Source organism: Dendrobates tinctorius, unplaced genomic scaffold (genome assembly GCF_039654945.1).
Source record: "Dendrobates tinctorius isolate UK_male_01 unplaced genomic scaffold, ASM3965494v1 ptg000136l, whole genome shotgun sequence".
NCBI classification, from domain to species: domain Eukaryota; kingdom Metazoa; phylum Chordata; class Amphibia; order Anura; family Dendrobatidae; genus Dendrobates; species Dendrobates tinctorius.
The window spans coordinates 5,036,275-5,180,453 of NW_027361804.1; the positions used below are offsets into that span (position 1 = coordinate 5,036,275).

Genomic DNA, 144,179 nt, shown 5'->3' on the forward strand with positions numbered 1-144,179 from the left:
CTTCAGGTGAAGTTTCGCTCTTCCACCTGCACAGAGGAGCCTTTATTTCTGTGTAAAGAAGTGGATATCGAAGCTCCTATACTCATAATTTGTTGTCACAGTAGGGTGCACAGGGGCTTTACTTTCCAATATACTGAAAGATTTGTATTTTAAAATAAACATTTTTTTTTATTTAGAAAATCTTGAAAGTGATTTAAATGGTTTCTCTATAAAGCAACCTTAAACGGGATATTACTGGATGCAGTACCAGTTTTCCCCAGAAGATGGCTCCACTTTTATCACTAAGGCGCTTCCTGATCTATCCAGCAGGTGGCAGCAGCGTAATGAATCTGATGCAATCATATCATGGGATGTGGGAACAACTCCCATCATACAAAGCACAGGCTGCCGGATCCAGGAGCGCCATCTAGTGATGGGGTCTCCATGCTATAAATTAGAGGGGATGATGATGTCAATAATAGGCGCTGTAGTTCGGGTCACATCCTGCAGTGTGTCAACATGGCGGCCGCATAACCGTAACAGGAGGGGACGAGGTCACGTGACCTGCGCCCCGCCATATACCCCCGACCTGGGCTTGTGAATGGGCAGATGGAGGACAAGGAGGCAGCCGTGACTTTAAATTTCTCTTTTTATTGAACAGAAAGTGAATAATACAGTGAGAATTCAGAATGAACCCCGAAGTCTCTGCCCCCCTGAATGTGCTTTGCTGCTTCTCACAGTAAACGAATATTAACAAGGCCACTAATTACTGAGAATAGAAGCGGAGAGTGACCCGACCGCGGGGGCTGATGACAGGCGGGCGACGTCTGCTGCGCCCTCACATGAGAAAGAGGATAAAATTAGGCCCCGCCCACGAGGAGTCACCAGGCTGGGCCTAGTGCAACTAGAGCACGTACCTCTCCTGGCCTGCGGGGGCAGCAGCACATTACAGGTCCACTGGTGGCTCCCAAGGAAAGTATAAGGCGAAGCCCCTTGGGCCCCTCTGTAATGTGACGCACGCTCCACCATTTCCATATTAACCCCCCCCCCTTCTCATGGGCCCCTGAAGAGCACAATGGACGTTCCTGCAAACCAGAGAAAAAGTTCTAGGACAAGAATCCAAACTGGACCGCTGATGTTTGGGGGCTCGGATCTGGGTCTGCGTGGTCCGGCTGTCACATGTGCACCTGGCTCTGTGTCCTCCGGCCCCCCGATACAGAGTTACCATGGATGGACGACTCCCACCCGAGTCCTGAGATCATTTTACTGATATTTCTAAATCCGGACCCCCCGACTGCTGGAGAAAAAAAAAAAGTGAAGTTTACGCTTTTCCCTCATCACTAAAAGCAAAAAATAAACCCGGTGGCTGATCCTTCGAGGGCCGGGGAGGGCCGGGGTCACGGCGGAGGGCGGCCTGTATCCACCCAGCGGGAAGCTTTTCTGTAGTGGTCCCATTCATGCAGCGGACCCCCCGTGGCCGGCCGGTCGGATGACAGCTTTGTAACCAGCAGTAGGGGGCGCCTCTCCGTCATGGTGCCCACGTTCCCTCCCAGCTCCACCTTTGTGCAAACCCGTCCAGAACAGTGAATGGTACAGACGCTTCTCACATTGAGTTTAGAACTTTGTTTTTTCCCCCAATTTTTTAATATTTCTAGAATTTTTTTTTTTTTATATATATATATATATATTTTTTTTTTTTTTTTTTTAACAGAAAAGTAATTTTTTTTGCCGTATTTACATCAGATCTTCGCCGACCGCTCCTCAAACAAATGTCGCCATAGGGGAGGGTGGGGGAAATCTTCGTTACACAAATATTTTGTGTAAGACCCCCATAAATATATATTAAAAAAAAAAGCGCCCCCCCCCCCAGAAGCGATAGGCGTCATACCGCAGGATTAGCCCCGCCCACAGGGGGTGGAGTCTCCCGGGAAGCTCAAGCAGCGTCAGAGCAGGAGAGCGCGTCAATCCCCCCTCCCCCAAAATGGAAAGGGTTAAAGATATGCGAGCCCCCCCCCCCCCAAAGGAATAAATTAGACAGTCATACACTTGGTATCTGAGGTAAGATTGTTAGGTTCCAGTCTGTCTGGGACTTGTGGTCCGCCGCCTTTCCTCCGCCCGTCACACGGTGGTGTTGGAAGGCCCTGGTCCTCCCGGCCATCTTGTGCGGTGGCTGATCTTGTGCCGCGCTCCCGCCGTGGCGGCGACATCCTCACAGCACCTCCTGCGCCGCGCAGCCGCCACCCACGGTGAAGCGGAATTCCTGCAGGTTAGAGACGCCGTGGAAATGGACGAAAGCTCCGGCCACAACGAAGATATGGAAAAGCTGGTGAGAGTGGAACTGCGGAGAGACGGGGGAAGACGCGTCAGCGAGCGGCCGCAGCCAATCAGCGTCGGCGATGAGGTCATAGTCCGGCCAGCTGGCTGGGCTGTGATTGGGGGAGGAGGATGATGATGTCATAGTCTGCGACACCATCCTCCAATCAGAGCAGCCCCAGCACAGAGTCACAGATCTAGGGGGGGGGGGGGGTGTCACCGGCTCCCCGCCACTTACCCAGATGTCGCACTTTCCAGGGAAGAACCGCTCGGGGATGCGGGCGGCATACAGGGCAGCGCCGGTGATGTACAGGGAGGCCATGAGGAGAAGCCAGCCGATCTGCCCCATGGTGGCCGCCTTCAGGAACCCCTCAGAGATGACAAAGTGCAGGGTGGGGATGATCCCGCTGAGGCCCAATCCTACAAATACACCTATGAGAAGGTAGGGGGCGCAAGAGAGAAAAAAAAAAAATTGTCACATGGTCTGAAAACCACAGGATTTATCAGCTGGATACAACTGTAACGACCCCTCAGCTGCGACTAGAAGCAGGTGACGACGTGTTCTAAGCCTCTCCAAGTGTGATCAATAAGTGACGGCAAGCGATGGAGATGCGGAGGCACTTACCCGCTCTGACGCCGCGGTACTGCGGGGTGGCAAACAGGTCCCACTGGGAGACGATGATGGCGGCGATGCCCAGGACGCAGATGATGATCAGGTAGATGAAGCACGGCTGCGGGTTACAGTAGAAGGAGTAGTAGAGCCAGGGAACGAAGCTGCCCATGATGAGGAGGGCGATGCCCGAATAGTCCAACCTTCAGAAGAGAGAAGCGGAGGTGAGGGGCACGGATCGGCCTCGCCGCCTGACACCAGAGAGCAGTCACTTACTTGGAGAAGACGCGGGACACTCCCTCCGAGTGGCAGTACACCGTGTGAAAGAGCCAGGAGAAGGACAGGCAGAGGATGGCGCCGAGGAAGAAGAGGCCGAACACCACCTTCTCCTGCACAGGGGCGATGAATGCCATGTTGGGCCGGAACATGTAGAAGATGCCCAGGCAGAGGAAGAAGACGCAGCCTGCAAGGAGAGAGCGGGCGACGTCAGCCGGGCGAGCGGTGACGTGGTGAACTGTTCCTGTAAGTGAAGTGACAGCCGCACCGCTGCCATGCTCGCCCCGCCCTCGCCAGTCGGGGGGTCCGCATTACCTAGTAGGTGGGTCCAGATGTTGCCCGTCTCCGTGTGTATTCGGAAGATGCTTTTGAAGCAGGCCCGGAAGGAGGGCATCGGCGGCCGATGCCCGTGCAGCAGGTAGTCGTTGTCCTTCAGCCAATCGGGAAGCACGTCGTGAGGAATGACGCGCCACCGACCCTCCCACACCTGGAACAAGGAGGGAAGAGATCAGGACCCCCAACATCAGGGGAGTGACCCCCATTGAGAAGCACCTATGACAGTTCTGCCCGGTGTCTCACCTTGCAGACGAACTCTTCCACCCTCTCCATGGCGTGGTGGGCCTGAAGGAGCGGAGCCATGCCCATGAAGCCTTCATCCTCTTGGGGGGGCTCCTCTACTACGTCACCGTCCTCCGGGGTCTGCAAAAGGAAGAAAAGCAAAAATAAATCACAACTCACTTCTATTTAAAGGGGCAGCATGATCAGACGATCGACAACTGGGACCAATTTAAAGGGGAAGTACAGAGGAAGATGATGTAACTATAGAAACAACCACCGCTGACTGTTTAACCCTTCAGTTCCTGCCGCCTGCTCCATTACTGGAAACGTGGGTATTCCCAGGACGCGCACAAGTAATGCACCTAAAAATAACACGGGGGGCTTCCAGGAAAGAGCAGAGATCAATGATCGGCCATGTGACGGGACGCGGGGGCTAAAGGGTCTAATTATACCTGGTCATCCTCCTCCGAAGCTGCAGGCCGACCATCTCACCATATAACAGAGCAGCAAGCAAGTGGCTGATAACAGGGAGCAAAAGCTCACATATAGAAAAGTCACAAACGGCAGCAAAGGGGTGAGCGACGGCAGCAGCGAGGGGGTCCGGGGGGGGGGGTGAGAGAGACGGCAGCAGCGAGGGGGTCCGGGGGGGGTGAGAGAGACGGCAGCAGCGAGGGGGTCCGGGGGGGGGGGGGGGTGTGTGAGACGGCAGCAGCGAGGGGGCTACAGAACTTATCACTCCTCTGTCCCGATCCCCCGCACTGGGAACGTACGGGGGGGGTGCTGCAGGACTGGAGCAGACAAGGAGATCAGTTACTGGCTGGTGCTGAAGGGCCTGCAACACCCGGTACCCAATCTACAGGTATCTCATCACATCCAGGAACTGCACCCGAATACGGTGGGCCGATCATGACGAGGGGCCGACGTCACCGCAACCTGCAAGATCTGAGGCCGAATGTCTACAAACCGCCAGATATCGACCTGGACAGAATAAAGCGCCGTAATCAATTCTGCTCCATCTGGAAGAGACAGAAAATCACCGAGGAGTCAACATCCAGACGAGAAAGTGAGCGACGCCCGACTGTAGATTATAAGGTTATAACGGACCGGCGAGAAAACGGGGCAAAAGTAGTCATATACCGAGTACGGGGGGGAGACACAGGGGAGGGGAACTGCTATAATACTGCCCCCTATGTACAGGAATATAACCAGGGCTGAGGGGTCGGTAAGCCAAACCTGCGACTCCGACTCCTCAATTTCCCTTCCACCGACTCCGACTCCCACATATATTGCTTATATTTAAGTGAAAAATATATTGTACAATGTGAACATCCGACATTTCATCATTTCTATGATCCAATAATCAAGATATTTAGATAGAACATAATATCTATTGGAATACGACTTTAGAACAAAAAACTAATAAATTGTAAATATGTAATACACTGTGTACATGTATACGGTACAGACCAAAGTTTGGACACACCTTCTCATTCATAGAGTTTTCTTTATTTTCATGACTATGAAAACTGTAGATTCACTCTGAAGGCATCAAAACTATGAATTACCACATGTGGAATTATATAATTAACAAAAAAGTGTGAAACAACTGAAAATATGTCTTATATTTTAGGTTCTTCAAAGTAGTCACCTTTTGCTTTGATTACTGCTTTGCACACTCTTGGCATTCTCTTGATGAGCTTCAAGAGGTAGTCACCGGAAATGGTCTTCCAACAGTCTTGAAGGAGTTCCCAGAGATGCTTAGCACTTGTTGGCCCTTTTGCCTTCGCTCTGCGGTCCAGCTCACCCCAAACCATCTCGATTGGGTTCAGGTCTGGTGACTGTGGAGGCCAGGTCATCTGGCGTAGCACCCCATCACTCTCCTTCTTGGTCAGATAGCCCTTACACAGCCTGGAGGTGTGTTTGAGGCCATTGTCCTGTTGAAAAATAAATGATGGTCCAACTAAACACAAACCGGATGGAATAGCATGCCGCTGCAAGATGCTGTGGTAGCCATGATGGTTCAGTATGCCTTCAATTTTGAATAAATCCCCAACAGTGTCACCAGCAAAGCCCCCCCACACCATCACACCTCCTCCTCCATGCTTCACGGTGGGACCAGGCATGTAGAGTCCATCCGTTCACCTTTTCTGTGTCGCACAAAGACACGGTGGTTGGAACCAAAGATCTCACATGTGGACTCATCAGACCAAAGCACAGATTTCCACTGGTCTAATGTCCATTCCTTGTGTTCTTTAGCCCAAACAAGTCTCTTCTTCTTGCTGCCTGTCCTTAGCAGTGGTTTCCTAGCAGCTATTTTACCATGAAGGCCTTCTGCACAAAGTCTCCTCTTAACAGTTGTTGTAGAGATGTGTCTGCTGCTAGAACTCTGTGTGGCATTGGCCTGGTCTCTAATCTGAGCTGCTGCTAACCTGCGATTTCTGAGGCTGGTGACTCGGATGAACTTATCCTCCGCAGCAGAGGTGACTCTTGGTCTTCCTTTCCTCAGGCGGTCCTCATGTGAGCCAGTTTCTTTGTAGCCCTTGATGGTTTTTGCCACTGCACTTGGGGACACTTTCAAAGTTTTCCCAATTTTTCAGACTAACTTACCTTCATTTCTTAAAGTAATGATGGCCACTCGTTTTTCTTTACTTAGAATTTGTATTATGGCAAGAAAAAAGCAGCTAACAATCTATTCAGTAGGACTATCAGCTGTGTATCCACCAGACTTCTGCACAACACAACTGATGGTCCCAACCCCATTTATAAGTCGAGAAATCCCACCTATTACACTTGACAGGGCACACCTGTGAAGTGAAAACCATTTCCGGTGACTACCTCTTGAAGCTCATCAAGAGAATGCCAAGAGTGTGCAAAGCAGTAATCAAAGCAAAAGGTGGCTACTTTGAAGAACCTAGAATATAAGACATATTTTCAGTTGTTCCACACTTTTTTGTTAATTATATAATTCCACATGTGGTAATTCATAGTTTTGATGCCTTCAGAGAGAATCTACAATTACATGGTCCTGAAAATAAAGAAAACTCTTTTGATTGAGAAGGTGTGTCAAAACTTTTGCTCTGTAGTGTGTGTATATATATATATATATATATATATATATATATATATATATATATATATATATATATATACACACACACACACACACAGTCATGGCCAAAAGTATTGACACCCCTGCAATTCTGTCAGATAATACTCAGTTTCTTCCTGAAAATGATTGCAAACACAAATTCTTTGTTATTATTATCTTCATTTAATTTGTCTTAAATGAAAAAACACAAAAAGAATTGTCCTAAAGCCAAATTGGATATAATTCCACACCAAACATAAAAAAAGAGGGTGGACAAAAGTATTGGCACTGTTCGAAAAATCATGTGATGCTTCTCTAATTTGTAAAAATATTCAGGATTGAGAGTCCTCAGTAGTTGATACCTTTTAATGGCTAACTGAAAAGATGGTAATACATTGCAAGCTTTCGAGACTACTCAGGTCTCTTCATCAGGCTAGACTAATACAAAATCTGAAGTCACATATTTATGCACAATACAGCCTACATTTTTTCTAGGCTGTATTGTGCATAAATATGTGACTTCAGATTTTGTATTAGTCTAGCCTGATGAAGAGACCTGAGTAGTCTCGAAAGCTTGCAATGTATTACCATCTTTTCAGTTAGCCATTAAAAGGTATCAACTACTGAGGACTCTCAATCCTGAATATTTTTCTATCTACTGGCTAACACGGTACAAAGATATACATCTTTCCTGTCTCTAATTTGTGTAATTAACAGCACCTGTAACTTACCTGTGGCACCTAACAGGTGTTGGCAATAACTAAATCACACTTGCAGCCAGGTGACATGGATTAAAGTTGACTCAACCTCTGTCCTGTGTCCTTGTGTGCACCACATTGAGCATGGAGAACAGAAAGAAGACCAAAGAACTGTCTGAGGACTTGAGAAACCAAATTGTGAGGAAGCATGAGCAATCTCAAGGCTACAAGTCCATCTCCAAAGACCTGAATGTTCCTGTGTCTACCGTGCACAGTGTCATCAAGAAGTGTAAAGCCCATGGCACTGTGGCTAACCTCCCTAGATGTGGACGGAAAAGAAAAATTGACAAGAGATTTCAATGCAAGATTGTGTGGATGTTGGATAAAGAACCTCGACTAACATCCAAACAAGTTCAAGCTGCCCTGCAGTCCGAGGGTACAACAGTGTCAACCCGTACTATCCGTCGGCGTCTGAATGAAAAGGGACTGTATGGTAGGAGACCCAGGAAGACCCCACTTCTTACCCCAAGACATAAAAAAGCCAGGCTGGAGTTGCCAAAACTTACCTGAAAAAGCCTAAAACATTTTGGAAGAATGTTCTCTGGTCAGATGAGACAAAAGTAGAGCTTTTTGGGCAAAGGCATCAACATAGAGTTTACAGGAGAAAAAAAAAAAAAAAAAGAGGCATTCAAAGAAAAGAACACGGTCCCTACAGTCAAACATGGCGGAGGTTCCCTGATGTTTTGGGGTTGCTTTGCTGCCTCTGACACTGGACTGCTTGACCGTGTGCATGGCCTTATGAAGTCTGAAGACTACCAACAAATTTTGCAGCTTAATGTAGGGCCCAGTGTGAGAAAGCTGGGTCTCCCTCAGAGGTCATGGGTCTTCCAGCAGGACAATAACCCAAAACACACTTCAAAAAGCACCAGAAAATGGTTTGAGAGAAAGCACTGGAGACTTCTAAGGTGGCCAGCAATGAGTCCAGACCTGAATCCCATAGAACACCTGTGGAGAGATCTAAAAATGGCAGTTTGGAGAAGGCGCCCTTCTAATATCAGGGACCCGGAGCAGTTTGCCAAAGAAGAATGGTCTAAAATTCCAGCAGAGCATTGTAAGAAACTCACTGATGGTTACCGGAAGCGGTTGGTCGCAGTTATTTGGCTAAAGGTTGTGCAACCAAGTATTAGGCTGAGGGTGCCAATACTTTTGTCCGGCCCATTTTGGGAGTTTTGTGTGAAATGATCAATGTTTTGCTTTTTGCTTAATTCTCTTTTGTGTTTTTTCATTTAAGACAAATTAAATGAAGATAATAATAGCAAAGAATTTGTGTTTGCAATCATTTTCAGGAAGAAACTGACAGAATTGCAGGGGTGTCAATACTTTTGGCCATGACTGTGTGTGTATATATATATATATATATATATATACATACATACATACACACTGACTTATCTCGGCTAAGATAATACTGCTCCTATGTACAAGAATATAACTACTATAATACTGCTCCTATGTACAAGAATATAACTACTATAATACTGCTCCTATGTACAAGAATACAACTACTATAATACTGCTCCTATGTGCAATAATATAACTACTATAATACTGCTCCTATATACAAGAATATAACTACTATAATACTGCCCCTATGTACAAGAATATAACTACTATAATACTGCTCCTATGTACAAGAATATAACTACTATAATACTGCCCCTATGTATAAGAATATAACTACTATAATACTGCCCCTATGTATAAGAATATAACTACTATAATACTGCCCCTATGTATAAGAATATAACTACTATAATACTGCTCCTATATACAAGAATATAACTACTATAATACTGCCCCTATGTATAAGAATATAACTACTATAATACTGCCCCTACGTACAAGAATATAACTACTATAATACTGCTCCTATATACAAGAATATAACTACTATAATACTGCCCCTATGTACAAGAATATAACTACTATAATACTGCTCCTATATACAAGAATATAACTACTATAATACTGCCCCTATGTATAAGAATATAACTACTATAATACTGCCCCTATGTATAAGAATATAACTACTATAATACTGCTCCTATATACAAGAATATAACTACTATAATACTGCCCCTATGTATAAGAATATAACTACTATAATACTGCCCCTACGTACAAGAATATAACTACTATAATACTGCTCCTATATACAAGAATATAACTACTATAATACTGCCCCTATGTACAAGAATACAACTACTATAATACTGCTCCTATATACAAGAATATAACTACTATAATACTGCCCCTATGTACAAGAATATAACTACTATAATACTGCTCCTATGTACAAGAATATAACTACTATAATACTGCCCCTATGTACAAGAATATAACTACTATAATACTGCTCCTATGTACAAGAATATAACTACTATAATACTGCTCCTATGTACAAGAATATAACTACTATAATACTGCTCCTATGTACAAGAATATAACTACTATAATACTGCTCCTATGTACAAGAATATAACTACTATAATACTGCCTCTATATACAAGAATATAACTACTATAATACTTCCCCTATGTACAAGAATATAACTACTATAATACTGCTCCTATGTACAAGAATATAACTACTATAATACTGCTCCCCCATATACTATACTGTGTAATATGAGGTATTCAGGATCTGCCGTCGGTAACACCTGAGGCTTTGGCGTGTGACCTGTGTACATCTGATCGCCCCCATGAGATCTGGTGTCGGTATATAACCCGTGGCGGTGTCAGGTGCAGAGCAGTGTGTGTCACGCTCTGCGACGTGTGTAATGTTTCGCCGGTGTCAGGTGCGCTCCCCTCCCCCTCGATAATAAGATGGGGGTATTACAGGACTGGCGTCTGCGGTTCTTACGGTAGATGAGAGCACGGCGGTATTTACTGACAACACGTCTGCAGCGCTGCACCCTTCTATCCTCAGCAGGGCATGTTGGGAGCTGTAGTTTTACACCAACTGAAAAGCTAAAAGCAGGAGTCCCCTGATCAATAGTAAAAGGAGACGAGATGAGTGCAGATCCATCACCTGTCCAATAGAGGCGCCCCTGCATAGTCTAGGACAGCTGCCAGTCAGGTGAACCACAAGTCCCAGCGCTGCTGCCAGGAGATACACATAAGGGCCGAGCTGTAAACGCCTTTACCCCACAACCCTCCCTGACCAATGACCGGCTGATGGCAGAGAGGAGCAGCAATGAGGTAATGAAAGGGAAGCCAGCGGCGGAGGATGGGAGTGATGATCACAGTACAGAGGTTACTGTGTGCAGAGGTCGCCCCCACTGTACAGGAATGTGACCGACAATCAGCGGCACAGCAGGAAATAAGTACACCCCCCCACGCACATGCCTCATAGAACTACAACTCCCATCATGCCCCAGCATCCTGCACAATACATGATGAATGGCGGTTATTAAAAGAAGTCTCATGACGCGACTCAGCACGAGGCTCCGAGATCGTCCAGCGGCTTCCCCCAGCGCCCAATTATCGAGAGCGAAGCGCCATCTTCCTGGAAAACAAATCCCCAGAGCCATGCCGTCATCACACCGCGTGTAATAGCACCGCTACCAGGCGACACCACCGCCACACCCGGAGCCGAAATCATTAACACCCGGCCTGCAATAAGAGCAGAGAGAAGAGTCTCACCGACCCCAAATATCAGACCCCAACAGTCACCTAGCGCCATCACTGTACACAGGAGCAGTATTATAGCAGATATATTCTTGTACATAGGGGGCAGTATTATAGTAGTTATATTCTTGTACATAGGGGGCAGTATTATAGTAGTTATATTCTTGTACATAGGGGGCAGTATTATAGTAGTTATATTCTTGTACATAGGGGGCAGTATTATAGTAGTTATATTCTTGTACAAAGGGGCAGTATTATAGTAGTTATATTCTTGTACAAAGGGGCAGTATTATAGTAGTTATATTCTTGTACATAGGAGCAGTATTATAGTAGTTATATTCTTGTACATAGGGGGCAGTATTATAGTAGTTATATTCTTGTATATAGGGGCAGTATTATAGTAGTTATATTCTTGTACATAGGAGCAGTAGTATAGTAGTTATATTCTTGTACATAGGGGGCAGTATTATAGTAGTTATATTCTTGTACATAGGAGCAGTATTATAGTAGTTATATTCTTGTACATAGGAGAAGTATTATAGTAGTTATATTCTTTTATATAGGGGCAGTATTATAGTAGTTATATTGTACATAGGGGCAGTATTATAGTAGTTATATTCTTGTATACAGGGCGGTAGTATAGTAGTTATATTCTTGTACATAGGGGCAGTATTATAGTAGTTATATTCTTGTACATAGGAGCAGTATTATAGTAGTTATATTCTTGTACATAGGAGCAGTATTATAGTAGTTATATTCTTGTACATAGAGGCAGTATTATAGTAGTTATATTCTTGTACATAGGGGCAGTATTATAGTAGTTATATTCTTGTACATAGGGGGCAGTATTATAGTAGTTATATTCTTGTATATAGGGGCAGTATTATAGCAGTTATATTCTTGTACATAGGGGCAGTATTATAGTAGTTATATTCTTGTACATAGGGGCAGTATTATAGTAGTTATATATTTGGATGGAAGCATGTTACATTTTTGGGTGCGTCCACCTTGCTTAGGTCTGGGGAGGGGGTTGGGTTTCCCCTTTGCCCTTATTTACATTACAGACATGTTTTCTACAGATATCCGTCAAGGTCGCAGCAGGCGGTTAGTGAACAGTCGCCGGGTGCACATTCGGCTTTGCTGCCTCCCACATTTCGGTCCCTGGGTGACTCTTTACATGAAACCCAACCTGGGAATTGTCTGCGTTTCGCTAAGTGTTACATTTGAGGTAAGGGGATCCGTCGCCCTCGGCAGAGTCCACACAAGTGGCGGCAGTCGCAGGACGACACCGGACACCGCAGAACGGCCGGAATCTTATCCTTGGCAACCGAAGCCTCCGCCGTGGTATTATGTGGCGTTGCTCAGGTATTCAGTAGTGAGGTGGTAAGATCTCCGGGGGAAAGGGAGACCCCGCTATAGCACAGTGTCTGTGTAACATCCCGCACAGCCGATTCTCATTACAATTGTATCTGGAGCAGCACAGGTCACATTCTCGGTGTCTCTTGCTCCGCCCTATGTGAGCTCCCAGCCAATGACAGCCAGAGGTCACATGACTTCCTTTAAGTCCAGCCCCCAAGGAACTTGTAAAGTCCAGTATAAGGTCACGCTTGTTCCCCCATAACCAACCACAACTCCCAGCAGACTCCAGACATTTCCAGACCCCCCCGCTCCACGACCGACAGTCGAGGTCCGAGAGAACAGAGGGATCTCCCACCCATGTCCCACAAGCCCTGCACACCGTACACACCCGTCCTACCCACACAGCAGCGCGGTGCCAGGCAGTACGGGTCTCCCGTGGACTTCAGCCCTAATCACAAGTTATGGATTATCTCCTCCTCACACGCAGAGTCTGGAGAATTTGGCAAGGAAAGGTTTTGGCAGGCGGGTGACAAGCTGAGACCAACGCCGCCCGCGAGGAGGAGGAGGGTCTGTGTGTTAGACAACGATCAGCAGATAAGAGGGAGGAGCGCGGTCATTGTATTTTGCCTGAAAATAGAAAAATCCACCATAGCCCTTTTCTCCCCCGACCCGCAGTCCGGTGGGCACGGTGCCCGGTGAGATCAGCGTGTGACAATAGACGCCAGTGTGTGGCGGGCATCATGGGGGCGCAAGTGCGATCCCGTCACATTAATATCCGGACAGATAAACAAGAGGCGAAGGGGCAGAAACGTGCGCGGTCACCCGCCGGGGTTACTGGTCTTATTGGTCACCCAGCTCTCCTGATGTTGAGGGATTCGACCACAGGACGCTCTAAAAATTGTTTGGAGGCTGAAGGGCCGGCGGAGATGTGAACCATCAGGCCGGCGGATGACGGACGACTCCTCGTATACAGACAGGCGCTTATTAAGCATTGATGCGGCCGGTGCGAACACAAGTGCTGAGCGCAGCGCTGACTCCGGCCCCGGGCGACGGAGCAGAAATCAGTCACCTCCTGCAGACTGGAGGAAAACTCATCACCCCGAGCAGCGGGAAAGGTCACCTTCACCTCCCCTGGAAGCCCCGGGGATGGGAGGCAGCGCATCCCCGCAGTCAGTGCAGGATCTACAGCGACAGGGGAGCGGACCCCCATATGTGAGATATCCCCGCAGTCAGAGCAGGGTCTACAGCGACAGGGGAGCGGACCCCCATATGTGAGATATCCCCGCAGTCAGTGCAGGATCTACAGCGACAGGGGAGCGGACCCCCATATGTGAGATATCCCCGCAGTCAGTGCAGGATCTACAGCGACAGGGGAGCGGACCCCCATATGTGAGATATCCCCGCAGTCAGAGCAGGGTCTACAGCGACAGGGGAGCGGACCCCCATATGTGAGATATCCCCGCAGTCAGTGCAGGATCTACAGCGACAGGGGAGCGGACCCCCATATGTGAGATATCCCCGCAGTCAGAGCAGGGTCTACAGCGACAGGGGAGCGGACCCCCATATGTGAGATATCCCCGCAGTCAGTGCAGGATCTACAGAGACAGGGGAGCGGACCCCCATATGTGAGATATCCCCGCAGTCAGTGCAGGATCTACAGCGACAGGGGAGCGGACCCCCATATGTGAGATATCCCCGCAGTCAGTGCAGGATCTACAGAGACAGGGGAGCGGACCCCCATATGTGAGATATCCCCGCAGTCAGTGCAGGATCTACAGAGACAGGGGAGCGGACCCCATATATAAACATATCCCCGCAGTCAGTGCAAGATCTACAGAGACAGGGGAGCGGACCCCCCATATATAAACATATCCCCGCAGTCAGTCCAGGGTCTACAAAGACAGGGGAGCGGACCCCCCATATATAAACATATCCCCGCAGTCAGTCCAGGGTCTACAGAGACAGGGGAGCGGACCCCCATATATAAACATATCCCTGCAGTCAGTGCAGGATCTACAGAGACAGGGGAGCGGACCCCCATATATAAACATATCCCTGCAGTCAGTGCAAGGTCTACAGAGACAGGGGAGCGGACCCCATATATAAACATATCCCCGCAGTCAGTGCAAGGTCTACAGAGACAGGGGAGCGGACCCCATATATAAACATATCCCCGCAGTCAGTGCAGGGTCTACAGAGACAGGGGAGCGGACCCCCCATATATAAACATATCCCTGCAGTCAGTGCAAGATCTACAGAGACAGGGGAGTGGACCCCCATATATAAACATATCCCTGCAGTCAGTGCAAGATCTACAGAGACAGGGGAGCGGACCCCCCATATATAAACATATCCCTGCAGTCAGTGCAGGGTCTACAGAGACAGGGGAGCGGACCCCATATATAAACATATCCCCGCAGTCAGTGCAGGGTCTACAGAGACAGGGGAGCGGACCCCCCATATATAAACATATCCCCTCAGTCAGTGCAAGGTCTACAGAGACAGGGGAGCGGACCCCCATATATAAACATATCCCTGCAGTCAGTGCAGGATCTACAGAGACAGGGGAGCGGACCCCCATATATAAACATATCCCTGCAGTCAGTGCAAGATCTACAGAGACAGGGGAGCGGACCCCCCATATATAAACATATCCCTGCAGTCAGTGCAAGATCTACAGAGACAGGGGAGCGGACCCCCCATATATAAACATATCCCTGCAGTCAGTGCAGGGTCTACAGAGACAGGGGAGCGGACCCCATATATAAACATATCCCCGCAGTCAGTGCAGGGTCTACAGAGACAGGGGAGCGGACCCCCCATATATAAACATATCCCCTCAGTCAGTGCAAGGTCTACAGAGACAGGGGAGCGGACCCCCATATATAAACATATCCCTGCAGTCAGTGCAGGATCTACAGAGACAGGGGAGCGGACCCCCATATATAAACATATCCCCGCAGTCAGTGCAGGGTCTACAGAGACAGGGGAGCGGACCCCCATATATAAACATATCCCCGCAGTCAGTGCAGGGTCTACAGAGACAGGGGAGCGGACCCCCATATATAAACATATCCCCGCAGTCAGTGCAGGATCTACAGAGACATGGGAGCGGACCCCCATATATAAACATATCCCTGCAGTCAGTGCAGGGTCTACAGAGACAGGGGAGCGGACCCCCATATATAAACATATCCCCGCAGTCAGTGCAGGATCTACAGAGACAGGGGAGCGGACCCCCATATATAAACATATCCCTGCAGTCAGTGCAGGGTCTACAGAGACAGCGGAGCGGACCCCCCATATATAAACATATCCCCGCAGTCAGTGCAGGGTCTACAGAGACAGGGGAGCGGACCCCCCATATATAAACATATCCCTGCAGTCAGTGCAGGATCTACAGAGACAGGGGAGCGGACCCCCATATATAAACATATCCCTGCAGTCAGTGCAGGATCTACAGAGACAGGGGAGCGGACCCCCATATATAAACATATCCCCGCAGTCAGTGCAGGGTCTACAGAGACAGGGGAGCGGACCCCCATATATAAACATATCCCCGCAGTCAGTGCAGGGTCTACAGAGACAGGGGAGCGGACCCCCATATATAAACATATCCCCGCAGTCAGTGCAGGGTCTACAGAGACAGGGGAGCGGACCCCCCATATATAAACATATCCCTGCAGTCAGTGCAGGGTTTACAGAGACAGGGGAGCGGACCCCCCCATATATAAACATATCCCCGCAGTCAGTGCAGGATCTACAGAGACAGGGGAGCGGACCCCCATATATAAACATATCCCTGCAGTCAGTGCAGGGTCTACAGAGACAGCGGAGCGGACCCCCCATATATAAACATATCCCCTCAGTCAGTGCAAGATCTACAGAGACAGGGGAGCGGACCCCCATATATAAACATATCCCCGCAGTCAGTGCAGGATCTACAGAGACATGGGAGCGGACCCCCATATATAAACATATCCCCGCAGTCAGTGCAGGGTCTACAGAGACAGGGGAGCGGACCCCCATATATAAACATATCCCCGCAGTCAGTGCAGGATCTACAGAGACAGGGGAGCGGACCCCCATATATAAACATATCCCTGCAGTCAGTGCAGGGTCTACAGAGACAGCGGAGCGGACCCCCCATATATAAACATATCCCCGCAGTCAGTGCAGGGTCTACAGAGACAGGGGAGCGGACCCCCCATATATAAACATATCCCTGCAGTCAGTGCAGGATCTACAGAGACAGGGGAGCGGACCCCCATATATAAACATATCCCCGCAGTCAGTGCAGGGTCTACAGAGACAGGGGAGCGGACCCCATATATAAACATATCCCTGCAGTCAGTGCAGGATCTACAGAGACAGGGGAGCGGACCCCCATATATAAACATATCCCCGCAGTCAGTGCAGGGTCTACAGAGACAGGGGAGCGGACCCCATATATAAACATATCCCCGCAGTCAGTGCAGGATCTACAGAGACAGGGGAGCGGACCCCCATATATAAACATATCCCCGCAGTCAGTGCAGGATCTACAGAGACAGGGGAGCCGACCCCATATGAGACATTTATATCATACTGTGTCTAAAATAAAGGGTAACTCCACCTATAACTGGGGGCAGCAGCCGGTAATATAATGGGGGCTACCATAAGCCGCCCTTCCACAGCTGGTGCTGGGGTCCGGAGCCCGGTGGACGCCAGTCACAGCTGCCATGCATCCCCACTGCAGTTAGACCGCAAGACGCTCTGACAACCTCTCATGTGTAGAGACCAGCAGTTGTCAGCCCCATCAGAACTAGAGGAGCGCTGGATCGCTCAGTGGCGGGGGATGGGGTATCTGGGGGGAGTAACCCTTTCATGCACGCAGCCCTCGTGGCTCGCCCGGGGTGCACACAGCGGTCATTGTGTGCTGCAGATCACACACTGGCTCTGGCCGCTGTTCGGGGGGGATGCGGACCGCCCTGCACACACGGCCGCCTTTGTAAGATCTAATACAAGGCACAAGCTCAGCTCTCGCCTGGGGGACAGGCGCGAGGGTCCGCAGCAGGACCATCTATACAGGGCTAATTAATCCTCCATCCCTGCAACCCTGCATTACATTACCATATCCCCTGGAAGCCATTGGAAGGGATGCTGAAATACTCTGCCCTGCTGGTGCACCCTGCTCCACCCTCACTAGCACAGCACACTCCTCGCCTGAAATACTCTGCCCTGCTGGTACACCCTGCTCCACCCTCACTAGCACAGCACACTCCTCGCCTGAAATACTCTGCCCTGCTGGTACACCCTGCTCCACCCTCACTAGCACAGCACACTCCTCGCCTGAAATACTCTGCCCTGCTGGTACACCCTGCTCCACCCTCACTAGCACAGCACACTCCTCTCCTGAAATACTCTGCCCTGCTGGTACACCCTGCTCCACCCTCACTAGCGCAGCACACTCCTCTCCTGAAATACTCTGCACTGCTGGTGCACCCTGCTCCACCCTCACTAGCACAGCACACTCCTCTCCTGAAATACTCTGCCCTGCTGGTACACCCTGCTCCACCCTCACTAGCACAGCACACTCCTCTCCTGAAATACTCTGCCCTGCTGGTACACCCTGCTCCACCCTCACTAGCACAGCACACTCCTCTCCTGAAATACTCTGCCCTGCTGGTGCACCCTGCTCCACCCTCACTAGCACAGCACACTCCTCTCCTGAAATACTCTGCCCTGCTGGTACACCCTGCTCCACCCTCACTAGCACAGCACACTCCTCTCCTGAAATACTCTGCCCTGCTGGTACTCCCTGCTCCACCCTCACTAGCACAGCACACTCCTCTCCTGAAATACTCTGCCCTGCTGGTACACCCTGCTCCACCCTCACTAGCACAGCACACTCCTCTCCTGAAATACTCTGCCCTGCTGGTACACCCTGCTCCACCCTCACTAGCACAGCACACTCCTCTCCTGAAATACTCTGCCCTGCTGGTACACCCTGCTCCACCCTCACTAGCACAGCACACTCCTCTCCTGAAATACTCTGCACTGCTGGTGCACCCTGCTCCACCCTCACTAGCACAGCACACTCCTCTCCTGAAATACTCTGCCCTGCTGGTACACCCTGCTCCACCCTCACTAGCACAGCACACTCCTCTCCTGAAATACTCTGCCCTGCTGGTACACCCTGCTCCACCCTCACTAGCACAGCACACTCCTCTCCTGAAATACTCTGCCCTGCTGGTACACCCTGCTCCACCCTCACTAGCACAGCACACTCCTCTCCTGAAATACTCTGCCCTGCTGGTACACCCTGCTCCACCCTCACTAGCACAGCACACTCCTCGCCTGAAATACTCTGCCCTGCTGGTACACCCTGCTCCACCCTCACTAGCACAGCACACTCCTCGCCTGAAATACTCTGCCCTGCTGGTACACCCTGCTCCACCCTCACTAGCGCAGCACACTCCTCTCCTGAAATACGCTGCCCTGCTGGTACACCCTGCTCCACCCTCACTAGCACAGCACACTCCTCTCCTGAAATACTCTGCCCTGCTGGTACACCCTGCTCCACCCTCACTAGCACAGCACACTCCTCTCCTGAAATACTCTGCCCTGCTGGTACACCCTGCTCCACCCTCACTAGCGCAGCACACTCCTCTCCTGAAATACTCTGCCCTGCTGGTACACCCTGCTCCACCCTCACTAGCACAGCACACTCCTCTCCTGAAATACTCTGCCCTGCTGGTACACCCTGCTCCACCCTCACTAGCACAGCACACTCCTCTCCTGAAATACTCTGCCCTGCTGGTACACCCTGCTCCACCCTCACTAGCACAGCACACTCCTCTCCTGAAATACTCTGCCCTGCTGGTACACCCTGCTCCACCCTCACTAGCACAGCACACTCCTCTCCTGAAATACTCTGCCCTGCTGGTACACCCTGCTCCACCCTCACTAGCACAGCACACTCCTTTCCTGAAATACTCTGCCCTGCTGGTACACCCTGCTCCACCCTCACTAGCACAGCACACTCCTCTCCTGAAATACTCTGCCCTGCTGGTACACCCTGCTCCACCCTCACTAGCACAGCACACTCCTCTCCTGAAATACTCTGCCCTGCTGGTACACCCTGCTCCACCCTCACTAGCACAGCACACTCCTCTCCTGAAATGCTCTGTGCTGCTGTGTGACCCTCATTGGAGTGTGCCCGGCACAGCACACATGTGGCATTGGCGTGGCACAGCGACTTACATTCTCCTGGGCAGGGCATGGCGGGGGCTCAGCCAAAAGGGCGCACACATCGTCGTACTGGTCATGCTGGGAGTTGGTGCCCTCGGAGGTGACTGGCATGTGTCCTCTGCGCAGCCTCAGGACAGACTCAGGACGGACGCTGCTCCCCTCCTCGTCTTGTGTGTTCATGGGATGTGGGGGTCCCACGTCAGGGTCCTTTATGCTGGACCGATGGCCAGCGTCGCTCCAGAGACCTGCGGGGAGATTAAAGCCATTAATATTCACCCGTCTCGGCCGCGGACCCCAAAGCCCAGGACGACGGCTGAGCGATTACTTCTGTGCCCGCAGCGGGGGAGCATGGCGGCCGACCGCCAACCTGCGCAGCAAAGAGAACCGCACTCCGGAGCGGCGGAGGAAATATCCAACACGCGGGTCATAAAAGTTATTAATTCATCAGAATCTGATAAGATTACCCCCTCCCCCAATAAACCCGCACAACACGCCACGCGCGGCAAGGTCCCTTAAAGGGGACAGCACCTAGAAGGAATTATTAGGGAGGTTGTCTGGACTAGAGGGGCCTCTAGGAGGAGGCTGCGGCCCTTACCCCGGTGGGCGCCATTGCCCCTTATCAGAGGCGAGACGGTACCATCACCGGCAACATCAAAGAAGAGCTGTGAAATCCGGTAAGAGCGCCCCTCGACTACACACAGGGGGTGGGAGCTTCCTGTCCTCCGCCGGACCACCACCACCTGTGGGGCACATGATGACCGGGTCATAAAGGGGTGTCAGAGCCAAAAATACAAATGGCGGTGGGCAGAGGGCTGTGTGCAGCAGTGCCAGGGCCGCAAGGAGGATCTGCGGAGCTGGCAGAAGGGCGAGACAGTGGGCACCACGGGGCGGGGGAGCGTGCTCATCAACAGCTTAATATGCAAAACAGGGGCTCAGCATTAACGAGGAAAGGAGCTCAGGGCTGGATTAGCCAACTGGCAGCGCAGGATGGACGCGGGAGACGGCCACTTACAGACTAGACGGCCTCCACTATGTTCTGCTCTCCCACCTCCCATAACAAAACAGCAAAGCTTCACAGAGACCTCCCCCGGCGCAGCCGGCGGCACAACGTACTGGTAGAAGAGAGCTGCGCTGGCCCTTTACATCTCTAAAGTACAATCTGAGAAGAAGGCGAAACCCCAGAGAGGCCAATGTTATAATCACCGCGCAACATAATTATAGGGGGCGCCGACATCCGAGGAAACGCCAACCTGCCGGCGAGGGAGACACCACGGTGCCAGCCGACACATGCCGCAGCAGTCACCAGAGCCAGGAGGCAACCGAAGCAAATCACAGCCCGACCCCGGCAGTGTGATAGCAGCTATATACCTGTACACACGGGGGGCAGTGTGATAGCAGCTATATCCCTGTACACACAGGGGGCAGTGTGATAGCAGCTATATCCCTGTACACACAGGGGGGGCAGTATGATAGCAGCTATATCCCTGTACACACGGGGGGCAGTGTGATAGCAGCTATATCCCTGTACACACAGGGGGCAGTGTGATAGCAGCTATATACCTGTACACATGGGGGGCAGTGTGATAGCAGCTATATCCCTGTACACACAGGGGGCAGTGTGATAGCAGCTATATACCTGTACACACGGGGGGGCAGTATGATAGCAGCTATATCCCTGTACACACGGGGGGGCAGTATGATAGCAGCTATATCCCTGTACACACGGGGGGGCAGTATGATAGCAGCTATATCCCTGTACACACAGGGGGCAGTTTGATAGCAGCTATATACCTGTACACACAGGGGGCAGTGTGATAGCAGCTATATACCTGTACACACAGGGGGGGGGGGGGGGCAGTATGATAGCAGCTATATACCTGTATACACGGGGGGGGGGGGGGGGCAGTATGATAGCAGCTATATACCTGTATACACGGGGGGGGGGGGCCGTATGACAGCAGCTATATACCTGTACACACAGGGGGGCAGTATGACAGCAGCCATATACCTGTACACACAGGGGGGGCATTGTGATAGCAGCTATATACCTGTACACACAGGGGGGCATTGTGATAGCAGCTATACACCTGTACACGGAGGGGGGGGGGGGGCAGTATGACAGCAGCTATATACCTGTACACACAGGGGGGCAGTAAGATAGCAGTTATATACCTGTACACGGAGGGGGGGGGGGGGCAGTATGTTAGCAGCTATATACCTGTACACACAGGGGGGGCATTGTGATAGCAGCTATATACCTGTACACGGAGGGGGGGGGCAGTATGATAGCAGCTATATACCTGTACACACAGGGGGGGGGGGCAGTATGATAGCAGCTATATACCTGTACACACGGGGGCAGTATGATAGCAGTTATATACCTGTACACGGAGGGGGGGGCAGTATGTTAGCAGCTATATACCTGTACACACAGGGGGGGGGGGCAGTATGATAGCAGCTATATACCTGTACACACGGGGGCAGTATGATAGCAGCTATATACCTGTACACACAGGGGGGGGGGGCAGTATGATAGCAGCTATATACCTGTACACACGGGGGCATTGTGATAGCAGCTATATACCTGTACACGGAGGGGGGGGGCAGTATGATAGCAGCTATATACCTGTACACACAGGGGGGGGGGGCAGTATGATAGCAGCTATATACCTGTACACACGGGGGCAGTATGATAGCAGTTATATACCTGTACACACAGGGGGGCAGTATGATAGCAGCTATACACCTGTACAAACAGGGGGGCAGTGTGATAGCAGCTCTATACCTGTACACACAGGGGGCAGTGTGATAGCAGCTATATACCTGTACACACAGGGGGCAGTATGATAGCAGCTCTATACCTGTACACACAGGGGGCAGTGTGATAGCAGCTATATACCTGTACAAACAGGGGGGCAGTGTGATAGCAGCTATATACCTGTACACACAGGGGGGCATTGTGATAGCAGCTATATACCTGTACACACAGGGGGCAGTATGATAGCAGCTCTATACCTGTACACACAGGGGGGCATTGTGATAGCAGCTATATACCTGTACAAACAGGGGGGCAGTGTGATAGCAGCTATATACCTGTACACACAGGGGGGCAGTGTGATAGCAGCTATATACCTGTACAAACAGGGGGGCAGTGTGATAGCAGCTATATACCTGTACACACAGGGGGGCATTGTGATAGCAGCTATATACCTGTACACACAGGGGGCAGTATGATAGCAGCTCTATACCTGTACACACAGGGGGGCATTGTGATAGCAGCTATATACCTGTACAAACAGGGGGGCAGTGTGATAGCAGCTATATACCTGTACACACAGGGGGGCAGTGTGATAGCAGCTATATACCTGTACACACAGGGGGCATTGTGATAGCAGCTCTATACCTGTACACATGGGGGGCAGTGTGATAGCAGCTCTATACCTGTACACACAGGGGGGCATTGTGATAGCAGCTATATACCTGTACACACAGGGGGGCAGTGTGATAGCAGCTATATCCCTGTACACACAGGGTGGCAGTGTGATAGCAGCTATATACCTGTACACACAGGGGGCAGTATGATAGCAGCTCTATACCTGTACACACAGGGGGGCATTGTGATAGCAGCTATATACCTGTACAAACAGGGGGGCAGTGTGATAGCAGCTATATACCTGTACATACAGGGGGGCAGTGTGATAGCAGCTATATACCTGTACACACAGGGGGGCAGTGTGATAGCAGCTATATCCCTGTACACACAGGGTGGCAGTGTGATAGCAGCTATATACCTGTATACACAGGGTGGCAGTGTGATAGCAGCTATATACCTGTACATACAGGGGGGCAGTGTGATAGCAGCTATATACCTGTATACACAGGGTGGCAGTGTGATAGCAGCTATATACCTGTACACACAGGGGGGCAGTGTGATAGCAGCTATATCCCTGTACACGGAGGGGGGGGGGGGCAGTATGATAGCAGCTATATACCTGTACACACAGGGGGGCAGTATGATAGCAGCTATACACCTGTATACACAGGGGGGCAGTATGATAGCAGCTATACACCTGTATACACAGGGGGGGCGGCCGTATGACAGCAGCTATATACCTGTACACACAGGGGGGCAGTATGACAGCAGCTATATACCTGTACACACAGGGGGGGCATTGTGATAGCAGCTATATACCTGTACACACAGGGGGGCATTGTGATAGCAGCTATATACCTGTACACGGAGGGGGGGGCAGTATGATAGCAGCTATATACCTGTACACACGGGGGGCAGTATGATAGCAGCTATATACCTGTATACACAGGGGGGCAGTATGATAGTAGCAATATACCTGTACACAGGGGCAGTATTATAGTAGTTATATTCTTGTACATAGGGACAGTATTATAGTAGTTATATTCTTGTACATAGGGGCAGTATTATAGTAGTTATATTCTTGTACATAGGGGCAGTATTATAGTAGTTATATTCTTGTACATAGGGGGCAGTATTATAGTAGTTATATTCTTGTACATAGGAGCAGTATTATAGTAGTTATATTCTAGTACATAGGAGCAGTATTATAGTAGTTATATTCTTGTACATAGGGGGCAGTATTATAGTAGTTATATTCTTGTACATAGGGGCAGTATTATAGTAGTTATATTCTTGTACATAGGGGCAGTATTATAGTAGTTATATTCTTGTATATAGGGAGCAGTATTATAGTAGTTATATTCTTGTACATAGGGAGCAGTATTATAGTAGTTATATTCTTGTATATAGGGGCAGTATTATAGTAGTTATATTCTTGTATATAGGGAGCAGTATTATAGTAGTTATATTCTTGTACATAGGGAGCAGTATTATAGTAGTTATATTCTTGTACATAGGAGCAGTATTATAGTAGTTATATTCTTGTACATAGGAGCAGTATTATAGTAGTTATATTCTTGTACATAGGAGCAGTATTATAGTAGTTATATTCTTGTACATAGGAGCAGTATTATAGTAGTTATATTCTTGTACATAGGGGCAGTATTATAGTAGTTATATTCTTGTATATAGGAGCAGTATTATAGTAGTTATATTCTTGTATATAGGGGCAGTATTATAGTAGTTATATTCTTGTATATAGGGGCAGTATTATAGTAGTTATATTCTTGTACATAGGGGCAGTATTATAGTAGTTATATTCTTGTACATAGGGAGCAGTATTATAGTAGTTATATTCTTGTACATAGGAGCAGTATTATAGTAGTTATATTCTTGTACATAGGAGCAGTATTATAGTAGTTATATTCTTGTACATAGGAGCAGTATTATAGTAGTTATATTCTTGTACATAGGAGCAGTATTATAGTAGTTATATTCTTGTACATAGGGGCAGTATTATAGTAGTTATATTCTTGTATATAGGGGCAGTATTATAGTAGTTATATTCTTGTATATAGGGGCAGTATTATAGTAGTTATATTCTTGTACATAGGGGCAGTATTATAGTAGTTATATTCTTGTACATAGGGGCAGTATTATAGTAGTTATATTCTTGCCCGGGTGCCACAGGTGTCGGCTTCCTTACGTGTACACAATGTTTTGTGGGGTGAATGTGTACAGAGCCTGAATCCGCTTGTTTACCGAGGTAATAAAACAAGGAACGGAAGTGGATCTGATCCAGTGTGTGCAGAAGCGGCCAGGGGATGACGCAGCCCTGGGGCGAGACTTTTGGGGGCACAGAGTAGGGAACCTTTTTCAGAAATTCCACCATGACTGACCAGCGGCAGAGGGGGCGAAACGAGTCATCAGCTCTGTGGCAATCAGGGTGACGTAACTCCGCAGGAACGCAGCGCACAAATAAGACCCTACGTCTGTGAGACTCAAGACCCCTGGAAACTTCCACGCACGGCCCAGGAATTCTCCGGCAGAACGTCAGAGGACACGCAGAGGGGTCATGACTACACACGGAGCCACCACTTCAGGTCCTGGTCAGTCAGACTGGAATTCGAGGGGCAACCAGAAGCATGGCGACCCCGAGCTGTGCACCCCCAAAGTCACGCGAGGGAGTAATCGCTATCCGGACCGCGATGCTAGACATCTGTGTGCTGGGCACTATGGGAACTGTAGTGCTTTTCATTCCATCTCTGAATGCAGCTTTGGCTGTGACTGGAGCATACATATAATATGAAGAGTGCTGTGAAGTTACTCGATAGTTAATGTATTTTACCAGAACTTTCCCCGGTGACTCACAATTTAACGCTCGTGATCTTCTGCGCTGCAGCAACGGAGCACAAATCCCCTTAAATATCAGCTGAGCCCCCCGCGCTTTACGGCCGCTCCCCTGTGATACTGATCACGTGGGAACTGCTGACAGTCAGCACCGGGCGGCCGCTGCGCCTATTGCCAGGACGTCACACTGCGTCGTCTCCGACGCTGCGTCAGAGGGAAAACGCAGCGAGCGCAGAACGCCAAGCCGACACTGGGGGCGCCACTTATCCATTATTCAGCTACAATGCATTGTCCACTTCAAGTCTCAGGAAAGACTCCATGCTTTACATTGCATCTCTGCTCCCTTAGGACACAGCGGTGACCAGTGACACTAGCAGAGCTGCATGGTCTATTGGAGCTTACATAGTCTGAAATCTGCCTCCTGTCTTACCAGATGCACAGGCCGCTTCTCCATCACCCCCATGCTTTACACTACAGCTTTGCTTGTTCAGATTGGCTGCTGCATGTGTTTTATGGTAAAAGCATCTTCCAAATCAGAGGCCTCCTGATCCTCTCTGTCCATGTAAAATATCTTTTATATATGGGGGATAAAACTTTAGAAAGACACACCTGGCTGCTGCAGAACCTCTTGCCTGGCGGGAAGCGCTCCTTGAAGCAAATGATAATTCAGTTTATAAAGACAATTTCCTCGGTGACCTCTGTACAATGGGAGGAGGAGCGTTACAGTGTGCAGCCCCTGCTCCATCCCAATACACCGACACCCTGAAACCGGCGGGGCCGGGAACTCTGCAGAACTGGAAAAGCCGCCTGGGTGACTTCTCATGATCAGGAGGGTCACCGCCCGGGTGCGGGCACCTATACAGGTCTGTACTCGCATGCGTCTGTTGCAATGTATCAGTGATCACCCAGCAGCTCAGACCTGGTGGTCAAGTCCATCAGTGTCCTGACTGCTGCAGCTAGTCACTAGCCTCAGCGAGGATCTACAGCATCTGACTGTTGAGGCCAGTGATTGGTCGTAGCGGTCAGGTGACCGATGAACAGGACGTCAAAATAAGCAACCTGCACCACTTCAGCTGCCATGGAACTACAACACCCAGCATGCTCAGATCGCCCCCAGAGGTGGCGCATATTCCAGCAAGATCCCAGACTAATCCCCCCAACACATCCTACAATGTATAAGGCAAGGAAAGACTGCTGCTACGTCAGGACTTCTACTCCAGTCACACCAAAAGCTGCAGGACTCAGAAGGTGCTGTACAGAAAGCAACTGACCATTACTCTGGCTCTTGTAGTTCTCACCCTGGTCCAATATTCCCCCGTCCAAAAGTCTTGGAGGTCCCTGAACACGGTGAAAAGTACAGAGGAAGGTCATCTGAGCCGCAGCTCCCAAAATAAAGGCACATACCGGAGCGTGCGCCAAACTATGCAGCTCCAGGAACATAACCCCCAGCGCGGAGGAACAAACCCGAGGAGAGAGCGATCCGTCACGGCAAGATCGTCGGATCGGACACTGCAGAAACGATTAGCCCCAAAAAAGCAATGGGGGGGGGCAGTGACAAGTCAATGCACATAACCATGAATAATGCAGCCTATACATGCACTTCTAGAGAGGGGCTGCTCCTTTAAATTGCAGCTGCCACTGGCAGCCTTCATGTACAACAGGCCTGATGGGCAGCGCTGGGGCCCCGGTATTACACGGGCCTTAGAGATCCTGGCCTGAAATCACAGACAAAACAAAGACCCCCGATGAGAGAACAGCAAACCTCACTGAAGAGCGGGACCCCGATCACCGGCTGCTGATACTAATGTCAAGGGCTCGCTCTGCACCAAGGAGGGGAGCACGGTACGGCAAGGGTCCGGGGGGAGCACAAAATTGGGTGGATCAAGGAAATGCTGTAGATATAGTATATCTTGACTTCAGGAAAGCATTTGACAAAGTCTCTCATACAATCCTTATTGAAAAAATGACTAAGTATGGAATGGACAAGGCAACTGTTAGGTGGATTCATAACTGGCTTAGTGATCGGACCCAAAGAGTGGTCGTAAATGGCTGCACATCCAGTTGGAAGAATGTCTCAAGTGGGGTACCACAGGGCTCTGTCCTGGGCCCTGTATTGTTCAACATCTTTATCAACGATTTAGATGAAGGAATTGAGGGTAAACTGATTAAATTTGCTGATGACACAAAGCTAGGAGGGATAGCTAATACTAGAGAAGAGAGAGAGAGGATTCAAAAAGATATAAATAAACTGGAGAAGTGGGCAGCAACTAACAGAATGGTTTTTAACAGGGAAAAATGCAAAGTACTACATCTGGGCAATAAAAATGAAAAAAGCATATACAGAATGGGAGGAATAGGGCTAAGCAACAGCACATGTGAAAAAGACTTGGGTATACTAATAGATCACAGACTGAATATGAGTCAACAGTGTGATGCAGCAGTAAAAAAGGCAAATACAATTCTAGGATGTATTAACAGAAGCATACAGTCTAGATCACGTGAAGTCATTATTTCCCTCTACTCCTCTTTGGTCAGACCTCATCTGGAATATTGTGTCCAGTTTTGGGCGCCACATTTTAAAAAAGACATCAACAAACTGGAGCAAGTTCAGAAAAGAGCGACCAGAATGGTGACCGGTCTGCAAACCCTGTCTTATGAGGAAAGGTTGCAGGATTTGGGAATGTTTAGTTTGCAAAAGAGAAGACTGAGAGGAGACTTAATAGCTGTCTACAAATATCTAAAGGGCTGTCACATTGTAGAAGGATCATCTTTATTCTCATTTGCACAAGGAAAGACTAGAAGCAATGGGATGAAACTGAATGGGAGGAGACACAGATTAGATATTAGAAAAAACTTTTTGACAGTGAGGGTGATCAATGAGTGGAACAGGCTGCCACGAGAAGTGGTGAGTTCTCCTTCAACGGAAGTCTTCACACAGAGGCTGGACACACATCTGACTGGGATGATTTAGCGAATCCTGCTTTGAGCAGGGGGTTGGACCAGATGGCCCAGGAGGTCCCTTCCAACTCTACGATTCCAGGCCGGGCTGATAGACAGGAAATGCAGAATTTCTCCGTCGTACCTAATCTCAAGTTGCCCCTCTTATAATGCGCCAGTGATGCGGTTACTGGCCCTTTAACTATAGGTGAGGCGAGGTCAGCGGTCATGGAAGGGTCTAATGTGGAACAATCGGGGAGGACTCGCACCAGTGATCGATTACATAGCGGCGACAGGAAGAGTTCACTGAGGAAATCAGATTTAATTACATGAGAAAAATGGCTGCAAAATGCCACCTGAGCCCCCGATACATCCCAGGCGGGGGGCTGCCATGACTGAACACGGGAGGGCTAAAACCTGTTAGCAACTACTACTCCCAACATTCACTAACAGACGCAACATGGAGGGTACGCCGCCTCGCTAGCTGCACCCCGACATGTGAGAAGTCAGGGTCGCCACTGCTCAGTAACATGACCCCTCATTTCTTACTGAAGACCCCCACTCAGAAGATGATGCACGGCGCGCAGCATACAGACACACAGCGGAGGGCGCCCGCCACATCTGCACCCACGGCTGGAGCCGGAGGACGGCGTGAGAACATGTCCTTAGGACGGAGCAGAGGGAGGAACGGCAGCCGACACTGCCGCAGGGAGAAGGAGCCGCGGGCACATAGGCAGGTTAGAGGTGTACAAGTGGCATGTGGGCAGTGCAACTAGGGTAGGGGGTACAGATGGGTAAAGGGGGCAGCGTGCTATGTACATCTGTACGGGGGGCAGCACACGTGGGCTGCGGGGCAGCATACACAGGTTACGGGGGGCCGCATACATGGGGCACCATACGCTGGTATGGGGGGGCTGCATGGCAGTATACATGGGCGGCTGTGGGGCAGTATACATGGGTACGGGGCAGTATACATGGATACGGGGGGGCTGCAGGGCAGTATACACTGTTACGGGGCAGTATACAGGGGTACGGGGGATGCGGGGCAGTATACGCGATACAGGGGGCTGCGGGGCATTATACACGGATACAGGGCAGTATACACTGTTACAGGGCAGTATACACGGATACGGGGGGATGCAGGGCAGTATACACTTACGTGGTAGTATACAGGGGTACGGGGCAGTATACACGGGTACGGGGGGCTGCAGGGCAGTATACACGGATACAGGGCAATATACACTGTTACGGGGCAGTATACACGGATACGGGGGGCCGTGGGGCAGTATACACTGTTACGGGGCAGTATACATGGATACGGGGGGCTGCGGGGCAGTATACATGGATACAGGGCAGTATACACTGTTACAGGGCAGTATACACGGATACGGGGGGATGCAGGGCAGTATACACTTACGTGGTAGTATACAGGGGTACGGGGCAGTATACATGGGTACGGGGGGCTGCAGGGCAGTATACACGGATACAGGGCAATATACACTGTTACGGGGTAGTATACACGGATATGGGGGACCGCGGGGCAGTATACACTGTTACGGGGCAGTATACATGGATACGGGGGGGCTGCGGGGCAGTATACGCGATACAGGGGGCTGTGGGGCATTATACACGGATACGGGGGGCCGCGGGGCAGTATACACTGTTACGGGGCAGTATACATGGATACGGGGGGCTGCGGGGCAGTATACACTGTTACGGGGCAGTATACATGGATACGGGGGGCTGCGGGGCATTATACACGGATACAGGGCAGTATACACTGTTACGGGGCAGTATACATGGATACGGGGGGCTGCAGGGCAGTATACAATGTTACGGGGCAGTATACACGGATACGGGGCAGTATACACGGATACGGGGCAGTATACACGGATACGGGGCAGTATACACGGATACGGGGGGCCGCGGGGCAGTATACACGGATACGGGGCAGTATACACGGGTACGGCGGGCTGCAGGGCAGTATACACGGATACAGGGCAATATACACTGTTACGGGGCAGTATACACAGATACGGGGGGCCGCGGGGCAGTATACACGGCAATATACACTGTTACGGGGTAGTATACACGGATACGGGGGGCCGCGGGGCAGTATACACTGTTACGGGGGGCTGCAGGGCAGTATACACTGTTACGGGGCAGTATACAGGGGTACGGGGCAGTATACAGGGGTACGGGGCAGTATACAGGGGTACGGGGCAGTATACAGGGGTACGGGGCAGTATACAGGGGTACGGGGCAGTATACAGGGGTACGGGGCAGTATACGCGATACAGGGGGCTGCGGGGCATTATACACGGATACAGGGCAGTATACACTGTTACAGGGCATTATACACGGATACGGGGGGATGCAGGGCAGTATACACTTACGTGGTAGTATACAGGGGTACGGGGCAGTATACACGGGTACGGGGGGCTGCAGGGCAGTATACACGGATACAGGGCAATATACATTGTTACGGGGCAGTATACACGGATACGGGGGGGCCGCGGGGCAGTATACACGGCAATATACACTGTTACGGGGTAGTATACACAGATACGGGGGGCCGCGGGGCAGTATACACTGTTACGGGGCAGTATACATGGATACGGGGGGCTGCGGGGCAGTATACACTGTTACGGGGCAGTATACATGGATACGGGGGGCTGCGGGGCAGTATACACGGGTACAGGGTAGTGTACATGGATATGGGGGGCTGCGGGGTGGTATACAGGGGTGCGGGGCAGTATACAGGGGTGCGGGGCAGTATACAGGGGTGCGGGGCAGTATACATGGATATGGGGGGTGCGGGGCAGTATACATGGATATGGGGGGCTGCGGGGCGGTATACAGGGGTGCGGGGCAGTATACAGGGGTGCGGGGCAGTATACAGGGGTGCGGGGCAGTATACAGGGGTGCGGGGCAGTATACAGGGGTGCGGGGCAGTATACAGGGGTGCGGGGCAGTATACATGGATATGGGGGGCTGCGGGGCGGTATACATGGATATGGGGGGGTGCGGGGCAGTATACAGGGGTGCGGGGCAGTATACATGGATATGGGGGGTGCGGGGCAGTATACAGGGGTGCGGGGCAGTATACATGGATATGGGGGGTGCGGGGCAGTATACAGGGGTGCGGGCCAGTATACAGGGGTGCGGGGCAGTATACATGGATATGGGGGGGGTGCGGGGCAGTATACAGGGGTGCGGGGCAGTATACATGGATATGGGGGGCTGCGGGGCGGTATACAGGGGTGCGGGGCAGTATACAGGGGTGCGGGGCAGTATACAGGGGTGCGGGGCAGTATACAGGGGTGCGGGGCAGTATACAGGGGTGCGGGGCAGTATACAGGGGTATGGGGGGCTGCGGGGCGGTATACACGGCTGTGGGGCGGTATACATGGATATGGGGGGGTGCGGGGCAGTATACAGGGGTGCGGGGCAGTATACATGGATATGGGGGGTGCGGGGCAGTATACAGGGGTGCGGGGCAGTATACATGGATATGGGGGGGTGCGGGGCAGTATACAGGGGTTCGGGGCAGTATACATGGATATGGGGGGCTGCGGGGCGGTATACACGGCTGCGGGGCGGTATACAGGGGTGCGGGCCAGTATACATGGATATGGGGGGGTGCGGGGCAGTATACAGGGGTGCGGGGCAGTATACATGGATATGGGGGGCTGCGGGGCGGTATACACGGATACAGGGCAGTATACACTGTTACAGGGCAGTATACACGGATACGGGGGGATGCAGGGCAGTATACACTTACGTGGTAGTATACAGGGGTACGGGGCAGTATACACGGGTACGGGGGGCTGCAGGGCAGTATACACGGATACAGGGAAATATACACTGTTACGGGGCAGTATACACGGATACGGGGGGCCGTGGGGCAGTATACACTGTTACGGGGCAGTATACATGGATACGGGGGGCTGCGGGGCAGTATACATGGATACAGGGCAGTATACACTGTTACAGGGCAGTATACACGGATACGGGGGGATGCAGGGCAGTATACACTTACGTGGTAGTATACAGGGGTACGGGGCAGTATACATGGGTACGGGGGGCTGCAGGGCAGTATACACGGATACAGGGCAATATACACTGTTACGGGGTAGTATACACGGATATGGGGGGCCGCGGGGCAGTATACACTGTTACGGGGCAGTATACATGGATACGGGGGGCCTGCGGGGCAGTATACGCGATACAGGGGGCTGTGGGGCATTATACACGGATACGGGGGGCCGCGGGGCAGTATACACTGTTACGGGGCAGTATACATGGATACGGGGGGCTGCGGGGCAGTATACACTGTTACGGGGCAGTATACATGGATACGGGGGGCTGCGGGGCATTATACACGGATACAGGGCAGTATACACTGTTACGGGGCAGTATACATGGATACGGGGGGCTGCAGGGCAGTATACAATGTTACGGGGCAGTATACACGGATACGGGGCAGTATACACGGATACGGGGCAGTATACACGGATACGGGGCAGTATACACGGATACGGGGCAGTATACACGGATACGGGGGGCCGCGGGGCAGTATACACTGTTACGGGGCAGTATACACGGGTACGGCGGGCTGCAGGGCAGTATACACGGATACAGGGCAATATACACTGTTACGGGGCAGTATACACAGATACGGGGGGCCGCGGGGCAGTATACACGGCAATATACACTGTTACGGGGTAGTATACACGGATACGGGGGGCCGCGGGGCAGTATACACTGTTACGGGGGGCTGCAGGGCAGTATACACTGTTACGGGGCAGTATACAGGGGTACGGGGCAGTATACAGGGGTACGGGGCAGTATACAGGGGTACGGGGCAGTATACAGGGGTACAGGGGGCTGCGGGGCATTATACACGGATACAGGGCAGTATACACTGTTACAGGGCAGTATACACGGATACGGGGGGATGCAGGGCAGTATACACTTACGTGGTAGTATACAGGGGTACGGGGCAGTATACACGGGTACGGGGGGCTGCAGGGCAGTATACACGGATACAGGGCAATATACACTGTTACGGGGCAGTATACACGGATACGGGGGGGGCCGCGGGGCAGTATACACGGCAATATACACTGTTACGGGGTAGTATACACAGATACGGGGGGCCGCGGGGCAGTATACACTGTTACGGGGCAGTATACATGGATACGGGGGGCTGCGGGGCAGTATACACTGTTACGGGGCAGTATACATGGATACGGGGGGCTGCGGGGCAGTATACACGGGTACAGGGTAGTGTACATGGATACGGGGGGCTGCGGGGTGGTATACAGGGGTGCGGGGCAGTATACACGGCTGCGGGGCGGTATACAGGGGTGCGGGGCAGTATACATGGATATGGGGGGTGCGGGGCAGTATACAGGGGTGCGGGGCAGTATGCAGGGGTGCGGGGCAGTATGCAGGGGTGCGGGGCAGTATACATGGATATGGGGGGTGCGGGGCAGTATACAGGGGTGCGGGGCAGTATACAGGGGTGCGGGGCAGTATACATGGATATGGGGGGTGCGGGGCAGTATACAGGGGTGCGGGGCAGTATACAGGGGTGCGGGGCAGTATACAGGGGTGCGGGGCAGTATACATGGATATGGGGGGCTGCGGGGCGGTATACAGGGGTGCGGGGCAGTATACAGAGGTGCGGGGCAGTATACATGGATATGGGGGGTGCGGGGCAGTATACAGGGGTGCGGGGCAGTATACAGGGGTGCGGGGCAGTATACATGGATATGGGGGGTGCGGGGCAGTATACAGGGGTGCGGGGCAGTATACAGGGGTGCGGGGCAGTATACATGGATATGGGGGGCTGCGGGGCGGTATACAGGGGTGCGGGGCAGTATACAGGGGTGCGGGGCAGTATACATGGATATGGGGGGCTGCGGGGCGGTATACAGGGGTGCGGGGCAGTATACAGGGGTGCGGGGCAGTATACATGGATATGGGGGGCTGCGGGGCAGTATACAGGGGTGCGGGGCAGTATACAGGGGTGCGGGGCAGTATACATGGATATGGGGGGCTGCGGGGCAGTATACACGGCTGCGGGGCGGTATACAGGGGTGCGGGGCAGTATACATGGATATGGGGGGTGCGGGGCAGTATACAGGGGTGCGGGGCAGTATACATGGATATGGGGGGTGCGGGGCAGTATACAGGGGTGCGGGGCAGTATACATGGATATGGGGGGCTGCGGGGCGGTATACACGGCTGCGGGGCGGTATACAGGGGTGCGGGGCGGTATACACGGCTGCGGGGCGGTATACAGGGGTGCGGGGCGGTATACACGGCTGCGGGGCGGTATACAGGGCTGCGGGGCGGTATACAGGCAGCTGACCGTCGGGTCACCAGACGGCATCCATAATTACAGCAGGACGTCAGTGACGCCGGCCGCCGCTTCTTCCCCGCCCGCCTCACCTGCTCCCTGTCTCCAGCCTCTCCGCTCTTCTGCCCGTCCGGCCGCCGCCGTCTCTTATTGTCGCCTCCCCGGGTTGCCTGGCAGCGTCACCATGACGGCCATCGCACGAGGGAGCAGCGACCAATCACAGCGCCGTGTGTAGGCATTCACCAATACGTTGCGCAGTGTTATCCCGCCCTCAAAGCGATGCACGCCGGGAAATGTAGTCCGACCTTAGCCACGCCTCTTTATTTGTTATGAGCAAACCAAGGTCGCAGCTGACACGTGCTCCGTGCTGACCTATCAGCGGCTGAATACTTCACTTCCTGGTCACGTGACCTGTTTCTATGACAACAAGGACTCTTCTGCAATGATGGCTCCATGGACGCCTATAGTGATCAGCAGAGACTCCGGATGTTCGCTTAGCGCCAGGCTGTGATATCAATAAAGTTATTAAAAAAATTAAAAGCTATAACTATAGATATACATACACACCTCCCAACGATCCCCATTCACAACCCATTTATCATTTCTGCCCGGACCGGAGGAGTTGTCAGAGGGACGTAGAGCACGTGATGTAACGTCAGTCCTTGGTGGCTGTAGCGTTCACACGTTGCATCCTGTGCGTTTAGTTTCCTGCACCTGTTGGCACCACGCGACCCCTGAAGAATCTGCGTCTTTCCCGCGTTCTTTTGCCTCCTCTCCGGCATCTGATGCGTTTTTAATGTGTTTATCAGGGGCCGAACAATGGCGGTGACAGAGCGACCCCGGCCCCCGCTGCAGGGACACGCCGGCTCCTGAGGCCGCCATCTGACGTCTCAGAGTGCTGCCGCGATGTGTCACCCTAGCTGGGGTCGGCGGCCCCCAACATCCGCAGCAGAAGAGGCCGCGGCCCGGCCCACGCCAACAGAAAGGGGCCCAGGATGGGGGTGTACAGTATATACCAGGATGGGGGGGTGTACAGTATATACCAGGATGGGGGGGTACAGTATATACCAGGATGGGGGGGTACAGTATATACCAGGATGGGGGGGTGTACAGTATATACCAGGATGGGGGGGTATACAGTATATACCAGGATGGGGGGATATACAGTATATACCAGGATGGGGGTGTACAGTATATACCAGGATGGGGGGGTGTACAGTATATACCAGGATGGGGGGGTGTACAGTATATACCAGGATGGGGGGATATACAGTATATACCAGGATGGGGGTGTACAGTATATACCAGGATGGGGGGGTGTACAGTATATACCAGGATGGGGGGGTGTACAGTATATACCAGGATGGGGGGGTGTACAGTATATACCAGGATGGGGGGGTGTACAGTATATACCAGGATGGGGGGATATACAGTATATACCAGGATGGGGGGGTGTACAGTATATACCAGGATGGGGGGGTGTACAGTATATACCAGGATGGGGGGGTATACAGTATATACCAGGATGGGGGGATATACAGTATATACCAGGATGGGGGGGTGTACAGTATATACCAGGATGGGGGGGTACAGTATATACCAGGATGGGGGGGTATACAGTATATACCAGGATGGGGGGGTACAGTATATACCAGGATGGGGGGGTATACAGTATATACCAGGATGGGGGGGTGTACAGTATATACCAGGATGGGGGGGTATACAGTATATACCAGGATGGGGGGGTATACAGTATATACCAGGATGGGGGTATACAGTATATACCAGGATGGGGGGGTGTACAGTATATACCAGGATGGGGGGGTACAGTATATACCAGGATGGGGGGGTATACAGTATATACCAGGATGGGGGGGTGTACAGTATATACCAGGATGGGGGGGTATACAGTATATACCAGGATGGGGGGGTATACAGTATATACCAGGATGGGGGGGTGTACAGTATATACCAGGATGGGGGGGTATACAGTATATACCAGGATGGGGGGGTGTACAGTATATACCAGGATGGGGGGGTGTACAGTATATACCAGGATGGGGGGGTATACAGTATATACCAGGATGGGGGGGTGTACAGTATATACCAGGATGGGGGGGTACAGTATATACCAGGATGGGGGGGTACAGTATATACCAGGATGGGGGGGTGTACAGTATATACCAGGATGGGGGGGTGTACAGTATATACCAGGATGGGGGGGTATACAGTATATACCAGGATGGGGGGGTGTACAGTATATACCAGGATGGGGGGATATACAGTATATACCAGGATGGGGGGATATACAGTATATACCAGGATGGGGGGGTGTACAGTATATACCAGGATGGGGGGGTATACAGTATATACCAGGATGGGGGGGTATACAGTATATACCAGGATGGGGGGGTACAGTATATACCAGGATGGGGGGGTACAGTATATACCAGGATGGGGGGGTGTACAGTATATACCAGGATGGGGGGGTGTACAGTATATACCAGGATGGGGGGGTATACAGTATATACCAGGATGGGGGGGTGTACAGTATACACCAGGATGGGGGGATATACAGTATATACCAGGATGGGGGGATATACAGTATATACCAGGATGGGGGGGTACAGTATATACCAGGATGGGGGGGTACAGTATATACCAGGATGGGGGGGTGTACAGTATATACCAGGATGGGGGGGTGTACAGTATATACCAGGATGGGGGGGTATACAGTATATACCAGGATGGGGGGGTGTACAGTATATACCAGGATGGGGGGGTGTACAGTATATACCAGGATGGGGGGGTACAGTATATACCAGGATGGGGGGGTGTACAGTATATACCAGGATGGGGGGGTATACAGTATATACCAGGATGGGGGTATACAGTATATACCAGGATGGGGGGGTGTACAGTATATACCAGGATGGGGGGGTACAGTATATACCAGGATGGGGGGGTATACAGTATATACCAGGATGGGGGGGTGTACAGTATATACCAGGATGGGGGGGTGTACAGTATATACCAGGATGGGGGGGTATACAGTATATACCAGGATGGGGGGGTGTACAGTATATACCAGGATGGGGGGGTATACAGTATATACCAGGATGGGGGGGTGTACAGTATATACCAGGATGGGGGGGTGTACAGTATATACCAGGATGGGGGGGTATACAGTATATACCAGGATGGGGGGGTATACAGTATATACCAGGATGGGGGGGTGTACAGTATATACCAGGATGGGGGGGTATACAGTATATACCAGGATGGGGGGGTGTACAGTATATACCAGGATGGGGGGGTACAGTATATACCAGGATGGGGGGGTGTACAGTATATACCAGGATGGGGGGGTGTACAGTATATACCAGGATGGGGGGGTGTACAGTATATACCAGGATGGGGGGGTGTACAGTATATACCAGGATGGGGGGGTATACAGTATATACCAGGATGGGGGGGTGTACAGTATATACCAGGATGGGGGGGTGTACAGTATATACCAGGATGGGGGGGTATACAGTATATACCAGGATGGGGGGGGTATACAGTATTATTATTATTATTATTTTTTATTGTTATAGCGCCATTTATTCCATGGCGCTTTACATGTGAGGGGGATATACATAAAAACAAGTACAATAATGTTAAACAATACAAGTCATAACTGGTACAGGAGGAGAGAGGACCCTGCCCGCGAGGGCTCACAATCTTCAAGGGATGGGTGATAATACAGTAGGCGAGGGTAGAGCTGGTCGTGCAGCGGTTTGGTCGATCGGTGGTTACTGCAGGTTATAGGCTTGTCGGAAGAGGTGGGTCTTCAGGCTCTTTTTGAAGGTTTCGATGGTAGGTGAGAGTCTGATATGTTGTGGTAGAGAGTTCCAGAGTAGGGGAGATGCGCGAGAGAAATCTTGTATGCGATTGTGGGAAGAGGAGATAAGAGGGGAGTAAAGAAGGAGATCTTGTGAGGATCGGAGGTTTCGTGCAGGTAAGTACCGGGAGACGAGGTCACATGTATGGAGGAGACAGGTTGTGGATGGCTTTGTATGTCATGGTTAGGGTTTTGTAATGGAGTCTCTGGGCAATTGGGAGCCAGTGAAGGGATTGACAGAGGGGAGAAGCTGGGGAATAGCGGGGGGACAGGTGGATTAGTCGGGCAGCAGAGTTTAGAATAGATTGGAGGGGTGCGAGAGTGTTTGAGGGGAGGCCGCAGAGCATGAGGTTGCAGTAGTCAAGGCGAGAGATGATGAGGGCATGGACTAGGGTTTTTGCAGATTCTTGGGTGAGGAATGAACGGATGCGTGAAATATTTTTGAGTTGAAGTCGGCAGGAAGTGGAAAGGGTTTGGATATGTGGTTTGAAGGAGAGATCAGCATCAAGGATTACTCCGAGGCAGCGAGCTTGTGGGACTGGGGAGAGTGGGCAGTCATTTACTGTAATTGATAGGTTCGTAGGGGGGGTCACGTGAGATGGGGGAAAGATGATGAATTCTGTTTTGTCCATGTTGAGTTTCAGATATCTAGTGGAGAAGAAGGATGAAATAGTGGACAGACATTGAGGGATTCTGGTTAGTAGGGAGGTGATATCTGGTCCAGAGATGTAGATCTGTGTGTCATCAGCGTAGAGATGATACTGAAAGCCATGAGATTCTATGAGCTGTCCCAGGCCAAAGGTGTAAATAGAGAACAGCAGGGGCCCTAGGACTGAACCTTGTGGGACTCCGACAGATAGGGGGCGAGGTGAGGAGGTGGTGTGTGAGTGGGAGACGCTGAATGTCCGGTCTGTTAGGTATGATGAGATCCAGGATAGGGCCAAGTCTGTGATGCCGAGGGATGAGAGGGTCTGTAGTAATAGGGAATGGTCCACTGTGTCAAAGGCAGCCGACAGGTCCAGGAGGAGGAGGACAGAGTAGTGTTGCTTGCTCTTGGCAGTTAAGAGGTCATTGGTGACCTTAGTAAGGGCAGTTTCAGTGGAGTGGTGTGACCGGAAGCCAGATTGTAAGCGGTCGAAGAGGGAGCAAGAAGAGAGATGGGAGGACAGTTCAAGGTAGACGTGTTGTTCCAGTAGCTTGGAGGCGTATGGGAGAAGTGATATAGGGCGATAGCTAGATACAGAGGATGGGTCAAGAGAGGGCTTTTTGAGGATAGGTGTGATGGAGGCATGTTTAAAGCTTGAGGGGAAAACACCAGTTGTTAGTGACAGGTTGAAGAGATGGGTTAGGGTTGGGATGAAGACTGTGGTGAGGTTTGGGATGAAGTGGGATGGGATCGGGTCGAGTGCACAGGTGGTGAGATGTGATGTGGAGAGTCGATCTTCTGTAATGGTGGAGAAGTTGGTTTTGAAGGTGGAGGGCTGGGAAGTCGGGAGGAAGGGCTCTGGGGGTTGTTGACCAAAACTGTCCCTGATGTTATCAATTTTCTGCTTGAAAAATGAGGCAAAGTCTTCAGCTGAGATGAGTGGGGAGGGAGGAGGTGCTGGGGGGCGGAGGAGAGAATTGAAGGTGTTGAATAACTGTTTAGGGTTGTGAGACAGGGAGGATATGAGAGATGAGAAGTAGGTTTGTTTAGCTGTGGCGAGTGTGGTCTTGAAAGTAGTGAGGGACTGTTTGAATGCGATTAAATGCTCGTTGGAGTGGGATCTTTTCCATCTGCGCTCAGCAGCCCTGGAAGCTCGCCTCAGCTCTTTGGTCAGGCTGGTGTGCCAGGGCTGTCTGTTGATTTTGCGAGTTTTGGTATGTGTAAGTGGGGCAGCGGATTCCAAAGCTACAGCTATTGTGGTGTTATATAGAGCGGCAGCGTCATCCGCATTGTGTAAGGAACTTATATCTGTAAGAGGGAGGAGGGATTCGGAGAATGAGTGTAGGTCAAGGTGTTTAAGATTCCTGCGAGGGTGTGAAAGTTTGTGGGGTGGGGATTGTAGACATGGAGTGAAGAGGGAAGAGAATGTGAGCAGGTTGTGGTCAGAGAGAGGAAGAGGTGAGTTAGAGAGGTTAGATAGGGAGCAGAGGCGGGTGAAGATGAGGTCCAGTGTGTGGCCATCTTTGTGGGTGGCTGTAGAAGACCATTGAGTGAGGCCGAAGGAGGAAGTGAGAGATAGAAGTTTAGTGGCAGCTGAGAGGGAAGTGTCGATGGGGGATGTTGAAGTCGCCCATGATGATAGTAGGGATGTCCGCGGAAAGGAAATGAAGTAACCAGGTGGTGAAGTGGTCAAAGAAGGTGGTGGCTGGCCCTGGGGGGCGGTAGATGACAGCCAGTTGGAGGGGGAGTAGATGCGCACAGAGTGCACCTCAAAGGAAGGGAGGGTAACAGAGGGTGGCAGTGGGATTGGGGTGAAGGAGCAGGTATCTGACAGGAGAAAACCAACTCCTCCACCATGTTTGCTGCTGGGGCGGGGGGTGTGAGAAAGGTGGAAGCCGCCATACGAAAGTGCAGCAGGAGAGGCTGTGTCAGAAGGGGTGAGCCGGGTTTCGGTGATGGCGAGGAAGGAGAGTTTGGTAGTAACAAAAAGATCGTGGATGTAGGAAAGCTTGTTGCAGACAGAGCGAGCGTTCCACAGAGCTCCTGTTAGTGGGACTGGGGAAGCGGGGGCTGGGTGAATGGGTATAAGGTTGGAGAGGTTACGGAAGGTTGTGATAGAGCGTGGATGGGAGGTAGAAATGACTGTGGGAATGTGGTGAGGAGGACCAGGATTTGGAGAGATATCACCAGCAGTGAGAAGGAGCAGAGAAAGTGTTAGCAGGTGGGAACAGGAGAGGGCATGAGGGGGCTGTCTGTGTTTGGAGACAGAGGACTGTATGTTAAGGAACAGTTTTGAGGCGGAGGTGAGGTGGGTGGGGAGGATTGAAGAAGAGATGAACAGTTCCTTACTAGGAGTAGGGATTAGGGGAATTAGCAGAAAGTGAAGGATTATTGGGGTGAAAGTGAAAACAAACAGAAACATTGTTTACAGTGACTGTGTCCAGTTACCTTCAGTTCCCTTCTGGTTCATTTCTGGTTTTAATTCTTAAATTAATCTTCACACTTCTAGCACACACTTATAGCAATCACAATGCAGACTGAAGTCTATGCAGACTTGTGCTCTGCAATATATGTACAACTAAGTGCAGTCAGGTGTGAAGCAGAGAGGAGTGGTCTCTGCTCTTCTTGGTCAGACAATTAAGAGTGGACCGGATGTATATGATCAAGCCAGAGTAAACAAGGTCATAAATAACACTGGGGTAAGCTGGGGTTAGCTGAAAGGCATACCATGTGAATGCTAGGTGCAGAGGCAAGTCTATGTGCAAAGCTGGGTGACGCACTGTGTGTCCTTCATAGACAGACAGCAGGAGAGCAGGAGAGCTGGGTGGATGGACATACCATGTGAATGCTAGGTGCAGAGGCAAGTCTATGTGCAAAGCTGGGTGACGCACTGTGTGTCCTTCATAGACAGACAGCAGGAGAGCAGGAGAGCTGGGTGGATGGACATACCATGTGAATGCTAGGTGCAGAGGCAAGTCTATGTGCAAAGCTGGGTGACGCACTGTGTGTCCTTCATAGACAGACAGCAGGAGAGCAGGAGAGCTGGGTGGATGGACATACCATGTGAATGCTAGGTGCAGAGGCAAGTCTATGTGCAAAGCTGGGTGATGCACTGTGTGTCCTTCATAGACAGACAGCAGGAGAGCAGGAGAGCTGGGTGGATGGACATACCATGTGAATGCTAGGTGCAGAGGCAAGTCTATGTGCAAAGCTGGGTGATGCACTGTGTGTCCTTCATAGACAGACAGCAGGAGAGCTGGGTGGATGGACATACCATGTGAATGCTAGGTGCAGAGGCAAGTCTATGTGCAAAGCTGGGTGATGCACTGTGTGTCCTTCATAGACAGACAGCAGGAGAGCAGGAGAGCTGGGTGGATGGACATACCATGTGAATGCTAGGTGCAGAGGCAAGTCTATGTGCAAAGCTGGGTGATGCACTGTGTGTCCTTCATAGACAGACAGCAGGAGAGCTGGGTGGATGGACATACCATGTGAATGCTAGGTGCAGAGGCAAGTCTATGTGCAAAGCTGGGTGATGCACTGTGTGTCCTTCATAGACAGACAGCAGGAGAGCTGGGTGGATGGACATACCATGTGAATGCTAGGTGCAGAGGCAAGTCTATGTGCAAAGCTGGGTGATGCACTGTGTGTCCTTCATAGACAGACAGCAGGAGAGCAGGAGAGCTGGGTGGATGGACATACCATGTGAATGCTAGGTGCAGAGGCAAGTCTATGTGCAAAGCTGGGTGATGCACTGTGTGTCCTTCATAGACAGACAGCAGGAGAGCTGGGTGGATGGACATACCATGTGAATGCTAGGTGCAGAGGCAAGTCTATGTGCAAAGCTGGGTGATGCACTGTGTGTCCTTCATAGACAGACAGCAGGAGAGCTGGGTGGCTGGACATACCTGTCGGAAGAATAGAGATGCTTGTTAGAGTGCAATGGTGGCAGGTAGCAGGGCACAGTCTGTATACATCCTTCTGGTTTTAATTCTTAAATTAATCTTCACACTTCTAGCACACTTATAGGAATCACAATGCAGACAGTATATACCAGGATGGGGGGGGCACACAGTATATACCAGGATGGGGGGGCATACAGTATATACCAGGATGGGGGGGCATACAGCATATACCAGGATGGGGGGGCATACAGTATATACCAGGATGGGGGGCATACAGTGGGTTCGGAAAGTCTTCACACCCCTTTACATTTCTCACTCTTTGTTTCATTGCAGCCATTTGGTAAATTCTATAAAGTTCATTTTTTTTTCTTATTACTGTACACTCTGCACCTTCCATCTTGACTGAAATAAACAGAAACGCAGAAATTTTTGCAAATTAAAAAAGAAAAACTGAAATGTCACATGGTCATAAGTATTCAGCCCCTTTGCTCAGTATTGAGTAGACGCACCTTTTGAGCTAGTACAGCCATGAGCCTTCTTGGGAATGATGCAGCAAGTTTCTCACCCCTGGATTTGGGGATCCTCGGCCATTCTTCCTTGCAGATCCTCTCCAGTTCCGTCAGGTTGGATGGTGAACGTTGGTGGACAGCCATTTTCAGGTCTCTCCAGAGATGCTCCATTGGGTTCAGGTCAGGGCCATGGCTGGGCCAGTCAGGAACAGTGACAGTTGTTCTGAAGCCACTCCTTTGTTATTTTCGCTGTGTGCTTAGGGTCATTGTCTTGTTGGAAGGTGAACCTTCAACCGAGTCTGAGATCCAGAGCACTCTGGAAGAGGTTTTCATCCAGAATATCTCTGTACTTGGCCGCATTCATGTTTCCTTCACTGGAAACCAATCCTCCTGTCCCTGCAGCTGAAAACACCCCCATAGCATGATGCTGCCACCACCATGTTTCACTGTGGGGATTGTGTTGGGCAGGTAATGAGCAGTGCCTGGTTTTCTCCACACATACTGCTTAGAACTAACACCAGAAAGTTCTATCTTCATCTCATCAGACCAGAGAATCTTATTTCCCATAGTCTGGGAATACTTATGTCCCCCAAAAATTGAGAAAAGTATTCAAGGTGTGATACCTTTATTGGCTAACCAGAGAAATTATATTTGCAAGCTTTCAGGACTCAGAAGGTCCCTTCATCAGGCTAGATTACAAGTGAATTACTGAGAAGAGACGGCAACACTTATATAGGAATTCTAGCAGGACATGAGGTGATGCTAGCTACAGAGAGGCCAAGGAAATCAAGTTAAGGTTTTTGTTACACATGCAGATGAGGTCCAAGTGTTCTATTAGAGATCTGAAGACCTTCTTGTGGAGGTAACACGATACCACAATTTTATTTTGTATTGTACATCATAGTCTGGGAGTCCTTCATGTGTTTTTAGCAAACTCTATGCGGGCTTTCATATGTCAGGCACTGAGGATGAGGAGAGGCTTCCGTCGCGTCACTCTGCCATAAAGGCCCGACTGGTGGAGGGCTGCAGTGATAGGTGACTTTGTGGAACTTTCTCCCATCTCCCTACTACATCTGTGGAGCTCAGCCACAGTGATCTTGGGGTTCTTCTTTACCTTTCTCACCAAGGCTCTTCTCCCACGATTGCTCAGTTCGGCTGGACGGCGGCCAGGTCTAGGAAGACTTCTGATGGTCCCAAACTTCTTCCTTTTAAGGATTATGGAGGCCACTGTGCTCTTAGGAACCTTGAGTACTGCAGAAATTCTTTTGTAACCTTGGCCAGATCTGTGCCTTGCCACAATTCTATCTCTGGGCTCCTTGGCCAGGTCCTTTGGCCTCATGATTCTCACTTGGTGTGACATGCACTGTGAGCTGTGAGGTCTTATATACACAGGTGTGCGCCTTTACCAACCAAGTCCTATCAGTGTAATTACACACAGCTGGACTCCAATGGAGGAGCAGAACCATCTCAGGGTGAGCGCACACACTGCGAATTCCACGCGGATTTGCAGGTAAAACCGCTTGTAAGAAACCGACTAGAATGTCCATAACTACACTCGGCACTACAAATTTTGGTTTTCCAACGTGTGTATCAAAGTGCCTCATGTTTATGATTACAACCTATCTGAGGTAAAACCACAGGTAAAGTGACCTGCGGTTTTCCTGCAGATTTGCCAGTGGTTCTCCCCTACGGATTGACACCTGGACAATGGAACAGGCGTCAAACCGCTGCGGAATCCGCAGAAAGAATTGACATGCTGCGGTTTTAAAACCGCGGAAAAATCCACAGCATGTGCACATAGCCTCAAGGAAATGGACAGCATGTGACTTACATATGAGTGTCTGAGCAAAGGGGCTGAATACTTATGACCACGGGAGATTTCTGTATTTCTTTTAATAAATTTGCAAACATTTCTACATTTTTGTTTTTCAAGACAAGATGGGGTGCAGAGTGTACATTAATGAGAAAAAATGAACATTTTTGAATTTACCAAATGGCTGCAATGAAACAGAGTGAAAAATTGAAAGGGGTCTGAATACTTTCCGTACCCACTGTATATACCAGGACAGGGGATATATATATATACCAGGATTGGGGGCATATATACGAGGACGGGGGTGGGGGGGGAGCATACATCAGGATGGAGGGGGGCATCACCCGCTCTCACATACAGTGCTGCTCTCTCTGATACTGCACCGCTCTCTTCCCTGCTCTCACATACTGCGCCACTCTTCCGAGCTCACATACTGCGCCGCTCTCTGATACTGCGCCACTCTCTTCCCTGCTCTCACATACTGCGCCACTCTCTTCCCTGCTCTCACATACTGCGCCACTCTCTTCCCTGCTCTCACATACTGCGCCGCTCTTCCGAGCTCACATACTGCGCCGCTCTCTGATACTGCGCCACTCTCTTCCCTGCTCTCACATACTGCACCGCTCTCTTCCCTGCTCTCACATACTGCGCCACTCTCTTCCCTGCTCTCACATACTGCGCCGCTCTTCCGAGCTCACATACTGCGCCGCTCTCTGATACTGCGCCACTCTCTTCCCTGCTCTCACATACTGCGCCACTCTCTTCCGAGCTCACATACTGCGCCACTCTCTTCCGAGCTCACATACTGCGCCACTCTCTGATACTGCGCCACTCTCTTCCCTGCTCTCACATACTGCGCCGCTCTCTTCCGAGCTCACATACTGCGCCGCTCTCTGATACTGCGCCACTCTCTTCCCTGCTCTCACATACTGCGCCGCTCTCTTCCCTGCTCTCACATACTGCGCCGCTCTCTTCCGAGCTCACATACTGCACCGCTCTCTTCCGAGCTCACATACTGCGCCGCTCTCTTCCGAGCTCACATACTGCGCTGCTCTCTGATACTGCGCCACTCTTCCCTGCTCTCACATACTGCGCCACTCTCTTCCCTGCTCTCACATACTGCGCCACTCTCTTCCCTGCTCTCACATACTGCGCCACTCTCACATACTGCGCCGCTCTCTTCCCTGAGCTCACATACTGCGCCGCTCTCTTCACTGCTCTCACATACTGCGCCGCTCTCTTGCGAGCTCACATACTGCGCCGCTCTCTTCCGAGCTCACATACTGCGCCGCTCTCTTCCGAGCTCACATACTGCGCCGCTCTCTTCCGAGCTCACATACTGCGCCGCTCTCTTCCCTGAGCTCACATACTGCGCCGCTCTCTTCACTGCTCTCACATACTGCGCCGCTCTCTTGCGAGCTCACATACTGCGCCGCTCTCTTCACTGCTCTCACATACTGCGCCGCTCTCTTGCGAGCTCACATACTGCGCCGCTCTCTTCCGAGCTCACATACTGCGCCGCTCTCTTCCGAGCTCACATACTGCGCCGCTCTCTTCCGAGCTCACATACTGCGCCGCTCTCTTCCCTGAGCTCACATACTGCGCCGCTCTCTTCACTGCTCTCACATACTGCGCCGCTCTCTTGCGAGCTCACATACTGCGCCGCTCTCTTCCGAGCTCACATACTGCGCCGCTCTCTTCCGAGCTCACATACTGCGCCGCTCTCTTCCGAGCTCACATACTGCGCCGCTCTCTTCCGAGCTCACATACTGCGCCGCCCTCACATACTGCGCCACTCTCTTCCCTGCCCTCACATACTGCGCCACTCTCTTCCCTGCCCTCACATACTGCGCCACTCTCTTCCCTGCCCTCACATACTGCGCCACTCTCTTCCCTGCCCTCACATACTGCGCCACTCTCTTCCCTGCCCTCACATACTGCGCCACTCTGATACTGCGCCGCTCTCTTCACTGCTCTCACATACTGCGCTGCTCTCTTCACTGCTCACATACTGCGCCGCTCTCTTCACTGCTCTCACGTACTGCGCTGCTCTCTTCCCCGTGCTCACATACTGCGCCACTCTCTTCCCCGAGCTCACATACTGCGCCATTCTCTTCCCTGAGCTCACATACTGCGCCGCTTTTTCCCCCACTCGAACATACTGCACCGCTCTCTTCACTGCTCTCACATACTGCGCTGCTTTCTGCGCCGCTCTCACATACTGCGATGACCACTTCTCCGAGCTCACATACTGCGCCGCTCTCTCCCTCACGCTCACATACTGCGCCGCTCTCTCCCTCACGCTCACATACTGCGCCGCTCTCTCCCTCACGCTCACATACTGCGCCGCTCTCTCCCTCACGCTCACATACTGCGCCGCTCTCTCCCTCACGCTCATATACTGCGCCGCTCACTCCCTCACGCGCACATACTGCGCCGTTCTCTTCCCCGCTCTCATATACTGCGCCGCTCTCTCCCTCACGCTCATATACTGCGCCGCTCTCTCCCTCACGCTCACATACTGCGCCGTTCTCTTCCCGCTCTCATATACTGCGCCGCTCTCTCCCTCACGCTCATATACTGCGCCGCTCTCTCCCTCACGCTCATATACTGCGCCGCTCTCTCCCTCACGCTCATATACTGCGCCGCTCTCTCCCTCACGCTCATATACTGCGCCGCTCTCTCCCTCACGCTCATATACTGCGCCGCTCTCTCCCTCACGCTCATATACTGCGCCGCTCTCTCCCTCACGCTCATATACTGCGCCGCTCTCAGCCCAGATTGGTTTTTACATCTGTTTTTTCAGGCTCCACATCGAAGCATCAAGAGGAAAAAAAACCCGCACAGTTCGGCAGCGTCTTTAGATGCACAGGGGCCGAAGTTTCATGAAATCACATCAGATTTACTTGGACATTAAGGCCGGTTTCACATTTGCGTTTAAGGCCGCAGCGTTGGCCTGCGCACGGCCGCCGCTAAGCCCCGCCCCTTGCCACGCCGGTAGCTCCGCCTCCGGGCGCATGATGCTGCATGTGTCATCTATCTTTAATACTGGGGACGCAGGCCGTGTGCAGTATGCGTTTGGCGGCGCCTGCGTCCTTTTGACGGTGCGCCGAGCGCAACTAAATTGCAACAGGTTGCGTTTGGCGTTGGTCGGCGCACCGTCAAAAGGACGCAGGCGCCGCCAAAACACATACTACGCACGGCCTGCGTCCTCAGTGATAAAGATAGGGGACGCATGCAGCGTGGCAGGGGGCGGGGCTTAGCGGCGGCCGTGCGTAGGCCGACGCTGCGGCCTTAAACGCAAATGTGAAATTGGCCTAACTGTAGAATTTCTGTATCCAAATAAAAACAGAAAACCGCTGCATTCACGCTTTGTGTGAACACGACCTAAATGTCTAAGCAAAGAGGATGTGCTTTCACGAGAACGCCGCCCTCGGGGCGTCTAGAGACGGTGAAGAACGGTGCGATTTTGATGCTTTTTGTAATTATTTTTTAGTAATTTTAAAAGAAAGAAAAAATCTAACTTATTTTCCTTCTGGGATACAGGGAACATAGAAATACACCGGACTATACAGATGTGTCTCTATGGCCCAGTACAATGTGCCTGTAATGACGAAGACACTGCACATTCCAGTACACATTCCCCCATACTCGTCAGCGCAGCCTGGGGGTTTTGCTCCTGCCTCCAATGATGCAGATTGGGGGTTTGAATCCTGTGGAGACCAGACTTCATGAAAACAGTAGGATTAGTCATTTCAATGAACTTAAAGGGGTTCTCCACTGCTTTATCCTTCATGCGAGTAGGGAGTGGATCTGCACTACAGGGCCGGAGCCACTATAGAGAAGACAGAGTTCCTGTGTTCCTTCTGTCTCATGTTGGCAACAGCTGATCAAAAGGGAGTGACGACTATCGCAACTTCACCTATCAAATATCCATGACCTATCTTGAGAAGAAAAACAAAAGTAGTGGACAACCCCTTTAAGCATGTCGAGAGCAGAGAAATGATGGCCCCGACCTGCGTCCCTATGATAGCTCTGATCCGTCAGTGGGGTCCATTGGGATGGGTCATATCATCCGGGGCTGCACCGCGGCCTCCATTACATATATCACAGGGGCCTTTATCAGCATGGAAACATCACCCCCTACAGTCCACTTATGGTACATGCAGCTAGGATTAAGATTGCAGCATTTAATTTGCGCCCCCCGCAGATGTTCCGGGGTATCGCAGTAATGAAGCAAGCGATGAGGAATTTTAAAATGGAAAAAAAAAAAAACCCCACAACCCTTAAAAGTTCCCATCACGGCCCTTTGCCCTAGTTAGAAATGAAAATAAAATAAAAAAAATAAAGCCCATCTGGTGTCGCCGCGTCTGTAACAGTCCGATCCCAGAAATCAGAGTTAATCAACCGAACAATAAAATCAAAAACACCCAAATTACTACTTTTTGGACTCTGAACCTCCCCCCCAAAAAATGCAATAGAAGGTTATGAAAACGGGAAATTTAGGAGATGGCGCCCTCTGCTGCACGCCAATAACAGTGCACGACAGGTGATGTGATCTGATGATGATGACGACATTTCCTCAGTCCCATGCAAATCCAGTGACAAATTCAGCTCTGCTGCATCCGGATCTTGTGAGCAGATCAGATGTCGTCCTTGCATTTTGCGACTCTTCAGGGGCTTAGGCTGCAACCGATCCCTTCCCCTATGCTTAAAGCCGGGGTCACCCTGGCGAGGAATACGGCCGAGAGGCGCTAAAAGCACGCATTAGACACGGACCAATGATTCTCTATGGGGTCCCTCGCACCAGCCGTATATTTCTCATCCGTATTCTACGCTCCGTGCCAATCGCAGCATGCTGGAACTGTCAGCGTACTACACCCGTAATACGCCAATGCAAGTCTATGGGTGCGCAAAAAAAAAGGATTACACACGGACCACACATGTGACTTGTGAGAAATACGCACCCGGTGTCTTTTAGCAAAGCCGGCAATTCAGTGCGCGATACAGTAAACTCACACTGACAGGTTTAATACAGAAACGAATGAATAGATATATACACATAGAATACACACACACATATATATATATATATACATGCATTCTATGTGTCTATATCTATTCTTTGGTTTCTGTTATAAACCCTGTCATAGGGCTCCATTATATGTCCATTTTGCAAGCCTGCGAGAAAATCTCGCCATACGGATTACATACGGATGTTAACATGCGCAAAATACGCGACCACACCTTGATTACGGATGACATACGGAGCACTGTTTAGGGGCCATTCATCCGTATTACGCATGTAAAATACTGACCGTATTTTGCGTCGGTTAGTGTGACCCCGGCCTTACCCTGCAGCTCTGCTTGTTCAAATTGGCAGCGCATCTGTATCAAATCACTATCTTAGATACCGCGGCTCAGCACTCAGTGTCACACAGGAGAGGATTAGATACACAGCTCAGCAGTCAGTATCACACAGGAGAGGATTAGATACACGGCTCAGCAGTCAGTATCACACAGGAGAGGATTAGATACACGGCTCAGCAGTCAGTATCACACAGGAGAGGATTAGATACACGGCTCAGCAGTCAGTATCACACAGGAGAGGATTAGATACATGGCTCAGCAGTCAGTATCACACAGGAGAGGATTAGATACACAGCTCAGCAGTCAGTATCACACAGGAGAGGATTAGATACACAGCTCAGCAGTCAGTATCACACAGGATAGGATTAGATACACGGCTCAGCAGACAGTATCACACAGGATAGGATTAGATACACGGCTCAGCAGTCAGTATCACACAGGAGAGGATTAGATACACGGCTCAGCAGTCAGTATCACACGGGAGAGGATTAGATACACGCTCAGCAGTCAGTATCACACAGGATGGGATTAGATACACGGCTCAGCAGTCAGTATCACATGGGAGAGGATTAGATACACGCTCAGCAGTCAGTATCACACAGGAGAGGATTAGATACACAGCTCAGCAGTCAGTATCACACAGGAGAGGATTAGATACACAGCTCAGCAGTCAGTATCACACGGGAGAGGATTAGATACACGCTCAGCAGTCAGTATCACACAGGATGGGATTAGATACACGGCTCAGCAGTCAGTATCACATGGGAGAGGATTAGATACACGCTCAGCAGTCAGTATCACACAGGAGAGGATTAGATACACAGCTCAGCAGTCAGTATCACACAGGATGGGATTAGATACACGGCTCAGCAGTCAGTATCACACGGGAGAGGATTAGATACACAGCTCAGCAGTCAGTATCACACAGGAGAGGATTAGATACACGGCTCAGCAGTCAGTATCACACAGGAGAGGATTAGATACACGGCTCAGCAGTCAGTATCACACAAGAGAGTATTAGATACACGGCTCAGCAGTCAGTATCACACAGGATAGGATTAGATACACGGCTCAGCAGACAGTATCACACAGGATAGGATTAGATACACGGCTCAGCAGTCAGTATCACACAGGATAGGATTAGATACACGGCTCAGCAGTCAGTATCACACAGGATAGGATTAGATACACGGCTCAGCAGTCAGTATCACACAGGATAGGATTAGATACACGGCTCAGCAGTCAGTATCACACAGGAGAGTATTAGATACACGGCTCAGCAGTCAGTATCACACAGGATAGGATTAGATACACGGCTCAGCAGTCAGTATCACACAGGAGAGGATTAGATACACGGCTCAGCAGTCAGTATCACACAAGAGAGTATTAGATACACGGCTCAGCAGTCAGTATCACACAGGATAGGATTAGATACACGGCTCAGCAGTCAGTATCACACAGGATAGGATTAGATACACGGCTCAGCAGTCAGTATCACACAGGATAGGATTAGATACACGGCTCAGCAGTCAGTATCACACAGGAGAGTATTAGATACACGGCTCAGCAGTCAGTATCACACAGGATAGGATTAGATACATGGCTCAGCAGTCAGTATCACACAGGAGAGGATTAGATACACGGCTCAGCAGTCAGTATCACACAGGAGAGGATTAGATACACGGCTCAGCAGTCAGTATCACACAGGAGAGTATTAGATACAGCACCTCTTTCAGGTACATCACAACATTTTGCGGTTTTGACCTTCTCAACATGGCTGCGGAGTGCGGACAGTGTACATTTCTGCAGGAACTGGCCGCTAAGCATGCTGGTCTTTTAACCAGCTAGAGCATGACGTCACTTTCTGGGCTGCTGTTGGGATGCCAGTCACGCCGTCGGGGGGCGGGGCGTTGTGGAGTGGGCGGAGGCTGTAGTGTATGGTGTGCCGGTTGGGACATTTCGCTTCGCCAGTGAAAGCGCACGTCACAGCCCGATCTGCTCTCCGCCCTGGACCGGAGTGAGGAGAGCGGGGCCGCGGAGAGAGGTGAGAGGATGAGCGGCGGAGTTTGGGGATGGGGTGTGTGGTGGGAAGGGACACGCCCGTGCTGATGGCGGCTTGTCCCCGGTACACGGGGGTGATGAATGATCGGAGGTGACGGGGCCGGGAGGGGAAGGGACCCTCAGTGTCTGCGGGAGACTGTGGGGGGATCTGTCCGGACGCTTTACAGGGACCTTCCTAGGATCTGAGCGTCCATGGCGGATTCCGGGCAGTGCCCGGCGCCGGGAGGAGAGCCCGGAGCTGAGAGCCCGGGGGGGCTGGTGATCCGGGGACCGGTGGGTTTGGAGCTGGTGATCCTGTCACTGCAGGTTTGGGGAGCGACCCTTCAGGCATTGATGGGTCTGGGATGGATTATCCCGTGGTCTGGGTGGGTGGTGATTTGTGGTCCTGGGGTGGGTGGTCCAGGCAATGCAGGTTGGGGGGGGTCGCGATCTGGGCAACGCTGGGGCTGGTGATCCTGGCACCGTGGCGTTCCAGTGGGCGATCCGGCATTGATGGGGCTGGTGATCCTGGCACCGTGGCGTTCCAGTGGGCGATCCGGCATTGATGGGGCTGGTGATCCTGGCACCGTGGCGTTCCAGTGGGCGATCCGGCATTGATGGGGCTGGTGATCCTGGCACCGTGGCGTTCCAGTGGGCGATCCGGCATTGATGGGGCTGGTGTTCCTGGCACCGTGGCGTTCCAGTGGGCGATCCGGCATTGATGGGGCAGGTGATCCTGGCACCGTGGCGTTCCAGTGGGCGATCCGGCATTGATGGGGCTGGTGATCCTGGCACCGTGGCGTTCCAGTGGGCGATCCGGCATTGATGGGGCTGGTGATCCTGGCACCGTGGCGTTCCAGTGGGCGATCCGGCATTGATGGGGCAGGTGATCCTGGCACCGTGGCGTTCCAGTGGGCGATCCGGCATTGATGGGGCTGGTGTTCCTGGCACCGTGGCGTTCCAGTGGGCGATCCGGCATTGATGGGGCAGGTGATCCTGGCACCGTGGCGTTCCAGTGGGCGATCCGGCATTGATGGGGCTGGTGATCCTGGCACCGTGGCGTTCCAGTGGGCGATCCGGCATTGATGGGGCTGGTGTTCCTGGCACCGTGGCGTTCCAGTGGGCGATCCGGCATTGATGGGGCAGGTGATCCTGGCACCGTGGCGTTCCAGTGGGCGATCCGGCATTGATGGGGTTGGTGATCCTGGCACCGTGGCGTTCCAGTGGGCGATCCGGCATTGATGGGGCTGGTGATCCTGGCACCGTGGCGTTCCAGTGGGCGATCCGGCATTGATGGGGCTGGTGATCCTGGCACCGTGGCGTTCCAGTGGGCGATCCGGCATTGATGGGGTTGGTGATCCTGGCACTGCGGGTTTCGGGGGGCAATCCTCCAGGCATTGATGGGATGGATGGTGATCTGGGGCGGCGTTTTTCTAGGGTAGTGTCCGCTTGGCGCCGTGGCTCTGGTGTTGGCACTGACACTGCAGGGTGGCCGTTCACCTGCGCTCGGGGTCCTGGGTGTCGGTAGGTTACCGGTGCCTGCGGTTTGTGGCTCATTCTGTGCCGTGGTTTGGATCCCGGGCACTGCCATCTGATCCCGGTTATTGGTCGAGGCAGGGGTGGGTACGGGCGGTGCGGTAGCCTCTGTACGGTGCCGGGCTGGTGGAGGGTGATTCTGGTGGCGACTTTGCTCAGGTGGTGGGGTCTGACCCCGGGCGCTGCCATCCTCTAGTCTTGGTGACTGTGCTGCCCGGTTCCTGGGTGTGTGATCATGTGCAGGCTCCATAGAGAGTGTGCGCTGGCACCGGTGGGCACACAGGGTTAGGCGGTGGTATCTGGGCGCCGTGCATTGTTCTCTGCCCGGCTCTGTATATCCCGGGGTGTGCCATCTTTGTGCACTGGCACAGTTAATTGTGGCTGGCATGTGCCGCTGCCGGGCACTGATATTAATCCTGAATCCATTCTCCCTGGTTATAGTTTTGCCTGGCAGTGTTGGCACTGTGCGGGTAAATGGCTTTGCCAGCACATCTTATACTGGATGGCACCTCGCTACGTTTTCTACATTACACAGTGCTGTGAAATGACACCTTTGTGCCCTGGCATTGTTAACCCTTGGCACTCTGGCAGTGCCCTCCTTTGGGGAGAAGATTTTGCTGATAATGTGGCATTAACCCGGGTGTAATCCCTGGATGCCAACCGATCCCGCGTGGGCAGCTAATAATGATCATTTTATTAACCACTGATCTATTTGGGTTGGCATCTGTCGTATGCCATCTCATACCGTGTGTGTTCTGAGCCATGCCAGCCTCTAGATTTGGCATACCTGTGTGATTAAGTGATTGTGGCCGCTGCCAAGCTCAAGGGTGGGTCATTCTGGTCAGTGTCAAGCTCAAGGGTGGATTATCGCTGCTATTGCCAGGCTCAATGGTTGTGGATTGTGGGCAGTGCCAAGCTCCTGGCTGGGTAATTGTGACCACTGCCAGGCTCAGGGGTGGCAGATTGTGGCCATTGAGTTCATTGCTTCACCCTTTTTACAATGAGGGCACTGTTTTGCTTGGGCATCGTTAACCCACGGTGCTCTGTTGGCACAGCAATCCTTTATAATATGTCTATCTGGTTTCAGTATTGTCCAATCTCCTTGAAGCTTTCTCCCTAAATGAGGTTCTGCAGCAGCTGAGGTGGCAGCACTTTATAATTGACGCTCCTGGGCACCTAGTGCCATCTGTGAAGTGCACTACAAAGGCCTCCATCCCTCAGTGCCGGTGCGGGGTTGCCTCCGCTCCCGCTGTCCTGCCGCTCGGGGGGTGAATTTTGATGGGGCCACTTTTGCGCTGCCTGACCTTTCCTTAATGTCGCCTCCTTCTGCGGCGGCCAGTAAATGGCGTTTAACCCTTTGAGTGCTGCATTTTTCTCAGCCCGTCACCGGTTGCTTACTCTTGCCCATTTCTTGCCATCCAGTGCCCCGGAACTTGGCTGTAATATTGGTAGTCCTGTTACCACTGATCAGGGACCCCTGGGTGCCCACCAATGTGGAGAGCCCCAAGGAACTGCCCCCAAATTCTGAACCCCTGCATATTTGCCCTTCAGTTGTCCATTGGGGACGGGCACCTCTCATTTTTTCTGATGCTGCACTGTTCCCTGCGAGGAGCGATCTGTGCAGCGTTTCTTTTTTCGCCAGCTCCAATCTGGACTTGCTCTGTAAGATCTCTGCCTCCGTATAACCCAGAGGATCCTGGGATCTTTTGTTTGCACCTTGACTGGATACAATGGCGCCATTTTCAGTCTCTTTGGTTTGTTTTCCACCTTTCTTAATATTTTGTAAACCGTATCCTTCTCGCTCAATCATATAACTTGTTCCTGGTGGAAACCATCAACAAGCAGGACCATTACTGCTGTGCAGCTGGCGTTAAGATAGTGGGCGGTGCCATTAGTGTACAGTCTCTGCGGCTGGCGTGGGGGTTGTTGGAGTAGGGTAAAGGGCACTGACATAGGGAGTGCTGGCGCTGCGGTTAGTTTAGTGGGCACTGGTATAGTGGAAGATGGAGTAGGCTAGGGGCACTAGCAAAGCAAGTGCTGTTATGGGTGCACTGGTGTAAGGGTAGCTGGCGCTGCTGCTGGCACCTGAACTAGTATGGAAGATGCAGATGCTGTCGCTGGTGTAGGGGATAATGGATAGGTTAGGGGCTCTGGGGTAGCAGCCACTGGTGCTGGCGTCGGGGTAGCTGGCACTGCGGCTGGCACTTGAGAGTGTGGAAAGCTCTAGTGCCGTTGCTGGCATAGTGGGGCTCTGGGTTGGGGGGTGGCAGCCGCTGGTACCTGTGCTAGTGTGGATGCTGCTGGTGCCAGCGCTGGTGTAGGGGGGCACTGGGGAAGCAGGTGCTGGGTTGGGGGATAGCAGTTACTGGCACCTGTGCTAGCGTAGAGCGTGCTGTGGGTGGCGCTGGTACAGGGGGGCACTGGGGAGGATGGTGCTGGGTTGGGGAGTGGAAGCCGCTGGCACCTGTGCTAGTGTAGAGTGTGCTGTGGGTGGCGCTGGCATAGGGGGGCACTGGGGAGGAAGGTGCTGGGTTGGGGGGTAGCAGCCGCTGGCATCTGTGCTAGCGTAGAGCGTGCTGTGGGTGGATCTGGTGTAGCGGGTACTGGGGAGGAAGGTGCTGGGTTGGGGGGTAGCAGCCGCTGGCACCTGTGCTAGCATAGAGCGTGCTGTGGGTGGCACTGGTGTAGCGGGTACTGGGGAGGAAGGTGCTGGGTTGGGGGGTAGCAGCCGCTGGCATCTGTGCTAGCGTAGAGCGTGCTGTGGGTGGCACTGGCATACGGGGCACTGGGGAGGAAGGTGTTGGGTTGGGGGGTAGCAGCCGCTGGCATCTGTGCTAGTGTAGAGCGTGCTGTGGGTGGCGCTGGCGTAAGGGGGCACTGGGGAGGAAGGTGCTGGGCTGGGGGTAGCAGCCACTGGCACCTGTGCTAGTGTAGAGCGTGCTGTGGGTGGCGCTGATGTAGCGGGCACTGGGGAGGAAGGTGTTGGGGGGGTAGCAGCCGCTGGCACCTGTGCTAGCATAGAGCGTGCTGTGGGTGGCGCTGGCGTACGGGGCACTGGGGAGGAAGGTGCTAGGTTGGGGGTAGCAGCCGCTGGCGCCTGTGCTAGTGTAGAGCGTGCTGTGGGTGGTGCTGGCGTACGGGGCACTGGGGAGGAAGGTGCTGGGTTGGGGGTAGCAGCCACTGGCACCTGTGCTGGCATAGAGCGTGCTGTGGGTGGCGCTGGCGTACAGGGCACTGGGGAGGAAGGTGCTGGGTTGGGGGTAGCAGCCACTGGCACCTGTGCTAGTGTAGAGCGTGCTGTGGGTGGCGCTGATGTAGCGGGCACTGGGGAGGAAGGTGCTGGGTTGGGGGTAGCAGCCACTGGCACCTGTGCTAGCGTAGGGCGTGCTGTGGGTGGCGCTGATGTAGCGGGCACTGGGGAGGAAGGTGTTGGGGGGGTAGCAGCCGCTGGCACCTGTGCTAGCATAGAGCGTGCTGTGGGTGGCGCTGGCGTACGGGGCACTGGGGAGGAAGGTGCTAGGTTGGAGGTAGCAGCCGCTGGCGCCTGGGCTTGCGTAGAGCGTGCTGTGGGTGGTGCTGGCGTACGGGGCACTGGGGAGGAAGGTGTTGGGTTTGGGGTAGCAGCCGCTGGCACCTGTGCTAGCGTAGGGCGTGCTGTGGGTGGCGCTGATGTAGCGGGCACTGCTGGATAGAAGATGTAAAGGGAGACCAGTGAGACTGTAGGATCCGTCATCAGCAGCTTGCTGGCGTCTTTCTTCAGATTCTCATTCTGATGCAGACAAATTACACGGATTTCCAATTTCTTTCTTGATCTCCAATAATCAGAGCTTCGTCTTAGTGGGGCGGTTCACCTGTCTGCCCGATACATGGATGGTTTCTCCCCGGTGTCGGGGCTCGGCGTCCTGCACTGCAGTGACAGGAGTGTAACGGATCCGACGGCTGATGTCCGGGGCTCGTTATCTGCCAGGCGGAGCAGCAGGAGCCCCCCTTGTTCTGGTGGGCCCTGCCTGTTCCGCCGTTCATCCAGGACAGACTGTGACGATGACGCATGGTAGGAGAGCGATCAGCGGCCCACACAGTGTGATCAGCGGCCAAATCCTCCGCCACTGCCCAAGCCTGTTAACCCTTTCTGCTCCCACCAGCGTGCGGCAGCCTCTCCTGGCATTATAGTCCATGAACCAGGAGGCTCTGACTGAACATATCTATAGCTAGAGGCGTGATGCCGGCGACGATTACTGCGAGCGTCGTCCTTTCTTGTCCCGAGGGAGGGTAATGATTAACTTCAAAAGCTCCTGTTTTATGTGCGTCTGTTGTGCTCTATTAGAGGAGCCGCAGTGATATTGCTGCCATTCAGCCGTCCGGGAGAGCCGAGATGAAGACCTAATGGCGGCCATGTTGCTGGTTGCCCTGCACACACAGGGGGAGATTAATGAAACCTCCGCTGTCCATAGCAACCAATCACTGCACAGCTTTCATTTTATCTCAGCAGAATTCAAAATGAAAGCTGTGCACTGATTGGTTGATATAGATAATTTTTTTTTTCTTCTATACAGGTCCTTGTATAGTAACCAATCAGAGCGCTGCTTTCGTTTTGTATTCTACTGTGGGAAGAATGAAAGCTGCGCTGTGATTGGTTGCTATGGGTAACGCAGCGTCTCTTCTAGTAGAGCGCGGCGGGATATTTCGTCGCCATGTGAGGTAATTATCTGCCCATGAGGTGAGTTGCTCACGGTGCAGGCGGTGCACGCCCAGGGCGTTGCAGGACGCCGCGGCCTCCTCCCCGGTAGCCAGTGGAGGCCGGGCCCTCTTCTTTATGGAATCTGTGTCTCCTCTGCCATGTCACGAAGCCGTCGGCTTATTTTCCCGCTGGCGCTGAATTCCCATGACACAAGGAATTTTAAAATACAATTTAACCCCATCAGTGCCGAGGTTACATAACAAGCCGGCCTTAGCGCCGAGGGTGAATGTATCCTGTGAGGACGCTCGTGCGTCGGTGCGATCGCCGGTTCGCCACCTTTGTCTTAAAGGAACGTCGTCCCTGTAGTCGCCATCTTGGTCTTTACGGCGACGGTCGTTCGGCGCTGTCCGACCTCCGGTGATACCGCCATGCATGGCGACTGCAGCGGGGGCCAAAGAATGGGGCTTGACGGGACGGACCGCATGACTCCTGGTCATCTCCGTGGTGACTGGAGCTGCCCGGGCGGTCGATGATGTTGCCGGTTCCCGGCTCGTCTGTCGGTGACAACGCTCTCCTCCTCCTCTTTGGTTATTTTTAATCTTCTCGTGTTACAGAAGAATTCTGTGTAAATAATGATGGGGGTCCGACGCTGCGGTCACTGAGCGATGGAATATTCTAGAGAGGACGGTCTGCAGAAACATGGCGGGAGCCTGCGCTCTCTGGGACGGCGGCTTTCATGGGGGTTACGCTCTGTGTGACGGCGGCGACTGCACTCTGTGGAATGGCAACCGTTGCGGAGGCCGCGCTCTGTGGGACGGCGGCCGTCGCGGGGGCCGCGCTCTGTGGGACGGCGGCCGTCGCGGGGGCTGCGCTCTGTGGGACGGCGGCCGTCGCGTGGGCTGCGCTCTGTGGGACGGCGGCCGTCGCGTGGGCTGCGCTCTGTGGGACGGCGGCCGTCGCGTGGGCTGCGCTCTGTGGGACGGCGGCCGTCGCGTGGGCTGCGCTCTGTGGGCCGGCGGCCGTCGCGTGGGCTGCGCTCTGTGGGACGGCGGCCGTCGCGTGGGCTGCGCTCTGTGGGCCGCGCTCTGTGTGATTTTTGGGCCGACCCTTCTCCATTTTACAGTAAAGTGTCGCAGACGCCGACCGCCGTTATCACCGTGTGAGTTATTGCTGCACCGTCGCTGCTCATCAGGCGTTGCTATAGTAACTGCAGCATCCTGGAAACATTCCTGTAGAATTAGCTGAGCCGCGCCTGATGGAGAGCGGGTACCACAGCACCGGCACGTGACCCGGTCACGATCCAACTGCGCCAGCACCCTGCGGGAGATATTGCCCCTGTGATCTTGGTCAGAGATCTGTCTGACATCCCCGTGATTAGTGCCGCTGACTCCCACATGGCCTTGCATGGCAGCACTCATTCTGTTCATCCTGAGACTCCTGGTTCACGCAATGAAAAAAAACAAAATTATTGGAAATTGACACTTGCAACTGGCTGAGACGTCGGAGAAGAGGACTTGGGAGACATTCGTTTTTTTGTGTTTCCCTGTGAGAGTGCTGACTGCAGGTGTCCGGTATTCATAAGGGGCGACAACACCCTATGGCCACCATCCGCCCAGCGGTGGTCGGGCCGAGAGTGCAGATAACTCCATGTAATCCACCCTGCAGATGTTATCAAAATCTGACATAGCGGCTGACTTATTGGCCGGCTCCTCTCCTGACACAGAATCACAAGAGCAGCGCAGACTAAGTCTGTGACCCCCTCAGGATCAGCGCACGTCTCTCCTGACATACTCTGTGCTGCTGTGAGCCCTTGGGTGAGTGGATTTATCTCGGAGTATATCTCTCGTTCTGTTTGCCTCCGTTGCCCGGGGTGGGATTCTCTGCTTCGTCAGTTCTTGTTAGGGGAGATTTTGGCTTTTGGGGGTGATTTCTGTGCACACCATGAGCTGGGGGCTGTGGAGAGAACTCATGTAGCGATGGGTTGGGGTCTAACAGCAGATTAGTGGAGGCAGAACTGTAAGAGCATCCATAGCAGCGGCACTGATTTCTGCTCATCCTGAGATTCCTGGTTCATGAATAGAATGCGAGTGGTGCAGTGAAGGTTGACGCTAGTCATATATATATAATTTTTTTTTTTTTTTGTCCACAGGTCGGCACATTTGGGCATCTTTCAATCATGGGAAAGTCGTCTCTGTCATCAAACTGCTGAAAGTTTACATCATTCACCCCGACGAAAAGTGCGCAAAAGTCACGGTCCTACCATTAGCCTCGCTCAGCTCTGACCTGAGATCCTCCTGCAGTCATGTACGGAAGCTCACGATCCGTCGGGAAGATGGAGTCCAGCAGTCAGAGCCCCGGACGCTCTCCACGTCTCCCCCGCTCGCCACGTCTGGGTCATCGGCGCACTAACAGCACCGGCGGCAGCTCCGGAGGAGTCACTGGCGGTGGCAGCGGCAAGACTCTGTCCATGGAAAATATCCAGTCACTCAATGCCGCCTACGCCACCGCCAGCCCCATGTACCTAAGCGACCATGAAAATGTGGGTGGAGAGACCCCGAAGAGCACCATGACCCTGGGCCGATCAGGGGGACGGCTGCCATACGGGGTGAGGATGACCGCCATGGGGAGCAGTCCTAACATTGCCACAAGTGGGGTGGCAGGTGACAGTATTGCCTTTGGGGATCACCACCTCCCGGCGGTCAGTATGGCCTCCACTGTGCCACATTCTCTCCGCCAAGCCAGGGACAACACCATCATGGACCTCCAGGCCCAGCTGAAGGAGGTTCTGCGGGAAAATGACCTCCTGCGGAAAGATGTGGAGGTGAAGGAAAGCAAACTCAGCTCCTCCATGAACAGCATCAAAACGTTCTGGAGCCCCGAGCTGAAGAAGGAGCGAGCCCTGCGGAAGGACGAAGTGTCCAAGATCGCCGTGTGGAAGGAGCAGTACCGGGTGGTGCAGGAAGAGAACCAGGTGAGGGCCGGCGACTGTACGGGGCCACAGTGGCATCACTTTGTACGCTGCACATACTGTACTCGCACATAATATATATATTTCCTGTCCTGTTTACCGCTCACACTCTGTCTCTTTCTCGTTATATTGTACCTCTATATATTTTCTCTGTCTCTGCCCGTATCTGTACACACGCTCTCTATTTCTTGGCCGGCCTCTGCATACGCTCTTTTTATTCCTGCAAACGGTCTCTCGCTGCTCATACTTACACACAATTTCTTGGCCTTACTCGCGTTCTCATTCTTTCTTTTCCCTTTGGCCCGTACCTGTGCACTCTGTCTTTCTCTCATTGCGTACCTGTGTGCAGTCTCTCTGTGTCTCACTTGGCCGTTCTTGGGCGTGCATGCTCTATCTCTTTCTTGGGTGTGTGCTCGCTCTCTCTCTTGGCCGTGCGCTCTCTCTCTTAGCTGTTCCTGGGCATGTGCTCTCTGTCTCTCTTGGCTGTTCCTGGCTGCTCTCTCTGTCTCTCTTGGCCATTTTTGGGTGTGCGCTCTGGGTCTCTCTTGGCCGTTCCTGGCCTGGGCATGCGCGCTCTCTATATTTCTCTCAGCCGTTCCTGGGCGCTCTCTCTCTATCTCTCTCTCTCTGCTGTTCCTGGGCGTGTGTCTCTCTCTCTCTCTTAACCGTTCCTGGGCGTGCGCGCTCTCTATATCTCTTGGCCGTTCCTGGGCGTGCGCTCTCTCTTTCTCTTGGCAATTCCTGGGCGCGATCTGTCTCTCGGCTGTTCCTGGGCGTGCGCTCTCTCTCTGTCTCTCTCTTGGCCATGCTCTGTCTCTCTCTCTCGGCCGACCCTGGGCGTGCGCTCTCTCTCTCTCTCTCTCTGTGTCTCTATCTCGGCCAAGACTTCTGTATTGTCATTGCCATTAAGCGGCTCTTTTAGAAACACCACAGACATTAGTAGGTTCGGGGGTCCACAGACCATCGCCTACCCTTGAGGTCTATGGACCACCATAGTTGACACCCTCAGTTGCCCATCATGCGGTTAAGGGCGCAGGAGACAGGAATCCCAATGAGTGGCATCCTGCATACTTCACGTCCCTCCATCATGTGTGCTCTCTGTCTGTCTCTCTTGGCCATACCTGTGCACTCTGTCTTTCTCTTGGCCTGTACCTGTGTGCCCTCTCAATTGGCCGTTCTTGGGCGTGCGTTCTCTCACTTGGCTGCTGTTCCTGGGGCTCTCTCGGCCTCTTTACTTGGCCGTTCCTCAGCGCTTTCTCTACCTCTCTCTTGACCGTTCCTGGGTGCTCTCTCTGCCGTTCCTCGGTGCTCTCTCGGTCTTTCCTGGGCACTCTCGGCTGTTCCTGGACGCTCTCTCTGTCTCGGCTAGGACTTCTGTATTGTCATTGCCATTAAGTGACTCTTTTAGTAACACCACAGACATTAGTAGGTTCAGGGGTCCGCAGACCGTCCCCTACCCTTGGGGTCTATGGACCACCATAGTCAAAATCCTCAGTTGCCCATCATGCGGTTAAGGGGACAAGAATCCCAATGAGCGGCCTCCTGCATACTTCCATCATACGGGGAGGAGGCAAATGGGGTTTCCTTAGGGGAGCGGTGACCTCACTCCACTCTGTAGTAAGTGCATAATTTAGAGGGATGCATCACTTATGTATGAGCCGGGTCGTGTGAGGATCCGACCGCCGGCTCCAGGATGATGAAGATGCTGCAAGGAGCAGAGGCTGGGGGACCTTAAAGGAGCCACTGAAACCTGCCGCTGCGCCACCTTGCCATCACTGGTGCGTCTGCTGCGCCTGGCCACCACCGAACCCAGTTTGTCCCTATTGTTCCCTGTTATCAGCAACGTTGGTCGCCTTGAGACACGGTTGTGTTCCCCTATCTTACAGTCTCTGTTATCGCTGTTATCAGCTGTTGTGATTGTGTGAATTGCTGGCTCGCTGTTATCGGCCTTTTGAAGCTATCAGCCTTTTGAAGCTGAGGAGTGGTTGACTGTAAGATAGGGAAATGTAAGCTATTGTCCTCTGTTATCAGCCTTCGTAGTATGGGGGATACAATGGTATTGCTTGCTGTTATCAGCTATGTCTAGCTGGGATTGACCTGTCCCCACAGTCTGCGCTTCCCCGGCCAAAGGTGGCTGATAACAGCGAGCAGCTGGGTGTAGTCATCTGCTTCATAATCTATTGCTCCCTGTTATCAGCCACTGCAGAACACAGAGATGATTGATGACTGCTGAATGAAAGCTATTGTTCTCTGTTATCAGACGTGAAAGTAGATGAGTGACAGGGAGTGGCCCTTTAAGAAGACGCATCCCCCCCCTTTGTCGTTTTCTTTGCAGATCATTGAACATGTGCGGAGATTGTGTGCCGTCCTCTCCACCAACGCAGCGACTTTCCCCCCCTCGTGTCGGGACCATCTGTCGCTGGTATTTTGTGTCCTGCATTTTTTTGTGTGTGTGTGTGTGATTAGAGATTTTTGATCTGCGTGGAGTTAATATCCGATCCGTGGGTTATAGGGGAGCCCGCTTGAGTCCTGCCTAGAAAATGGGACCACCAGGACCCCAATCCCCCTCCTGCCATATTGGTGTGTCTGTGTCACTGGCGCCCTCTGCTGGGGGGTCTGCCCCGGCCTCTGAGGGGCTGTTTACCCAAGTCTGTCTGCGGCCTTGTGACCTCTTGTGCACTTTGACCCCACTGCTGAGACCTTGTGGTGGGATTTACTGCAGGAATTTTTGATCTTAGGAGCTGACAATCTATGGGATCGGGGCTCAATGATAAAACTATTTGATTCTGTCTGGTGGGGGTTAGATGGTTTCATCAGGATAGAGGCTTAGCTCTGAATTCCTCTGAGACTGAACACCGGACCAGCGGGGATCTCAGCATCCAGGGACCACCACAGATCGAAACCTTTAAAAAGTGTCAGACACTGGAAAGATGTGTTAGGCTGGATGCGACTGTGCCAAACCCTCAGCTGTGACAGATGAGGCCTGGCGTGGGAGCGCTGTCAGACTGTCATGGACGGTTCTTTTTAGACTCCCCGCACTGTGTGGGGTTGTAGTACTCATCGGTGTTGACTTTCTGGTGCGTCACCAAATGTCTGTTCACATAATTCGCCATCACGGACGCCTCCCTAAGAGGCCGGGAACGTGCGGCCTCCGAGGCTACGACTGTCCGGCTGAAACCAAGCTCACATCTCATTACGATCAAAACATGTCGCCGTTACCCAGGGGGCCGAGCGACTGCGGCTCCGTACGCCTCTGTTTCCGCGCCGCTGCTGCTTCTGCTCCCGCAGTGACAGTCCACATCTGACAGCGGTACCCGGGCCGCTCTGACCCTCGGCTGTGATTCAAAGGGGAAAAAAGGTGTGTATGCCTTTAAGAACACATGCAGAGTTACAGCTTCCTTCTTACTGGAGGAGATCTAATTAGCATACTTCATGTCCCAGAGTGCATTGCCTTAAGTCCCCCCCCCCTCCGGGTGCCGAAATCCATTTACCGTATAATTGGCTTCCGGCATCGAATCCGCCAATCGCGATCTCCCTAAATGTGTCGGACTAAGCGCGGAGGGGCGTCCGTGCCCCCACCTGTCCTGCTGGTACCCTGCTAAAACTCCCAGCATGTCCTGTCAGCGGAACCACTTCATGTATTGTAGCAGTAACCCTGCTTTCCAAGGCTCCTGAATGGCGGATCGTCATGGAGCACGGGCGCCAACACTGGGGGGGGTGACATATTGCCACAGCTGGTACGTAGGGTGGCACCCATCTTTCCCAGCTCCGGAGCAGGTGTAGAGCCATGTGATCAGGAGCCTGGGAAAGCTGGGTACAGACCATAGCGGTCCATTAAGATCGTGTTCACACCTGTTTCTCTGCAGTATAGTTTTTTTTTTGGGGGGGGTAAATGTAGAGGTTTAATGGGGGAGGGGGGAGTCCATTTAACTCCTTTCCTGCTGCAGTCCTGTTCCTGCTCAGGTATTGCTGCTGCCTCCCAGCTGTATATACAGATGGAGGAATTTTCCATCCGGTGGTTGGAGCCGACATTCCTGCCATTCCTCCAGCCGTGAGGGGTGTGCTGGGGGTGTTGCAGGTTTGAATGCAGCGTGGCGTTTTATTGGGGGTACGGCTCAGGTTGGGGGGGCTCCGTCACCTTCTATTATAATAGTAATAATGATGCCGCTCCAGCTGCAGCCGACCTCATCAGCGCCTCTTCTTCCAGCCTGTGGCAGCGTGCCACCCTGTGCCCTACGCGTGCCACCATTATTTCCCGCCAGGAGCCGCAAGATGGGAGACAAGGCAAAATACAAGCACTGCGGAGAAAGGACGATAATCCACAAAAACCATCGTCCAGGAAAGAGGGCAAGAGGCAGCCCGAGATAGAGACGATGCCGAACAAGCAAGGCCGGAGAGAGAGGGTACCCCACAGTGACAGAAGTGGTACTGTGCAGTGTGTATATACAGGAGGAGTGGTACTGTGCAGTGTATATATACAGGAGGAGTGGTACTGTGCGGTGTATATATACAGGAGGAGCGGTACTGTGCAGTGTATATATACAGGAGGAGTGGTACTGTGCGGTGTATATATACAGGAGGAGTGGTACTGTGCAGTGTATATATACAGGAGGAGTGGTACTGTGCAGTGTATATATACAGGAGGAGTGGTACTGTGCAGTGTATATATACAGGAGGAGTGGTACTGTGCGGTGTATATATACAGGAGGAGTGGTACTGTGCAGTGTATATATACAGGAGGAGCGGTACTGTGCAGTGTATATATACAGGAGGAGTGGTACTGTGCAGTGTATATATACGGGAGGAGCGGTACTGTGCAGTGTATATATACAGGAGGAGTGGTACTGTGCAGTGTATATATACAGGAGGAGCGGTACTGTGCAGTGTATATATACAGGAGGAGCGGTACTGTGCAGTGTATATATACAGGAGGAGTGGTACTGTGCAGTGTATATATACAGGAGGAGTGGTACTGTGCAGTGTATATACAGGAGGATCGGTACTGTGCAGTGTATATATACAGGAGGAGTGGTACTGTGCAGTGTGTATATACAGGAGGAGTGGTACTGTGCAGTGTATATATACAGGAGGAGTGGTACTGTGCAGTGTATATATACAGGAGGAGTGGTACTGTGCGGTGTATATATACAGGAGGAGTGGTACTGTGCAGTGTATATATACAGGAGGAGCGGTACTGTGCAGTGTATATATACAGGAGGAGTGGTACTGTGCGGTGTATATATACAGGAGGAGTGGTACTGTGCGGTGTATATATACAGGAGGAGTGGTACTGTGCAGTGTATATATACAGGAGGAGCGGTACTGTGCAGTGTATATATACAGGAGGAGTGGTACTGTGCAGTGTATATATACAGGAGGAGCGGTACTGTGCAGTGTATATATACAGGAGGAGTGGTACTGTGCAGTGTATATATACGGGAGGAGCGGTACTGTGCAGTGTATATATACAGGAGGAGTGGTACTGTGCAGTGTATATATACAGGAGGAGCGGTACTGTGCAGTGTATATATACAGGAGGAGTGGTACTGTGCAGTGTATATATACAGGAGGAGCGGTACTGTGCAGTGTATATATACAGGAGGAGTGGTACTGTGCAGTGTATATATACAGGAGGAGTGGTACTGTGCAGTGTATATACAGGAGGATCGGTACTGTGCAGTGTATATATACAGGAGGAGTGGTACTGTGCAGTGTGTATATACAGGAGGAGTGGTACTGTGCAGTGTATATATACAGGAGGAGTGGTACTGTGCAGTGTATATATACAGGAGGAGTGGTACTGTGCGGTGTATATATACAGGAGGAGTGGTACTGTGCAGTGTATATATACAGGAGGAGCGGTACTGTGCAGTGTATATATACAGGAGGAGTGGTACTGTGCAGTGTATATATACAGGAGGAGCGGTACTGTGCAGTGTATATATACGGGAGGAGCGGTACTGTGCAGTGTATATATACGGGAGGAGCGGTACTGTGCAGTGTATATATACGGGAGGAGCGGTACTGTGCAGTGTATATATGCGGGAGGAGCGGTACTGTGCAGTGTATATATACGGGAGGAGCGGTACTGTGCAGTGTATATATGCGGGAGGAGCGGTACTGTGCAGTGTATATATACAGGAGGAGGGGTACTGTGCAGTGTATATATACAGGAGGAGTGGTACTGTGCAGTGTATATATACGGGAGGAGCGGTACTGTGCAGTATATATACGGGAGGAGCGGTACTGTGCAGTGTATATATACGGGAGGAGCGGTACTGTGCAGTGTATATATACGGGAGGAGGGGTACTGTGCAGTGTATATATACGGGAGGAGGGGTACTGTGCAGTGTATATATACGGGAGGAGCGGTACTGTGCAGTGTATATATACGGGAGGAGCGGTACTGTGCAGTGTATATATACGGGAGGAGCGGTACTGTGCAGTGTATATATACGGGAGGAGCGGTACTGTGCAGTGTATATATACGGGAGGAGCGGTACTGTGCAGTGTATATATACGGGAGGAGCGGTACTGTGCAGTGTATATATACGGGAGGAGCGGTACTGTGCAGTGTATATATACGGGAGGAGTGGTACTGTGCAGTGTATATATACGGGAGGAGCGGTACTGTGCAGTGTATATATACGGGAGGAGTGGTACTGTGCAGTGTATATATACGGGAGGAGTGGTACTGTGCAGTGTATATATACGGGAGGAGTGGTACTGTGCAGTGTATATATACGGGAGGAGTGGTACTGTGCAGTGTATATATATGGGAGGAGTGGTACTGTGCAGTGTATATATACGGGGGGTGGGGCGATACTGTGGTTGGTTGCTCCGTTATGTCTCTGCTCGCTGTTGCCCCCACTGTTGAGCTGTGGTATTACATTGTGAAGCTGTTTCTGCTCCGATGGGGGTTGTAGTTTCAGGGATTTGTGGGGCTGGACCCTTTTTTGTACTTCTGTGATGACAGTACAGCATTCCTCTAGTCACATCCAGAGCTTTGGTCACCATTTCCATGGTTTATATTTCAGGCTTCTCGTAATACAGTATTTTTTTTCTTCTATATAATTTTATGGCCATCTAAATAAACCTTAGACCAGCAGGGGGCGTTCTGGCATGCAGAGGCCATCAGAGGCGGCGTCGCAGCTTTGGCTGTGATTGGAGTATGATGTGATCATCTTTCCTTCTGTTACAGATTTTGGGGATTTTTCTCGCTGTACTATCATGTCCTCACCCTACATGAACCTGTGCTCCGTGTGATGAGGCCATTGTGTATTCTGTCGGCTCACGGCCCCAGAATCCCCTGTGTGTGGGGGGGTCCAGTCGGCTATTGTCCTGCCGTCTGGACAACTCGTGGGGAATCTGCGATTTACGGCCGCAGCGAGCGTCAGCTCTGATCTACGAGGCTGTACATTATTGCCATCTGCGGCCTCTAGACGTGAGAAAAGTCGCGGTGGGCGGCGAATGTCACCGCCTTGTGTCTGAGCCGGCAGATGGCGTGCCGTGTCTTCTGCTGCTCTCTGGTGTCAGCCTCCCTGGCCGGCGAATGTCGCATCCTTGTGTCTCAGCCAGTAGGTGGGTGCCGTGCCTTCTGCCGCTCTCTCTGGTGCCTTCTGCCGCTCTCTCTGGTGCCTTCTGCCGCTCTCTCTGGTGCCTTCTGCCGCTCTCTCTGGTGCCTTCTGCCGCTCTCTCTGGTGCCTTCTGCCGCTCTCTCTGGTGCCTTCTGCCGCTCTCTCTGGTGCCTTCTGCCGCTCTCTCTGGTGCCTTCTGCCGCTCTCTCTGGTGCGCCTTCTGCCGCTCTCTCTGGTGCGCCTTCTGCTGCTCTCTCTGGTGCGCCTTCTGCTGCTCTCTCTGGTGCGCCTTCTGCCGCTCTCTCTGGTGCGCCTTCTGCCGCTCTCTCTGGTGCGCCTTCTGCCGCTCTCTCTGGTGCGCCTTCTGCCGCTCTCTCTGGTGCGCCTTCTGCCGCTCTCTCTGGTGCGCCTTCTGCCGCTCTCTCTGGTGCGCCTTCTGCCGCTCTCTCCGGTGCGCCTTCTGCCGCTCTCTCCGGTGCGCCTTCTGCCGCTCTCTCCGGTGCGCCTTCTGCCGCTCTCTCCGGTGCGCCTTCTGCCGCTCTCTCCGGTGCGCCTTCTGCCGCTCTCTCCGGTGCGCCTTCTGCCGCTCTCTCCGGTGCGCCTTCTGCCGCTCTCTCCGGTGCGCCTTCTGCCGCTCTCTCCGGTGCGCCTTCTGCCGCTCTCTCCGGTGCGCCTTCTGCCGCTCTCTCCGGTGCGCCTTCTGCCGCTCTCTCCGGTGCGCCTTCTGCCGCTCTCTCCGGTGCGCCTTCTGCCGCTCTCTCCGGTGCGCCTTCTGCCGCTCTCTCCGGTGCGCCTTCTGCCGCTCTCTCCGGTGCGCCTTCTGCCGCTCTCTCCGGTGCGCCTTCTGCCGCTCTCTCTGGTGCGCCTTCTGCCGCTCTCTCTGGTGTCAGCCTCCCGGCCGCCTCTGATTCCGTCTTTCTCTTTCTCTTTCCAGCATCTACAGATGACGATCCAGGCGATGCAGGACGAGCTCCGCATCCAGCGCGACCTGAACCAGCTCTTCCAGCAGGACAGCGGGGGGCGCTCCAAGGAGGTCTTCACCTCCGAACCCACCGAGGAAAACTTCCGCATCCTCCACGCTGAGCACGAACGGCAGGCCAAGGAGCTGTTCCTGCTGCGCAAGACGCTGGAGGAGATGGAGCTGCGCATCGAGACGCAGAAGCAGACGCTGAACGCCCGGGACGAGTCCATCAAGAAGCTGCTGGAGATGCTGCAGAGCAAGGGGGTGTCCTCCAAGGTGATGGAGGAGGACCACGAGCGCACGCGCCGGCTGGCCGAGGCCGAGATGCACGTCCACCACCTGGAGAGTCTGCTGGACCAGAAGGAGAAGGAGAGCACCATGCTGCGAGAGGTCATTACCGCCCGTCCTCCACTCACAGCCAAAGCAGCAGTGCAATACCGTGCATTGTGGGAAAAGTCGTTTTTTTTTTTTTGCTTCATAATCTGGGATTGTGCAATTTTGAAAGCTGCTCTGGTTGTGACTGGAGTAAAAAAAAAAAAAAAAAAAAAGTTTTATTTTTTTGTTAATTTAATTAACTTTTTTCCCCTCCCTTGTCATCGTCCCGGCCGTGTAAAGGTTAATGTCTCCGCAGCGGCGCGGCACGCTCAGAGTACATTAAACAGACGGCTATTTTTCTGTTTCTACGGAGACGGTTGCCATGGTGACCGTGGGTGTCTGATAAATGCTCTTGTTTTGTCGCCTTTTTTTTTTTTTTTTGTTCTTATTTTTTGCAGAGAAGTGGCGCCGCCTTCGGCTATACCGCCATACCTGCCTCCCCCCAGTATTAATCCCTAAGATAAATTTGCACCCAGATTTTCCAGATCAGCTGCTCTCCCTTCCTGCTCAGATTTGGATTTCTGTGGCTCTATAATATACCAGTCAGGAGCCTGGGAAAGCTGGATGACAACCTTTACGGGGGGGCTGGAGTGCAGGGTATGGGAGAGGTCACATTTGCAGCTTCCAAATTGATGTCATCCAGCTTTCCCAGAGCCCTGAAAGTTACATGTGCTCATCAGGTAATGTTACTAGAAAAGCCGGCAGACCTGACCTGGCTCCTGGGGACACGAGGTCACGTAGAGACGTCACATGACACTGCATGGCCCCTCCCAATTTCGGGTCACCAGCACTGTATATAAGGTGATGGTGAAATCTAGGCTGCCATCTTGTGGCCAAGTTGGGAACTGCGGCTCCCTGTAGATTCTGATCCAGAGGATTTTTGGGGGTCTCCTGCTGGTACCCAGCTGTGCCCTTGATGCCCGTTGTATAAGGGGGTGTCTGAATGATGCTTTTTTTTTCTATGTGGTGCCCCCGGGTGCCAGTGTCTGCTGCTCATTGTCCCCTGGGTTAGCACAGATGCTCTTATTCCTTCCTTCTCCCAGCTGAGTGGTTCTTGGCCACATCCTGCCCAAAGGGAGTGCGGGCCGCGTCCTCTCATGGCGGCCGTTCCATTTGTGGCACGGCGACGTCTGGCAGTGCCTGTCTCCAGGGGGCAGGCAGTGGGGAAGCCGGTGTCTCACCTGTCTTATTATTCTCTATGCAGGAAATCCACCGCCGCTTTGAGAATGCTCCGGATTCTGCCAAGACAAAAGCCCTGCAGACTGTGATCGAGATGAAGGTACGAGACCCGTGCCCGCCTCTGCCGAGACCTATGTATACAGCAGTCCATCACTTGGTGAGGAGGGCGAGTGCCAGGGCCATCCGAAAATAGGAGAAGGAGGATAGGATCACAGGATCGCCCTATATTCAGCAATAGGGGCCTTAAAGGGGACCCCACAATGGCCAATCATTAGGATAGAGCAATCCATGACCGATCGGCCATATCGGGGGTTCTCACCCAGTCCCCTGACCCCGGTTGTTTCCTAGGACTCCAAGATCACGTCCATGGAGCGCGGCCTGCGGGATCTGGAGGACGAGATCCAGATGCTGAAATCTAACGGGGCCCTGAGCACCGAGGAGCGGGAGGAGGAGATGAAGCAGATGGAGGTGTACCGCAGCCACTCCAAATTCATGAAGAACAAGGTAAGAGGCGAGGAGGCCCCCGGGAGCTCAGGGCTGAGATCCCCCACCTCTACTGTTTTTTATTGTAGAAAGTACTAGATGTTTCAAGTCTGTTTTCCCTCCATATGCAGTGTAAACCTCAGAGCTGCACTCACAGCGAAGTAATGCAACACACAGGACTGAGCAAAAGATTTAGGCAGCTGCAGAATAAGAAGTTTACGAAAATAGGAAGTGATGTGTGACAGTACTTCGCCTGACCACCGGGTGGCAGTGCAGTCCTTGTCATCCTTCGTGCTTTCTCTGCATCGGCTGATAACTGAGAGTAAAAGCTGGATGCAAACTATAGAGGAGCCCCTCACATCTTACTATAGAGGAGCCCCTCACATCTTACTATAGAGGAGCCCCTCACATCTTACTATAGAGGAGCCCCTCACATCTTACTATAGAGGAGCCCCTCACATCTTACTATAGAGGAGCCCCTCACATCTTACTATAGAGGAGCCCCTCACATCTTACTATAGAGGAGCCCCTCACATCTTACTATAGAGGAGCCCCTCACATCTTACTATAGAGGAGCCCCTCACATGTTACTATAGAGGAGCCCCTCACATGTTACTATAGAGGAGCCCCTCACATGTTACTATAGAGGAGCCCCTCACATGTTACTATAGAGGAGCCCCTCACATGTTACTATAGAGGAGCCCCTCACATGTTACTATAGAGGAGCCCCTCACATGTTACTATAGAGGAGCCCCTCACATGTTACTATAGAGGAGCCCCTCACATGTTACTATAGAGGAGCCCCTCACATGTTACTATAGAGGAGCCCCTCACATGTTACTATAGAGGAGCCCCTCACATGTTACTATAGAGGAGCCCCTCACATGTTACTATAGAGGAGCCCCTCACATGTTACTATAGAGGAGCCCCTCACATCTTACTATAGAGGAGCCCCTCACATCTTACTATAGAGGAGCCCCTCACATCTTACTATAGAGGAGCCCCTCACATGTTACTATAGAGGAGCCCCTCACATGTTACTATAGAGGAGCCCCTCACATGTTACTATAGAGGAGCCCCTCACATGTTACTATAGAGGAGCCCCTCACATGTTACTATAGAGGAGCCCCTCACATGTTACTATAGAGGAGCCCCTCACATGTTACTATAGAGGAGCCCCTCACATGTTACTATAGAGGAGCCCCTCACATGTTACTATAGAGGAGCCCCTCACATCTTACTATAGAGGAGCCCCTCACATCTTACTATAGAGGAGCCCCTCACATCTTACTATAGAGGAGCCCCTCACATCTTACTATAGAGGAGCCCCTCACATCTTACTATAGAGGAGCCCCTCACATCTTACTATAGAGGAGCCCCTCACATCTTACTATAGAGGAGCCCCTCACATCTTACTATAGAGGAGCCCCTCACATCTCACTATAGAGGAGCCCCTCACATGTTACTATAGAGGAGCCCCTCACATCTTACTATAGAGGAGCCCCTCACATCTTACTATAGAGGAGCCCCTCACATCTTACTATAGAGGAGCCCCTCACATGTTACTATAGAGGAGCCCCTCACATGTTACTATAGAGGAGCCCCTCACATGTTACTATAGAGGAGCCCCTCACATGTTACTATAGAGGAGCCCCTCACATGTTACTATAGAGGAGCCCCTCACATGTTACTATAGAGGAGCCCCTCACATGTTACTATAGAGGAGCCCCTCACATCTTACTATAGAGGAGCCCCTCACATCTTACTATAGAGGAGCCCCTCACATCTTACTATAGAGGAGCCCCTCACATCTTACTATAGAGGAGCCCCTCACATCTTACTATAGAGGAGCCCCTCACATCTTACTATAGAGGAGCCCCTCACATCTTACTATAGAGGAGCCCCTCACATGTTACTATAGAGGAGCCCCTCACATGTTACTATAGAGGAGCCCCTCACATGTTACTATAGAGGAGCCCCTCACATGTTACTATAGAGGAGCCCCTCACATGTTACTATAGAGGAGCCCCTCACATGTTACTATAGAGGAGCCCCTCACATGTTACTATAGAGGAGCCCCTCACATGTTACTATAGAGGAGCCCCTCACATGTTACTATAGAGGAGCCCCTCACATGTTACTATAGAGGAGCCCCTCACATGTTACTATAGAGGAGCCCCTCACATGTTACTATAGAGGAGCCCCTCACATGTTACTATAGAGGAGCCCCTCACATGTTACTATAGAGGAGCCCCTCACATGTTACTATAGAGGAGCCCCTCACATGTTACTATAGAGGAGCCCCTCACATGTTACTATAGAGGAGCCCCTCACATGTTACTATAGAGGAGCCCCTCACATGTTACTATAGAGGAGCCCCTCACATGTTACTATAGAGGAGCCCCTCACATGTTACTATAGAGGAGCCCCTCACATGTTACTATAGAGGAGCCCCTCACATGTTACTATAGAGGAGCCCCTCACATGTTACTATAGAGGAGCCCCTCACATGTTACTATAGAGGAGCCCCTCACATGTTACTATAGAGGAGCCCCTCACATGTTACTATAGAGGAGCCCCTCACATGTTACTATAGAGGAGCCCCTCACATGTTACTATAGAGGAGCCCCTCACATGTTACTATAGAGGAGCCCCTCACATGTTACTATAGAGGAGCCCCTCACATGTTACTATAGAGGAGCCCCTCACATGTTACTATAGAGGAGCCCCTCACATGTTACTATAGAGGAGCCCCTCACATGTTACTATAGAGGAGCCCCTCACATGTTACTATAGAGGAGCCCCTCACATGTTACTATAGAGGAGCCCCTCACATGTTACTATAGAGGAGCCCCTCACATGTTACTATAGAGGAGCCCCTCACATGTTACTATAGAGGAGCCCCTCACATGTTACTATAGAGGAGCCCCTCACATGTTACTATAGAGGAGCCCCTCACATGTTACTATAGAGGAGCCCCTCACATGTTACTATAGAGGAGCCCCTCACATGTTACTATAGAGGAGCCCCTCACATGTTACTATAGAGGAGCCCCTCACATGTTACTATAGAGGAGCCCCTCACATGTTACTATAGAGGAGCCCCTCACATCTTACTATAGAGGAGCCCCTCACATCTTACTATAGAGGAGCCCCTCACATCTTACTATAGAGGAGCCCCTCACATCTTACTATAGAGGAGCCCCTCACATCTTACTATAGAGGAGCCCCTCACATCTTACTATAGAGGAGCCCCTCACATCTTACTATAGAGGAGCCCCTCACATCTTACTATAGAGGAGCCCCTCACATCTTACTATAGAGGAGCCCCTCACATCTTACTATAGAGGAGCCCCTCACATGTTACTATAGAGGAGCCCCTCACATGTTACTATAGAGGAGCCCCTCACATGTTACTATAGAGGAGCCCCTCACATGTTACTATAGAGGAGCCCCTCACATGTTACTATAGAGGAGCCCCTCACATGTTACTATAGAGGAGCCCCTCACATGTTACTATAGAGGAGCCCCTCACATGTTACTATAGAGGAGCCCCTCACATGTTACTATAGAGGAGCCCCTCACATGTTACTATAGAGGAGCCCCTCACATGTTACTATAGAGGAGCCCCTCACATGTTACTATAGAGGAGCCCCTCACATGTTACTATAGAGGAGCCCCTCACATGTTACTATAGAGGAGCCCCTCACATGTTACTATAGAGGAGCCCCTCACATGTTACTATAGAGGAGCCCCTCACATGTTACTATAGAGGAGCCCCTCACATCTTACTATAGAGGAGCCCCTCACATGTTACTATAGAGGAGCCCCTCACATGTTACTATAGAGGAGCCCCTCACATGTTACTATAGAGGAGCCCCTCACATGTTACTATAGAGGAGCCCCTCACATGTTACTATAGAGGAGCCCCTCACATCTCACTATAGAGGAGCCCCTCACATCTCACTATAGAGGAGCCCCTCACATCTCACTATAGAGGAGCCCCTCACATCTTACTATAGAGGAGCCCCTCACATCTCACTATAGAGGAGCCCCTCACATCTCACTATAGAGGAGCCCCTCACATTTTCAGAATTTCTTTTCATTTTTATAGTGGGAACTCTTAAGTTATCATTTAAAGGGCCAGCGTCCGTTTTGTGTTAATAAAGCTTCATCATTTTGTATCTTGCGTATACCCTATGGGTTTAGTTTTGCTTGCTGTCAGTAATAATAATAATAATCTTTATATAGCGCCAACATATTCCGCAGCGCTTTACAGTTTAACAGTTTCAAAACACAATTCATAAGTAACAACGTTAACAATAGAATCATTAAAGCACAATCAGCCGCCCCTGCTGGTGAGAGCTTACAATCTACAATGAGGTGGGGGAGATACGGAGCACAGGGGTGTATATACAATGATGGTCCAGCCATTTTGAGGGAGTGAGGGATGGATGCAGATGGTGAATGGGCTACACAGGCACACTTACACATAGAATGTCTGTGATTAGTGAATGTGATAGGCCGCTCTGAACAAATGCTTTTTGAGGGAGCGTCTAAAACTATGCAAATTGTGGATAGTCCTAATTTCTCGGGGTAGAGCATTCCAGAGGATAGGGGCAGCACGGGAGAAGTCTTGGAGTCGGGAGTGGGAGGTGCAGATTAGTGCAGAGGTTAGTCGAAAGTCGTTTGCAGAGCGCAGTGATCGGCTAGGCCGATAGACAGAAATGAGGGAGGAGATGTAAGGGGGTGCCGCACCGTGGAGAGCTTTGTGGGTGAGAACAAGTACTTTGGCTGCCCATTCATTATAGGATCCACTTCAGTGTAAATGGATTAGTTCTCACACAGCTGAGGATTCGTTGCAATGTGTCAGTTCAGCAGCGATATCCCTTGTTCATAGTGAGACATTGCCCCCAAACCCTCAGCCGTGCGAGCAGGTTTGGGTCAGGGTAAGCTTTTAGCCTCTGTGTGTTAGGTAGGAAGTCTCCAGCAGGCAGAGCATTTGTGTCGCTCGTCACTGGCTGTGCTTTAGAGGGGATGTAAGGTGGAGTTGCCCTTTAGATCAGGGTGGTCTCTGGGGTCCTCCGTAGCTGCTGCATGTGGCGGCACTGAGCATTGTGTTTCCTGACAGGTAGAGCAGCTGAAAGAGGAACTGACAACAAAGGAGAGCCAGGCGGAGGAGCTGCGGAGACGAGCGTCAGCTCTGCAGTCGGAGCTGTCTGGCGTAAGGCTCCTCGTTGTCTGTCCGCTGGCTTTCCCTGTCTCTGCCTGGCGGTCTGCACTGCCTCTAACATCTCCATCTATCAATCACTGGCACTAACCTCTGCACTCTGCACACTCTGGGCCACTGGCCCTTTTAAATCTGAGAATTCCCAGTCTGGGAAAGCTGGGTGCCGGCTGTGACCGGGCCTTGCATTTCTTGGGTTGACTTGCTGCTTCAGGGGGCACTCTCTCGGGTCTGGTTGTATGTGTCTTGTATGATGCGCCGGCCGCCATCTTGTTCTCAGTTTGTCCTTGTCTCCTCCTCCCTGCAGATTGGGCAGGTGAAGCAGGAACTCTCCCGGAAGGACACGGAGCTGCTGGCCCTGCAGACCAAGCTGGAGACGCTCAACAACCAGTTCTCTGACAGCAAGCAGCACGTGGAGGTCCTGAAGGAGTCGCTGACCGCCAAGGAGCAGCGCGCCGCCATCCTGCAGACCGAGGTGAGCAGACTGGGTGCAGACCCAGGCTTCAGCCGAAATGCAAGGACGGGGCGGGCAAAATAGCGTAAGAGGGTGGAGTAAGGTGCCGTGGGCGGCGCTACGGGATCTGCAGAGGGTCAAAAGATTGTTAGATAGGCGGAGTTAGATGAGTTTGTTTTGGTGGGTGGGGATAGAGGGTCTCTGGATGGAATTAAAGGGTCAGAGGCTGGGGTTGGAGGGTAGCTGGGTGGAGCTGGAGGGCGGCCGGGAATGGGGGGCTGGTAGGTGGCCGGGGATGTTGGGGGAGGGAGCTGGAGGGCAGGCTGGGGACGTTGGGGTCTGGAGGGCAGCCAGGGATCTTGGGAATGGGGGGGGGGGTTGGAAGGCAGCTGGGAATGTTGGGAATAGGGGTTTTGGAGGGTGGCCGGGGATGTTGGGGGAGGGAGGGGTTGGTGGGCGGCCGGGGATGTTGGGGACGTTGGGGTCTGGAGGGTCACTGGGGACGTTTTTTTTTTTTTTTTGGGGGGGGGGGCATTTTTAGCCGATTGAATTAGACTGTTTGTTATGATTTTGGGGGGGAGTTAGTCCAAGGTTAATAAAATTGGGCAATAAGGCGATAGAGCCTCCATAATAGGGGCACAAGGTATTAAAAGGCCGGAAGGAAACTCCATGGGATGGAATCATTAGGGAACCGTTTGGTGGGTGGAGTGAGATGACACATATTTCATTTGTTAGCGCCAACTAGTGGTCATGTATGGGAATTTGTTGGGCATGTCTTGGTAACATGAGGTATATAAATGTAGGTGGATTCAGAGGGTAGTGGGAGGAGTCTTTGGGTAGTTTGGGGGCAGTTCTCTTGAGTAGTGGGAGGAGCCAGAGCAGTTCTTGTGAGCGCTAGTGGGTGGAGCCCAGCTCATGTCCCACCCCCTCTCACAGGTGGACGCGCTCCGCCTGCGGCTGGAGGAGAAGGAGACCATGCTGAACAAGAAGACCAAGCAGATCCAGGAGATGTCGGAGGAGAAGGGCACCCTGTCCGGAGAGATCCACGACCTGAAGGACATGCTGGACGTGAAGGAGAGGAAGGTGAACGTGCTGCAGAAGAAGGTGAGCGAAGGAGTGAAGACCTCTCTCCACCGGGTGATCTCTCTTCTGTCCTGATGGTTTCTTATAGTGTATCAATCTGGAGCCCAGAGGATTGTCTACACTGGGTAAAAATGTAACAAACCCTCAGCTGTGGGCGATGTGGGGTCTGTCCACAAGTACTTTGTGCCTCTGGTAGATTGTCAGCTCCTGGGGTGAGTGACACAATGTTACGGCATCAGTGTTGGGTGCAGTTCTCAGCTCTCACCACTAGATGGCGCAGTCTGACCACTGCTCTGTACATTATTGCTGGCAGTGGCCTCCTCGTGCAACGCTTGCTGAGACTTATTGTCCAACCCCAGTATGTGTGGGTTAATCATATTTAGTCACATCAGGTTTGTGATATTTGGTGTGTCGTTGGCCCGCGCCTGTCAGATGACGGTTGGGCGCTGCTGCCCACAGCCTGGTCTCTTAACCCTTCATCTGGCAACGTCTTCAGACAACAAGGTGGTCTTGTCTCGTGGGATCTCCTGTGACGTTACTCCTGAATTGCCTTATTTTTGGCTGCGGGTATTTTTGGAAGCCGGGCTCGTCCTGTGTACACAGCAGTCTGGGACGCAGCCCTGATGTGGCCGGCAGGTCTCGTTAATTAGAGAGAAGCCTTCACCCCATGTGTGGGGTCAGTGCGGCTTCTTACCTGTCACACAAGGGACCTTAGAGGTGCAGAAATATGACTTATCGCAGTATTGGATGCCGGACTAACGGAATTTCACCATATAAGTGTTTCATCCCTAGATCGAGAATCTCCAGGAGCAGCTGCGGGACAAGGAGAAGCAGCTGGGCAGCCTGAAGGAACGAGTAAAATCCCTCCAAGCCGACACCACCAACACGGACACTGCCCTGACCACCTTGGAGGAGGCGCTGGCCGAGAAGGTAAGGCGGCAGAAAAGCATCGGTCTGAGCTCCAGAACCTGCTCCTGACCCCGATCATTGCAGGCAGCGCTAATTCGAAGGTGTCTTGCCCTCAGGAGAGAATCATCGAACGTCTGAAAGACCAGAGGGATCGAGATGAACGCGAGAAGCATGAGGAGGTGGAGTCTTACAAGAAAGAGCTGAAGGACCTGAGAGAGAAAGTCAGCACCTTACAGGGAGACCTCTCCGAGAAAGAGGTGCGTCTGGAGAACACATGGGGGCTCGTCTGCGGTAGAATAGTCGTCAGTGACTGTCCGTCTGGGCATCTGGGTCATGTCATCTTTTTTTATGGTCCGGGCAGTCTTCGCTCTTGGACTTGAAGGAACACGCCTCGACTTTGGCCTCCTCCGGCCTGAAGAAAGACTCCAGACTGAAATCCCTGGAGATCGCGCTGGAGCAGAGGAAGGAGGAATGTCTGAAGCTCGAGAGCCAGCTCAGGAAGGTGAGGAGCTGGGGGCTGTCCGAGACCCCCACGATATTAACACGCAAATGATGGTGACCTGTATATCGTCCCGGTGTGTCCACGTCCGTCCATCTCCTCTCTGACGCCAGTCTGTTTCTTGTCCTTAGCAGTCAGATGGGTCACAACACGTCGGAAAAGCAGTAAGTCCCCTCAGCATGGACCCCTGTGTGCTAAAGCTGATGCCGCATGTTGTGCCCCCCCTTGTCCATGCTGCCCACTTCCTTGCCTGATAATGGTTCTCATCCTCTTTGGGTTCCCCGTCCAGGGCGGGTCTCCTCATCTTCTGCACCCTATGATTAGTCCTGTGTGGTTTTTGGCCTTCCTGCTCCCGTCCTGTGGATGTAACCTCGCCCTAGCCGGCAGTGACCGCGCCGATGGTGCCAGGTGTACGGGTAGAGCCTCATGTAAACAAGCGACTGTTAATTATCACGGTGGGGTGTGGACCATCTATCCCCCCTCACCCTGCCAGCTGCCCACAGCCACCCGTCACCTCATGGAAACTGCTGTCTGCGTCCTCGGTTGCGGGCACGTGTGAGCCAGACCGCTGGGCGCAGTCCTCGTATGTTCACCATATCTGCATCATGACAAACCAAAGTTGGCATTCGTGCCAAGCAAACGGGCAAGTTCTGGCGATCTAACATCATCGTCCTGCTGAGAGATGAGAAGGGATGTTATGTGTCACCAATATGGCTGCCCGATTCCCGCAGCCCCCTATTTTTATTTTTTTTATGTCCCCCCTTTCTCAGTTATTTTCTGTCTTCTTAGGCCCATGACGCAGCGCAAGATGCAAAATCCAACCCCGAGGTGAACGAGCGGGTCCAGCAGCTGGAGAAGGAGTTGGCGAAGTTGCGGGAAGAGGCCGGCAAGTCCCAGGCAGAGGTGGACCGGCTCCTAGACATCCTGAAGGAGATGGAGAATGAGAAAAACGAAAAGGACACGAAGATTGCCGAGCTGGAGAGGTGAGTAGGCCGGAGGGAGGTGTCCGCACTGGTGACCTGCGCCTCTGGAGGGCGCCGCACTCCTGCTCTGTGCTCCCCGTACACTGGTATATTGGGGGTTATATCCGTCTCTGTTTCCTGTCTATAATCTTCTGTCCTGTTTATTAACTGTCTCTTTATCTGACTCTCTCTTGCTGTCTCTTTCCCGGACTTTCGGCCGTCCTCAGCGTGACATCCAGGTGAGTGCGGCTCTCATGCTGCTGCTTTATCAGTGACCGGCTATGCTCCTGGAATTGGCACCCAGTTTTGCAGAAGGCAGGGGAGGATATTTACAGGCGCACCCACTATGGCTGCCGGTACTCATGCTGGTAGTTTGTCACCATGTATAAGCGTAGGTAATGGGAGATTAGCTCCAGAGGATTGCCTAGGAGGGATGAGGTGGTAACAATATCTCAGCTGTGAGGTCAGGAGCTCAGGATAAAGAATGCTGCCCAGTGACAACAAGCATTGGGCTCAAAATGATAACCAGTCTATGCGAGCTAAAACTGCACCCTAAATTAAGGTTGTCAGCAGTAGGCAGTGTAAAGAGGATGTGGAATGGTTGTCAGCAGGAGGCAGTGCAGAGAGGATGTGTAAGGGTTGTCAGCAGGAGGCAGTGTAGTGAGAATGTGGAGGGGTTGTCAGCAGGAGGCAGTGTAGAGAGGATGTGGAGGAGTTGTCAGCAGGAGGCAGTGTAGAGAGGATGTGGAGGAGTTGTCAGCAGGAGGCAGTGTAGCAGGATGTGGAGGAGTTGTCAGCAGGAGGCAGTGTAGAGAGGATGTAGAGGAGTTGTCAGCAGGAGGCAGTGTAGAGAGGATGTGGAGGGGTTGTCAGCAGGAGGCAGTGTAGGAGGATGTGGAGGGGCTGTGAGCAGGAGGCAGTGTAGAGAGGATGTGGAGGGGTTGTCAGCAGGAGGCAGTGTAGAGAGGATGTGGAGGGGTTGTCAGCAGGAGGCAGTGTAGAGAGGATGTGGAGGAGTTGTCAGCAGGAGGCAGTGCAGTGAGGATGTGGAAGGGTTGTCATCAGGCGACAGGTGGTGTTGTCAGATGGGATCAGGTTGTCTGCTAAGGGCAGTCTAGGGAAAATTTGTCGGGCTGGAGACTTCCAGCAGGGGCATTGCAGAGGGGCAGTGTTGACAAAGGTGGCACACTGGGTGCCTTGTCAGATGTCCCATGATGCACTGCAGCCTCTCACTTGTTAGTCATGCCTCCAGCAGTCACCGGGGGGGCAGTTGAAGGACGACTCTGCTGGACCCCTGTACTCTGCAGAGACCCTGACATCCACCGTGTGCGGGAGCTGATGGAGACGCAGAGGTTAATGCCGGTGGTCTGCCCCATCAGCGTGCTCGCTGGCAGCTTGTGCTGAGCTGGGGATTGCCCTGTGCCCGCTGCTCATTGTCTCCGTGCCCCCCGACGACTCTGGATGATTCTGTGCGTTTCCAGACCATCAGCAAAGCCTTTGTGTGGAGGCGCGCGGGTCAGTGGAGAGACCCCGCTCCGCCCCGGCGGCCCCCGGAGGCCACTGCTGCTCTGCGTAGCTGTGGGATGGGGCTGCATGCTAACTCAGCACTGTCAGTCCCATGTAAATCCTGTTATTCCCTTAGAGGGCCTGGGCTCTGTCGGGCCGGTCCAACCACAGGGAAGTGGGGGGTAATATGCCCGTGCAGGGGTCCTAACCCCCCCCATCAGAGGGCTCAACTAATAGTAAAATAGTATTCTCGCCCCATCATAGAGATTGAGAACATTTTCCTGCCTTTCTTAGTTTTTCCGTCTCTCGGAAAGCTGGGTGACCACCCTAAAGTACTCAGTGACCGTGCGTGCACCATGTTGGTGGTCACCCAGCTTTCATGGGAGTGGATAGATTTGTGAGGGGGTGCTTCTGACCACCTAATTTATGTCTCTTCCAGGCAAAACAAAGACCAGAATAAGAAAGTGGCGACCCTGAAGCACAAGGAGCAGGTGGAGAAGAAGAAGAACGCGCAGCTCCTGGAGGAGGCGAGACGCCGGGAGGACAACCTGACCGACAGCTCCCAGCAGCTGCAGGTAGGAACGCAGAGAAAAAGCAGAACAGAGCGTTTCAGGAGCTGGGGCGGGCTGTGCGGATTATGTCTGAATGTACAGGGCAGGCAGAGTAAAGCATTGTCGACAGCAGCGCAGAGTATTTCAGGGGAGCAGCGCTTTGTATATATCAGCGGGGGATACCGGAAGATAACCACAGGGTCCTCATGGGATAATTGCAGGGGAGGACTCTGCTTTCCCCTGCAGCACAGAGTATTTCAGGGAAAGACTGCGAGTATTGTGATTGACAGACTGGTCTAGATCATGATCATGACGTAAGCAAGAGGATGGTAACAGGTGGGCTCAGTCTGAGATTGGGCTTCACAGCAGTACAGAGTATTTCGGGGAGGGCTGTACAGAGGAGGTGACTAAGTCTGGCATATCTGCGGTTCTCCTGCCTCCCTCTCCTCTCCCAGGGCCCGTGGTCCTGCCCCCTCTTCCCTTTCTCCTTAGGTCTGTGGTTCTCGTGGTCCCCCACCCTACGCCTCGGGGTCTTTGGTCTTCCTGCTTCTTTGGCATTCCCGCACCCTCTTGTCTCTAGGGTCTGTGGTCCTTCCTCCTCCTTTCACGCCTATAGTCCTATTGCTTCTTCTCGTCCCCGGGGTCTCTGGGCCTTCCCTCGCTCCTGGTGGCTATCGTCCTCCCACTTCCCATTGCTCTGGTCTCTGTGGCCTGTCGTCTTGCCGTCCTGCCATCGGCTTCCCCAGGGACCCTTCGTCCTACACTCGGGACTCGTCGACCGCCCACTTCCCGTCGCTCCGAGCTCTATGGCAAGTCATCCTGCAGAGTTCTACCCCTCTGGGACCTATCGTCCTCCCACTTCCCATTGCTCTGGTCTCTGTGGCCTGTCGTCTTGCCGTCCTGCCATCGGCTTCCCCAGGGACCCTTCGTCCTACACTCGGGACTCGTCGACCGCCCACTTCCCGTCGCTCCGAGCTCTATGGCAAGTCATCCTGCAGAGTTCTACCCCCCTGGGACCTATCGTCCTCCCACTTCCCATTGCTCTGGGGGCTATGACCTGTCTTCCTGCCCTCAGCCTCCCGGCACCCTTTTTCCTGCTCCCGGGGCCCGTCGTCCTCCCACTTCCCATTGCTTTGGGCGCTATGACCCAGCGTCCTGCCCCCTGGGACATGCCGACCACCCATTTCCCATTGCTCCAGGCTCTATGGCCTGTCATCCTGCCCTCGAACTCCCGGCGCCCGTCTTCCTGCTCCCGGGGCCCATCGTCCTCAAACTTCCCATCACTCCGGGGTCTGTGGTCCGTTGTTTTGTCCTGTCCTTGGCCCCCAAGATCCGTCGTCCTGCCACTTCACATCGTTCCAGGCTCTGAGGCCTGTCGTCCTGTTCCCAGGACCAATCGTCCTTCCCTTGGGATCCGTCCTCCCACTTCCCTGCGCTCCGGGTTCTGTGGCCCTTCGTCCTGCCCACGGCCCCCCTGATGTCCGGGGCCTGTCCTCCTCCCACGCCCCATCGCTCTGTGCTTTGTGACCCGTCGGCTCGTCCTGCCCCTGGGGCCCGTTGTCCTCCCACTTCCCATCGCCCCGGGCTCTGTGGTCCTGAAGCTTCCTTTGGGTCTGGGGTCCTCCCGTCTCTCTCCACCTGGGGTCTGTGGTGGGCTCTGCTGTCTAATACCGGATTATTAACCCTCCTGGACAACGCTCTGCATTGGCTCTGTGGTGGCTGCACCTCACGTGTGCTGTCCGGACGACCAGAGGCTTACACTCCTACTGCCGATACAAGACCTGGGGGGCGCGGAGACAAGAGACCCTCACATCTTTGCATCCGAATAAATTAAACCCCTGGTTTACATTGTCCTGGTCTTTTTCCAGAATATCAAGCGGTGTCTAATTAATCCAGTTTTCACATTTTGGAATAAAGGAAGTTTCTTTTTGCTGGAAAATCAAGTCTGCAATTATTTGTGTTGGATAATCCAGACCATCAGATTCCGGATTATAGGAGGCTCGCTTTCATTCAGAGATTCCAGATCATTAGGTTCCGGACTAAACGATTTGTCGCTCCTAATCGCTCTATTACATCATTTCCAACCACTCCTGCCATAGTATTCTTAATGCCAGAAATTCTAGATTATTGGATTCCAGATTATCGGACGTCTGCTGTTATGATTTTTTCCCCTCCGGAGGAGCTTCAGACGTCATGTAGATGTAGAATGGCCGTATACCACCGCGCCCTCGGAGCCGCAGGTTTGGGGCGAGTCCACAGAAAACCCCGTTTTAGAAACCTTCTGGTCTCCGCGGTTTGGGCCGGAATTAATGGCACAGAAAATAAGATGAGCGAGTTCCCGCGGGCGGCCATCTGCACGTCCCGCCATATAAATACCCCGACAGCACACGCCCCGCTCCGCGCTGCCCCCAGAAGACGGCGGCCGGCCCCATCCGATGTCACAGGATGACAGCGATAATAATCAAATGTTTTTCATGTTTTTTCTTTTCCTTTTTTCCTGCCGACACTTTGAGGTCTCGTTCCTTGTCAGTCTCCGGGTGGAAATATGTCAAGAACATCCCCGAAGCCTTTCCTCTACGCGTCTGGCGGAGAGCGCAGCGACAGAGGCTCCATTCAGCGAGACCAACGCGAGAGACGGATTAGGGCCCCTCCAATTAGTCAGCGGGGGGCTCCCTCCGCGCCCTCTCTAAGAGGCTGTGATTTAGGTGCTTGGCCTCCGCCTCTCAGGTTGTTGTGTTTGGAAGGATGAATTTCGGGCCCCCGAGGGACGGTGGTTTTTGGAGACACGCCACGGAGCTCGCTGAGGGACCCGCCAGGCGGCCATCTTGATTGACTCCACTGGCCGGGGGCCAGGGTGTCCGGCGCAGGGCTTGCGGTTTGGGCCTGTTTACTTTGGTCACACAGAAGTCGTTTTACTGGATGTGTCTCGTTCTGAGGAAGTCGCGGCCGTGGCCTCAGAGACCGTCAGGGCGGTCTCAGGATGTCTCGCAGGAGACAGCCGCCGGACCAAAAGCTGCAGCTCAATAGTCCCCACCCCACCTTTACTTTTTCCAAGACCTCTGCTTGCTGTCAGTAGATGACGTCTTTCTTAAGAAGCAGAAAACCTGTCCAGATCAGTGATCGCCACCGTAAAACTACAACTCCCAGCATGCCCTGGCTAGCTGCATTTCCTCTTTAAATTTTTGTGCACATAATGCATTAACTCTTCACTAACCGGAACGGTCTGTCTACTAACTACTCTCATCATCTGTGGCTTCCTATCCTCCGCTGCTGCCTCTAACTTCATTGCCGAAGCCGCGCCGTTCTCCTACAGGACGCCCTCTTTTGCACTGGATTTTTCACCACTTCCGCCACTAACCTCCTGCTTCTTCTCATCTCCTCCTTGCTGATGGTTTCCTCTCTGCCTGGGTCTCTCTCTGCCTCGGAGCCTCGAGCCTCCTCACACGTCTGCCTTCCTCTCCGCAGGACGTCATGCACCAGAAGGACGATCGCATCGAAGAGCTGGAAGAGGCGCTGCGCGAAAGCGTGCAGATCACCGCCGAGCGGGAAATGGTGCTGGCCCAGGAGGAGTCCGCCAGGGCCGACTATCAGAAGCAGGTCAGCCGCCGGGTGCCGGGGTGCACTACCAACCACACGTCTGCTCAGTCATACCCAAAGCTGAATTCTGCCGTCTGCAACCATTTCTGGGTTACATCAGGGGTCGCCTGACTCTCCTGCTGCTGCAAAACTACAACTCCCAGCATGGTTATTCATATCATTTAGGGGGCTACATACAAGTTTCCCCTGTGGCTGTGTCTGAGAGTGTGGTGATTGGCTCAGTGAGATAAGAATGCTTTGCCCTATGGAGGAGCTGGCTCAGTGGGGAAGTGTACTGCATAGCTCTTTCAAATGCATAGACCAGAGGACAGCATGACTAGGTGAAAAGACTATTGGATAGATGTATTCCGTGCTTGGCTCAGTGAGAACGTGCTCCAATGTTCGATAGAAAGGCCGGGCTTAACAGCTTATTAATTGACAGGATCCTTTTACATTGTAGCTGGAAAGTGTTGGCTCAGTATCAATGTTCGAATCTTTGCACCGCATGGTAAGGAGTTGGTGTGCGGCTCGGTGGGAACACGACCTTGTATCTGTTACACAACTCTAGCACAGCATGGCAAGAAAACACTGTGGATGAGTGGGTAACACATCCTTGAATCCATTACTTCACTTACACTACACAGATTGATGACAAAATAGTGGGTGGATCAGTGGGAACATGTACCCACAGTAATTATCTAATATCCCTAGGTGTCTCTGCTGCACATATTGGTAAGGAGATCGGGTGTGTGTGTGTGGCTCAGTGGGAACATGAAATTGTGTATATTAGTAGGAGGACTTGTACCAGATAAGAGGAAACCTTGTGCGGCTCAGTGGGTATATATCCTTGTTCTTTTTTACATTAGGTAGTTTGAACAAGCTGTGAAGAATCGTGGCTTAGTGGTAAAATATTCTTGTGTTCCTACTTTGACTAAGTAAGGAGCCTTTTTTTGTTACAGTTTGATAAGAGGTGATGTGTGGTTCAGTGAGTAAATGTCCTTATGTACATTACCTTAGGAATTTATGTAAAGCACAGTATGGAGACCCTGCACAACTCGGTAGTAGCTTGTCCTAGTGACCACTACACAAGTCAGTGCGTGACTGACTCAGTGGGTAAATGTCGTTGCCATTTTTCCAGTGTTCTATCATTATAAATAGTATGTTAATCACTTTAGCTCACTATGGGATCTCATTGCATGATTTGACAATGGGGCAGTGTGTGGCTCAATGAGTATATGTCCTTGTGTACTTTACATTAGCACAGTTGGAGGGTTTGATGTACAGGAGGATGATAAGTAAGCAGGGTCTGGCCATTACAATGGTCTAATGGCACAGGTGGGTGAGGCTTTAGTGCTTGGCTCAGTGGGTAAGCGTTCTGGTTCCCTGTACACAAGGATGATTTTTGCTTCCGGCATACACCGTACCTGTGTAATTCCATGCTTACCTCCTATCTTGTCTCTCTGCCTGTCCGAAGCGGTCTTGTGAAGCGCTGCATGACGCCGGACATCCTGCCTTTAAATGGTGCAAGGTATAGTGAGCCCCTCATGCCCGAACTGTGGTGACCTTCCTCCCAGGACCTGTCTACCCTTCTCCCTATTAGTAACCCACACCACTGCCCGGTCCTGCAGCCGTCATCACTCATCCTCCATCTGACCGTAAAGTGTGACAGCAGGCTGTAAAGCGAGCTGCTTTCCCTGGAGATTCTCCTGCTCTACTGACCTCTAGTGGCCAAGACCGAATATTACATCCTAAGAAAGTCTCCCACAAGCTGCTGATAGTCCTCCCTCCCTGATCTCCCCTTTCCTCTCTTCCTCTTTCTGCTCTCGTTTTTTATTTCTTCGCCTCGTTAATCGCTTGACAACCGGTATAATAACTAGTTGACACTCCGCGGTGACATTGTTGCACTAATCCATGAACCTTTAATCACTGACCCAATTAATCATTCCCCTCCAGGCTCGTCATGCAAGATGGGCACTTGCTGTAGTCATTACCTCGTGTGTAGGAGGGGCTGCCAGAGGGTGGGGGGGCCCCAAAATAGCGACGGGTCGGTGTCTGTCTGGTCTTCCAAGAAGCGGGTGGCTTTCTTCAGACTTTCCAATGACCGCCGTCACCTTAGGTGACCTTTAGATAGTGGGAAAGGATTCACCGTGCAGTTACTCAGTATGACGTCCTGCTGGGAGCTGTAGTACCACCACCACCGTCGCCACAATTGCTTGGCTTTAAAATTAAGTTGCCCTGTAATGAAAAGTTTTGCAACTTTCTGCTAACTTTTTCTCCTTGTTCATTAACCCCCCTCTGAAGGGAGACCAAAGTATTACAGCAGTCAGAAAGTGAACTCTGCACCCACCACGAGGCGTTTGCATCACTTTCTGTCCAGTACGGTCACCTGCAGTCCTTTGTAAATTTACATATAACCCATTGTGATGTCACAATCTTGGCTCTGCTATATCTAACACTGCTTTTCCTGGTTTCCGAGGCCGCCCCCTCCTTGCTGCGTCCCACCCTGATGTCGGGCGACGCTCCACCTGCATTTGCAGACCCTCGGTCAGAGCGGCGGCGGCCAGGTGACCGGGGGAGACAGACAGCGCTCTGTTCCTAGAATCATCCCCATCCTTTTAATGCCACCACAACACACGCCGGGTAAATGACGGGCGCTGCTCACGGAAAAGTCCATCGGCTTCATGGAAAAAGGACAAATGTTCCCAATGTACTCGCCGCTAGGACTGATCCCACATTCACTTGCTGACCTTGGCTGCTAAACTCCCCCCGAGCCCCCCAGGCCTCTCTAATTATAATTAGCTGGTAATCAGAGGGTCATTATGGAGGTCGTGAAACCCCCTCTTGTTCTGCCGCACACTGCTGGGGGGCTCGCCAGTCCTTAAAGAAACAGAAACCTCCCACAAACGAGTGGCAGCAGCTGCGGGCGCCTGCTCCTTTACGAAGCTAAAATACAAACACTTGTTTTTTTTATCCCTGCAATTAGTCCCACCATGATGTAAAAGCAAGGTGGGGGAGTCATAATGGCTGATAACGGGGAGTAATAGATGCAGTGCATCTTTTCCTTTACTCCCGTCCCCCTGTAAGTGCGCTGGTGCCGTGGGGGTCTCCTATCTCCCCTCCGGCAGCCGCTGACTCGCTGCCCGTGTCTCCCGCAGGTGGAGGAGCTGATGATGGCCATGGAGAAGGTGAAGCAGGAGCTGGAGTCCATGAAGGCCAAACTGTCGTCCACGCAGCAGTCGCTGGCCGAGAAGGAGATCCACCTGACGAGCCTCCGGGCCGAGCGCCGCAAGCACCTGGAGGAGGTGCTGGAGATGAAGTAAGAAGCCTGTGGGTTACCATGCCTGCTGTCAGTGAATGCAAACCTCCATTGTCTGCCCCTAACGTCATAGGTTTGTGCCCATCGTAGGGAATCGGATCCAATCCTGACTATTGCAACAGACCCTCAGTTGTGATAATCTCCTCAGTGGGGTACGTTCACTGACCGCTAGCAGAGATCTTGTACCCTTTTAATCAGGGACTCCCCGCCTTCATATAGGAACTGTTCACGGCTGTAACCAGTGCAGGGACTACTGATCCCATCATTGTGTTGTCTGGTATTATAGTCCAGAGCTGAACTCTCTATTCTGCGAGTTGTGTGCGGGAAACTTCTGTGACTGCAGCTGAATTATGAATGCAGCTCTGGAGTATAAGTGCAGTATTTTATGACGCCGTTTTGGATCGGGCCTGCGCACTCTTGGTGAGGTCTCCACCACACTTGTCCCATCAGGCGTGACCAGCAGAGGCCACCGCCAGCCCGGTCACGGGCATTCCTCCAGGGCAACGAGCCGCTCGAGGAGGTGGAATCCACTGCCACTTTATATAATGTAATCGCTTACGTGGCAAATGAGGCATGAAAAGAGTTTGGCAGCGGTGAGGATGCGGGAGCCCGAGCCCCCCAGCCGGCCCGGAGAGGAAAGTGACACCAGGTCAGGATTAATCAGCGGCACAATAATGGAAAACACAATCCCTAATCCCCCCCCCCACAAAGAGCCGATTGTGAGGACCTGCAAGTCACGGGGGAGGGGAGGAGCGCAGGTTATGGGGTAACGCAGCCGGAACGCTGGGGGTTAAGTGCCACACTTCACTAAGGCTACTTTCACACTAGCGTCGGCCGACGTACGTCGCAATGCGCCGTTTTGGAGAAAAAAACGCATCCTGCAAAGTTGCCCGCAGGATGCGTTTTTTCTCCATAGACTTGCATTGCGACGTATGGCCACACGTCGCATCCATCATGCGACGGATGCGTCGTGTTTTGGCGGCTGCGACACACAAAAAAAAGTTACATGTAACTTTTTTGTGCGTCGTGTCCGCCATTTTCGACCGCGCATGTGCGGCCGAAACTCCGCCCCCTCCTCCCTGGACATTACAATGGGGCAGCGGATGCATTGAAAAACTGCATCCGCTGCCCCGTTGTGCAAATCTTTCACAACGTGCGTCGGTACGTCGGCCCGACGCATTGCGACGGGCCCGTACCGACGCTAGTGTGAAAGTAGCCTTACTCAAATATCACAACAAAGGCCCAGAACGCAGGGTCCGAAAAAAGTCACTGCCCCCCACCTCCGAGCCACAGAGACTGCACCAGTGCGAGCTCCGCTGCTACCAAACCCAGCCGGGCCAGGAGCCGGGCCACATGACGGAGTGTCCACTACTCCCAGACGTGGTCACCCAGCTTTCCTGGAAACTGACAAATTAGATAAGCCCCGAAGAAAAGTGTGATCTGCGCCCTAACATGTAGTAATGGACGGGGCAGGACGATCGCTCAGATGTACGGTGATCAAGGTCCGTGAGCAAAGGACTAAACTCCAATCACACCGGTCAGCTGCCGGGAGCAGATATCTGCAAGACGGAGCGGTATGCAGACCCTTATATACTGCGCAGTCCCACTCCTCCTGTATATATACCCTGCACAGTACCGCTCCTCCTGTATATATACCCTGCACAGTACCGCTCCTCCTGTATATATACAGTGCACAGTACCACTCCTCCTGTATATATACACTGCACAGAACCACTCCTCCTGTATATATACTGCACAGTACCACTCCTCCTGTATATATACACTGCACAGTACCACTCCTCCTGTATATATACAGTGCACAGTACCGCTCCTCCTGTATATATATACACTGCACAGTACCACTCCTCCTGTATATTTACACTGCACAGTACCACTCCTTCTGTGTATATATATACACTGCACAGTACCACTCCTCCTGTATATATACACTGCACAGTACCACTCCTCCTGTATATATACACTGCACAGTACCACTCCTCCTGTATATATACACTGCACAGTACCACTCCTCCTGTATATATACACTGCACAGTATCACTCCTCCTGTGTATATATACACTGCACAGTACCACTCCTCCTGTATATATACACTGCACGGTACCGCTCCTCCTGTATATTCCTCCTGTATATATACAGTGCACGGTACCGCTCCTCCTGTATATATACAGTGCACAGTACCGCTCCTCCTGTATATATACACTGCACAGTACCGCTCCTCCTGTATATATACACTGCACAGTACCGCTCCTCCTGTATATATACACTGCACAGTACCGCTCCTCCTGTATATATACACTGCACAGTACCACTCCTCCTGTATATATACAGTGCACAGAACCACTCCTCCTGTATATATACAGTGCACAGTACCACTCCTCCTGTATATATACACTGCACAGTACCACTCCTCCTGTATATATACACTGCACAGTACCACTCCTCCTGTATATATACCCTGCACAGTACCGCTCCTCCTGTATATATACAGTGCACAGCACCACTCCTCCTGTATATTTACACTGCACAGAACCACTCCTCCTGTATATATACTGCACAGTACCACTCCTTCTGTATATATATATATATATATATATATATATATACACTGCACAGTACCACTCCTCCTGTATATACAGTGGGGCAAAAAAGTATTTAGTCAGTCAGCAATAGTGCAAGTTCCACCACTTAAAAAGATGAGAGGCGTCTGTAATTTACATCATAAGTAGACCTCAACTATGGGAGACAAACTGAGAAAAAAAAATCCAGAAAATCACATTGTCTGTTTTTTTTTTTCATTTTATTTGCATATTATGGTGGAAAATAAGTATTTGGTCAGAAACAAGCAATCAAGATTTCTGGCTCTCACAGACCTGTAACTTCTTCTTTAAGAGTCTCCTCTTTCCTCCACTCATTACCTGTAGTAATGGCACCTGTTTAAACTTGTTATCAGTATAAAAAGACACCTGTGCACACCCTCAAACAGTCTGACTCCAAACTCCACTATGGTGAAGACCAAAGAGCTGTCAAAGGACACCAGAAACAAAATTGTAGCCCTGCACCAGGCTGGGAAGACTGAATCTGCAATAGCCAACCAGCTTGGAGTGAAGAAATCAACTGTGGGAGCAATAATTAGAAAACGGAAGACATACAAGACCACTGATAATCTCCCTCGATCTGGTGCTCCACGCAAAATCCCACCCTGTGGGGTCAGAATGATCACAAGAACGGTGAGCAAAAATCCCAGAACCACGCGGGGGGCCTAGTGAATGAACTGCAGAGAGCTGGGACCAATGTAACAAGGCCTACCATAAGTAACACACTACGCCACCATGGACTCAGATCCTGCAGTGCCAGACGTGTCCCACTGCTTAAGCCTGTACATGTCCGGGCCCGTCTGAAGTTTGCTAGAGAGCATTTGGATGATCCAGAGGAGTTTTGGGAGAATGTCCTATGGTCTGATGAAACCAAACTGGAACTGTTTGGTAGAAACACAACTTGTCGTGTTTGGAGGAAAAAGAATACTGAGTTACATCCATCAAACACCATACCTACTGTAAAGCATGGTGGTGGAAACATCATGCTTTGGGGCTGTTTCTCTGCAAAGGGGCCAGGATGACTGATCCGGGTACATGAAAGAATGAATGGGGCCATGTATCGTGAGATTTTGAGTGCAAACCTCCTTCCATCAGCAAGGGCATTGAAGATGAAACGTGGCTGGGTCTTTCAACATGACAATGATCCAAAGCACACCGCCAGGGCAACGAAGGAGTGGCTTCGTAAGAAGCATTTCAAGGTCCTGGAGTGGCCTAGCCAGTCTCCAGATCTCAACCCTATAGAAAACCTTTGGAGGGAGTTGAAAGTCCGTGTTGCCAAGCGAAAAGCCAAAAACATCACTGCTCTAGAGGAGATCTGCATGGAGGAATGGGCCAACATACCAACAACAGTGTGTGGCAACCTTGTGAAGACTTACAGAAAACGTTTGACCTCTGTCATTGCCAACAAAGGATATATCACAAAGTATTGAGATGAAATTTTGTTTCTGACCAAATACTTATTTTCCACCATAATATGCAAATAAAAGGAAAAAAAAACAGACAATGTGATTTTCTGGATTTTTTTTTCTCAGTTTGTCTCCCATAGTTGAGGTCTACCTATGATGTAAATTACAGACGCCTCTCATCTTTTTAAGTGGTGGAACTTGCACTATTGCTGACTGACTAAATACTTTTTTGCCCCACTGTATACACTGCACAGTACCACTCCTCCTGTATATATACACTGCACAGTACCACTCCTCCTGTATATATACACTGCACAGTACCACTCCTGTGTATATATACACTGCACAGTACCACTCCTGTATATATACACTGCACAGTACCACTCCTCCTGTATATATACAGTGCACAGAACCACTCCTCCTGTATATATACAGTGCACAGTACCACTCCTCCTGTGTATATATACTGCACAGTACCACTCCTCCTGTATATATACACTGCACAGTACCACTCCTCCTGTATATGTACACTGCACAGTACCACTCCTCCTGTATATATACACTGCACAGTACCGCTCCTCCCGTATATATACACTGCACAATCCCACTCCTCCTGTATATGTACACTGCACAGGACCACTCCTCCTGTATATGTACACTGCACAGGACCACTCCTCCTGTATATGTACACTGCACAATACCACTCCTCCTGTATATGTACACTGCACAGTACCACTCCTCCTGTATATATATACACTGCACAGTACCGCTCCTCCTGTATATATACACTGCACAGTACCGCTCCTCCTGTATATATACACTGCACAGTACCACTCCTCCTGTATATATACACTGCACAGTACCACTCCTCCTGTATATGTACACTGCACAGTACCACTACTCCTGTATATGTACACTGCACAGTACCACTCCTCCTGTGTATATACACTGCACAGTACCACTCCTCCTGTATATATACACTGCACAGTACCACTCCTCCTGTATATATACAGTGCACAGAACCACTCCTCCTGTATATATACTGCACAGTACCACTCCTCCTGTATATATACTGCACAGTACCACTCCTCCTGTATATATACACTGCACAGTACCACTCCTCCTGTATATATACACTGCACAGTACCACTCCTCCTGTATATATACACTGCACAGTACCACTCCTCCTGTATATATACACTGCACAGTACCACTCCTCCTGTATATGTACACTGCACAGTACCACTCCTCCTGTATATGTACACTGCACAGTACCACTCATCCTGTATATGTACACTGCACAGTACCACTCATCCTGTATATGTACACTGCACAGTACCACTCATCCTGTATATATACACTGCACAGTACCACTCCTCCTGTATATGTACACTGCACAGTACCACTCATCCTGTATATGTACACTGCACAGTACCACTCATCCTGTATATGTACACTGCACAGTACCACTCATCCTGTATATGTACACTGCACAGTACCACTCATCCTGTATATATACACTGCACAGTACCACTCCTCCTGTATATATACACTGCACAGTACCACTTCTCCTGTATATATACACTGCACAGTACCACTCCTCCTGTATATATACACTGCACAGTACCACTCCTCCTGTATATATACACTGCACAGTACCACTCCTCCTGTATATATACACTGCACAGTACCACTCCTCCTGTATATATACACTGCACAGTACCACTCCTCCTGTATATATACACTGCACAGTACCACTCCTCCTGTATATATACACTGCACAGTACCACTCCTCCTGTATATATACACTGCACAGTACCACTCCTCCTGTATATATACACTGCACAGTACCACTCCTCCTGTATATATACACTGCACAGTACCACTCATCCTGTATATGTACACTGCACAGTACCACTCATCCTGTATATGTACACTGCACAGTACCACTCATCCTGTATATATGCACTGCACAGTACCACTCCTCCTGTATATTTGCACTGCACAGTACCACTCCTCCTGTATATATAAACTGCACAGTACCACTCCTCCTGTATATGTACACTGCACAGTACCACTGCTCCTGTATATATACACTGCACAGTACCACTCCTCCTGTCCTGTACACCGGCTGTATCTCTCGATCTCCGTTCCTCCAGTTATTAGCAGGTCTCGCAGTTGGAGCAGACCTTTGTTCCCGGCAGTACCATACGATGTTAGACGGCACAGTGCCCCCTTTCCTGCCTGGTCGAGGTCACTTAGTTGGGGGCTGAAGATTATTGTGCCGGGTTCTGGGTCCAGACCACTGAGGCGTCAGTGTTTGGTTGTGTCCGTTTTGAAATGCAGGAGGGGCATTAATTGATATGGGGGGTCTCCCTGGGAGGGGGACTGGCCTGTCAGGCTGGTAGTCAGGTGGTCATTACCTGGCAGACACTGTCAGCAAAGTATTAGGCTGAGTACTGCGGTGTGTGGGGTTCACTCGGCCCAGAATCTGTGGATGTGAAGTGTTTTGTGAAGGGGATGATGCAACACCCTAAACTGTGGGCGATAAGTATCCAGGTGGTGGATTATTTATCCCACCTCTGGGTCAGCAGCACAGAGGATTTCAGGATCTGTGAGTGGATCCTCATCCTGTGGCCCCTGCTGTGATTTTCCCACTGATGACTGTGTTGCCACGAGTTGTCCTCCTGTTATCACTCGCCCCACAGAGGTCAGACCCCACGTAACATAGTTTATTTTACACCCTTTCTGCGCCTCCCCCCGCCCCGTCATCTCACACCAAGGAATAGTCTGTATGTTGGATAGCTGCCTGACAACCAGTATGGCCGCCATTATTACACCAGTTACTTGTCACCCGGCATAAAGAGTTAAGTCTGGAAGATGCTGAGCTCGGTCTCCATGATGATGTAGCCTCTGGGGGGCGCCGTGTGGTGCGTCTGATGTTCTCACTTCTCTCTGTCTCTCTCCTCACATGTTTTATGTCTTAATTCATTGGAACCCTGAAACACGTTAAATAAACCACTGTATAATCCAGCTATCCTTTGGAACTTTATTGTCATGGCAGCGCGGCTTTAATCCACATCTCCTATCTAGTATATCATCTCTCTCCTCACAGGCAGGAAGCTCTGCTCGCCGCCATCAGCGAGAAAGACGCCAACATCGCGCTGCTGGAACTCTCTTCTTCCCGTAAGAAGAAGACGCAGGAGGAGGTGGCATCGCTGAAGAGGGAGAAGGACCGACTGGTGCAGCAGCTCAAGCAGCAGGTGAGCCGGCGAGACCGAGAAAGGGTCTTATAGGGTCTCTAGTGACATCCAGAGCTTCACATACAGAGAATCGTGCTTCATGGGAGCTCAGGTGCCAGTAGAGAGCGCGGTGCATCATTAGCGCTCAGGTGTCAGTACAGAGATCTGTATATTGTTGGCTCTCAGGTGTCAGTACAGAGATCTGTGTATCGTTGGCGCTCAGGTGTCAGCACTGAGATCTGTATGTCGTTGGCTCTCAGGTGTCAGTACAGAGATGTTTATTGTTGGCGCTCAGGTGACAGTACAGAGATCTGTGTATCGTTGGCACTCGGGTGACAGTACAGAGATCTGTATGTTGTTGGCGCTCAGGTGTCAGTACAGAGATCTGTGTATCGTTGGCACTCGGGTGACAGTACAGAGATCTGTGCATCATTGGCGCTCAGGTATCAGTACAGAGATCTGTATGTTGTTGGCGCTCAGGTGTCAGTACAGAGATCTGTATGTCGTTGGCTCTCAGGTGTCAGTACAGAGATGTTTATTGTTGGCGCTCAGGTGTTAGTACAGAGATCTGTATATCGTTGACTCTCAGGTGTCAGTTCTCAGATCTGTATGTCGTTGGCTCTCAGGTGTCAGTACAGCGATCTGTGTATCGTTGGCGCTTAGGTGTCAGTACGAGATGTTTATTGTTGGCGCTCAGGTGTCAGCACAGAGATCTGTATCGTTGGCGCTCAGGTGTTAGTACAGAGATGTTTATTGTTGGCGCTCAGGTGACAGTACAGAGATATGTGCATCGCTGGCGCTCAGGTGTCAGCACAGAGATCTGTATCGTTGGCTCTCAGGTGTTAGTACAGAGATGTTTATTGTTGGCGCTCAGGTGACAGTATAGAGATCTGTGTATCATTGGCGCTCAGGTGTTAGTACAGAGATCTGTGCATCATTGGCGCTCAGGTGTTAGTACAGAGATCTGTGCATCATTGGGGCTCAGGTGTCAGTACAGAGATCTGTGCATCATTGGGGCTCAGGTGTCAGTACAGAAATCTGTGCATCATTGGCGCTCCGGTGTCAGTACAGAGATCTGTATGTCGTTGGCTCTCAGGTGTCCGTACAGAGATCTGTATGTCGTTGGCTCTCAGGTGTCAGTACAGAGATCTGTGTATCGTTGGCTCTCAGGTGTCAGTACAGAGATCTGTATGTCGTTGGCTCTCAGGTGTCAGTACAGAGATCTGTATGTCGTTGGCTCTCAGGTGTCAGTACAGATATCTGTATGTCGTTGGCTCTCAGGTGTCAGTACAGATATCTGTATGTCGTTGGCTCTCAGGTGTCAGTACAGGGATCTGTGTATCGTTGGCGCTCAGGTGTCAGTACAGAGATCTGTATGTCGTTGGCTCTCAGGTGTCAGTACAGAGATCTGTGTATCGTTGGCGCTCAGGTGTCAGTACAGAGATCTGTATGTCGTTGGCTCTCAGGTGTCAGTACAGAGATCTGTATGTCGTTGGCTCACAGGTGTCAGTACAGAGATCTGTATGTCGTTGGCTCTCAGGTGTCAGTACAGAGATCTGTATGTCGTTGGCTCTCAGGTGTCAGTACAGAGATCTGTATGTCGTTGCCACTCAGGTGTCAGTACAGAGATCTGTATGTCGTTGCCGCTCAGGTGTCAGTACAGAGATCTGTGTGTCGTTGCCGCTCAGGTGTCAGTACAGAGATCTGTGTGTCGTTGGCGCTCAGGTGTCAGTACAGCGATCTGTGTATCGTTGGCGCTTAGGTGTCAGTACGAGATGTTTATTGTTGGCGCTCAGGTGTCAGCACAGAGATCTGTATCGTTGGCGCTCAGGTGTTAGTACAGAGATGTTTATTGTTGGCGCTCAGGTGACAGTACAGAGATATGTGCATCGCTGGCGCTCAGGTGTCAGCACAGAGATCTGTATCGTTGGCTCTCAGGTGTTAGTACAGAGATGTTTATTGTTGGCGCTCAGGTGACAGTATAGAGATCTGTGTATCATTGGCGCTCAGGTGTTAGTACAGAGATCTGTGCATCATTGGCGCTCAGGTGTTAGTACAGAGATCTGTGCATCATTGGGGCTCAGGTGTCAGTACAGAGATCTGTGCATCATTGGGGCTCAGGTGTCAGTACAGAAATCTGTGCATCATTGGCGCTCCGGTGTCAGTACAGAGATCTGTATGTCGTTGGCTCTCAGGTGTCCGTACAGAGATCTGTATGTCGTTGGCTCTCAGGTGTCAGTACAGAGATCTGTGTATCGTTGGCTCTCAGGTGTCAGTACAGAGATCTGTATGTCGTTGGCTCTCAGGTGTCAGTACAGAGATCTGTATGTCGTTGGCTCTCAGGTGTCAGTACAGATATCTGTATGTCGTTGGCTCTCAGGTGTCAGTACAGATATCTGTATGTCGTTGGCTCTCAGGTGTCAGTACAGGGATCTGTGTATCGTTGGCGCTCAGGTGTCAGTACAGAGATCTGTATGTCGTTGGCTCTCAGGTGTCAGTACAGAGATCTGTGTATCGTTGGCGCTCAGGTGTCAGTACAGAGATCTGTATGTCGTTGGCTCTCAGGTGTCAGTACAGAGATCTGTATGTCGTTGGCTCACAGGTGTCGGTACAGAGATCTGTATGTCGTTGGCTCTCAGGTGTCAGTACAGAGATCTGTATGTCGTTGGCTCTCAGGTGTCAGTACAGAGATCTGTATGTCGTTGCCACTCAGGTGTCAGTACAGAGATCTGTATGTCGTTGCCGCTCAGGTGTCAGTACAGAGATCTGTATGTCGTTGCCGCTCAGGTGTCAGTACAGAGATCTGTATGTCGTTGCCGCTCAGGTGTCAGTACAGAGATCTGTGTGTCGTTGCCGCTCAGGTGTCAGTACAGAGATCTGTGTGTCGTTGGCGCTCAGGTGTCAGTACAGAGATCTGTGTGTCGTTGGCGCTCAGGTGTCAGTACAGAGATCTGTGTATCGTTGGCGCTCAGGTGTCAGTACAGAGATCTGTGTATCGTTGGCGCTCAGGTGTCAGTACAGAGATCTGTGTATCGTTGGCGCTCAGGTGTCAGTACAGAGATCGGTGCATCATGAGCGCCGAGGTTTCTCTACCGAGATTGCCCAACTGTAGCAAATCCTCAGATGTGAGAAGCACGAGGTCTGCATCTCTTATTCAGACTCTGCAGTAGTTCAGTGACAGCGAGCAGAGGTATTGAGAAGGGAATCATTTTACTGTAACATGCATTAGAAGCTACAGAGCTGTATTCACATTGCAGTTTTATTGTCACCGTCACTAACACTTTCCTGGCAGGGTGTCTGCAGCCCTCATGGGTGGGGTTGGGGGGGCTATATGATGAGTGAGACACTCTGGAGAGACAGGATGACATCAGGTGGAAATGCTGCCAGCAAAGGGGAAAGATCTGCATGGCGTGTCAGAGACGTCGTCCTCCCCTCCTATATGGTACATTCTGCCTGAGCCAATGTTGTGTCATCATAAGGACATGTGGGCCGGACCATCGGTGGTGTCTTGAGAGGGGTGACAACCTGTCACTGCCATCGCAAACCCTGGAAAGATTCACTTTTTCCTGTCGTGAATCACAGATGAATCAATGGTGGACGCAGGACTCCAGGATCTCAGCCCCCCAAGCATCTGCCACCTGCTGCTCGGTCCCCTGTCTCGCTGCCGCCTCGTACTGAACCTCAGCAGCTCCTCCTGTCATAATCGGGTGCCCATCGATGGTAGCCGCTGGGTCGTACTTTGGGGAATGTACTGGAATGTGGCGACCTCCCGGCTGTGATCGTCGGCCCGCTGACCCCGCCACTCCCCTGTCCGGTAACTAAGGACGAAATTCTTCCATCAAGACCTAAAACAGAATAAGTAATCTGGAGAGTTACATAATATCACAGGAATGGGGGAGTCAGCGGCCCCCGAGAGGGCCGGGGACAGGATGGCCGACACGGTCGGTCCACTGCCTGCAGTGCTCACTACAGGGGTCCCGCTCTCATCATCAGTCACAATGGTGTCTGCTTGTCAGGTGACGTCTCCCCCAGAATAACCAAGATTCTTCACTGCGGGGGAAGCGAGACGCCAGCATGTCCCCACATCACACAGACGGGCATGGGGCACTGCAACTCCCACTGATATATATCCTGCATTATGCTCCAGAGCTGCACTCACTATTCTGCTGGAGACGTCACTCTGTACTTCCATTACCTCACCAGCAGAATAGTGAGTGCAGCTCTGGAGTATAATACAGGATGTAACTCAGGATCAGTAATGTATGTACACAGTGACTGCACCAGCAGAATAGTGAGTGCAGCTCTGGAGTACAATACAGGAGGTAACTCAGGATCAGTAATGTAATGTATGTACACAGTGACTGCACCAGTAGAATAGTGAGTGCAGCTCTGGGGTATAATACAGGATCAGTAATGTAATGTATGCACACAGTGACTGCACCAGCAGAATAGTGAGTGCAGCTCTGGAGTATAATACAGGATGTAACTCAGGATCAGTAATGTATGTACACAGTGACTGCACCAGCAGAATAGTGAGTGCAGCTCTGGGGTATAATACAGGATGTAACTCAGGATCAGTAATGTATGTACACAGTGATTGCACCAGCAGAATAGTGAGTGCAGCTCTGGGGTATAATACAGATTGTAACTCAGGATCAGTAATGTAATGTATGTACACAGTGACTGCACCAGCAGAATAGTGAGTGCAGCTCTGGAGTATAATGCAGGATGTAACTCAGGATCAGTAATGTAATGTATGTACACAGTGACTGCAGCAGCAGAATAGTGAGTGCAGCTCTGGGGTATAATACAGGATGTAACTCAGGATCAGTAATGTAATGTATGTACACAGTGACTGCACCAGCAGAATAGTGCGTGCAGCTCTGGAGTATAATACAGGATGTAACTCAGGATCAGTAATGTAATGTATGTACACAGTGACTGCAGCAGCAGAATAGTGCGTGCAGCTCTGGAGTATAATACAGGATGTAACTCAGGATCAGTAATGTAATGTATGTACACAGTGACTGCAGCAGCAGAATAGTGAGTGCAGCTCTGGGGTATAATACAGGATGTAACTCAGGATCAGTAATGTAATGTATGTACACAGTGACTGCACCAGCAGAATAGTGCGTGCAGCTCTGGAGTATAATACAGGATGTAACTCAGGATCAGTAATGTAATGTATGTACACAGTGACTGCAGCAGCAGAATAGTGCGTGCAGCTCTGGAGTATAATACAGGATGTAACTCAGGATCAGTAATGTAATGTATGTACACAGTGACTGCAGCAGCAGAATAGTGCGTGCAGCTCTGGAGTATAATACAGGATGTAACTCAGGATCAGTAATGTAATGTATGTACACAGTGACTGCACCAGCAGAATAGTGCGTGCAGCTCTGGAGTATAATACAGGATGTAACTCAGGATCAGTAATGTAATGTATGTACACAGTGACTGCAGCAGCAGAATAGTGAGTGCAGCTCTGGAGTATAATACAGGAGGTAACTCAGGATCAGTAATGTAATGTATGTACACAGTGACTGCACCAGCAGAATAGTGAGTGCAGCTCTGGAGTATAATACAGGAGGTAACTCAGGATCAGTAATGTAATGTATGTACACAGTGACTGCACCAGCAGAATAGTGAGTGCAGCTCTGGAGTATAATACAGGATGTAACTCAGGATCAGTAATGCGATGTATGTACACAGTGACTTCACCAGCAGAATAGTGAGTGCAGCTCTGGAGTCTAATTCTCCTGTGTGTGCGGTGCCTCTCTGTGCATTGTGTCTCTGCCGACATCTGTGGCTCCTACGACTTCTGTTCTTTCCTATAGCGCCCCCTGCTTTTCCCTCTTCTCTTGCCCCCCGGCGCCCTCTTACCCTCTGTGTCGCTCCCATCCCTCTCTTCTTGGGAACATTGTTTCCTGTTTTTGGTGACGCCTCCTCGTGTCGGTGACTTTTAGCCCAAGTTGAAATAGTTTGTCCTGTGAGTAATATTTATCTGTCCCCGGGGGTCCCATCGCTGTCAGCGGCCCCCCTGGCTGCGCGGCACATCTGTGCGAGTTTTGCTCTGATGTCCCACGTATGTATTCAGCTGTTAACCCTTGTCCTTGTTGTGGCTGGGTGACCCCCTCCGTGTTATTTGTTGGGGGGGCTATTGTAGGTCGATGTGCTCTTGCTGAGAGCCTGCACTGTTAACCCTTTACTGTAGATGTCTGTGATCAGGTGCACGCTGCCCTTTTGTGCCCCACATCAGATGTGCTTGTATGGAAGCCATATTGGCAGTCACCCAGCTTTCCACGGACCGTATATCTCCACTTTATAAACTTTTTTTTTTTCTCTATCTGATCGCAGACTCAGAACAGGATGAAACTGATGGCGGACAACTATGAAGCCGACCACCTGAAGACGTCTGCCCAGTCCAACCACAAGCCCTCCCCCGATCAGGTAGGACGGCCCCGGGCGACCCAGTATCAGTATTGGTGCCCTCCATCCCCAATACCCACAACATGGCGGACAGAGCGGTGGCATTGCGCAGTCACAGGACTCGTATCTACGGGTACAACGCGTCATGTGACTTCACCGCCGGGCGGTTTATGGTTTGAGTGGTCACTGAGCCCCTTCTCTTCCCATTTGCAGCTAAGTCTCCCTCAGAAATGAGCAATCTGCATCCAATCAGATTGACGGTAATCCCGTATGTGCCCATAAGGGGGCGCACAATTACTGATTGCACAGCGAGAGCTGTCGGATCAGATTGCCGCCAGATCAGATTGGTACGTGTGTGTGTATAATATTGCCTTTGTTACTAACCCGGTGTTTGTTTCGTCCCTCATGCTGCTCTTTGACGCCTCTTCTACCCTCATCTGCCCCTCTAGGATGATGAGGAGGGTATTTGGGCATAACCAATGAGATGATTAGGTCAGCCATTTTGTTCAGAACGGTGAGAACTCGCTTTGGCTTCGTCCTGGGATCTGATGTCTTCTGCATGCCTGTCTACATGTCGCCAGTGCCGTGCACCCTGCCCCTGTCATGTGCCCGCCGCCCTCCTCTTCTCGCCGCCATCTGCGGTGGCTCATACAGTCTCATCCTCAATGTCGTGATCTGGTCATTCATCCACCTCCATGATATAATGTACTGCTGACCTCGGCCTTTAGGGGCGTTGTTCTATAGTCGTACGCAGTCTTTGCTCTTACCTGTCAGTGCCCTCCCCACCGGTACCAGGTCCGGTGAACCTCGGCGGCATAAATTGTTGCACAGACCTGAACACTCAGGACATACGGTCGTCAGTGTCTGAGATTAAATCCCCCCCCCCAAAAAAAAAGTAAAAAAAAAAAAAATCAAAATGTTATCTCCCCATTACATTATGACAGTGATGCTTTGTTCTCGCCACCCGTGAGCTGAAAGTGAAAGGTGAAGGGGTTAATCAGGATTTAATTCCGCTTTTCTGGGGGTTTTATCCTCCCTCCTCTCCCTGTTGTTGGAGAGATTCACGGAGCATGTAATTAGCGGAATGCCGAGGACCCCCAGCCCAGCCCCCGGAATGCCGAGGACCCCCAGCCCCCCCCCCCCCACCTGTGATGTCTATGGGAACCACATAGCTGCCACCTATTCAGGCGTCCTCCCTGAGCCCCTCACTGACCCTTTCTCACCCGACAGCCATCACTCCGCTCCGCACCTAAAATACCCTAGTAATGTTTTTTTGCTAGAGGACTGTTTTTTTGTTTTTTTTTACCAAGCACACTGTAACGAACCCCCTGCTGTGAAACGCACCAGCAGCACCAACCTCCCCCTCCTATGTCCTGATAGATTTATCTGCGCTGACACATTGTACCAGACTGCAAATATTTCCACTGGATGCAGATTGCAGCTGGGAGGAACTACTAGGTCTTTAAGTGTGACAGCAAGCGGCACGGACACGCAGCAACGGCGAGGATGTCTTACTGTGTGACCGTGGGACGTACGCGGCGCCCTCAGTGTCTGTGCCCTTATCTTCCCACCCCCCCAGTATCCGTACCCTTCTCCTCCCCCCCAGTATTAGTGCCCTTCTTCCCCCCCGTGTCAGTGCCCCCCTCTTCCAACCCCCAATGTTGCTGCCATTCTCCCCACTCCTCAGTGTCTTTGCCCCTCTCCAGCCCCCCCCCCCCCATCCTGTGTCGGTGCCCTTCTCCTCCTCCCACCCCAGCAGTGTCGGTGCCCTTCTCCTCCTCCCGCCCCATCAGTGTCGGTGCCCTTCTCCTCCTCCCGCCCCATCAGTGTCGGTGCCCTTCTCCTCCTCCCGCCCCATCAGTGTCGGTGCCCTTCTCCTCCTCCCGCCCCATCAGTGTCGGTGCCCTTCTCCTCCTCCCGCCCCATCAGTGTCGGTGCCCTTCTCCTCCTCCCGCCCCATCAGTGTCGGTGCCCTTCTCCTCCTCCCGCCCCATCAGTGTCGGTGCCCTTCTCCTCCTCCCGCCCCATCAGTGTCGGTGCCCTTCTCCTCCTCCCGCCCCATCAGTGTCGGTGCCCTTCTCCTCCTCCCGCCCCATCAGTGTCGGTGCCCTTCTCCTCCTCCCGCCCCATCAGTGTCGGTGCCCTTCTCCTCCTCCCGCCCCATCAGTGTCGGTGCCCTTCTCCTCCTCCCGCCCCAGCAGTGTCGGTGCCCTTCTCCTCCTCCCGCCCCAGCAGTGTCGGTGCCCTTCTCCTCCTCCCGCCCCAGCAGTGTCGGTGCCCTTCTCCTCCTCCCGCCCCAGCAGTGTCGGTGCCCTTCTCCTCCTCCCGCCCCAGCAGTGTCGGTGCCCTTCTCCTCCTCCCGCCCCAGCAGTGTCGGTGCCCTTCTCCTCCTCCCGCCCCAGCAGTGTCGGTGCCCTTCTCCTCCTCCCGCCCCAGCAGTGTCGGTGCCCTTCTCCTCCTCCCGCCCCAGCAGTGTCGGTGCCCTTCTCCTCCTCCCGCCCCAGCAGTGTCGGTGCCCTTCTCCTCCTCCCGCCCCAGCAGTGTCGGTGCCCTTCTCCTCCTCCCGCCCCAGCAGTGTCGGTGCCCTTCTCCTCCTCCCGCCCCAGCAGTGTCGGTGCCCTTCTCCTCCTCCCGCCCCAGCAGTGTCGGTGCCCTTCTCCTCCTCCCGCCCCAGCAGTGTCGGTGCCCTTCTCCTCCTCCCGCCCCAGCAGTGTCGGTGCCCTTCTCCTCCTCCCGCCCCAGCAGTGTCGGTGCCCTTCTCCTCCTCCCGCCCCAGCAGTGTCGGTGCCCTTCTCCTCCTCCCGCCCCAGCAGTGTCGGTGCCCTTCTCCTCCTCCCGCCCCAGCAGTGTCGGTGCCCTTCTCCTCCTCCCGCCCCAGCAGTGTCGGTGCCCTTCTCCTCCTCCCGCCCCAGCAGTGTCGGTGCCCTTCTCCTCCTCCCGCCCCAGCAGTGTCGGTGCCCTTCTCCTCCTCCCGCCCCAGCAGTGTCGGTGCCCTTCTCCTCCTCCCGCCCCAGCAGTGTCGGTGCCCTTCTCCTCCTCCCGCCCCAGCAGTGTCGGTGCCCTTCTCCTCCTCCCGCCCCAGCAGTGTCGGTGCCCTTCTCCTCCTCCCGCCCCAGCAGTGTCGGTGCCCTTCTCCTCCTCCCGCCCCAGCAGTGTCGGTGCCCTTCTCCTCCTCCCGCCCCAGCAGTGTCGGTGCCCTTCTCCTCCTCCCGCCCCAGCAGTGTCGGTGCCCTTCTCCTCCTCCCGCCCCAGCAGTGTCGGTGCCCTTCTCCTCCTCCCGCCCCAGCAGTGTCGGTGCCCTTCCCCTCCTCCCGCCCCAGCAGTGTCGGTGCCCTTCCCCTCCTCCCGCCCCAGCAGTGTCGGTGCCCTTCCCCTCCTCCCGCCCCAGCAGTGTCGGTGCCCTTCCCCTCCTCCCGCCCCAGCAGTGTCGGTGCCCTTCCCCTCCTCCCGCCCCAGCAGTGTCGGTGCCCTTCCCCTCCTCCCGCCCCAGCAGTGTCGGTGCCCTTCCCCGCCACCCGCCCCAGCAGTGTCGGTGCCCTTCTCCTCCACCCGCCCCAGCAGTATTGGTTGCTCTTTTCTTCCTCTCCCCCCCCACTGGTGTTGGTGCCCTTCTCTCTCTCCCCTATGTCGGGCGCCCCTGCCTTCTTGGCGTCGGTTCCCCTTTCTCCCCTCTTCCCCCCGTGGCGTCGGTTCCCCTCTACCCCCTCGACTCCCCTCCCCTCTACCCCCCCTCCGGCGTCGGTTCCCCTCTACCCCCCCCAGTATCGGGCACTCTTCTCTTCCCCGTGTCAGTGCCCTTCTCTCCCCGGTATCAGCGCCCTTCTCTTGGGATATGTCTTATCGGGGACCCTCTGCCGGCGCAGGGTGCGATGTTAAGTGTCGGCCATTGTCCTTATCATGTATCCCGGTGATTCCTCCCCTCCCGGCACATTCCTGCCCACAGACGACATCTCGCAGGCAGCTAAATATTTGGTTTCCCGGCGACGGGCGTCTGTGCGGAGCACGGGCAGCGCGTGGTGACGGCCCCGTATACGGTAGAAGGTCTTCTGGCTTTCTATTGATTTGCATCAGTGGGCCGATGACCCGGGGGCTTCTGGGTAAGGAGGCGCGCGGTGACCCCGGAGGAGCGCGGCTGCCATAGACAACAATGCTTCCTGTGAGGTTTCCGGCGCGGCCCCCCGTCCCGGGGACCGCCTGTTAGTTCTGGCCACACCGTCGTCTCATTAATTTGCGCAGCAGAGGACAATGGTGCATACATGGGATGTTGTTTGCACCGGGGGCCGCCCCGGACCCTCCGGAGGGGATCGTTTTCAGATCTCGTCCCCAGCGCAGTGTGAGGTGAAGCTGGCGGCACTTCTGAGGATCCGCACACCGACACTTGGCGCGATCTCAGGGCGTCCGAGGAGCAGCTTGGACGGGCTCTTCCACCTTCCCAAAATCAGCCCCCTCAGCCTAAAAGAGCAATCGCGTCACCCCCCCCCCCCCAGTATTAACCCCGACATTGCTGCACATGCATGGCAGATCATACATGGGTGACGTACCCCGTAGACACCACAGCGGGCACAGGTCACATGACATCTCGCCATTTGTTCCGGGGATGTATAATAACAGGCTAGCAAGATTTTCTGTTTGTTGTCAGTGAATAGAAAGGCCAAAAGATACCATTACTAATGAAACCACCTTACTTTACACTGCAGGCTGCATTCAGAAACGCAAAACTGAAAAGAAAAAAATACACAGTGATTGTCACCCAAACTGCTGCTCATCTCATCATCGCCCTCTGCCGACGTCCTCCGCGGGCCCCCTCTGCCGACGTCCTCCGCTGGGCCCCCTCTGCCGACGTCCTCCGCTGGGCCCCCTCTGCCGACGTCCTCCGCTGGGCCCCCTCTGCCGACGTCCTCCGCTGGGCCCCCTCTGCCGACGTCCTCCGCTGGGCCCCCTCTGCCGACGTCCTCCGCTGGGCCCCCTCTGCCGACGTCCTCCGCTGGGCCCCCTCTGCCGACGTCCTCCGCTGGGCCCCCTCTGCCGACGTCCTCCGCTGGGCCCCCTCTGCCGACGTCCTCCGCTGGGCCCCCTCTGCCGACGTCCTCCGCTGGGCCCCCTCTGCCGACGTCCTCCGCTGGGCCCCCTCTGCCGACGTCCTCCGCTGGGCCCCCTCTGCCGACGTCCTCCGCGGGCCCCCTCTGCCGACGTCCTCCGCTGGGCCCCCTCTGCCGACGTCCTCCGCTGGGCCCCCTCTGCCGACGTCCTCCGCTGGGCCCCCTCTGCCGACGTCCTCCGCTGGGCCCCCTCTGCCGACGTCCTCCGCTGGGCCCCCTCTGCCGACGTCCTCCGCTGGGCCCCCTCTGCCGACGTCCTCCGCTGGGCCCCCTCTGCCGACGTCCTCCGCTGGGCCCCCTCTGCCGACGTCCTCCGCTGGGCCCCCTCTGCCGACGTCCTCCGCTGGGCCCCCTCTGCCGACGTCCTCCGCTGGGCCCCCTCTGCCGACGTCCTCCGCTGGGCCCCCTCTGCCGACGTCCTCCGCTGGGCCCCCTCTGCCGACGTCCTCCGCTGATCATTCTTCAGCGCGCTCCTCAATATCTTTTGTTAGCAAGGCGTGCATCGGAGACTATGCTTTTCTTAATAAAGTGGAAGCCCCCGGGCTATAAGCCCCTTGATGATCTGTGTGCGGCGTCCCCCGCTTTGGCGCATGTACACGGTGCTGTCACCCGTCCCCGCACAATCTGCGCCCCCGTCTCGTAGTCTGTGCAGGTCCTCGCTGGGTGGGTGACACTGGTCGCCATTACATGGGGCTGACCGATCTGCCCTTCTATACAAGTACACTGTACGGACCCCCAGGGAAGGATGTGCTATAACTGCGGCCACATCTCCCCTTTCCCTGCACGGACCCCCTCTCTTTCTCCGGACCCCCGTGTTGATGGATTATTTAGTTGGTTTCACACCTGCAGATGAAAGCTCAGAAGACGCCGACAGCTACTGTCCGTATCATCACAAGCAGATGGTGGGACATGAAGTAGTGGTGATGGGGGCCGGCGAGCGATGCGGCCCCTCCTGTCAGCGATCCTACTGGAGAACAACACCGTGGCCTCTCCCCAGAAATGGCTGATAACAGAGAGCACTTCAGATAGCTGACAGCTAAGGATTGGGCATGTAGATATCCAGCTGCCCACTCCATGATGTCGGGGGTCCCAATACACGTCACTGCAGACATCCTGGCTAACAGACAGTTAATGCCCCGTGGCCCCCCGATGATGAGCTCTCTGGTTAGTGCCCCCCAGGGTGGGCCGGGGGCCCCTTATTCCGCATGTTCAGACTCTGGTGCCATTGCTGGAGCCGTGTGGATACGGATCAATTGTCTGCTGGGAGCAGTTCACACGGAGCCTCGTCTTACGGGGTCCTTGGCTTTTATCTCTGTCCAGGGCGCACAGTGGAGCGCTGCTGCTTTTTGTCAAGAGTTTCTAAATCCACCTTATCCGGTGCTGACAGCCCCTCTGCCAGCGCTGAGACATGTCACCCGACAGCCGCCTGCACGCCCGTCTGAACGTGACCGCCAGATATGGCATCTGCGGAGCCGGCGCTATCATGTTCGTCCCCCCCCTGCCATCATGTACGTCCCCCGCTATACACAGTAATGTCCCTCCGGCCTCATCACCGTTACATGGAAAGTTCTGCAAACTCTGCTACAGTGTATGTTACTCCTGTGCTGATGATTTGCTACAGTGTGTCGGTGCAGGTAAAATCTGTCTGTCCGGCTCCACCTCCAGGGATGGTTATAGGGGGACCCCTTCAGTGTTTGTGTTTCTCCATCTTCGCCCTCTTTTCCATACACCTCCTCAATCAGTCGGGGGTGGTCCTCTCCAGGGATCGGTGGTGGGAGATTCGCCGTCCTGTAAGACTCCTCACCGTCCTCCTTTTCTTCTGTCTTAGATGATTCAGCCCCTCTTAGACCTCGACCAGAATCGCAGCAAACTCAAACTGTATATCGGGCATCTGACGGCTCTGTGCCAAGACAGAGACCCCCAGATCCTGCAAGCGCTTCGCCCGCCCGACTCCTACTACCTGGACGACAACCGGGCAGTTTGGGAGCAGAGGCTGCAGAAGATGACGACCGAAGAGGTGAGAAGATGGGGGCAGTAATCTGAGCACATAGAAATAGATCTGCAATCAGTGTAAAGCACCAGATTCCCTGCAGATGTGATCTTGTGTCTCTGTATACAGGGAGCTCCCCCTAGAGGTGGCTGCGGACAGGATCTTATGTATCTGTATACAGGGAGCTTCCCCTAGTGGTGGCTGCAGACAGGATCCTATCATGTATCTCTGTATACAGGGAGCTCCCCCTAGTGGTGACTGCAGACAGGATCTTATCATGCACCTCTGTATACAGGGAGCTCCCCCTAGTGGTGACTGCAGACAGGATCTTATCATGCACCTCTGTATACAGGGAGCTCCCCCTAGTGGTGAATGCATACAGAATCTTATGTACAGTACAGACCAAAAGTTTGGACACGCCTTCTCATTCAAAGATTTTTCTTTATTTTCATGACTATGAAAATTGTAGATTCTCTCTGAAGGCATCAAAACTGAATTACCACATGTGGAATTATATGATTAACAAAAAAGTGTGAAACAACTGAAAATACTGTATGTCTTATATTCAAGGTTCTTCAAAGTAGCCACCTTTTGCTTTGATTTCTGCTTTGCCCACTCTTGGCATTCTCTTGATGAGCTTCAAGAGGTAGTCACCGGAAATGGTTTTCACTTCACAGGTGTGCCCTGTCAAGTGTAATAGGTGGGATTTCTTGCCTTATAAATGGGGTTGGGACCATCAGTTGTGTTGTGCAGAAGTCTGGTGGATACACAGCTGATAGTCCTACTGAATAGACTGTTAGAATTTGTATTATGGCAAGAAAAAAAGCAGCTGAGTAAAGAAAAGCGAGTGGCCATCATTACTTTAAGAAATGAAGGTCAGTCAGTCCGAAAAATTGGGAAAACTTTGAAAGTGTCCCCAAGTGCAGTGACAAAAACCATCAAGCGCTACAAAGAAACTGGCTCACATGAGGACCGGCCCAGGAAAGGAAGACCAAGAGTCACCTCTGCTGCGGAGGATAAGTTCATCCGAGTCACCAGCCTCAGAAATCGCAGGTTAGCAGCAGCTCAGATTAGAGACCAGGTCAATGCCACACAGAGTTCTAGCAGCAGACACATCTCTACAACAACTGTTAAGAGGAGACTTTGTGCAGCAGGCCTTCATGGTAAAATAGCTGCTAGGAAACCACTGCTAAGGACAGGCAACAAGCAGGAGAGACTTGTTGGGCTAAAGAACACAAGGAATGGACATTAGACCAGTGGAAATCTGTGCTTTGGTCTGATGAGTCCACATGTGAGATCTTTGGTTCCAACCACCGTGTCTTTGTGCGACGCAGAAAAGGTGAATGGATGGACTCTACATGCCTGGTTCCCACCGTGAAGCATGGAGGAGGAGGTGTGATGGTGTGGGGGGGCTTTGCTGGTCACACTGTTGGGGATTTATTCAAAATTGAAGGCATACTGAACCAGCATGGCTACCACAGCATCTTGCAGCGGCATGCTATTCCATCCGGTTTGTGTTTAGTTGGACCATCATTTATTTTTCAACAGGACAATGGCCTCAAACCCACCTCCAGGCTGTGTAAGGGCTATCTGACCAAGAAGGAGAGTGATGGGGTGCTACGCCAGATGACCTGGCCTCCACAGTCACCAGACCTGAACCCAATCGAGATGGTTTGGGGTGAGCTGGACCACAGAGTGAAGGCAAAAGGGCCAACAAGTGCTAAGCATCTCTGGGAACTCTTCAAGACTGTTGGAAGACCATTTCCGGTGACTACCTCTTGAAGCTCATCAAGAGAATGCCAAGAGTGTGCAAAGCAGTAATCAAAGCAAAAGGTGGCTACTTTGAAGAACCAAGAATATAAGACATATTTTCAGTTGTTTCACACTTTTTTGTTAACTATATAATTCCACATGTGTTAATTCATAGTTTTGATGCCTTCAGAGTGAATCTATAATTTTCATAGTCATGAAAATAAAGAAAACTCTTTGAATGAGAAGGTGTGTCCAAACTTTTGGTCTGTACTGTATCTCTCTCTATATAGGGAGCTCCCCCTAGTGGTGGTTGCAGACAGTATCTTATCATGTATCTGTATTCAGGGAGCTCCCCCTAGTGGTGGCTGCAGACAGGATCTTATCATGTATCTCTATTCAGGGAGCTCCCCCTAGTGGTGGCTGCAGACAGGATCTTATCATGTATCTCTATTCAGGGAGCTCCCCCTAGTGGTGGCTGCAGCCAGGATCTTATCATGTATCTCTGTATTCAGGGAGCTCCCCCTAGTGGTGGCTGCAGCCAGGATCTTATCATGTATCTCTGTGTATACAGGGAGCTCCCCCTAATGGTGGCTGCAGCCATGATCTTATCATGTATCTCTGTATACAGGGAGCTCCCCCTAGTGGTGGCTGCAGACAGGATCTTATCATGTATCTCTGTATTCAGGGAGCTCCCCCTAGTGGTGGCTGCAGACAGGATCTTATCATGTATCTCTGTATTCAGGGAGCTCCCCCTAGTGGTGGCTGCAGACAGGATCTTATCATGTATCTCTGTGTATACAGGGAGCTCCCCCTAATGGTGGCTGCAGCCATGATCTTATCATGTATACAGTGAGCTCCCCCTAGTGGTGGCTGCAGCCAGGATCTTATCATGTATCTCTGTGTATACAGGGAGCTCCCCCTAGTGGTGGCTGCAGACAGGATCTTATCATGTATCTCTGTGTATACATGGAGCTCCCCCTAGTGGTGGCTGCAGACAGGATCTTATGTATCTGTATACATGGAGCTCCCCCTAGTGGTGCTTATGGTGGGGACTGGGATTATTTGCAGGGCGTCTTTAGCTGCCGCTAGCAATAAGATGATTTTCTCACACTTTTCCCATTTCTTTCAGTTGAGCGAAGAGCTGGAGCGATGTGAGCATGAGAGCGCAGACTTGCAGGAATTCGCCAACACCATCCTCCAGCAGATTGCAGATCACTGCCCTGATATCTTGGAACAAGTTGTCAATGCCTTGGAAGAGTCGTCCTGACACCACGGAGATGGAGGTCGCCGCCCGCGGACACCAGTGTTAGTCAATGATTTATCGTTCTCCCCTCCGCCCGCCGGCTCTGGCCTGGGGTAGAGAGCGCACATCCAGCCTTGCACTGCCCCTCATACACTGCACTGTGCGCACCGTTACTCCGGGAGCTTCTTGTGGTTTCTGGGGTCCTAGTAAGACCCCCTCCAATAGGACCAAAAAATCGATCTCCTTTTTCCTCCCCGTGCTCGTCCATCACCGGACATTCACTACAGAAATGCAATAAGAATGTGCCGGGACCGTGTGGTAGTGATGACGGGGGCGGCGGTGGCACCGCCGGCGGGGAGTGAACTGGTCGAGCTCATGGAGATTTCTGTCCAAGGTCAAATCTCAAACTATAGACATTGGAATTGCAGGATGATTGAAGGCTCGCAGACTACAGCGCCCATCCTCCGCAGCTTGTCTAGGGGTCATCTATGATTTTGCACAGATTTGTTTCTTTTCCTGGGAAGGTTCTTATGCGCCAGCATCCGTTCATCAAACCCAGCAACCCAGATCCACCAGCCAGCAGTTCTACCACCCCCGGTGTCTTCACCAGGGGACGCCACATCCTGTTACTACAACCCCCAGGGTCTTCACCAGGGGGACGCCACATCCTGTTACTACAACCCCCGGGGTCTTGACCAGGGGACGCCACATCCTGTTACTACAACCCCCGGGGTCTTCACCAGGGGATGTCACATCCTGTTACTACAACCCCCGGCGTCTTCACCAGGGGACGCCACATCCTGTTACTACAACCCCCCGGGGTCTTCACCAGGGGACGCCACATCCTGTTACTACAACCCCCGGTGTCTTCACCAGGGGACGCCACATCCTGTTACTACAACCCCCGGTGTCTTCACCAGGGGACGCCACATCCTGTTACTACAACCCCCGGCGTCTTCACCAGGGGACGCCACATCCTGTTACTACAACCCCCGGCGTCTTCACCAGGGGATGCCACATCCTGTTATTTCCACCCCCCAGTATCATCACCAGGGGACGCCACATCCTGTTACTACAACCCCCGGTATCATTACCTTGAGATGCCAGCTCCTGTTACTTCCACCCCCGGCGTCTTCAGCAGGGGACACTACATCCTGTTACTACCACCCTCATCCCTTTGGCCCCTTTTCTAGCTTTTGATTGGTTGTTGGGGCAGGCCGGACCCTCCGTGCTGACCTTCGTGTCTCGGTGGGCGATCCTCTTGACTGTGACATTGGTGCTGTCAGCATCACGACAAATCCCCAAATCATGTGGTGCTGGGCTGGAGGAGACGCTGCAGAGCAGAGATCGGCGCCCTGTGGACCTCCGCGGACCATGGCACAGTCATGCGGCTCCTGGACTGGAGCGTCCTCTGCCGTTCTCACCCCCCAAAACCTCTGATTACCTCAGGAATTCAATGTATCATTCAGAATCCACACAATCCCGATATAACCAAGAGGTGTAAGGGGGAACGGGCGAGAGGCAAGGATGCCTCCAAGATGGCGGGATGGCAGAGGATAAGCCCTATACAGCAGGAGCCGCCGCGTGAGAAAATCCTAAAAGCAACCGTGAAGATGGGAAGTGATCAACGAGGTGTGCCCCGCACCGGGGGGCTTCAATCACAAATGATGGCAAATCTGCCGATCCACAGGAACGAAAACACCTCTGTGCTTACATCTGATACTCCAGGCACAGCCAGAGCTGCAAACAAGTCCATGTCTCAGCGCGGCCTTTACATTATGGGAGTCAGACAAGCCTTAAAGGGTCTGCACGGGAGAGTAGATGTTAGCACCGTGGGGGTCCAACCTGTAATGGAAGACGTTGGCTTTGATTGGAGCTGCAGTATATATGTTAGATCACCGCCCATCACACGGATGGGCCCGGTCTCTTGGAGGTCCCAGCAATCTGACTACAAATTAGACAATAAATGCTTCATAGAAAACCGCTAAACTCACGTCCAACATCCTGCAGATCTATAGAGCTCCACATCCCCTTCAGGGCTAAAGAGACACATGACAACATACAGCCACCACTAGGGGGAGCTCACTACATAGTTATACAGCCACCACTAGGGGGAGCTCACTACATAGTTATACAGCTACCACTAGGGAGCGCTCACTACATCGTTATACAGCCACCACTAGAGGGATCTCACTACATACAGATTTATACAGCTGCAAGAGTGGGGTCTCACTAAATACAGATTTATACAGCCACCACTAGGCGGAGCTCACTACATACAGATTTACACACTACATACATAGTATAGTCACTACAGGAGGGAACTCGCTACAAACGTTTATACAGTCACCACTAGAGGTCGCCCCATTAGGGGAAGCGCGATACAAGTCTGTATGTAGTGAGCTCCCTCTAGTGGTGGCTGTATAAATCTGTATGTAGTGAGCTCCCTCTAGTGGTGACTGTATAAATCTGTAGTGAGCTCCGTCTAGTGGTGACTGTATAAATCTGTAGTGAGCTCCCTCTAGTGGTGGCTGTATAAATCTGTATGTAGTGAGCTCCCTCTAGTGGTGACTGTATAAATCTGTATGTAGTGAGCTCCGTCTAGTGGTGACTGTATAAATCTGTATGTAGTGAGCTCCCTCTGGTGAAGGCTATATAAATTTGCAGGTAGTGAGCTCCCTCTAGTGGTGGCTGTATAAATCTTCAGGTAGTGAGCTCCCTCTAGCGGTGGCTGTATAAATCTGCAGGTAGTGAGCTCCCTCTAGCGGTGGCTGTATAAATCTGCAGGTATTGAGCTCCCTCTAGCGGTGGCTGTATAAATCTGCAGGTATTGAGCTCCCTTTAGTGGTGGCTTGCAAGAAAATGATTTTGATCAATGTCCATGCAGAGGATTTGGCGCAGTGCATCCGTAAAGTTGCGCGCAGACTCTGGTAATGGTTTAGGAATGTATGTAGTTTTGAATGCAGCTCTGGTTGTGACTGGAGCATTAGACCTCCAGTCTTGGTGCTGATCAGGTGCCAGGGGATCACCTTCGCCAAGAACGTCGCAGTATCATCCTTTACAGGGGGCTCATAGGGCAAGAGGCGACATGCACCAGATCCCATCGATCCGGATCACCTTTTACAAAAGCTACAGAAACGGGGGAAAACAAAGCTTTTCTTGTTGAACGCTTCATCTGAGGATCTTCATTCTGAGACTGAGAAATGGGTGAAAACTTCTTACACTACAGACAAATCTTACTGAGCAAAATGGCTGCCGCTGCTACCCGTTCTCGCGTTACGTGGGGGAAGAGAAGGGGCGTTTTGGGGATTTTTTTTTATTTTTTCCTGTGGGGGGGGGGGGTGATTTGGTGTCAAAGAGGGAAAAAACTGAGGCAGTCGTCCCCTCCGTTCAGCCGTGGACTTGTGGAAGGGCCTGGATCTTTCAGACCTTTTTACTTTTTGTGTGTTCTTTTTGCCTGCGCCCACGGACCCTCACCATCCCCCCGACTCCCTGTGTACGTGTCTGATAATGTCCGTTACTGACAGAATGACCCCCCGGCCATTTCGGGACCCTCCAGGCGCCTAAGACCCCACAGAAGCAGTAAAATGTCTTGTGTCTAATCTACGAGCGCGCGGTTTACGTAGGAGGTCACCATATTGGATTTTGGTCACTGCTTGGAGGGGTCCGATGACGTCCGCCGCAGAGCGGGAGACCTGAGCTATGTGGAGGGTAGGCTTCAGCCAACGCCATCCATTATGAGGACTGAGCGTGCCCGGCAGCTGCAGACGGTGGTCCATATCCCGTTATTAGTGCCTTTTATGGAAGCGGTGCGGGATGGAAACGTATTTAAAGGGCCGGCGTCCAGCTTTCTGTCAATGGATTGTATTCATTTTATGCTTAATAATGGCGCGAAGAAAGGTAAAGTGACAATGTATCCGGTCCGGACCACCCTCTGTGAGCGGCACAACCCGCAATCCAGACTGATACATTGTATCAAACTATCAGATTTGTGGTTTCTCTTCCAGGCCAGACACAACTGTAACAAACCCCCAGCGGTGAGCAGCGTCTGATTGTTTCACCTTTCCTGCTGGTTCTGGAATCATTTATATAAAACTGGATCTCCCTTTAATGAACGGGGCTCTTAAAGGCATCTTCACCTCGTTATTAAAGTGGTCCTCTACCTTTTCACGTGTTGCCATGGAATCGCTGACGTGCATCCGCTGGTTTCTAGTGGTCAGTCAGCTGGTAGAGAACCCCTTTAAATTTAAAGGGGTCGATCTGTTGGGTTTTCATGTTGCGGATTTCTCCGAGCTCGCGCATCGTCACCGCAGCAAATACGGCGGCCAAATCGTGCGGGGAGCCGCCATATTGCTACATATCTATGGTGCTAGGCAGACGGGATCGCATGGGGGGGTCCGCAACAGCCGGTTGAGCATGCTGGGAAGTGGACGGTGGGATTCTGCAAACCCAGATCAGCTGCTTTAACCCTTTGTGGGTTATGAGGGCTAATGAATGTATAATGTGGGCTCGTTATTGGGGGGAGGGGACGTATGGAATAGGAAGGGAGACCCCCGATGCCGGGGCGATTTGTGTTTGCTGCTGGCCGACTCACTACCATTATCGTCTGATGTGTTTATATATAAATAAATGTTAAATATGTACACCCCCCATCTGTGTGTGGGGGTGGGGTCCGGCCTTGTTGCCGCCACACTGGGCTGCAGCCACGTCCTCCCTCCTCTGTATTTTATTGGGCTGTTTTTTGTGCCTTTTTTTAAAATCTTGTACAAATTTTTTTTTTTTTTCTAAAGGAAAAATACAATTTCTCTCCCACCATCTCCCCCCGTCGATCTTCATGGGGCGCTGGCTGTACGACACAGAGGTGACCCTGGAAGATGAGGGGGGGGAGCCCAGACCCCTGGGAGTGAGGAGCCTGACGTTGCCCCCCGCTCCCTTCTTCTCTATGTAACTAAAGTTTTTAATTTTTATTAATTTGTTTTTATTGTGTTTTGTTTATTTTCCCCTGACACAGGATGCCAAAAATATAAAAAAATAAATAAAAACAAGTTTACAAGTGTGCGAGTCTTATTACAGGCCCCCTAAAAAGCTGCGGCCTCCGTATTATGGCCTCCCGGAGTATTGCCGCAGCCTTGACCCGGAGCTGAGGCTGTCGGCATGCTCACCGCCGGTCCCCCTGAAGTTACACCACGTCCTTGTTTTGGCCCCCAAAGTGTTGATGTGGCCCCAAACTGGGGTGCTATGAACATCGTTCCGGCATGTCAAGCATTGGCTGCAGGACCCCTAAGAGGCACCAAGTCCTTACTCTGCCCCCAGACCCCTGAAGTGTCTCCATGACCCCCAGTGCGCCATGTTGGCACATCCTCGCCCCCCAGGTGCAGCTCCTGGTCCCGCTGTGGTTCCTCTGCCCGGACTCTGAGGGGCTCGGTCTTGGTTGAGTCTTGGGAAAGTCCCGGGGTGGTCCGCTCTTCTCCAAGGCTCAGGTCACGTAAGACCAGGACATAGCAATGTCTTCCAGGCCCAACGATGTGAAGGTCGTTGACTATTTTGGCGCCGCGGTCTTGTTTCAGTGAGTCGGGCAAGAAGCTTTGGGCTCTACACCAGAAAACAAGGCTGAAGTGGTCTCGCAAGCTGTGGAGTGACGGGCAAGAGACAGGCGGGTAAATGATCGTGTTAGTGGGGGGTCAAGAAGATGGTTTTCAACGAGTCTAGTGAGATGAGGGATGAAAGCGAGAGGACGACATCCAGGCACTGATATCCTCTCCGCATTCATCCCCCAATCATAGGCGGTATACGGAGACACCCCACAAAACCCTCTGTGTACTGTTAACACCTTACAAGACCCACTGTATACCGGGAACACCCCACAACACCCGCCATGTACTGGCAACACCCCAAAAGATCTGCCGCATACCAGAAACAACCCCCACAAGGCCCACCTTATGCCAGGAACACCACACAAGTCCCACCGTATACCGGGGACACCACGTGAGACCCGCCGAATACCGGGAACACCACGCAGGGCCTGCCTTATACTGGGGACACCACGCAAGGCCCGCCGTATACCGGGAACACCACACAAGACCGACTGTACACCGCACAAGACCTGTATACCAGGGCCACCACACAAGACCCACCATATACTGGGGGAGATCGCGCAAGGTTCGCCGTATACCGGGGACATCACGCAAGGCCCATCGCATACAGGGAGCATCACACAAGACCCGTCGTATATCGGGAACACTACACGAGGCCTGTCGTATACTGGGAACATCACACAAGACCCACCGAATGCCGGGAACACTACACAAGGCCCGTCGTATTCCGGGGACACCCCACAAGGCCTGCCGTATACTGGGAACATCCCACAAGGCCCGCCGTATACCGGGGACACCCCACAAAGCCCGCCGTATACTGGGAACATCCCACAAGGCCCGCCGTATACCGGGGACACCCCACAAGGCCCGCCGTATACCGGGGACACCCCACAAGACCCGCCGTATACCGAGTACACCCCACAAAACCCGCCGTATACCGGGGACACCCCACAAGGCCCGCCGTATACCGGGGACACCCCACAAGACCCGCTGTATACCGAGTACACCCCACAAATCCCGCCGTATACCGGGGACACCCCACAAGGCTCGCCGTATACCGGGGACACCCCACAAGACCTGCCGTATACCGGGAACACTACACAAGGCCCGCCGTATACAGAGGACACCCCTAAAGATCCTGCCATGGACGCTTGCTTACGTCGGGATGTCTGGCTGTGGCACATAGGGTCGGGATTCGTCCTCCTGGCCGTCGCTGCAGATTATGACATGCCGCTATTTCTGCAGACGTTTGTTGCGGTGCGATCGTCTCTGGCGCATTTCAGAACCGACCTCTGACAAAAATATCAGGATTTCTCACCAAGTTTCAGTCATTGGCGAAATTCAACCCAAATCAATTTTTTTGGAAACAATATTCCATGAGAAGCCGCGCAGGACGAGTGGCTGCCCGTTATCATGGCGGTGCCCAGGAGAGTAGCACGGAGCATCAGATGGCGCCCACTGCAGCATCACCACCGCAGGATTGACCCTAATGAGCCGTCAGATTTCTGCCTTTCCTGTGCAGGATGGAGAGGCAGTCCCTGGTGCAGCATACACATTGTCTGCCATCTTTAGTGGTGTATTAGGACTTGTTCCAGGTCTGGGATCAGCGGCCACAGATGTCGGCACCGTTCCTCTCCTCTTGTGAGGGAGCAGACAGCCGCGCCGTGGCCAGAGGACGCCGACATTTAATGGCCGCTTTTAGTTTTATAGCTTTGATCCAAAAAAGTGGAGTGTGTGGTAGAGTCCTGACGCACGCTGGGCCGCCGGCTGGCACAGGGGAGCGGCACTGACTATAGGGGAGGTGGGGTGATCTGATGTGACCCTGCCAGGTTCACTGTGGGGAGATTAGCGGAGGAAACCGACCTATTTCCAGAGTGAGAAGAGAAACACTAGAAACCCAAAAAAAGAGGTGAGAGCAGCGCCCACCGCAGGAGAGAGGGGGGAAAAGGGTGAAACCTGGCACAGGCCGCACCGCAGGAGAGAGGGGGCGAAACCTGGCACAGGCCGCACCGCATGAGAGCGGGGGCAAGAGGGGCAACACCTGGCACAGGCCACACCGCAGGAGAGAGGGGGCAACACCTGGTACAGGCCGCACCGCAGGAGCGAGGGGGGAAAGGGGCGAAATCTGGCACAGGCCGCACCGCAGGAGAGAGAGGGCAAAGGGGCGAAACCTGGCACAGGCCGCACCACAGGCGAAAGGGGCGAAACCTGGAACAGGCTGCACCGCAGGAGAGAGGGGGCAAGAGGGCCAACACCTGGCACAGGCCGCACCGCAGGAGAGAGGGGGCAAGAGAGGTGAAACCTGGCACAGGCCGCACCGCAGGAGAGGGGGCAAGTGGTGTGACACCTAGCACAGGCCCCACCGCAGGAGAGAGGGAGCAAGAGGGGAGAAACCTGGCAGAGGCCGCACCGCAGGAGAGAGGGGGCAAGAGGGGAGAAACCTGGCAGAGGCCGCACCACAGGAGAGAGGGGGCAAGAGGGGAGAAACCTGGCACAGGCCCCACCGCAGGAGAGAGGGGGCAAGAGGGGAGAAACCTGGCACAGGCCCCACCGCAGGAGAGAGGGGGCAAGAGGAGTGACACCTGGCACAGGCCGCACCGCAGGAGAGAGGGGGCAAGAGGGGCGAAACCTGGCACAGGCCCCACCGCAGGAGAGAGGGGGCAAGAGGAGTGACACCTGGCACAGACCGCAACGCAGGAGAGAGGGGAGAAAACTGGCAGAGGCCGCACCACAGGAGAGAGAGGGCAAGAGGAGTGACACCTAGCACAGGCCCCAACGCAGGAGAGAGGGGGCAAGAGGAGTGACACCTGGCACAGGCCGCACCGCAGGAGAGGGGGCAAGTGGTGTGACACCTAGCACAGGCCCCACCGCAGGAGAGAGGGAGCAAGAGGAGTGACACCTAGCACAGGCCGCACCGAAGGAAAGAGGGGAGAAACCTGGCAGAGGCCGCACCGCAGGAGAGAGGGGGCAAGAGGGGCGAAACCTGACACAGGCCCCACCGCAGGAGAGAGGGGGCAAGAGGAGTGACACCTGGCACAGGCCGCACCGCAGGAGAGAGGGGGCAAGAGGGGAGAAACCTGGCAGAGGCCGCACCGCAGGCGAGGGGGCAAGAGGGGCGAAACCTGGCACAGGCCCCACTGCAGGAGAGAGGGGGCAAGAGGAGTGACACCTGGCACAGGCTGCAACGCAGGAGAGAGGAGAAAACTGGCAGAGGCCGCACTGCAGGAGAGAGGGGGCAAGAGGAGTGACACCTAGCACAGGCCAGAGGGGCAAGAGGAGTGACACCTGGCTCAGGCCGCACCGCAGGAGAGAGAGGGCAAGAGGGGCGAAACCTGGCTCAGGCAGCACCACAGGAGAGAGGGGGCAAGAGGGGCGACACCTGGCACAGGCTGGGTACTGTTCACGGGACCCCAGTACCAGTGCCGGCCAGGTGCTCACATAACAGGACCCCTGTGCGAGGCCGGTGCCCCTGCTTCTCCTGTCGGTCACAGAGCAGCGATTACGCACTGACGCCTCCGTGTGCTGCGCATCTCACGGACACATAGACTTGTATTAGCCCTTGTTTTCTGTGCTGCCGGGAGCAGAGATTATAACGGGACGGGAGCGCCTCAGCTCTAATTCCCGGTGGTTTCCCGGCAGCACGGATGACAAGGGCCAATACACGTACCGCACACGGAGGGCATTGTACTGAGCCGCCCGCGGGTGAGCCCGTGCAGGAGGGTACAAGTGACGACACACATTACACCTCAGTGTCGTCACACGTTACACCTCGACGTCGTCACACGTTACACCTCGGCGGCGTCACACGTTACACCTCGGCGGCGTCACACGTCACACCTCGGCATCGTCACACCTCGGCGGCGTCACACCTCGGCGTCGTCACACGTTACACCTCAGCGGCGTCACACGTTACACCTCGGCGTCGTCACACGTTACACCTCGGCGGCGTCACACGTTACACCTCGTCGTCACACGTCACACCTCGGCGGCGTCACACGTTACACCTCGGCGGCGTCACACCTCGGCGGCGTCACACGTTACACCTCGGCGGCGTCACACGTTACACCTCGGCGGCGTCACACGTTACACCTCGGCGACGTCACGTCACACATTACACCTCGTCGTCGTCACACATTACACCTCGGCGACGTCACGTCACACATTACACCTCGTCGTCGTCACACATTACACCTCGGCGTCGTCACGTCACACATTACACCTCGGCGGCGTCGCGTCACACATTACACCGTTGCGTCGTCACGTCACACATTACACCTCGGCGTCGTCACGTCACACATTACACCTCAGTGACGTCACACATTACACCTCGGCGACCTCACACATTACACCTCGGCAACGTCACCTCACACATTACACCTCGGCGGCGTCACACATTACACCTCGGCGTCGTCACACGTTACACCTCGGCGTCGTCACACGTTACACCTCGGCGTCGTCACACGTTACACCTCGGCGGCGTCACACATTACACCTCGGCGTCGTCACGTCACACATTACACCTCAGCGTCGTCAAACATTACACTTCGGCGACGTCACGTCACACATTACACCTCGGCGGCGTCACGTCACACATTACACCTCAGTGACGTCACATCACACATTACACCTCAGTGACGTCACACATTACACCTCAGTGACGTCACACATTACACCTCAGTGACGTCACACATTACACCTCGGCGTCGTCACGTCACACATTACACCTCGGCGTCGTCACGTCACACATTACACCTCGGCGTCGTCACGTCACACATTACACCTCGGCGTCGTCACGTCACACATTACACCTCAGCGTCGTCAAACATTACACTTCGGCGACGTCACGTCACACATTACACCTCAGTGACGTCACACATTACACCTCAGTGACGTCACACATTACACTTCGGCGACGTCACGTCACACATTACACCTCAGTGACGTCACACATTACACCTCAGTGACGTCACACATTACACCTCGGCGACGTCACGTCACACATTACACCTCAGTGACGTCACACATTACACCTCAGTGACGTCACACATTACACTTCGGCGACGTCACGTCACACATTACACCTCAGTGACGTCACACATTACACCTCAGTGACGTCACACATTACACCTCAGTGACGTCACACATTACACCTCAGTGACGTCACACATTACACCTCAGTGACGTCACACATTACACCTCAGTGACGTCACACATTACACCTCAGTGACGTCACACATTACACCTCAGTGACGTCACGTCACACATTACACCTCAGCGTCGTCAAACATTACACTTCGGCGACGTCACGTCACACATTACACCTCAGTGACGTCACACATTACACCTCAGTGACGTCACACATTACACCTCAGTGACGTCACACATTACACCTCGGCGTCGTCACGTCACACATTACACCTCAGTGACGTCACACATTACACCTCGGTGACGTCACACATTACACCTCGGTGACGTCACACATTACACCTCGGTGACGTCACACATTACACCTCGGTGACGTCACACATTACACCTCAGTGACGTCACACATTACACCTCAGTGACGTCACACATTACACCTCCGTGACGTCACACACTACACCTCAGTGACGTCACACATTACACCTCGGCGTCGTCACGTCACACATTACACCTCAGTGACGTCACACATTACACCTCAGTGACGTCACACATTACACCTCGGTGACGTCACACATTACACCTCGGTGACGTCACACATTACACCTCAGTGACGTCACACACTACACCTCAGTGACGTCACACATTACACCTCAGTGACGTCACACATTACACCTCAGTGACGTCACACATTACACCTCAGTGACGTCACACATTACACCTCGGCGGCGTCACGTCACACATTACACCTCGGTGACGTCACACATTACACCTCGGTGACGTCACACATTACACCTCGGTGACGTCACACATTACACCTCAGTGACGTCACGTCACACATTACACCTCAGTGACGTCACGTCACACATTACACCTCGGTGACGTCACACATTACACCTCGGTGACGTCACACATTACACCTCGGTGACGTCACACATTACACCTCAGCGACGTCACACATTACACCTCAGTGACGTCACACATTACACCTCAGTGACGTCACGTCACACATTATACCTCAGTGACGTCACACATTACACCTCAGTGACGTCACACATTACACCTCGGCGTCGTCACACATTACACCTCAGTGACGTCACACACTACACCTCAGTGACGTCACACACTACACCTCAGTGACGTCACACTTTACACCTCTGACGTCATCGCTATCCTCGCAGCTCATCACCTTCTGTCACCTGCGCTCTGCACCGAGCGGCGCCTCTGAGGGGCGGGGATAAGGCACATGGGCGGGGTTCCATTACTTTGTGGGAGTGGCCGCTAGATAATGGGCGGGGACATACGGAGGGGCGTGGTTTTAGAGTTACGGCTCCTAGCGAAACAAGTTCTCATCTGTGGAGTGCGGGACGGAGACGGACACCGGGGAGAGGACCGGAGACACGGGGGAAAACCGGGGGGAGAACAGAGTCACCGGGGAGAGGACCGGAGACACGGGGGAAAACCGGGGGGAGAACAGAGTCACCGGGGAGAGGACCGGAGACACGGGGGAAAACCGGGGAGAGGACCGGACACATCGGGAGCTGAGAGTGAGGAACTTACCGGAGATTGGGAGCGGAGACACCGCGGACCAGGAGTGAATCCAGGGGCCGTCACCGTGTACCGGGAGCCCGGACTACTCCGGGGATTGTACGTTCCTGATCTAGGACCGGACTATGCCGCCCGCCGCCCGGTGACCTGCGGGTGTCGCCAGCAGTGGATGTATCTGTGCGCGGCGTCCTGTTGTGTCGGATTTGGGAGCCTGAATCATCCCCCGAGGAGGAGACCCCCTGACATGCAGGTAAGGACCCCAGTACCGGAGCCCAGACCCCCGTCACTGACCGGCAGCCCCCCGAGTGTAAGAGCGTCCAGACCGCGTCACTGACCGGCAGCCCCCCGAGTGTAAGAGCGTCCAGAGCCCGTCACTGACCGGCAGCCCCCCGAGTGTAAGAGCGTCCAGACCGCGTCACTGACCGGCAGCCCCCCGAGTGTAAGAGCGTCCAGAGCCCGTCACTGACCGGCAGCCCCCCCGAGTGTAAGAGCGTCCAGACCGCGTCACTGACCGGCAGCCCCCCGAGTGTAAGAGCGTCCAGACCGCGTCACTGACCGGCAGCCCCCCGAGTGTAAGAGCGTCCAGACCGCGTCACTGACCGGCAGCCCCCCGAGTGTAAGAGCGTCCAGACCGCGTCACTGACCGGCAGCCCCCCGAGTGTAAGAGCGTCCAGACCCCGTCACTGACCGGCAGCCCCCCGAGTGTAAGAGCGTCCAGAGCCCAGACCCCGTCACTGACCGGCAGCCCCCCGAGTGTAAGAGCGTCCAGAGCCCAGACCCCGTCACTGACCGGCAGCCCCCCGAGTGTAAGAGCGTCCAGACCGCGTCACTGACCGGCAGCCCCCCCGAGTGTAAGAGCGTCCAGAGCACGTCACTGACCGGCAGCCCCCCGAGTGTAAGAGCGTCCAGAGCCCGTCACTGACCGGCAGCCCCCCGAGTGTAAGAGCGTCCAGAGCCCGTCACTGACCGGCAGCCCCCCGAGTGTAAGAGCGTCCAGAGCCCGTCACTGACCGGCAGCCCCCCGAGTGTAAGAGCGTCCAGAGCCCGTCACTGACCGGCAGCCCCCCGAGTGTAAGAGCGTCCAGAGCCCGTCACTGACCGGCAGCCCCCCGAGTGTAAGAGCGTCCAGACCGCGTCACTGACCGGCAGCCCCCCGAGTGTAAGAGCGTCCAGACCGCGTCACTGACCGGCAGCCCCCCGAGTGTAAGAGCGTCCAGAGCCCGTCACTGACCGGCAGCCCCCCGAGTGTAAGAGCGTCCAGACCGCGTCACTGACCGGCAGCCCCCCCGAGTGTAAGAGCGTCCAGACCGCGTCACTGACCGGCAGCCCCCCCGAGTGTAAGAGCGTCCAGACCGCGTCACTGACCGGCAGCCCCCCCGAGTGTAAGAGCGTCCAGAGCCCAGAGCCCGTCACTGACCGGCAGCCCCCCGAGTGTAAGAGCGTCCAGACCGCGTCACTGACCGGCAGCCCCCCCGAGTGTAAGAGCGTCCAGAGCCCAGACCCCGTCACTGACCGGCAGCCCCCCGAGTGTAAGAGCGTCCAGAGCCCAGACCCCATCACTGACCGGCAGCCCCCCGAGTGTAAGAGCGTCCAGAGCCCAGACCCCGTCACTGACCGGCAGCCCCCCGAGTGTAAGAGCGTCCAGAGCCCAGACCCCGTCACTGACCGGCAGCCCCCCGAGTGTAAGAGCGTCCAGACCGCGTCACTGACCGGCAGCCCCCCCGAGTGTAAGAGCGTCCAGAGCCCGTCACTGACCGGCAGCCCCCCGAGTGTAAGAGCGTCCAGAGCCCGTCACTGACCGGCAGCCCCCCGAGTGTAAGAGCGTCCAGAGCACGTCACTGACCGGCAGCCCCCCGAGTGTAAGAGCGTCCAGAGCCCGTCACTGACCGGCAGCCCCCCGAGTGTAAGAGCGTCCAGAGCACGTCACTGACCGGCAGCCCCCCGAGTGTAAGAGCGTCCAGAGCCCGTCACTGACCGGCAGCCCCCCGAGTGTAAGAGCGTCCAGAGCCCGTCACTGACCGGCAGCCCCCCGAGTGTAAGAGCGTCCAGACCCCATCACTGACCGGCAGCCCCCCCAAGTGTAAGAGCGTCCAGAGCCCAGACCCCGTCACTGACCGGCAGCCCCCCGAGTGTAAGAGCGTCCAGACCCCATCACTGACCGGCAGCCCCCCAAGTGTAAGAGCGTCCGGAGCCCAGACCCCGTCAATGACCGGCAGCCCCCCCCGAGTGTAAGAGCGTCCGGAGCCCAGACCCCGTCACTGACCGGAAGCCCCCTGAGTGTAAGAGCGTCCAGCGCTCAGACCCCGTCACTGACCGGCAGCCCCCCGAGTGTAAGAGCGTCCGGAGCCCTTTCCCCTTCCCTGAGGTTATTGGTCTTTATCCCCCTCCTCTCATCTGGTGTAATGTCTGTACCCACCTTCCAGTTTGGGGTCTATAGAATCCCCCTTTGAAATGAGGTTTGTTCCCTTACTTCATGTTAGAATTTTTATACCCCTCTCCTCGCTTGTGGTTTGGACCCCTTTTCCACATCCAGCATAAGTCTGTGCCCCCCCCCCCCCAGTGGTCTGTTGTGTGTCCCCCTCTCTCTCTCTCCCCTCCGGTCTGTGTGTCCCCCCCTCTCTCTCTCCCCTCCGGTCTGTGTGCCCCCCCCCCCTCTCTCTCCCCCTCCGGTCTGTGTGTCCCCTCTCTCTCTCTCCCCTCCGGTCTGTGTGTCCCCCCCCTCTCTCTCTCTCTCTCTCCCCTCCGGTCTGTGTGTCCCCCCCCCCTCTCTCTCTCTCTCTCTCTCCCCCCTCCGGTCTGTGTGTCCCCCCCCCTCTCTCTCTCTCTCTCTCTCTCTCTCCCCTCCGGTCTGTGTGTCCCCCCCCTCTCTCTCTCTCTCTCTCTCCCCTCCGGTCTGTGTGTCCCCCCCTCTCTCTCTCTCTCTCTCTCCCCTCCGGTCTGTGTGTCCCCCCCTCTCTCTCTCTCTCTCTCTCTCTCCCCTCCGGTCTGTGTCCCCCCCTCTCTCTCTCTCTCCCCTCCGGTCTGTGTGTCCCCCCCTCTCTCTCTCTCTCTCCCCTCCGGTCTGTGTCCCCCCCCCCTCTCTCTCTCTCTCTCTCTCCCCTCCGGTCTGTGTGTCCCCCCCTCTCTCTCTCTCTCCCCTCCGGTCTGTGTGTCCCCCCCTCTCTCTCTCCCCTCCGGTCTGTGTGTCCCCCCCTCTCTCTCTCTCTCTCTCTCTCCCCTCCGGTCTGTGTCCCCCCCCTCTCTCTCTCTCTCCCCTCCGGTCTGTGTCCCCCCCCTCTCTCTCTCTCCCCTCCGGTCTGTGTGTCCCCCCCTCTCTCTCTCTCTCCCCTCCGGTCTGTGTGTCCCCCCCTCTCTCTCTCTCTCCCCTCCGGTCTGTGTGTCCCCCCCCTCTCTCTCTCTCTCTCCCCTCCGGTCTGTGTGTCCCCCCCCTCTCTCTCTCTCTCTCCCCTCCGGTCTGTGTGTCCCCCCCCTCTCTCTCTCTCTCTCCCCTCCGGTCTGTGTGTCCCCCCCCTCTCTCTCTCTCTCCCCTCCGGTCTGTGTGTCCCCCCCCTCTCTCTCTCTCTCCCCTCCGGTCTGTGTGTCCCCCCCTCTCTCTCTCCCCTCCGGTCTGTGTGTCCCCCCCTCTCTCTCTCTCTCTTCCCTCCGGTCTGTGTGTCCCCCCCTCTCTCTCGCTCTCTCCCCTCCGGTCTGTGTGTCCCCCCCTCTCTCTCGCTCTCTCCCCTCCGGTCTGTGTGTCCCCCCCTCTCTCTCTCTCCCCTCCGGTCTGTGTGTCCCCCCCTCTCTCTCTCCCCTCCGGTCTGTGTGTCCCCCCCCTCTCTCTCCCCTCCGGTCTGTGTGTCCCCCCCCCCCTCTCTCTCTCTCTCCCCTCCGGTCTGTGTGTCCCCCCCCCCCTCTCTCTCTCTCCCCTCCGGTCTGTGTGTCCCCCCCCTCTCTCTCTCTCTCTCTCTCTCCCCTCCGGTCTGTGTGTCCCCCCCCCCTCTCTCTCTCTCTCTCTCCCCTCCGGTCTGTGTGTCCCCCCCCCCTCTCTCTCTCTCTCTCTCCCCTCCGGTCTGTGTGTCCCCCCCCCCCTCTCTCTCTCTCTCCCCTCCGGTCTGTGTGTCCCCCACTCTCTCTCTCTCCCCTCCGGTCTGTGTGTCCCCCCCCCCCCTCTCTCTCTCTCTCCCCTCCGGTCTGTGTGTCCCCCACTCTCTCTCTCTCCCCTCCGGTCTGTGTGTCCCCCCCCTCTCTCTCTCTCCCTTCCGGTCTGTGTGTCCCCCCCCCCCCCTCTCTCTCTCTCTCTCTCCCCCCTCCGGTCTGTGTGTCCCCCCCCCCCTCTCTCTCTCTCTCTCCCCTCCGGTCTGTGTGTCCCCCCCCCCCTCTCTCTCTCTCTCTCTCCCCTCCGGTCTGTGTGTCCCCCCCCTCTCTCTCTCTCCCCTCCGGTCTGTGTGTCCCCCCCCTCTCTCTCTCTCTCCCCTCCGGTCTGTGTGTCCCCCCCTCTCTCTCTCTCTCTCCCCTCCGGTCTGTGTGTCCCCCCCCCTCTCTCTCTCTCTCTCTCCCCTCCGGTCTGTGTGTCCCCCCCCCTCTCTCTCTCTCTCTCCCCTCCGGTCTGTGTGTCCCCCCCCCTCTCTCTCTCTCTCCCCTCCGGTCTGTGTGTCCCCCCCCCTCTCTCTCTCTCTCCCCTCCGGTCTGTGTGTCCCCCCCCCTCTCTCTCTCTCTCTCCCCCCTCCGGTCTGTGTGTCCCCCACTCTCTCTCTCTCTCTCCCCTCCGGTCTGTGTGTCCCCCCCCCCTCTCTCTCTCTCTCTCCCCTCCGGTCTGTGTGTCCCCCACTCTCTCTCTCTCCCCTCCGGTCTGTGTGTCCCCCTCTCTCTCTCTCTCTCTCCCCTCCGGTCTGTGTCCCCCCCCCCCCTCTCTCTCCCCTCCGGTCTGTGTGTCCCCCCCCCTCTCTCTCTCTCCCTTCCGGTCTGTGTGTCCCCCCCCCCCCCTCTCTCTCTCTCTCTCCCCTCCGGTCTGTGTCCCCCCCCCCCCCTCTCTCTCCCCTCCGGTCTGTGTGTCCCTCCCCCCGGTGGTCTGTTGTGTGTCCCCCCCCCCTCTCTCTCTCTCTCTCCCCTCCGGTCTGTGTGTCCCCCCCCCCCCCCCTCTCTCTCTCCCCTCCGGTCTGTGTGTCCCCCCCCCCCCTCTCTCTCTCCCCTCCGGTCTGTGTGTCCCCCCCCCTCTCTCTCTCCCCTCCGGTCTGTGTGTCCCTCCCCCCCGGTGGTCTGTTGTGTGTCCCCCCTCTCTCTCGCGTGCCCCGGTGGTCTGTGCGTCCCCCCCCTCTCTCTCGCGTGCCCCGGTGGTCTGTGCGTCCCCCCCCTCTCTCTCGCGCGCCCCGGTGGCCTGTGCGTCCCCCCTCTCTCTCGCGCGCCCCGGTGGTCTGTGCGTCCCCCCTCTCGCGCGCCCCGGTGGTCTGTGCGTCCCCTCTCTCGCGCGCCCCGGTGGTCTGTGCGTCCCCCCTCTCTCTCGCGCGCCCCGGTGGTCTGTGCGTCCCCCCTCTCTCTCGCGCGCCCCGGTGGTCTGTGCGTCCCCCCTTCTCTCTCGCCCCGGTGGTCTGTGCGTCCCCCCCTCTCTCTCGCGCGCCCCGGTGGTCTGTGCGTCCCCCCTCTCTCTCGCGCTCCCCGGTGGTCTGTGCGTCCCCCCTTCTCTCTCGCCCCGGTGGTCTGTGCGTCCCCCTCTCTCTCCCCAGTCTGTGGGCGCTGACAGATCCCGCCTGGTCCATGTCACCTTCTGGGAAAGCTGTGCTGACAAGTGTCCTGCTCGCCCGTCCTCCCCGGTCCCCTGTCTGTACAGACATTCCTGCCATCCATATTGGCGGTCACCCAGCTTTCCCAGGCAGCGGAGAGTTAAAACATTAACCCTTTAATCCCTGGCGGCTGCTGCTGCTTCTTTATGGTGTAAGAGCCATGTAGATCGTCTCTCAGGGTTGTCGGTTGAATTACGCGGTGCCCGAGAGTTGTCGGACTCGCTTATTGGCCGATAATCTGTGCTGCCGAAAGGGGCAAAAAACGCAAAGTTGCCATAGTAACGCGTCACATTACAGCCAGCCCCCTGTGCGGATTGTGGAGACCGGCTGTCGTCAGTGATGGAAACCGTCAGCAAGCTGGTCATTAGACCAAACCAAGCTCCTATAATGGGGGGACAGTGAGCGTCCCAGGTGCGTCCGAGCATGGTGATAACGAGCGTGGGGGGGCACAGGCCGACGAAGAAAGTCACAGCGGATTTATAGGCTTCTTTCCTGGTGAAATGGAAAATGCTAACGTCGCCCATAGCAACCAAACTAAAAGGAAAGTGAAACCTCGGCCCTTAGCAACCAAATCCTGGGAACCTAATTGGTTGCTAATAGCTTCCACTAACTGCCTTTGATTCGCCAACCAATCAGAGCTTAGCTTTTACTTTCTAACCGTCCTTGACGAGATATAACCTGTTTTCTGATTGGTTATTCTTGGTCACTGGTTACTATGGAGATTGATTCTCAATGGCGACGAACACAGGAGTCCACATGCGGTAAATTTACAGAGGCAGCAAGGTGTCGGTCGCTGCAGAAGGAAGGTTTCCTAAATATGATTGTTGTCAGAAAATAGTAACAAACCCTCAGCTGTGACTCTGAAAGTGAACAAAAATGGCGCCGTTCACTGACGGCAAGCAGAGATCTTAATTATGACAGAAAGCTACAAGAATGCGACCTCTGTGGCTCCAGAGACATCTACTGACAGCAGTGGACCGAAATCTGCACAACACCAGACACGTCTGGACCCTGCGCCCCTCCGGACCCTCCATAACATCACATATCCACCTTATCTAGTGTCTATTACTGAGGATTATCCAGAAAAGGAGAGGACGAGACCGTCAGAAATGGGGGAAACGGATCAAATAAGTGGTAAAAATATATAACTTCTATAATACTGCCCCCTATGTACAAGAATATAACTACTATAATACTGCCCCTATGTACAAGAATATAACTACTATAATACTGCTCCCTATGTACAAGAATATAACTACTATAATACTGCTCCTATGTACAAGAATATAACTACTATAATACTGCCCCCTATGTACAAGAATATAACTACTATAATACTGCCCCTATGTACAAGAATATAACTACTATAATACTGCTCCTATGTACAAGAATATAACTACTATAATACTGCTCCTATGTACAAGAATATAACTACTATAATACTGTCCCCTATGTACAAGAATATAACTACTATAATACTGCTCCTATATACAAGAATATAACTACTATAATACTGCCCCTATGTACAAGAATATAACTACTATAATACTGCCCCTATGTACAAGAATATAACTACTATAATACTGCTCCTATGTACAAGAATACAACTACTATAATACTGCCCCATGTACAAGAATATAACTACTATAATACTGCTCCTATATACAAGAATATAACTACTATAATACTGCCCCTATGTACAAGAATATAACTACTATAATACTGCCCCTATGTACAAGAATATAACTACTATAATACTGCTCCTATGTACAAGAATATAACTACTATAATACTGCCCCATGTACAAGAATATAACTACTATAATACTGCTCCTATGTACAAGAATATAACTACTATAATACTGCCCCATGTACAAGAATATAACTACTATAATACTGCTCCTATATACAAGAATATAACTACTATAATACTGCCCCTATGTACAAGAATATAACTACTATAATACTGCTCCTATGTACAAGAATATAACTACTATAATACTGCCCCTATATACAAGAATATAACTACTATAATACTGCTCCTATGTACAAGAATATAACTACTATAATACTGCTCCTATGTACAAGAATATAACTACTATAATACTGCCTCCTATGTACAAGAATACAACTACTATAATACTGCCCCCTATGTACAAGAATATAACTACTATAATACTGCTCCTATGTACAAGAATATAACTACTATAATACTGCCCCCTATGTACAAGAATATAACTACTATAATACTGCTCCTATGTACAAGAATATAACTACTATAATACTGCCCCCTATGTACAAGAATACAACTACTATAATACTGCCCCCTATGTACAAGAATATAACTACTATAATACTGCCTCCTATGTACAAGAATACAACTACTATAATACTGCCCCTATGTACAAGAATATAACTACTATAATACTGCTCCTATGTACAAGAATATAACTACTATAATACTGCTCCTATATACAAGAATATAACTACTATAATACTGCTCCTATGTACAAGAATATAACTATTATAATACTGCTCCTATGTACAAGAATACAACTACTATAATACTGCTCCTATGTACAAGAATATAACTACTATAATACTGCTCCTATATACAAGAATATAACTACTATAATACTGCTCCTATGTACAAGAATATAACTACTATAATACTGCTCCTATGTACAAGAATATAACTACTATAATACTGCCCCCTATGTACAAGAATATAACTACTATAATACTGCTCCTATATACAAGAATATAACTACTATAATACTGCTCCTATGTACAAGAATATAACTACTATAATACTGCACCCTATATACAAGAATATAACTACTATAATACTGCTCCTATATACAAGAATATAACTACTATAATACTGCCCCTATGTACAAGAATATAACTACCATTATACTGCCCCCTATGTACAAGAATATAACTACTATAATACTGCCCCTTATGTACAGGAATATAACTACTCTACTATAATACTGCTCCTATATACAAGAATATAACTACTATAATACTGCTCCTATGTACAAGAATATAACTATAATACTGCACCCTATATACAAGAATATAACTACTATAATACTGCACCCTATATACAAGAATATAACTACTATAATACTGCTCCTATATACAAGAATATAACTACTATAATACTGCCCCTATGTACAAGAATATAACTACCATTATACTGCCCCCTATGTACAAGAATATAACTACTATAATACTGCCCCTTATGTACAGGAATATAACTACTATAATACTGCTCCTATATACAAGAATATAACTACTATAATACTGCCCCCTATGTACAAGAATATAACTACTATAATACTGCCCGCTATGTACAAGAATATAACTACTATAATACTGCCCCCTATGTACAAGAATATAACTACTATAATACTGCCCCCTATGTACAAGAATATAACTACTATAATACTGCCCCTTATGTACAAGAATATAACTGCTATAATACTGCCCCTTATGTACAAGAATATAACTACTATAATACTGCTCCTATATACAAGAATATAACTACTATAATACTGCCCCCTATGTACAAGAATATAACTACTATAATACTGCCCCCTATGTACAAGAATATAACTACTATAATACTGCCCCTTATGTACAAGAATATAACTGCTATAATACTGCCCCTTATGTACAGGAATATAACTACTATAATACTGCTCCTATATACAAGAATATAACTACTATAATACTGCTCCTATGTACAAGAATATAACTATAATACTGCACCCTATATACAAGAATATAACTACTATAATACTGCCCCCTATGTACAAGAATATAACTACTATAATACTGCTCCTATATACAAGAATATAACTACTATAATACTGCTCCTATGTACAAGAATATAACTATAATACTGCACCCTATATACAAGAATATAACTACTATAATACTGCACCCTATATACAAGAATATAACTACTATAATACAGCTCCTATATACAAGAATATAACTACTATAATACTGCCCCTATGTACAAGAATATAACTACCATTATACTGCCCCCTATGTACAAGAATATAACTACTATAATACTGCCCCTTATGTACAGGAATATAACTACTATAATACTGCTCCTATATACAAGAATATAACTACTATAATACTGCCCCCTATGTACAAGAATATAACTACTATAATACTGCCCGCTATGTACAAGAATATAACTACTATAATACTGCCCCCTATGTACAAGAATATAACTACTATAATACTGCCCCCTATGTACAAGAATATAACTACTATAATACTGCCCCTTATGTACAAGAATATAACTGCTATAATACTGCCCCTTATGTACAAGAATATAACTACTATAATACTGCCCCCTATGTACAAGAATATAACTACTATAATACTGCCCCCTATGTACAAGAATATAACTACTATAATACTGCCCCTTATGTACAAGAATATAACTGCTATAATACTGCTCCTATGTACAAGAATATAACTACTATAATACTGCCCCTATGTACAAGAATATAACTACTATAATACTGCCCCCTATGTACAAGAATATAACTACTATAATACTGCCCCCTATGTACAAGAATATAACTACTATAATACTGCCCCCTATGTACAAGAATATAACTACTATAATACTGCCCCTTATGTACAAGAATATAACTACTATAATACTGCCCCTTTGTACAAGAATATAACTACTATAATACTGCCACTTATGTACAAGAATATAACTGCTATAATACTGCTCCTATGTACAAGAATATAACTACTATAATACTGCCCCCTATGTACAAGAATATAACTACTATAATACTGCCCCTATGTACAAGAATATAACTACTATAATACTGCCCCCTATGTACAAGAATATAACTACTATAGTACTGCCCCCTATGTACAAGAATATAACTACTATAATAATGCACTTATATACAGGAATATAACTACTATAATACTGCCCCATGTACAAGAATATAACTACTATAATACTGCTCCTATGTACAAGAATATAACTACTATAATACTGCCCCCTATGTACAAGAATATAACTACTATAATACTGCTCCTATGTACAAGAATATAACTACTATAATACTGCACCTATATACAGGAATATAACTACTATAATACTGCCCCCTATGTACAAGATTATAACTACTATAATTTTTTATATATTATTACCACTTCTCTTTTTTCTTTGCTGCTGACATTTCTTTTTCGCTTCTTTGTGTGACTGTGACAGATTGGTGACTGCAACTTCTCTTTTTAAGAAATTGAGTTTTTGTCTTGTGATTTTGCGTCTCGTAGTCATGCGCTGATGATGATCTGGCGTCTGCTGTCTGACCTGGATGCACTTGCTTCTATAGCGCCGTCATAATCCGTAGCGCTTTACAGACAGATCAGAACTAGTGATGAGCGAGTATACTCGTTGCTGGGGTGGTCTCCGAGTATTTTGGCGTGCTTGGAGATTGTTTAGTCTCAGCTGCATGATTAGCGACTTGTAGACAGGCTGAATACATGAAGGGATTTCCTAACATACAGGCATTCCTCACATGTATTCAGGCTGTCTAGCAGCCGCAAATCAAGCAGCTGAGACAATGAAAACTAAATCTCCGAGCACGCCAAAATACTCAGACATCACCCAAGCATGCTCGGGGAAACCTGAGCAACGAGTATACTCGTTCATCACTAATGAGAACCTAATTTTCAGGTGTCCGATCTTATTATAGAAGTTGTCATCTTAACCTTTTTCATACCAAAAATCCTGTAAAGTGATTTTTTAGAGTAATTTACATTGTTTGCATAGAAATATATCTTAAATTTTGTCTTGTGTGTCCCGACTGCCGGCAGCTTACGGACAGAATCGGTCTCCTTCCCCTCCTGGAAGCTGATCATTTAGTCTGTGTTGCTCAGTTTTCTGTAATCTCCCTCTAGTGGCAGCTGCAGGAAAACAGAATATTATAATTTATTGTCTAATTAAATTGTCTTTGGGCTAAAAAAAAAAAGTCTTGGGTGCTGAAATTGTGCAGCAAGTTATGTCTTTTGGTTCCCCGCAGTCTCCAGGAATAGTGAGTCCTTCTCTTCCCTATAGATTTAGCTTGGGAGCACTTTTGGGGAGCCGCACTGTAGATAAGGCAACGTCACAGATCCAGGGGGATATAAAAGCTTTAGGAAACCCCTCCATGAATCCCCAGTCTTATAAGGCCGCACTGCCGTCACCCAGAGGCGGAGAGCTCGAAGCGCGTTGTACAATTGAGGCTGAATCTTTTCTCATTCTGTTACTTGATTATTTTCTTCTTTGTATAGAAACTTTTTAATGGGTTTTATCTTTAAATATTCCCTCCTGCCCCCGGTGAAGAGGTCTGTAAAGCCCCCACACAATAGTGACTGGGCCGATGATCGTCCCTCCTACCGCCATAGATATTACTGTGGCGGTACTCCTCTCGGTTTTCTTCTATATTCTGGAGGCTTCTGTTTGAATTTCTGTCCCTTCATCCAGAAGAATCAGGAATGAGGATCAGACCCTGATATTGGGGGTCCGGGCTCCCAATCTCCATTCTACTTATTGGATAAGGTTGGGGTCTAGGCTCTGTCCGGCCCCTCATCTTCTCTCCGTTTCTGTATGGAGCTTGTGCGCTGGGCTCAGTCATGGGGGACAGGTAACGGCCATCAGCCGCAGATAGAGAAGTGCGATCCGTCACTGCACAGAGCACGTCTCCTCCAGAGTCAAGTGGTGGCGGCTTTACACCACTCCATCCGCCGCCCAGGATTGTGCTTGGTGATGTATGGCTGTGTGCAACTGCTCGGCCATGAAGTGATGGAGCCGGATGTTATACACCGGGGGGTGATGGAGCCGGATGTTATACACCGGCGGGTGATGGAGCCGGATGTTAGACACCGGCGGGTGATGGAGCCGGATGTTAGACACCGGCGGGTGATGGAGCCGGATGTTAGACACCGGCGGGTGATGGAGCCGGATGTTAGACACCGGCGGGTGATGGAGCCGAATGACCATCTGGATTTCAGTGACTGATTCTTTTATTTGTGGAGAACATATAACCACTACATTGGGCTTTGTATATAAGGAGCCCCCCCCCCCCATCACCACCGTGCACCACCATCCTGACATCTGACCGGGCGTCACCGTGCCACTGTCGTTAATTTATTCTTTCTTTTTTTAGTAACGCGTTTGTTTGGGAAATCGTCTAACTTTGATTATGATTTAACTTGAAAGGAAACAAGGTAAGAGGAGGAGCGGGGGTCTGCAAACACTGGAGATCAGGGGGCTTCCTGCCCCTAATAGATGAAAGGGCTGAGATAAAATAGATAAGGTGTAAGAGGAAAGGAGACACCTGATAGAAGCCATCAAATAATCAGGCACTGAGGCCGAGCAGGAGAGGAGGCTGCAGACAAAACTGATATTCTACTGCTTGTAGAGGACAAGGGACCCTCCATGTTTTATGACCGTACAAAGTGGTCTCAGTATCCTGTAATGACCCCGAGTTACCTCCTGTATTATACTCCAGAGCTGCACTCACTATTCTGCTGGTGCAGTCACTGTGTACATACATTACATTACTGATCCTGAGTTACATCCTGTATTATACTCCAGAGCTGCACTCACTATTCTGCTGGTGCAGTCACTGTGTACATACATTACATTACTGATCCTGAGTTACATCCTGTATTATACTACAGAGCTGCACTCACTATTCTGCTGGTGTAGTCACTGTGTACATACATTACTGATCCTGAGTTACATCCTGTATTATACCCCAGAGCTGCCCTCACTATTCTGCTGGTGCAATCACTGTGTACATACATTACTGATCCTGAGTTACATCCAGTATTATACTCCAGAGCTGCACTCACTATTCTGCTGGTGCAGTCACTATGTACATAGATTACATTACTGATCCTGAGCTACCTCCTGTATTATACTCCAGAGCTGCACTCACTATTCTGCTGGTGTAGTCACTGTGTACATACATTACATTACTGATCCTGAGTTACCACCTGTATTATACTCCAGAGCTGCACTCACTATTCTGCGGGTGCAGTCACTGTGTACATACATTACATTACTGATCCTGAGTTACATCCTGTATTATACCCCAGAGCTGCACTCACTATTCTGCTGGTGCAGTCACTGTGTACATACATTACATTACTGATCCTGAGTTACATCCTGTATTATACTCCAGAGCTGCACTCACTATTCTGCTGGTGCAGTCACTGTGTACATACATTACTGATCCTGAGTTACATCCTGTATTATACTCCAGAGCTGCACTCACTATTCTGCTGGTGCAGTCACTGTGTACATACATTACATTACTGATCCTGGGTTACATCCTGTATTATACTCCAGAGCTGCACTCACTATTCTGCTGGTGCAGTCACTGTGTACATACATTACTGATCCTGAGTTACATCCTGTATTATACCCCAGAGCTGCACTCACTATTCTGCTGGTGCAGTCACTGTGTACATACATTACTGATCCTGAGTTACATCCTGTATTATACCCCAGAGCTGCACTCACTATTCTGCTGGTGCAGTCACTGTGTACATACATTACTGATCCTGAGTTACATCCAGTATTATACTCCAGAGCTGCACTCACTATTCTGCTGGTGCAGTCACTATGTACATAGATTACATTACTGATCCTGAGCTACCTCCTGTATTATACTCCAGAGCTGCACTCACTATTCTGCTGGTGCAGTCACTGTGTACATACATTACATTACTGATCCTGAGCTACCTCCTGTATTATACCCCAGAGCTGCACTCACTATTCTGCTGGTGCAGTCACTGTGTACATACATTACATTACTGATCCTGAGTTACCACCTGTATTATACTCCAGAGCTGCACTCACTATTCTGCGGGTGCAGTCACTGTGTACATACATTACATTACTGATCCTGAGTTACATCCTGTATTATACTCCAGAGCGGCTTCAAGTTTGTAATATCACTTACACCTACGAATTATGAATTCAGCTCTGGAGTGACGTGGTGTGAGGTTTTGTTATACGACCACTGTTACTGTATGGCTGCTGCTAGTCTCCTATATGGCAGTAATGTATGTAATACGTGGTGGGCGCTGCCTGGCTCCATGTGGTCCTGTTTGGGTTCTTCCCTCCTGCCAGGGTGAGTGTTGAGCACTGCCGTGTGGCAGCTGTCTGCGCTGTCTGGGCACTGCCGTGTGGCAGCGGTCTGCGCTGTCTGGGCACTGCCGTGTGGCAGCGGTCTGCGCTGTCTGGGCACTGCCGTGTGGCAGCGGTCTGCGCTGTCTGGGCACTGCCGTGTGGCAGGCGCGTTGTACATGTATTAACACCTTGTGTGCCTGCCGCCTCCTGCAGATACATTTTTCTGTAGTGGGCTAATCCTGGCGGAGATGTCAGCCGTAATAAAAAGGATTTTTCAATGTGCACATGAACATGTTCTCTTCCCCCCCCCACCCCGTCCCACCCTCCGCTTCCTCCCCGGCCTCCATCGTCTCACATTGCTGAGGCTCCCCCTTTCCAGAGCCTCCCAGTTAATCTAGGACACATGTTGCCCCAAGTTTATAAACCTTGAGAGACATTGAATGAGTCTGGGCGGTGGAAGGGCGCAGGTTTGGGTCTAGGCGGTGGAGGGGCGCAGGTTTGGGTCTAGGCGGTGGAGGGGCGCAGGTTTGGGCGGTGGAGGGACATAGGTTTGGGTCTGGGTGGTGGAGGGACGTAGGTTTGGGTCTGGGTGGTGGAGGGGAGCAGGTTTGGGTCTGGGTGGTGGAGGGGCGCAGGTTTGGGTCTGGGCAGTGGAGGGGCGCAGGTTTGGGTCTGGGCAGTGGAGGGGCGCAGGTTTGGGTCTGGGCAGTGGAGGGGCGCAGGTTTGGGTCTGGGCAGTGGAGGGGCGCAGGTTTGGGTCTGGGCAGTGGAGGGGCGCAGGTTTGGGTCTGGGCAGTGGAGGGGCGCAGGTTTGGGTCTGGGCGGTGGAGGGACGCAGGTTTGGGTCTGGGTGGTGGAGGGGCGCAGGTTTGGGGTCTGGGCGGTGGAGGGGCGCAGGTTTGGCTCTGGGCGGTGGAGGGGCGCAGGTTTGGGTCTGGGCAGTGGAGGGACGCAGGTTTGGGTCTGGGTGGTGGTGGGGCGCAGGTTTGGGGTCTGGGCGGTGGAGGGGCGCAGGTTTGGCTCTGGGCGGTGGAGGGGCGCAGGTTTGGCTCTGGGCGGTGGAGGGGCGCAGGTTTGGGTCTGGGAATGTCCCCTCAGCATCTTCCATTCCTCGTGTCAGCAGCTAACAAACCTTTGTCCTTTGACCAAATTTCAGGCAGTTTTTCGTAAGGCAGATGCGTAACGCAGAGCTGGGGTCCAACCTTCCCGTTAACCCTGACCACCAATACATGGTGACTCCCCTATGGCTCCGGTGTAGGGGATGTTCTTATCCATAGGATGGGGGATTCTTACTGGTCATGGACATCTGCTGGGACCCCCGGTGGCCGTGAGAACGGAGGTCTGGAATTATGAGGCTGATGCTCTGCAGAACCTCTCCTGGGATGGAGTGAAAGTGCGCGCTCAGCCTCTGCTCCATTCATTGTCTACAGAACTGTCTAATTTTTTTGGTAGCTGAGAGCCCTATTCTTGTAATCAGTGACATCACAGCAGTAGGATCCCAGCAGTCCGGAGAAGAGGGGTCCCGAAGCACAAAAATAGCTTCTGTTGGTCCAAGTAGGTTGATCCTAAGGAGATAATTCTGTTCCTGTAGAATTATCCTTTTAAGCGATATCCTGTGAATCCAAATTTGTCTTGTGCACCATTTTCCTCCTTAGAGTCGCCACCTAGTGGCTGGGCTGCTCAGCAGCGCCACATGACTGCTTGCTGTTTTCTAAGCCCTTTGCTTGGACTCTGCACTTAATCCATTCCTTCTTGCTCCAGTTTCTTTTCCCCTCTAACCAGGGACTAAAGTTACGGCTACCAGTCTCCTGTCTCCTCTGACAACTGTTACCATAGTCC

General features: G+C 52.3%; 3 protein-coding genes across 16 annotated transcripts in view; 2 read left to right on the forward strand and 1 right to left on the reverse strand.

The window, feature by feature from the left end:
* Positions 1-610: 610 nt before the first annotated feature.
* ADIPOR2 (adiponectin receptor 2) lies at positions 611-35,601 on the reverse strand. Of its 4 annotated transcripts, none has more exons than XM_073544145.1 (8): positions 35,426-35,601; positions 19,816-20,048; positions 3,758-3,877; positions 3,494-3,665; positions 3,179-3,365; positions 2,918-3,105; positions 2,531-2,724; positions 611-2,317 (listed from the first exon to the last, which is right to left on the reverse strand). In XM_073544145.1, exons 2-8 carry the CDS (start codon positions 19,981-19,983, stop codon positions 2,189-2,191), a joined length of 1,158 nt encoding a protein of 385 aa, XP_073400246.1. In that variant the 5' UTR covers positions 19,984-20,048; positions 35,426-35,601; the 3' UTR covers positions 611-2,188. The 4 variants fall into 4 exon arrangements, with proteins under 4 accessions (XP_073400246.1, XP_073400243.1, XP_073400244.1 ...); XM_073544142.1 differs by lacking the exon at positions 35,426-35,601 and adding an exon at positions 26,636-26,786; XM_073544143.1 differs by lacking the exon at positions 35,426-35,601 and adding an exon at positions 20,399-20,585.
* Positions 35,602-53,350: 17,749 nt separating this feature from the next.
* On the forward strand, positions 53,351-120,170 carry ERC1 (ELKS/RAB6-interacting/CAST family member 1). 11 transcript variants are annotated; one of them, XM_073544153.1, is made up of 20 exons: positions 53,351-53,506; positions 61,866-62,687; positions 71,196-71,612; positions 72,802-72,876; positions 73,125-73,280; positions 78,390-78,482; positions 78,793-78,960; positions 79,876-80,043; positions 80,815-80,952; positions 81,048-81,188; positions 81,293-81,433; positions 81,562-81,594; positions 82,220-82,413; positions 84,338-84,473; positions 87,915-88,046; positions 91,181-91,341; positions 98,478-98,625; positions 104,962-105,054; positions 111,961-112,149; positions 115,004-120,170. In XM_073544153.1, the coding sequence occupies exons 2-20, from the start codon at positions 62,019-62,021 to the stop codon at positions 115,139-115,141; spliced, it is 3,390 nt and encodes a 1,129-aa protein (XP_073400254.1). In that variant the 5' UTR covers positions 53,351-53,506; positions 61,866-62,018; the 3' UTR covers positions 115,142-120,170. The 11 variants fall into 11 exon arrangements, with proteins under 11 accessions (XP_073400254.1, XP_073400260.1, XP_073400259.1 ...); XM_073544159.1 differs by lacking the exon at positions 115,004-120,170 and adding an exon at positions 105,483-105,547 and having other exon boundaries at positions 111,961-112,096; XM_073544158.1 differs by lacking the exon at positions 87,915-88,046.
* Positions 120,171-127,197: 7,027 nt separating this feature from the next.
* WNT5B (Wnt family member 5B) overlaps positions 127,198-144,179 on the forward strand; it is a 122,837-nt gene continuing 105,855 nt past the window's right edge. The window contains exon 1 of the mRNA XM_073544170.1: positions 127,198-127,648. Coding sequence (XP_073400271.1) covers positions 127,568-127,648 — 81 coding nt within the window. The 5' untranslated portion in view covers positions 127,198-127,567. The remainder of the gene's footprint in view (positions 127,649-144,179) is intronic.

Coding starts and splice junctions, on each gene's coding strand:
- ADIPOR2 (XM_073544143.1), bottom strand. CDS start 20,570: ATGACCCGGTCATCATGTGCCCCACAGGTGGTGGTGGTCCGGCGGAGG. Junction 20,049..20,398: donor GGGCAATGGCGCCCACCGGG/GTAAGGGCCGCA, acceptor ATCTCCCCGCAG/GTCTCTGGAGCGACGCTGGC. Junction 3,366..3,493: donor CATCTGGACCCACCTACTAG/GTAATGCGGACC, acceptor CTCTCCTTGCAG/GCTGCGTCTTCTTCCTCTGC.
- ERC1 (XM_073544153.1), top strand. CDS start 62,019: ATGTACGGAAGCTCACGATCCGTCGGGAAGATGGAGTCCAGCAGTCAG. Junction 98,626..104,961: donor TGCAGCAGCTCAAGCAGCAG/GTGAGCCGGCGA, acceptor ATCTGATCGCAG/ACTCAGAACAGGATGAAACT. Junction 105,055..111,960: donor ACAAGCCCTCCCCCGATCAG/GTAGGACGGCCC, acceptor CTTCTGTCTTAG/ATGATTCAGCCCCTCTTAGA.